Source organism: Sylvia atricapilla, chromosome 28 (assembly GCF_009819655.1).
Source record: "Sylvia atricapilla isolate bSylAtr1 chromosome 28, bSylAtr1.pri, whole genome shotgun sequence".
Lineage (NCBI taxonomy): Eukaryota > Metazoa > Chordata > Aves > Passeriformes > Sylviidae > Sylvia > Sylvia atricapilla.
Genome location: NC_089167.1, coordinates 2,659,126 through 2,791,785, shown reverse-complemented (window position 1 = coordinate 2,791,785; position 132,660 = coordinate 2,659,126). Strand labels below are relative to the sequence as shown.

General features: G+C 52.4%; 7 protein-coding genes across 16 annotated transcripts; 4 read left to right on the top strand and 3 right to left on the bottom strand.

Annotated features, from left to right (window-relative positions):
* Positions 1-22,623: 22,623 nt before the first annotated feature.
* Positions 22,624-36,021, bottom strand: SFRP1 (secreted frizzled related protein 1). Its single transcript, XM_066337365.1, has 3 exons — positions 35,365-36,021; positions 30,357-30,434; positions 22,624-24,761 (listed from the first exon to the last, which is right to left on the bottom strand). Exons 1-3 carry the CDS (start codon positions 35,897-35,899, stop codon positions 24,439-24,441), a joined length of 936 nt encoding a protein of 311 aa, XP_066193462.1. The 5' UTR covers positions 35,900-36,021; the 3' UTR covers positions 22,624-24,438.
* Positions 36,022-46,440: 10,419 nt separating this feature from the next.
* Positions 46,441-51,283, top strand: GOLGA7 (golgin A7). Its single transcript, XM_066337375.1, has 5 exons — positions 46,441-46,665; positions 47,591-47,743; positions 48,008-48,109; positions 49,081-49,144; positions 49,995-51,283. Exons 1-4 carry the CDS (start codon positions 46,555-46,557, stop codon positions 49,126-49,128), a joined length of 414 nt encoding a protein of 137 aa, XP_066193472.1. The 5' UTR covers positions 46,441-46,554; the 3' UTR covers positions 49,129-49,144; positions 49,995-51,283.
* Positions 51,284-51,415: 132 nt separating this feature from the next.
* On the top strand, positions 51,416-54,282 carry GINS4 (GINS complex subunit 4). Its single transcript, XM_066337374.1, has 7 exons — positions 51,416-52,036; positions 52,194-52,280; positions 52,589-52,702; positions 53,160-53,257; positions 53,562-53,650; positions 54,000-54,090; positions 54,180-54,282. The coding sequence occupies exons 1-7, from the start codon at positions 51,950-51,952 to the stop codon at positions 54,274-54,276; spliced, it is 663 nt and encodes a 220-aa protein (XP_066193471.1). The 5' UTR covers positions 51,416-51,949; the 3' UTR covers positions 54,277-54,282.
* Positions 54,283-57,262: 2,980 nt separating this feature from the next.
* Positions 57,263-58,578, top strand: LOC136372646 (protein phosphatase 1 regulatory subunit 3C-B-like). Its single transcript, XM_066337366.1, has one exon. It carries the CDS (start codon positions 57,263-57,265, stop codon positions 58,124-58,126), a length of 864 nt encoding a protein of 287 aa, XP_066193463.1. The 3' UTR covers positions 58,127-58,578.
* Positions 58,579-61,027: 2,449 nt separating this feature from the next.
* GPAT4 (glycerol-3-phosphate acyltransferase 4) lies at positions 61,028-67,735 on the top strand. Its single transcript, XM_066337360.1, has 12 exons — positions 61,028-61,192; positions 63,733-63,802; positions 64,128-64,425; positions 64,509-64,583; positions 65,025-65,114; positions 65,229-65,322; positions 65,465-65,580; positions 65,810-65,865; positions 66,194-66,279; positions 66,497-66,625; positions 66,703-66,782; positions 67,354-67,735. The coding sequence occupies exons 1-12, from the start codon at positions 61,028-61,030 to the stop codon at positions 67,460-67,462; spliced, it is 1,368 nt and encodes a 455-aa protein (XP_066193457.1). The 3' UTR covers positions 67,463-67,735.
* A 3,709-nt stretch (positions 67,736-71,444) lies between these two features.
* Positions 71,445-73,916, bottom strand: NKX6-3 (NK6 homeobox 3). Its single transcript, XM_066337373.1, has 3 exons — positions 73,137-73,916; positions 71,951-72,120; positions 71,445-71,876 (listed from the first exon to the last, which is right to left on the bottom strand). The coding sequence occupies exons 1-3, from the start codon at positions 73,516-73,518 to the stop codon at positions 71,646-71,648; spliced, it is 783 nt and encodes a 260-aa protein (XP_066193470.1). The 5' UTR covers positions 73,519-73,916; the 3' UTR covers positions 71,445-71,645.
* Positions 73,917-74,359: 443 nt separating this feature from the next.
* Positions 74,360-110,903, bottom strand: ANK1 (ankyrin 1). 10 transcript variants are annotated; one of them, XM_066337341.1, is made up of 44 exons: positions 110,862-110,903; positions 102,650-102,751; positions 98,856-98,954; positions 97,751-97,849; positions 96,968-97,066; positions 96,685-96,870; positions 96,450-96,548; positions 95,821-95,919; positions 95,396-95,494; positions 94,747-94,944; positions 94,572-94,670; positions 94,128-94,226; positions 93,801-93,899; positions 93,416-93,613; positions 93,147-93,245; positions 92,964-93,062; positions 91,693-91,890; positions 91,390-91,488; positions 90,846-90,944; positions 90,568-90,666; positions 90,388-90,480; positions 90,169-90,241; positions 89,748-89,771; positions 88,763-88,865; positions 88,337-88,484; positions 88,029-88,126; positions 87,714-87,938; positions 87,163-87,317; positions 86,787-86,998; positions 86,455-86,659; positions 86,191-86,287; positions 85,603-85,831; positions 85,295-85,420; positions 85,095-85,214; positions 84,802-84,886; positions 84,489-84,563; positions 83,896-84,027; positions 83,543-83,689; positions 81,343-81,895; positions 80,384-80,642; positions 79,104-79,187; positions 78,685-78,852; positions 78,258-78,379; positions 74,360-76,588 (listed from the first exon to the last, which is right to left on the bottom strand). In XM_066337341.1, exons 1-43 carry the CDS (start codon positions 110,886-110,888, stop codon positions 78,281-78,283), a joined length of 5,805 nt encoding a protein of 1,934 aa, XP_066193438.1. In that variant the 5' UTR covers positions 110,889-110,903; the 3' UTR covers positions 74,360-76,588; positions 78,258-78,280. The 10 variants fall into 10 exon arrangements, with proteins under 10 accessions (XP_066193438.1, XP_066193439.1, XP_066193437.1 ...); XM_066337342.1 differs by lacking the exon at positions 110,862-110,903 and adding an exon at positions 110,214-110,369; XM_066337340.1 differs by lacking the exon at positions 110,862-110,903 and adding an exon at positions 104,682-104,735.
* Positions 110,904-132,660: the final 21,757 nt, after the last annotated feature.

The following is a 132,660-nucleotide window of genomic DNA, read 5'->3' as shown; positions in this document are numbered from 1 at the left end:
GAGCCATACTTGTCTTGCCTGTCAAAATATGGAAAGGCTCCTTTGTGCCTTTGCTTCCAAAGCCAGGTGAAACTAAGCTTGCATCATTCCCCTCCTGAGCATTTGGCTAATTAGGGCGGTTCCCTGCCTCCCCCTTTTCTCATCAAACTGCTCTGCTGTCCAGGTGTCAGCTTTGCCAGGATCTGACAAAAATGCTGCGCCTTCAGCAATCCACGTTTTTGGGAAGCAGATGTGGGACACATCCAACAGCAATGGCAGAACGGCCCTGTGAGAGCTCTGCTGACACCCACAGCCCAGCTCTGGTTGAGGGGCACTAACAGGGTGTTGTCAGAACCTCCAAGAGATGAGTCTGTGTAGTTTAAATTGTTTCTATTAAATTTATTTTGCAGACAGTCTCAAGGATTTTGTATGGGCAATGCAGCAGGCTGAGCCATGCCGCTGTCCTTTTGCTACCAGATACCTGGGGCCTCGCCTCAGTGGTGAAATGGACTTTAAGTCACCCTCTATCACACTGACATTAGAAAGAAAATACTTCACAAGCAGATTTTCCATTTCCAGCTTAATCTGCTTGACAGCAGTTTTACAAACTATCTGAGCTTCATGATCCTGCTTGGCTGTTTAACTGTAAAAAAATAAGTGCTAAGGAGCACTTAAGCCATACAACTAAGCCTCCAAAATTGACACAAACTCTTTAGAGATGCCACCTGGAGTCTCAGATACTTCAGTGCTAAGAAGGGCAGATCAGACAATATTTGCAATGATGCAGCTACCATTCAGGGAAGAGCTGGTTCTCAAATCCTTTCCTCACATTTTTGGGGGTGATTGTATAATTCCCATGAGCATCCCATGCTCACTGGCAATAAATGGCAGCATAAGTACAAGAAATGTTAGAAATGTTGAAAACTCAGCTTTTGCTCTATTCCAGCACCCTGAAGGGCTCAGGATTATATTTCCTGGCCCTGAGCTGGGCTAACTTTGGAACAACCCAAAACACATCAAAACAAGGAGCTGTAAAGCAGCAGCTGTGATTGATTAATCACAGTAGTGAAGCTGAAGGATTTGATCATTCTCATAAGCTCTTTAAAATCTTATTCTCCAAAGAACGAGAGGTTGCCACAGACATGGAACAAAGCAAATCACCAACAGGAGCTGATTCCTTCCTGTAAACACTCTGGATGTGCTCTGTGCCCAGCTCCTGTGTGCATTCACAGCTCAGTGCCTGGACATCAGAACCCACCAAAGGACACTGCAAAACCTGCCCAAGCACATCAGCACCAGGACTAGGAGAAGGTCACCTTGTCAGACAGAGGGGGATCGCTGCAAGGAGCTGCATCTTGCACTTTAATAATCTACTGTCTGCCTCATTCCAGTAAAACAACTGACATGTGGTGAATGCCACATACTCCAGAGGACATTGTTGCAGGCCTTCCCCTGGAACAATCCAACATCAGCCTGTGGATTCAGAGTGAATTCTGAGTAGAGGAGAAATGATGCTTCACCATGCAATGCAGCAACATCTGGTGTTCCTGACAGCATTTTCTATTTCCCCTTCCTCCCGTGGTCTGTGCAGTGCTCTCCAGGTTTCATTTCCTGCACTCTCAGGCGTGGGGGAATGAAGAGGAGAGGAAACCAGGGCAAGAGCACAGTTGCTTGCCCACTGTTTATCAGAGACATCCTTGCAGCAAACCTTGCCTTAACTGGGACCTCATTTCCAGTGAGACGTGGGACAAACAGCAGCCACTGGTGCGAGTGGCTGTGGGCAGATGAAAGCTACTTCCAGTTCTGTGCCACTCCTTTCCCAAATCCAATTGCTGTTTCCATTAAGAGCAGAGATGGCAGAGTGATGCAGAGCACAAAGCAGTGGCTGGTGCTGGGCACAGCAGCTCCTGGGTTTATCTGCAAGAAGGAGATAGAGGCTTGAGAAAATTCACATGAGTTCCCAACCCCTGTGGCTGTGAGCACATGTGGGGCTGCCCAGATGTGATAAGTGAGGAGCCCACCCAACCCCGTGCCCAGAGAGCTGCTCCAACAGCCCCCACTGTGCCTGGGCAGTCCCTGTGCCTTTGGGACAGCCACCTCTCAGATTCTCCTCTGCAGCACCATGCACTTTGCACTTCTCCTTTCCTGACATTCGGCGGTGAAATCAGAGCAGGCAGCAGCAGGTGCTTTGCAAAACAGAGTTTGCTGAGCGTGTTTAAAATATTCTGTTCCTCTTCACCGAGGTTTGTGGGGTCCTTCTGCCGGCTCATGCTGCTTGAAACAACCTGAAGGAGTGGCTGACCCTGGCTCCATCATCCTGCTAAATATGCCCATGGGATGTCCCTAGATAAGTTACTTTGATTTCCTCAGCTCATCCCCAACTGCAGTTTTTAATCCTCGGGATAACAAAAGGCTGATCCGCAGCCTCCTCCCAGGATCCCAGGCTCTGGCAGAGCATCGTTAGCTCTGTGCTAGGATTGCAGCATCCAGGGAGTTTGAACAAAGAGCCCCAGGCAGTCCCAGCCTGAAACGCTGGGAACAATGCCATCGTTCCCAGAGAGGGGAAGATGTTTGGAAATGCAATTTCCGAGGTCACCTTTTATGATCCAGGCGCACCACAGAGCCCGAGTGCTCCTTCTGACAGCCAAAGCCAGCCCTGGGACTTCCCGCAGGGCTGGAACGGCGGGTGCCCCGTTCCCAACAGGTCCTCTCCCTCCTCCCAGTTGCCCACCAGGTCTCTCTGAGAGGGATTTCAGCCTCCTTGCCGAGGAGGACAAGGTTTGGTTCACTAATCTCAGCGGCTAAAATAATTTTATGCTTTCTTTGAGGAACCGTTCCAGCACAGGCTGGAAGATGCAGCGAGCCCAGACAGAAACATATTTCCCTTGTGGTTATGCTGCTGCCTGGCTGCCAGCACATAGACAGGCTATTTGTGCCTCACTGGGCAAAGCCCAGTGAAGTGTTTAACTTGACAACGGGAGCGTTTCCCTGAACGATGCCTCCCTCAGGTGACCCCAGCACCTCACCAGCAGCTCCCGAGCAGTGCTCGCCTCTGCCCAGCATCCAGCCATTCTCCACTGCAGCCTCTCCGGCTGCTTCAGAAAGTCCCGTGTTCCCCCCACCCCTCACTAAAGGCGGGCATCAAGGTGAAGCCCAGGCAGGGAGAGGTGATTGAACCCCTCAAGTGGAAATATTGACTCCTGTACAAGAAAAAACACGGATTTTAGCCCAAGCTGAGCTGCGTCCTGGAAGCCTGTAAACAGCAGCTTCCCTTCTTGCCTGTGACTCACTGAGCATGGCCAATGCCCCAGTTTCTCCTCTGGCTCAGAGACCCGGGGACCAAGCTCAGCCCACGCCAGCAGCATCAGTCTGGAGGCAGAGAGCAGCATCACACCAAAAGAACAGGTCCAGCTGTCGCTGGAGTCCCCCAGGTGGGAAGAGAGTCGAGTAGAGGGCTCTTACCAGCCAAAGCAGCTCAAGAACTCCCTGGTGGCTGAGCCCAGGTGTGGGGAGCGGAGGTGGGTGCAATCTGCCAGCCCTGAGCAGCAGTGCAGACACGGAGGTGTGCTCCCAGCTTGCTCTACCTGCCCTCTGTCACTGCAGAGCTGCTGGCACAGAAAAGGGCTGGGGTTTTGGCAGTCGGGATACCAGCAGTATGCCACACAGCAGTGGGAGACACAAACCAGCTGCCAGGACAGGAATCTCCCCAAGCCTGTGATGGTGACAGCCTGCAGGGGATGGTGAAAGAGATATCACCAGAGGGTGATATCTCAGTCAGAGGAGACAGTTTGCACTGTCTCCATAGGGTCAGAAAGGGAAGTTCCCTCCTGGAAGCAAATTACCCTCTTGATTTGGGCCCCACAACACACATGGCATCAGAAGTAATTCCCATACCCACCCTAGGCTCATAGAGGGCTTTCTACCTTGCTATAAATAGTTTCTAGCACTGCTGAGCAAGGATTAATGACTTTTCTAATTATACCACCATTAGTTGGTGACAGGGGAATGATACTGTGCAGATGTCTGAACCCACTCACCCAGCACGGCTGCATTGCTCTGTGCAGAACATACCTGTATGTCACCTCGTAATTTCAGAGAATATCAAGTCACGAGTGGAGGAAAGAAAGAAAAAAACAAGAGAAAAGGAAAAAAAAAAAGTCTTTCTCAATATTAAATATGAGATGTCTGGAAACTATATGTACTCCTTGTCCCTAAAAGGAATCCCATCAGCCTTAGGTGGCTGCAATTCCATGTAAACATTACCTGTGATTTGTACTCTCTTACAGCAGTACCACTCTGGAGTGTACAGACCTCTTTTATATTGGCCTCCCGACTTACCCCTGATTTGAAATTGGATTGCTTTATTTACCAGGCAACTGCTTGCTTTGTCTTACTGAAAAGGGGCATTTTTCACATGGCCTGCCCTGCCAGGATTCCTGCCCCATCACGCTGTCACACATCATTCAGCCACTTGTGGCACTCCTGGCAGACCCAAGCTGAAAACCAGCTGCCCTTTGTCCAAACAGTTCTTTTCCATATGACTTGTTAATAAAGCACTCAAGAATTTCTGTAGAAGGGCTCTTACTTCAGGAAATGCTAATGACAGGAAAGCACCTCTTGCATACCTGACGAGGTTTCAACCCACCTTCTGTGCTTTAAGTTTTGCTATTTATGACAGCACGAACAAGGTGCAGTTTTGGAGGGGAGTATCGTATTTCAGTGCCAAAATAACTTTCATTTTCTGAACAGTGGATGGATATGGCAATAAACATTTTCTCCTGAGGCTATGGCAGGTGCATCATTTGCCTGGGAAAATTACTGGAAAACTTAACAGCCAAAGAGCACTTAGCTCAGCGATGCAGCACTGTGGGTTCCATCTGCAGCACCCCGGCAGTGAGGCTGGGGACCCCCAGCTCCTCTCTGTAGCCCAGGCTCCAAAATCTGGATTTTCCATCTACTGTCCAGAGGCTGAGCCCCTCTCAGCAGACTCTGACAGAGCTGTTCTTTTCAAGAGCCATGAGAAGGGAAGGGATCAAGCGGGTTCTGTTAGTTCCACAAGGCAATACCTGTGTTCTGCAGAGCAGCTTAAAGGAACTGTGGTGGCTTTCTGACCTCGTCACAGGGAAGTGGCCCTTGAGCTCTGTGTGCCTGGCTCGCCCAGGGATTGTCCCCCAGCACCCTCAGAGTGACCCAACAGCCCAGTGTGACACCGGGACAGCTGCTCTGCTGTGCCTTGGAGCCAAGCAGGTGCAGGGAGCCGTCCCCTGCCTTGCACTGCTGCTTTGCCTGCCCCTTTCCCCAGGAGGATGCAGCACAGAGCCCTGGCCCCCATCACCATATGGCAGCTCCTGTCCTCTGGCTCCGAAGCGTCACTTCATTTCTGTTCCGCCGCCAACCTTGTCAGAGTGCTCCAGAAACCACTGTCGCTATTTTTAGAGGGTTAACAAATACCTCTAGGAAAAATAATCCTCTGGTACGTGACTCCCTTTCAGTCCAACATTCCACAAACGGCCGCAGCATCAGTGCAGTAGCTGGAGCTGCAAAGATGAAACGAGACCGATGAACTCTGTCTACCCTCACCCACCTGCCCACAGTGAAGGAACGGGAGAAAACAGCCAACCTTCTCTTTGGTTGCCAAGGTTTCTCATTTTTATGTATAGTTACATATATTTATAGTGCCCCTTGCTATCAAAAATGAGCAAAGGGAACAGCAGATAAGACAGCCGAGCAGGATTGTTTCTCAACAGAATGTTTTTTCACTTTTCCACGAGGCATCAGCAGCTCTTTAAAGTCCTTTTATTACATTCTGCATTAGATGCAAAACCCGTATTTCAAAGACACTTTAACTTTGAAAATGAAAAAATGCAGATTCTGTGTTGTGCCACCTGCAAACATGGAGGCGTGACCCACATTAGGGAAACTTGGGAGGGAAGAAGGCAGGGAAGGAGAGAGGGAGGGAGCTCTGTGGATGAGACCGGGCCGTTTAAAACACTTCAAAAATAAAAACTCACAGGGAAATCACTGCCTTTCTATTTATAGCTTTTAGGGGAGCTCCTCACCCTCTCCCTAGAGAGATCTCAGGCTCCTCATATTCTGCATTTAAACCCATGAAGCAAAAATTAACCAGCTTGGATTTTCTGTTAAATAAAATCAACAAAGCTTCCATTATTTCTTGTACTTAATTAGTTTGTTAGACCACAAATTACAAATCAAAACCCTCATCTCCACTCCTTCCAGCACAGAGACTGTTATCAATCCCTGACTTTTCTGGGGATTGACTTTCACTTTTTTTAAAGCATGAAAAGCTTTAACAGCCACGAGCAATTAGTGAAAGGAATAAAGCAGCAGCTCGTGTGTCCAGATTAGTTATGACACAGAGAGGCACCGACCTCATTAGGCCAGACTGGGAACTCTGACAGCTCTGTTCAGTCCCAGAAACCAGGACAAGAGCAGAATTCAGCTGCGTTTTCTCACCGGCATCAATTGTGTTATCTGTTATTACCTGGGCAGAGGAGAAGCAAAGCGCTGCTGCTGCTGCTCTTTAGGCTTATTCTTTTAAAAAAATACCGTATTTAGGGCACATGGATCTTGCCAAGATTCACTCCAGAGCGGCAATTAAAAGTAATAAAAGAGATTTCAAATAGATATTTATAGATTTGTTTACATATTTAATATTTACATTTTTATATATATATAAAACAAATATATAAAAATTTATATATATATATATATAAATATATATATATATATATATATATAAATATATATATATATATATATATGGATGGATGGATGGATACAGATAATATATAAACGCCTTATAAATAATAAAAAGAACAAAGTTTAGCCAAGCAGGGAGCTGAGGTGAGCAGGGGGTGCCACCGGCGCTCCCCCCGCTCTGCGCAGTTCCCGGGACAAACGCGCCACCGCGCGGCTTTTGGGGACAAATCCCGGCATCCTGCAGCCCGCCGGGGCTCTGCGGGGACAGAGACCCCCTGTGCCGCAGCCCGGCAGCAGGAGGCATCGCAACCCAAGGAAGATGGAAAGCTGGAAAATCCCCGCTCGTCTCCAGAGTGGGGGACAGGGAGGCTTCGCCACCCGGCTCACCCCATAAAAGCTGCTTCGGGAACATGAAAAAGCTTCTGGCACCGGCTCTGGGATTTCAGAACACTCCCCAAGGTCTTGCAAGACATGGAATCACAGAAGCAGCATCAAAGAATCAGAGAAGTATTTAGGCTGGAAAAGACCCTTAAGACCGGCAAGTCCAAGATTACCCCAGCACTGAACTCTGTCCACAGGCACAACAAGTGACAAACCAAGTTTCCAGACTGTGATCCATCTCCACAAAGCTCCCAGGGATCTGAGACCCTGGGATTTGAGAGGAAAGCTGGTGAGCACCAGTGTCCCAGCCCTAAAGGGATGCAGTTCAAAAGCTGAGGTGTAATCACAGGCGAACCACATCTGACAGCTCAGACACCTCCCTGCTATTAGATAATTCCTCCTCCTCCTCTACATGCCTTAAATACAGGGAAAAATGTATTTTGGAGGGTCAAGGTTAAACCAGCAGCTTGGGGCATTCTGCTTTGGGGCATGCTGCCCCTTCCCCTGGCAGCTCACCCAGAGCTCAGCTCCTGCTCCCAGCCAGCCAGCATAAACAGGCTGGGAGAGGCATCCCTGAGCCCTGGGATTGCTCCTGTTCCCAGCGTGCAGCTCCAGCAGCATTCACAGCAGGGACTGCAGGAGGAGCTCCTCTATTCACAAAGTAAGGTGATCTGCAGGGAATTAACTTTGGGCCCCATCCCAACGCTGAAAGAAAGAGCAGATCGAATTCTGCGCCACTCTGGAAGACACAACAGTGCTTTTCTGAGAGTGAACCGAAGAAATTTCAGTATTCACAGGCAAACAATGAACTTCTTTCATATTGTACAGGATTCTGTCTGTCTTCTTATTAATTCAGTCCTTTAATTGCAGACAATCTGGTTTCTATGCTGTAAGCTGATATTTGCACAGAAGTGATACAAGTATCTTGCCATTTTTACCTGGAGGAAGCAGTTCAGGTATTGAGAGATGCTTATCAAAGAGCAGGAGCTCTGTGTTGCCAGCTGGAGCTAAAGTATCCTGCTTCAAGGAGAAGGACTTTGTTGGGGAAAAGCGTGTGTGCTCACCTGGATCAGCTGAGGATGTCATCCTTCCCAGAGGTGTCTCAGCCTGGACCACAGAGATGCAGCAGGAGCCAAGTGAACAGGACAAGGGCACTTAGAAACTGCCCCAGGTAAGACAACAGAGAAGGTGTCATCACAGAAAACAAGGAGCTTCAAGGATCAGATGTGGCCTGGTGAAATACTGTTCAGGGATTTTGGAAGTGACTCAAATTCTCAGTTGGACCAATCTGTTTGCTCCTGGTAGATAACTGTACCACTTCCATTACTAAGTGAACAGAAGGGCCACTGAAGAAAAACAGGGTGGAAAAATGAAACTCTGTTTCAGTTCTCCTACTATACAGACTTCTCCATCTAGAAGATTCTCTAAGGCAGAAAGCTCTGGTTTCACAAGAAAGCGGAAGGGTTTGGGGCACAAAGGTCAGCAGAAACAATGCAAAATGTTAGAGCCATAAACGGAGCAAGAAGCCCCTGGCCCCACTGTGCTGGGACTCTTTCAGCCGCTCTGCCAAGAGGGAAACAATGGTTTGTACCTTGCCAGCACAGCACAAATTCCAGGCTGCCATCTGGGAATTCCAGACCGTCATTCCCTGTGCTGCCAGCTGCCAATTGCAGAGCTGGGCTGTGTCCTTGCACCGTGTCCCTGCAGTGTCCCTGTGCCATGTCCCCACACCATGTCCCTGCAGTGTCCCTGTGCCACACCGCCTCTGTGAACAATGCACTGCCAGAGAGCATTTGGTTATTCTAACACTGACTGTTTCACAGCAAGCAGAAGAGATCCAGGAAAATGTTTTTGGGTTTTTTTGTTGTTTTTTTTTTTTTTTTCTGTGACTAAATGACTGTGAGAAGCTGTTGTAAACACTGCACTGGCCGTCCAAGAAACACAGGGCCAAATATTACCTGTCACAATACATTGCCAGCCTCAGCCCACCCGTTTGCCAGGAGCTGGCTGGGGCAGCAGGCACCTGCCTGCTGCTGTTTGGGCAACACCACCACGTTAATGCTCCAAAGGAGAAGAAAGACAGCAGCCCTCTGCTATTTAGAAAAAAAAAAAAACCCATGCAGACAAATCACAGAGCTTTTCTTAATGCTGCCATGATATACAAATAAGAGGCTTAAATATAATTATAGGTTGTTTAATCAGAGAGAATAAAGAAATATGTAGTAATTGATGCCATATTTTATAAATATCCTAACTGTTTAAGAAACGGAAAATGTTTTCAAAAGAAATACTTTAGCGTAATGATTATAAAGCCCTTTAATGTGAGTGAGCTGCTTTCTGAAGCCAGTTTTATATTCAGGCTCATGAACATAAATAGAGTTAATTGCCCTTCTGTATGAGCTGGATGTTAGCACATTCCAGCAGAGCATGCGTTTTCCGAAGTGCCAATTCCAACACATTCCACCCTGTGCAATTTTTGCCTTTCTGTACAGTGCAGAGAACAGGCACATCTGGGCAAGGGCAAAGTTAAGTGCTGGTAGCAGTGAGCCTTGGAGATGGATTGAGACATCAACTGCTGGCCCAGATGTTAGCTGGATATTCAAGTGCAAATGTGTTTTTTTTTCTGAATTCACCCCATAAGGGAGAGCACATTGATATGCAAATCGTGATGGGGGACAAGAGATGCTGGTGGCTACTTCCCTCTTCAACCTCAAAAACTGCAGTTGCGCCATGTGGCAGTGCAAGGGGATGGTGGTCCTGGTGAAAAGGGGGAATCCTTCTTTAGAGGCAGCCTCCCCAGGCAGCCCAGGGGTGGTGACACTGCCAGGAAAGGATGCTCATGGAAAACTGCCAGTGTGTGCTCTGCTCTTCCCTGGGCGGGTGCCATTGCATCAGCCATCCCTCACTCTCCCCCTGCCTTCCCAGTTCACTGAGCTCCCAGCCCTGCTGTGATCACACTGAGGCCACAGGAACAGTGGGGAGGGATATTTCTCCCCCAGGCCATGCACACTCTCAAACGCCAAACTCTAGATCAAGTTCTATATGAGAAATGCAAATGAAAATACAACACAGCTCTACCCGAAGATCTTACCAGAAATAAAGCATTTACGTCTCCAAGAGTAAACACCACCTTGGATTTGGTCCTATGGGATGAAAACAGGGAACACTTTGTATGTAATGCTAAAAATAACAAAAAACATCCCCATTTGGACATGGCTTTGGGGCATGGAGCACTGTGCATTCCCAACTGCCAAATCACAGCGTGGAGCAGCCCATGCCAATGACCCGTGTCAGGGGCTGCCTCAGAGCGCTGCATTCCCTGGGGTTTTGGGTTTCTGCCTTTAATGAGTTGGTGATGAGTGACCCTTGCTCAGCCCTTCTTCACTCTCGGACCTTCTGGGAGTCAGAAAGAACCATTTAAAATCAAATTTCCTCTTAGAGATTTTCTGAGGCTGCGGCTAAAGCAGCACAAGTCCCAGCTCCCTACTGCAGCCTTGCTGCCTATTCCAGGTGTCTGTCACCACATCAGATGGCCACACACAAGATGAGTGGCATTTCTGCTGCCAGTCCAAATTCCAGCCCCACCACCAACCCAGGATCATGTTTTCCCAGTGTGCACAGGGCATTTTGTGACATCGGGCTGCAAACCCAGAGCTCACCATCAATAACAGCCTTTTTTGGGGAGGGGGCCCACTGAGGGTAGCAGGCCACAGAGAGCCATGGTGCCACAGCTGGGCAGCTAAAACCAGTCTCATGTGGGCAAGCCCCAGGGCTAGAGGGTAAATGCACTTCCCCAGTCCGTGCTGTGGAATGACACTGCAGCAGAGCTGAAACGCTGAGATGCAGCACAAGCTTCAGCTGGGTCAACTCTCTGTTCAGAGCCAGGCTTTTCTGGACCCTTCCAAGGGTCTGTGTTCTTGGTCATCAGCAGACCTACAGTTTGGGAACGGGACAGCAGTGTTTTTTTGGCTCCATGCCTGAGCTAAACACTGCCCCATCCATCAGCAGCTTGGCTTCTCATTCATATGATGGGCTTGATCTTGACACCATCTGTTTTCCCTCAGCTTGCGTCCAGCTTTCACTTGGACAGCAAAGCCCTTTTCAGCTATAGCCCCGGGGCATGGGGGTGGGAAGGCTGCTTCACTGGCTGCTCTCTGCGGCCAGAAAAAAAGAATTTGGTTGAAGACACACACCAATGACCCTTTTCTTGCAGGTAGAGGTAAGACTGGCAGGACTTGCTGGTGAAGACAGCCAGAGCAGTAGCCCTGGGACAGAGCTCAGAGGGTGTCACTGGGGCTGCTCATGCAAGATCTGTGCAGTGGGGTAGGCTCCATGCAGTTTGGAAATACTCAGCTGATCAGACCCTGCAGCACCCCAGAAAAGTCCTTTTTCAAGTGTAGGATTCCAACAGAGAGGAGTCCTCTCAGCAGTGTAAAGAAACCCTCAGCAGTCTGAGAGTCTGTGATGAGTAGTTTCATTCTGCTAAGACTTTTTTTTTTAACCTCTCAGTAGGTTTTCTCTTCCAAAAGAAATGTGATCTGGAGTCTGTCACCAAGAGCCTGTGAGTGCACTGTTTGTGGCTTGGGACTTTGCTTCTTTTCCAGGGAGCAGAACCAACCTGTTAACTGAATGGCTTCTTCCCTTCTCCCCTTGGGATGCTTTTGCTTTATCTCAAAATGCTGTTATTAACTGACAGGTTGGTATAAACACACATTTTGAAAAGTGCAAGCAGACAGTGGTGCCTGTGTCCAGCACATGCAGCCCTTGTGTCTCTCCACAGTGATCCCTCTTGTGTCCCATCAGCAGCTCCAGCACTAGGTGGGGGCAAACCAGATCTCTGCACATCTCATATGGGCTCATCTGGGAAACAAGTGGCCTCTGGGCCTGCAGAAGGTGCCCAGGCAGTTTTGCCTCCCCCAAGGCAGAGAGAAAGAGCTGTGTGTGTCCATCAGCCCTTCTCTCTGCTTCAGAGGAAGCAGAACCTTGCCCAGCTGACCAGAACACGCAGCTCTAAAACACACAAGAGTGAACTGCAGAACCCTGCGCATTTCTAGTGCTGCAGGAAGGAAAGTGAGCATTTCCTGCAAGTGTTTCTTGGTCCCTGGGCCAAACCTACACCTGGCATAAGTGAAAGCAATGCCCAGAGGAGCTGATGAGAGCGAGCCTCCCATGGTGACACCCTGAGCAGTAACTCCTGTCCAAGCCAGTGGGGACACCGTGTGATACTCCATCAGTCTCTCAGTAGCTCGTGCCAAGTCTGCAGGAGCAGGTGAGGTACCACATAGTGACGGTAATTAAAACCAACTGCCAAGGAAATGTCTGGAGACAGCAGCAAACTGTCAGGCTCAGGATAAGTACCGTCTCCTGCAGCATGGACACAAGATAGCTGTATCTCTGGGAGGGCCCTGCAGAGGTCATTTCCAAGGAATGGATAGAGAGGAGATTTTTTTGTCTTAACCCTTTGCTTGTCATGACATTGCAGTTAAAATTCTAACTGTTGCTGTGCTGCACCAGGTAGAAGTTCACTGCTAAACCACGCTGTCAGCCCAGCTCTCCCCTCACTCAAAGATCCCCGGGGATGACATCCACTGACATCCCTCCATATGCCTTAGGGCACATCTCCACCCTCGAGGGACAATTGTGGATGCCCATCACTGGAAGCGTTCCAGCTCAGGCCAGATGGAATTATGAGCGACGTGCTCTAGGGGCAGGTGTCCCTGGGCACGGCAGGTTGCTGGAACTGGATGGTCTTTTGGGTCCCTTTTCAACCCAAACCGCTCTGGGATTCTGTGACCATTTGCTTTTGTTGAGAAGCCACGGGGACTTCGGGTCGGGAGAAGCTGGAGGGGCTGCAGAGGTGGAGCGGGGCAATCATCCCCGGGCTGGGGGCATCCATCCTGGGGCTGGGGACATCCATCCCCGGGCTCGGGGCAATCATCCCGGGGCTGGGGACAGCCATCCCGGGGCTGGGGGCAGCCATCCCGGGGCTGGGGGCATCCATCCTGGGGCTGGGGACAGCCATCCCGGGGCTGGGGGCATCCATCCCGGGGCTCGGGGCATCCATCCCGGGGCTGGGGGCATCCATCCCGGGGCTGGGGACATCCATCCCGGGGCTGGGGGCATCCATCCCAGGACATCCATCCCGGGGCTGGGGACAGCGCGGCGCTCCCGCAGGAGCTCCCGGCGCTCTCGGGGTCCCGTCCCCGCTCCCAGCCCGCTCCCTCCGCTGCCGTGAGGTGGCAGCCGCTGCTCGGGCATCGCCCTCGGGCATCGCCCCGGCCTCGGGCATAGCCCCCGGCTCCCCCACAAACACACACACACACACACATCGCTGCTCCACAGTCCCCCGGCGCTGCCGGAGCCGAACCTCCCCCGCCAGCCCCCCGGGAGCTGCCAGCCTCACACGCTGTCCCAACGCCGAGCCACCCCCAGCGCCTTTTGTTCATTGTTCCTCTGGTTACAGCCAGTGGGGAGCGGCGTGTTCTGGCTCCTGGATGCGCTCTTCAGGAGAGGAGCTGCATAAAGCTCTGCTCAAAGCTCCTCTCTGCTCTGCTGGAGTCTCCATTGACACCCCAGCCTTTAAACTGAGTCTCTCTGCATCTTTGCTTTCAGAAATGTCATGGATGCACAGCCAAGCATCCCGTCCTCCTGCCAGCAAGACCTGGCACCTGGCTGATTGTGCAGGGAGCATCCCAGCATCTGCAGGGACACCGCGGGGTGTAAGAGCCATCAGAGGACACCACGATATAAGGGACTGGCCCTGACAGAACTATCCCCTCCTCAGTCATTGCATCGAATGAGAACAACCCTCGGTCAGCACAAATTCTTTCATGTTCAGTTACATCTATTTACGATATCAACAAAACCACAGGACGTAACAGCCTGGAGACAGAAGAGGGTTTCCATCAGCAGCAATGCCCCAGCAAAGGCCAGAGGGCTTTGCGGTTCAGGGTGGAGGTGCAGCAGACCTGCCTCAGCCCTGCCACCGTGGTGGCCCCAGCTGTGCAGGACTGCACATGTCATGGCCCTGGCACAGGGACATCGCTCTGATGTCTGGTCAGTGGCCCTGGTGGCCAGCAGGGAGCCAGGGGACTGACTGCCCAGGTGAAACACAGCCCAGCTCAGTCCTCACCAGAGCTCGGCCTCTTTGGTCTGTTTCTACTGGACACTGCACCAACAGCTTTTCCCTGTCTCACTTCCCCATCACTTTTCTTCTTTACAAATCAAGTGGAAATAATGTTAAATTATCTCTTTCTCCCTGAAGCTAGAGGTCCCTGACTAAAGTCTGGGTTTGAAGCAGCTCCTGTAACTGCCAGACCCTATGGTGCACCCAAAACCCCTCAAGAGTCCTACCAAAATCAGGACACATAAAAGCCAGTTTAGTCACAGAAATTAATGTTTCCTCGGGATCCCTGAGCCCAGACACAACCAAGTTCCCTGAGGGCTTTAAGCCTGGCAGGACTCCTTCCTGCAGTTCACATTTTTGAATAATCATATCCCATTGTTTTGATATAGCCACAGATTTTCAGTGTCTGCTGGAGCCGTGAATGTTCACTGCCACTTCTCCTATGGCTTTGCAGCACTCACTGACTGCCCAAGTCCAGCAGCCTGAGTCCCCATCACTGGGCTTTCTCTAGTCCAGCAGATGACAAAGCAAGCACAGCCCTCCTTGCTGCAGGAGAGAGGGAGCATCACTCCAGAGCTGCTGGAAGCCCAACCCTTGTCCTTGTGTCTGGTATTCATGGCTCAGGTTGTGGCAGCTGTCCTTGACCCCGGTTACATCTCAGCGTGTTCTGCAGGGCAGCAGCACTGGGCTTGCCCAGAAACACTCTCCTTAGCCCCCAAAGGCATTTGGGATCATCCAGAGGCTGCTGCTGGCACAGAACTGGGTGGTTTGGCAGACGCAGCTCTAAAGAAAGAGGGGGAAAAAACTGGAGGAAAAAATGTCCCCTCTAGCCCTCTTGTTGAATTAAACCACATGTATATTTTTAAAATACAGCGGAAAGGAACAACTCTCCAGCACATGTTCAAGAGCAGAGTCTTATTTCAGAGATTTCAAAAAATTAGTGGCTGAAAGCTGAAACAATATCGCCCTTAGATGGGGACATTTGGAAGTGATTAACGAGCCTGAACTCATGTGTTCAAAATAAGAAGTTAGTACCTCATGCTGGTAACAACTGTCAGCTACTAAAAAACTGGGGAGAGGGGAAGAAATCCAACCCAGCCCTGCATAGTCTAATGCTTCAAATCAGCAGGAGATGACTAGCAAGCCCACCAGCCTGCAACTGCCCTGGGTGCATCACCTGCAGACCTCAGATGGAGGCTACCAGGGTGCAGGGAGCCCAGAGCACCCTGGGGGCTCTGGAAGATTCTCCTGTGCCTTTATGACCAGCAGCGTCCCCAGAACTGCAACAACATGCAAAGTCCAGAGCTCCTGGGACATTTTTGCCACTGTATGACTGAGACAGGTGAATTCCCACAGAGCAGTGCTGCAGGTGACAGGGGACTAGCAGAGACACACCGGTGCCATCCCACCAGGCTTCTCCTCCCACTCCTGGTGCTGCTGGAGGACAGCTGAGGGACAGAGACGATGGGGAGACCCTGCAGCCTGGGAACACCTCCAGATACATCCAGACTCAGCTTGCAAGACAAGCTCCAAGCTGCAGATCCACACTGACAGCCTGGACCCCAGCCCTGGGGGTATCTGAGGAGCTCCACACCAGGGGAGCACTCAGGGCATGGCTGTCTGTCTGTCTGTTCTCCACTGAGGGGCTGCAGAGGCAAGAGCCAGCCCACCCATCAGGATGTGCTACCCAAACAGAGATGGCTGTGGGCATCATGAGAGGCTCATCCCACACTGGGGGAACCTGCATATGGAAACCCTGCAGGTGCACCAGAACAGTTGGTCTGTCCTCAGTGGGGTGCCACAGCACATCCACAGCACATCCCATCAAGCCAGGCCTTAGCTGGGAGCTGTAGAAACACAAAACCTCCCAATGTCTCATGGCTGAGAACTTCAAGATGAATAGTTCGAATTTACTTCAGTAAAAAGAAATGCTGGTAACACAACATCTGGGAGTTTAAAATTAAACCAGACTGTCTCTCCTCTGCAAGGAACATGCTCAGGCTGGGTAGCCAGCAGCCCCTGGCACATACAGCTGGGCCCTGGGCTGTGCAGACAACAGGAACCCGAACAGAACCGCTGCTGTCCTGTTGTGGGACATGGCCTTGGACACTGCAGCCCTGGCCATATGTTTTCCCCTTGCCTGAACAAAGATGTGGCCCTACAAGCTGCCCCCAGAAATTCATGGCATTTTAGAAATCAGCCCAGAATCTTCTCCACTCTTCTCATTTCTTTGTTTTGTTCTCAAGTCTGTCTGAATCCCATGCTGCTTCTCTAGATTTCCCTGGGCTGGGGAATGGTCAGAGGCTGGCAGCATCATGTGAACGCTTCACACACGTGTGTACAGGCAGTGCCACTAGCCCAGGAGTCCAGGACATGTTTCCCATGCCCAGAACAGACCAGATGAGGTGGCAGAACAATGCCAAACATTAGTGATATCGTGACAAGGGAAAGCATCTCCATATCAGCAAGGAGACCAGTTGCCAGAACCTGGACCTCACTATCTATGTGGAAAAGGGGCATCTGCATCTGTCTTATTGGAGATCTCTGTCTCTGCAGTCTGACACACTTCTGCACCTCTCTGCAGAGGTGAAGCTCCACATCCAAGCCAGAAGTGTACAACAGGAACAGGAATTGATGCTGATGGACAAAAGAGCACAGAAATTCCCAGAGCCAAGGATGCTGTCCCTGTGAATCTGTCAAGGCTGCAGCGTAAGGAGCTTTCTTAGCTGAAAGGCACTGAATGCAATTCCAGCTACTCTTGGGAGCGTTCCTGAGCACAGATCGTTATTGTTATTATTTTCTCATTTCTTTAATGATATTGAACATGCTCTAAGACCCTTAATCACAGAGGAAATTACAGCAGACTCTCAGTGGGCTGACATAAGGGGCTGAGCACAGCCAAGAACAGCCTTCTGACGGTGTGTCCTGCCAGGAGCAGCTTCAAAGGCAAAAGGAGGGATTTGGGCAGGGGCAGCCCCCTTGCCATGCTCCAGGCAGGAGGCTCCCATGCAGTTGGAAGGAGCAGGGTGCAGGGGGAGCCTCCTCCAGCCCACTGGGCAGCTCTTCCCGTGACCACAAACCTGTCCCAGTGTTTCCCCAGCCCCCAAGCTGCCCTCCCTGGGCACACACAGGCAGGGTGGGAGCACCTCCCAAATTTGCTGTGTGTCTCTGGTCCAGGCTGGCAGCCAGCACTGCCAACAGCACTAGTTTCAGATCCTACTGCAAAGCCAACAGCAAATAATTCCCAAAATTATTTACCTCTGAGCATGTTGCAGAGAGCAGTGAAGGACCAGCAGCAGAGCCCACTTGCTCCCCAGACTGGCCCTTGTCTGCTGAGAGCCTGCTGGATGGGAAACCCAGGACTCACTCCTTGCAGAAAGCACATGGATTCTTCCCTTGATATCAATCTCATGTTTTACCCTATGACTTTTTTAAAATAAAAGATGAAAAATCTAAATGAAACATATTCCTTTCTTTGACACCAGGAATTATGAATTGATAAAGATTTCCTATTACCTTATAAAATCTACAATGCCAATCCTTCAGCAAGGGCCATGCCCATAATTGCAAGCAGATGTCTTTCTCTGCTGACACGTTAAATGGAAGCAGAAAGACCCGCTGCTATCTCCCATCAACAATTTGCACTTAAGCAGAGGAGAGATTTTCACAGAGCAGGGCTGCTGGAGGAGGAGGAGGAGGGGGATTAGGTTCCTGCAGCCCAGGCTTCTCAGCATTACAGCAAAACAAGGCAGCCCGGAAAAAAACAATGAACTCTAAACAGTCCCTAATCCCAAAGTAACCAAAAGCTTTTGTGCAGGAAAATGAATTTGTGAAACTAATACTGCCCAGGGCCCATGGAGAGCACAGGGGCTGAGGTAACCCCAAGGAGAGATGATCCAGCTGACAAGCACCAACTCAGCTCCCACAGACCCTGCCTGGGCAGCACTTTGGCTTTTGAGGTGTGTGTTAGCACAGAGCTGTCCTGTCTCACAGAGCACAGGGGCTGGAATTATCAATACAAGTGGAAGTGACAGGGTGTTTAGCAAACATTAAACCCAGGAAGCTTAAAAAGGTCTTCTAGGATTATTAAATAAACATTTAGGACAAATGAAAGGCTATGAAATGGTGAAGAAATTGCAAACACTCTGGAGCAGGCAGTTGGGGCTGCGCAGATTCAGCTGTGCAGGACAGGGTTTAATCATTTATGTAGTGTCACACATAGTCAGGCCTCAACTCTTGGCAAGTGTTAAGCCAGGAGATGGACTTTGATAAAAATTTAGCCTGATATTATCGTTCTATTAAAGACCATTTAAGATACAAATCTGAACATGCCAGCCAACACCATCACTTTGGCCAGGCCAATGCTGCCATCACTGTTCCACAAGCCCTGCTAGAAGACACATGGCCTCACACGTGTTAAATTATCTCAGAGCTTCCAAAAATAGATTAACCTTTTCCAAATCCACATTTTCCCTTGTTGTACAGTAACTGTGGCGGCTGTCTGTGCTGGGTGTGCTCACCTCCACTTGAGGATGACCAACCTAAAGATGTCACATTTGTCTCAAGAGGCTGCAGTTTGTTATTTTCAGGGTTTAGTGTAGTTCTGGGCACCATGGCAGCAGACATGCTCATCAGCCTGCCCAAGGCAAATGCCCATATCTCCTCATTTCTTTCCCAGTAACAGCAGAGATACTCACACCCTACCCTTTTCTGGGGGGCATAAGTTATTCATATATAATACCACACCTCCCAATAAATTAGCCTCTCTGCCATATCAGTAACTCAAGAGTTTGGAAAAAATCAGATGGAGGCAGCGAAGTGCCAAGAGCATAGGTTGCCAAAAGCACAACAGGCCCCAGCCTGAGCGAAAGAAAAAGAATAGTTTTGGTAGCAGCCCCAGGGAGCTGTTTCCCACACCTCAGAACAATAGCAGAGAGCTGGATCCCAAAGAATGCTGTACTGACTGCATCAGGTATGGCTCCTTCCAGCCACGTCCTGGCTTCCCTCCTCCTCTGCACAGAATGGCTTGGCAAATATCTCCTGGTTGTCTCTAAAGGAAAAATGTGTTCAGGCGGCAGTGAATTCCCCATCCTAGCACACTTCTGCAGAACAGAGGGACTGTTTGCCGACTGCTCCTGGCTCTTGGGCTCTTGGCAGGCTGTGAGAGGAGCCCGCTGTGCTGCAGCGTGCCCGTGCCCTCACGCTGGCAAGTGGAGACAGCTTCATGGCTCTGAGGTGCCGGGAGGAGACAGAGCCAAGGCTCCCCTGGTGCTGGCGGCCACTGGCAGAACCCTCTGCCAACGTCAGGGGTGCAGCACACCCTGCTCCTGCCATGCAGGCAACGTTCTCGTGGCAGGCTGCCGCCCCAGAGGAGATTGCAGCTCTGATGGGAAGTTCTTGAAACAAAGCCCTCATTTGTTTCAAGGCTGTGAGGCCACCGTGGCGCAGCCGGCCACCCTGGCAGGTTGACCCACACTCCCACCCTCAAGGCTCTCCAGGATGGGCTTGGCTTTGGGAACCACGTGCTGCAGAGTGCCCAGACCCTGCATGTGGGTCTGTCTGCAGTGAGAAGCTCCCAAGAGCAGAGGAGCCACCAGCTTGCCTCATTCCCTTGCCAAGGAAGACATTCAAGCGTGGCTTGGACACCTACGGCCTGCCCAAAGTGAGCAGCTTATCCAACAGGCTGCACACTCAGAGGCTCAGATGGGATTACTGGGGAAGAAACAGTAATAAAAAAATATCTGTTCCTTTGCAAAAACAGGGATTTTTAAAAGCACTTGCTAAAGACACTGGGAGACGTTTTTCCTCTCTGGGTCTGAGGGAGCTCTTTCTCCTTGGCGGTGCCACTGCGGCATGTGGAGCCTGGCTGGGATGGAAAAAAGAGCCTCTGCGCCAGGGAACAGCGGTTTCCAAACACAGCTCTGGCCTTGGGGTGGAGGGTGGCTTTAATTACTTGTATATGTGTGTCCTTTTTTAAGGGTCATCCAGCATGATGCAGTGAGAAAACAGGAGCAGCCTCTGAAACACAGTGGAGCATTTTCTCTCCAACGTTTCTAGTGTTGGGGCAGGGAAAGGAGTTTCACTGTGGCTTTTAGAGAATGTTTTAGCTGTGACCTTGCACGTTCACCCAGCAACCCCTCACTGCTTGCCCATCTACAGCCACAGGGAGCTCAGGGGTCTGTCCACTGCTTCCCCTGGCACAACACAGAGCAGTGATCAAGTCAAGACAGCTCCATCTGCCTGCAAAGCGAAGGAGCTTGTTATTTCCATTTTTACCCTGTTATTTTTCAGTTATTTGCGCTATACTCCCTGCATACCTGGGTTGCCTGTTTATGGAACAGCTGACTAAAGCACGACCCAGCTCCAGATGGCAAATACTTGGCTAATGACCCCCAGACCTGCTGCCTGTGAGCCAGTGATGAGGCAGCTTCAGTCTGGCACAGCTCTGGTGCATCACCCACTCATCCTGCACAGCTTTCAGAGAGTTCTGCAGCAGACACACCAGGCTGGCATCCTCTCTTCTCCAGAATAAATCCTCCCCAGCTGCTCAGCTCTTCTTCCCAGCCTTACATTTCCCCATAGCGGTCAAAGCAGAGCACAGACTGCCAGCAATGTAAAAAAAAATTAACTGAGAGATGGAAGATGGATTTTTTGTATAAGCATGAAAGAAAACTGTATTTAGTTTGTAACTGAACTACAAACTGGAGGCCAGACAGGTGGAACTCAACAGAAGGAATGCTGGAGTAAAGAAGATAAACATTATTGGGAGGATAAACTGAGTCACAAAAGGATGATATTTTATTTTAGGATTTAAGGTTCATACTTCAGACAAGCCCAGGCTGTAGCAAGCCTGAGTGTCCCAGAGATGGCACCTCCCTGCCCCACAGACACCCCACAGCCCTCAGCAGGGTAAAACTGAGGGTGTCTCCCAGCACAAAGTATGTCTTAGACTGAGCATTTATACACATGCTTGTAACTTAAACCGGAACTCATTATAACAATCAGCATCTGACATTTTAAAATGTAAAGTGGATCTGTGAATTGCACAAAACCCCATCTCTGTTCTGGGAACACTACACCAACACATGGTGCCTGGTTTAAGGAGCTTTTGTGCTTTTTCATGTCAGTAAACATCTGTTTGCTCCACATGACTCCACACAAGCACAATCCAGGATCTTGGGTACTTTCTCCATCGTTTACACTTAGCCCATTTCAGGTTTTAATAGACTCTTTTTTTTGTTGTTGTTGGAGAGCAGTATAGGAAATCTAAAGACAGCAAAGGCACCCACATGCAGCAGTTTGACTGCAAGTCTCACTTTTAACATGACCAAAAAATACTCCAGCAGTTGCCAGTTACAAGACAGTAAAGGAATTGATTCTGTAAATGTTCAGCACATTGCCTGGCTTCCTGCATCTCTTCAAACTGATCTGGTGCTCTCTTTGTTGAATGACCACAGGTGAACCAACAGTGAAATGCAGGGAACAGAAAAGCAGAGCCAGATTCAGCCCAGGCCCTGAACTGCCCCAAATCAGCCCTCAAACTGTCCCAGGCACCAGCTCTGAGCTGGGAAAAGGAGACCCCAAGCAGCAGCCCCACAGCACTGACCTTACCTGGTCTCGTGGTGACAACACTGCTGCAGCCAATGTCTCAGGCCAAAGGCATTGCAGAAAGAACTTGTTGCTTACCCCGAGCTCTGAAACTTTCCCCTGCACTCAGGACCCAGCTGGGGCTGCAGCATGTTCTCAGCAGTTCCTCACCCAAGAGGTGGGTAAAAAAATCACTTTAAATTAAAGCCACCAGTGAGCAGCAGGCAGGGCTGGCTGAAGCAGCAGGAGCTTCCCAGGAAGGGCACCTGCTCTCCTTGCAACCTGCTCCAGCTGCTGCATGCCAGTGAGCATGCAATCACAGAATCATGGAATCAATAAGGTTGGAAAAGACCTCCAAGATCATTGAGTCCAACCCTTGGCTGAACGCCACCACGGCAACTAAAACAACATGCTACATCTAGTCATTTTGTGAAGCATTCCAAGGATGATGACTCCACCACTTCCATGGACAGCCTCTAGACCAGGCTCCCCCAGCACACCCACAGCCAGTCTTGCTGCAGCAGCCCCAAAAGAGTTAGGAAACAGCATCTCTTTATAAAAAGGGGGGTTGGGAGGATCATATTTAATGGATTAATTTGGCTATTATAGTAAGCAGCAGCATTCTCTCTGCCACAGCTGACCCTCTGCTGTGCTGTGCTCAGGAAGGTGAGGCAGCAGAGACAGAGGGTCCCTGCCCCATCCCAGTGGGGCTTTTAGGGGCACTGTGGGCACTCACAGATAAATCAGACTCTCAGCTCCTCATGTCCTGACTCCATTCCCCATACAGCTGGATTTGTCAGCCCTCTTCATCATTTCACCTCATCAATCTGTGATGTTAAAGCCCATGGTTTATTTATTTCTTTACTTCACTAATAAAGCACATTATCTACAATGATTAATTTTGCAATAAAGAAACAACACTACTACAAATGGTGGTCTAAGACAACCTAAGGGGACTCTACAAAGTTCACATCCTAAACCCATTTCTCTGATAGCTGTGAAACATCATTCCTCAGAGTATTTGGCTTGTTAATGGAATTCTACAACCAAGTCCGTGGCTCTGTCCCCCCATGGGGAATAAGCACCACTCCCAAGCTAAGGAATAATTAATTTACCAGTTTTGAGAGGGTTTGGCTCAAACCTCAAAAATGAGGATTTGTTATTCCACTTAACTGTGATACAACAGTTTGGATTATCTCAGATGTCAGATATTCATTCTCTTAGTATTGGTGATGGATGAGCATACTAAATGGAAGGAGGAAGGATAATGAATACAGAGTGGTACGAGTCCATGAAAAAGAGAACTAGTCCAGTTAACAGAATAATGAATTTCAGCTTGGATGATAAATGTAATCATTTGGGTAAGATATTCTTTATCTTTCATAAACTATTTGAAATCATACAAACATGACATTTCAATTAGGGCAAAAAAGACATAATGATAGAGAGCCAAGTTGTCATATATCAAACAGACAAAACCTCAGACTGATGGGTCCCACAGCAAGAGGGAAAGACAGAGATGATACATTCCCTGCGGCGTTCTGCAGGGACAAGTCCTCGGCCTTCTGCACTCTGGTACTTTGCCAGCAGCCTAAAGGAACTATAAAAACATCACTGGTAAAGTGAGGGAGTGACAGAAGCTGGAGGAGCTGGCCATGAGCTCCCCCCAGCCAAAGCCCAGGGCAGGCAAGCAACTGAACCTTTGCATGGGCTTAAAATGGAATGACAGGTCTGGGCACCAGCAGCTCAGGCCACCTGTGCATGGGAACTGCCACACCAGGCTGAGGGCAGGGGATCTCAGCTGGACACTGCTGCAGACAGGGGCCTGAATGAGGCCAAAGGCACGGGTGTAGGCAGAGAGCCCCCTCTGCCCCTGGTCCCCCTGCCCAGTGCACCAACACACCGGGCACAGTGGGGAGACCCAAAGGCTACCTGGGTGCAGCACAGCACTGGGCAAAAGGGGCTCAGCTGGCACAGCAGATGCCAAGGCAGGCACCCAGGAGATGTTACTAGAGATGCTGGTGAGGGAGGGCTCCAGCCCATCAAGGCACCACAAGGAACCAGAGTTAAGGCTTAAACTAAGCAAATTAAGACTATAACGGGATATTTTTACAGTGAGGACAATTAGCTATTAGGAATTCTTATCAGAGGTTGTAACGGGTTCCCCACTACTCATTTATTAACTTTAATCATGAAGATGAGATCTGTGTCAAATCAGCCAGCTCTGGTTCATAGAGGAAATTCAGGGCAATCCTGCAGCCATGAAGACGGGAGTGACACGGTCACAAGGGTCCTTTCTGCAAGCATGCAAGCTCTTAACATCACCTCACACCCCTCTGCTTGCCCTCTTTACCTGCCAGCTGCTATTTCAATGGTTGTACACATCTGTACAAGAACAGGTCTCTAGACAATGCAGACAAAAATGGTGTGTGACCACAGCGCCTGTTTTGCATCGCGCGCCCAGACCATCAGGCCGGCGCCGGCAGCGGGGATGTGGGAGGGCTGAGATCTGTGAGGGAGCTCTGAGGAGCAGGGTGGAGGAGCAGGAGGGCTTGGCTCCAGCAGCCCTGCAGCAGAGCAGCGAGGCCGAGCCGCCGCACCCAACTGCACAGGTCCAGACAGCGGCTCTCCCGCCACCCACCGCATCACTTGAAAACGGATGGAAACGTCGGGCAGTCGGGCGATTTCATCTTCTTCATGAACTTCTTGAACTCTTTGTTCTTCTTGTCCCACTTGTAGATGGCTGTCAACAGGTACTGGGTCTTCACTTGGCGGCCCATGATGAGAAAGTAGTGGCCGAGGTTGTCCAGCTGATGGCAGGGACAGTCTGCCCCGTTTTTTAGGAACAGCACCAGCTTCTTCAGGTTCTTCTTCCGGATGGGCCCCAGCTTCAGTGCCTTCCTCTTCCGTGGAATGATCATCTTGTCCCCATTCTCCTTCTTCACTTCCTTTATGGTCATCTTAAGAGCTGCAAAACAAGATGGGAGAGGGGAAAACCAAAACTCCTAAGCAACCTTCACAACCAGCACAAAGCCTCTGTTAAGTGAGGCTGAGGGGACAGCAGCGCTGTGGCCCCAGGACAGTGGCAATGCCCTGTCCCACTACAGACACAGTGTCCTGCTCCACTCCTGTCTTCCCCTTCTCCCTACTCTGCTCCTGAATGCTCCTGCTCCATGCCATCACCCTGGCCATGACTTGGCCCACTATGACATTCATACCCTTGCACCTGAGGTGGAGCTGCCCCATGTCCAGGAGAGCACCAAGGCAAAGCACTGACATCTTTGTTCCCCTTCCTTTAGCAAAGCATCCAGCACTTTCCACTTGAGAGGGGACTTGTCCAGCTGCCAAGCACAAATGTTAGCTGAGTAAATTAGGTGACTTCCCTGCTCTAGAGGCATGGAGAGACTCTTGAAAGGATCATTTAGAAGGTCAATTTGGCTTCCCAAGCATTTGTTTGCAGTCACACCAGCCCTCAGGTGCCTGTGAAACAAGTTTCCAAGCACTGGTTGTCTCTACATCAGAGCTGTGGAGAATCCAGCATGCAGTCATGTGCCTGTATCTTCTCCAGGAGAAGGGAAGTTGGTCTGATACAACTTCCATGGAAAATACTCTCCCCTCTTTGGGTTCAGCATTTTCCAGAGTCAATCGCAATACTTGCCGCCCCCAAATAAAGAAAGAGGGTTTTTTTTGCCATGACCATGAGGAGGAATTTTGCATACATGAGAAAAACTATGTTAATGTGTTGTACATTAAAACATCATTTCTGTGCCATTTGGCTCTGCCTCATTTTTGGGGAGAAGAACATATGGCCAAAAATTGCTAACATATTTTCATGATTTGGGAGTTTACTTCAGAGCTGCAGATAACTAGTGCTCAGAGAGGTGATTTGTTGGCTGCTGTCCCTTCTCATTAGAGTCTCAGGCTGGCTGCAGGCAGTCCACAAGAACCCCTGGCTCTGGCAGGGAGATGGGTCCCCACAGCAGGATTCCTCGAAGTCTTGCTTTGCTGGCACATGTAGCAATGAGCACGTGTTGCTTCCTGGACAGCAGCACTGCTCACCGTTCCAGACACAGATGGCAGCAGGACAGCACGATGACAATTCCGAGTAGGCAGCAGAGACAGTGTCACCCTCCTGCTCCCAGCCACTACCCTGGCAACAGAAGCAATGGTGTTTGTCTGCCCCTGTGCCAAGAACATCCCCTGGGTTTGCCAAGAGTCCTGTCACGTTACACCGTTGTTGTATAAGAAAGCAATCTAGGACAGGAAACCTAAGTGAAATTTTCATTCCATCTGTTTTCCAAATTCAGGAGCTAAAGAGACTCCAGCTTTAAGGAGCTAAAGATGCAGAACCAGATCAGTTTGCAACAAATATGGAAAATGAAGTATATAGTTTTCAAGCAGCTCTAAGCTCCATGACATCAACTGGGCGGCAGTAGCAGCAATGCCCCTCAGTGTCAGCCTCACTTCCTTTACTCATGCTGGCTGGAGCCCTTGCACTAAACACAGAAGTGGCCAGGGCAGGAGGGATGCTAAACCACCATTACAACAGCACAATAAGAGTCTTTTGCAAAATGGCTTGTTTGCAAACTGCTTTGCTGAGATCACCACTAAGTTTGATCCCTTTTGCTAGAGGAAGAAAAAGATCTGCCAGCTAGTGGAGGTGCTGATATACTCCAACTATCACACACCATGGAAGACAAAGAAGGCCTGGTAATCCTGTGCTGTGGGAGCTTGCAGCTGCTCCCTTCCCTGCACACAGCAGTTTGTGAGCCAGCGATGCAGGTTCATGGAAGCTGCCATGGGGAACCATACATCCAGATGTAAATCAAAACCTCATCCAAACCTTGCTTGTGCAGAGCAGCACAGAGAGCCAAGACGGGATAATGCTAAGGGGGATGAAGGAGGAGGCTGATCAGGGGTGCAAATAGTTTGTGTCAGGCTCTGTTTTTCCCAGCAGCAATGTCCTTGTAACCAGCACGGGTTTGCAATGCTGCCCAGGTAAACACAGCCTGGCTCAGGGACCAAGCTTCATCTGCCTTTGGTGCTGCAGGCTGAGCAGTCACACAAGCATGATGATCTCTGCTCAGCCCTCATTCCTCTGCAGTGACCTGGCTCCCCAAATTCCCCTTGTTCACTTAATTGGGCCACATTCCCTAAATTCCAGCCCACATTCCGGGTGAGATGTCCAGGTATGAAAGCTGTGTTCCATAGTGGCAGGCCAGACACACAGCTTTGGCACATCCCACAAACACCAGAAAAGTGGGGCCAGAGGGTCCAATTATTCCGGTGTGCATTCCACTCCCAGAGCTCACAACCACAGAGTGGGAGGCAGCCTCCAGCTTTGGGCTTTCCTGGAACATGGCATTTGGCAGGGGGGCCACGGTGCTGCAGCAGCTTGGCTGGCATCTCCCCAGCCCTGGGAATGCCGCCGCAGCAGGCAAAAGGCTCGAGCAGGATGCTTGGAGAGTTGGCTCCAGGACCCAGCTGAGCTGCCAAAGCAAACAGCTTCCTCACTGGGAACCTTGGCCTTTTCCACTCCCCCCACGCCACACCAAATCTGTCTCAGCACCGAGTGGGAGAAGTGCCAGAATCACCCCTGAGATCCCAGGACACGCTTGCCCAGACAGACAATCTTCAGCTGTGGCTGCCAGGCAGGAGCTGATCCCAGGAGAGTTATCCACAGCAGGACCATGTGCCACTTTTCCAGTTCAGCAGCTGCACTGTGACCACAGGCTGCTTCAGCATCATCACTCAGCATGTTATAGTGGCCCAAGAGGGATGCAGGATCAACATGCCACCCACAAGTCTTTCTTACCATTTACTTTCATGGGACACAAACGTTCCAGCACAACCTTCTCCAAGGACTGCACTGTACCAAGATAGTCACCAACTGAGAGCAGGACCCCTGTGCTCTGTTTAACTACACACCATTCCTGTTCCACCCCTCTTTTTCAGCACAGGACAGCCTGGGATTAGGATGCTGTCTCTGCTGTTCTCCTGCCTGCACGGGCAGGGGCCCCACTCCAGCACCTCATGTGCAGGAAAGGGAACATGAGAGAAGGGAAAGCTCCACTGTTGCTACAGCCTCGTTTTTCCTTCCTTTAGAAATCACTGAGAAGGAAGAAACCTGCCAGAAGACACATTAGGGCTGTAACAGGAGAAGGCTGCAGGCAAGGACCTGTCAGTCACAGAGAAAAAATAAACAGCATGTATTGATTGTTCTGCAGTCCCCAGTGCCACAGAGCCCGTTCAGCAGGATCCCCTCAGACCCCAGAGAAAGGGCAGAAACAATAAATAAAATCACTAAGAGAAACAGAGTGTGGAATGAACTCCTGCAGTAAGAAACAAGTGCTGGCTGCAGCCCAGGGCAGCTGGGGGAGGCGGCTGTGGGGACACTGGAGGCCGACCTCATGCTTCCTCTTGCATCCATTGCTGCCTCAGCACACCAGCACTAGACTAAAATCTACACCACAGTTACCCCACATACCTGATCCAGACCCCTGAGCTGCTCTGTGCTCAGGCCAGGCTTCTGGCATCCCTCAGTGACACCCACCCCAAAGCTGTCTTACTCTCAGAGGAGCAGCCAAGCTGCCTCAAAGCAGAGCCACATTCATCCTTGCTCAAAGGCAAACCCAGAGTTCTGCTGGACCACGAGGCTGGCAGTCTCTTGGCACCCATTTGACCCTCAGCATCTTGTCCAAGATCCTCCTGCCTTGTCTTTCACAGCTCACTGCAGCTCTCCTCCTGCACTGTACTCTAGACTGACACCAGGGCTGCTACACAGTCATTTCCTACACTGGCACAGCCATGCATCTGTGATGGGCAAAGTGCTCCTCACCTCTTTTCTGTAAGAAGCTGCTGGGATGTAAGAGAAACCTGCAGTAAGGACACAGCAGGAATCAGTGCAAGACCTACCAACAGCTGCCCCATGCAGCACATGTTAGTTTAAACATTTATTGTACATGTCTGGCTTTGATGAGGATCTGTAACCTGTCAGCTGCCAGTGTTTACCTTGGTGGACGTACATGAGAAACCTCAGTCTGAAGGTTTGGGAGTTTATAATAGTGCCAGACAAACAGCTTTCCTTGAGAAATCACCCCATGACAGTAACCCCCCAAGACTAAACAAAGATCCAAGGGCCATGCACTGTGCTTTGGGAAAACTTCCTGAAGCTGATGCCTCCTCCACTGAGATGTCCTTCTCACCCCCTCACTGCCTTTCCTCACAGGGCACAGGTAGGACCTGCATTGCATTCTATCCCGTGCTCCTGCTCCCCAGCTGGCTACAAACAGGCCACATCTGCCAAGAAATCATTCCATCCTTTGAACAGTCACCACTGCCTTTCCCAATAACAACTGACACCGTGGGCAAGTCACTGTCTCAAGCCGCTCTGCCTAGGCAGGGAATTCTTCTGGTTTGGCCTCTGCTTCCCCTTGTATAACTGTCCCAGAGCATGGGAGGATATTTAGTGGCAGAAGTTGATGACAAGCATGCAGTTCAGTTTGTATTTCCCTTCCCAGCACTTCCTTACCAGCAGAACATCACCTCAGCTCACTATGTGCACACCTCTGGCAAGGGGACAGGTATTGCAGTGACCCACCAGCACCAGATCCACTGCTGCCACTGGCCAGTGTCCCTCACTCCTCCTCTGGTCCCCCAGCCCCTGGACTGGGGCAGCACCTCTGCATCACCACCAGCCCAGGCAGCGAGCTCCTATCCAAACCAGGTGTGCTGATCCCAGAGGCTGTTTCTCCCTGCCCAGTCTCTCCCTGTCCCAGTCTCTCCTGAGGCAGGGATCAGCTGATTCAGCTCCTATGGCCTGCTCAGAACAGAGCTCTGAGCACCCCAACTCCGAGCACTCAGCACCTCCCACTCCCCAGCCAGGCCACGCACTGAAAGTCTGCTTCCATTCCCCAGCCAAACCAGAAGTATGCACATTCCTGGGAAACTATTACATGGTGTTTCTGTTGATGCTTTTCCCAATTAGAAAAAGCTTGCACTGAACTTAGGACTTCTGGCATACCAAATCTGCAGGAGAGTTGGGAATTCATTTCCAGCAGCAAGGGTAACACACCAGCATGCAGAGCAGGTTTGGGTTTGCATAAGCACGCTCCAGTACAGGGCACATTCAAGTGCTAATCCCCCAGGAATGCACACCTTGTTCAATATGCCTTTAATAATCTTCCGGGAAAGTTACATACACCGAGTTACATACAGCAAGGATGTCAAAATCAGTTAATTCTGGGTTTGATCTGAGAAAGGTAATATATTTCCTTCTGATAATCTTTTTTTTTTTTTAAATGAAGTTCAGTTTACCTCTGATTGTCTGACTCACTCACTCATCTAGGACAAAGCTTTCAAGTAGCTTTGCATTTTTTAACAACACCCACCTCCACATACCCACACTGACATCTAGAGGCACACGTGCCTGGCCTCGGGGACAGGATACTCCAGCACCACCAGGGGCAGGGAAACGTGGCAGTCCCAATCTAGCCCACACAGGAGTCATGCTGCCCCATTGCCAACTGGGAAGCCTCTCTGTGCCTAGAGTGCTCCTTCTTACCAAACTCGCTGGCACACAGGTGCTCCACAATGGCCTCTGACTTCATCTCGTTGTCACAAGGGGGACACACAGTCGTTCCTGAGAAGAGAAAAGAAGTGAAGACAGTTGAGAGGTGGCAAGAAGCCAGCACAAGTAGTACCCATGCTATCAGACCGTCACCCTCAAGGGGGATCCATGCCCATGCACCCTGCCATGGGGTCGCAGCTCCAATTTATGTGGGACAAAACCCTGCTGGGTGTAAAGAACCATCCACCAGCTTACAGGCAGCACTGGCCATAGGCAGCCTTCTGCCAGCCCCACTCCAATGCTGTCAGTGGCCCCAAGGCCAGGCACAGGCAGCTGCTAAAAGCAAAAGGACAGCACTGGCAAACACAGGAGTTTTCAGGGCCAGGCACTCAGCTGAGGGGAGCCACTTGCCAAGGGGCATGGCCTGCTGACATTCCCTCTCTGTGGCATACCAAGGCAGGCACACAATGCCCAAACCCCAGCACAGCAGGAGTTTTGGCTGAGCCAGAGATGGCTCAAGTGCCAAGGTGCTACCCTGGTGCCAGGCAAGGGGGTTGAGGACTGGGACAGCCCAGTTCAGTACAGTGCTCCCTTCAGTACTGGGGACCATCTCACTGCCCAGGCAGTGCTCAGGAAGCCCCTCACCAGCCTCCCTCCTGCCCTGGCCCAGAGCAGCACTGGTTGGGGATGGACCAACAAAGCTCTTGTGGATGCTGCCACCCCCAAGAGTGGTCATCCCCCCTTTTGTTTTGAGCCCAGGGCAGACTCTTGGCTCCAGCAGAGCAGAGCCATCTCTGCTTGTCAGTCACTGGCAGTGGCCAACAGCATCTGCCTCTTGGGAAACGGCAGCCATGGGGATTTCACTGGGATCTGTCCTGGGAGGAAAGCTCACTTCACCCAGAGAGTAAGAATCTGTTTTCAGGTTCCCATCTGCAGCTGGAGCAGACCACCCAGCAGCACAGACATAGACTTGAGCTACTGGCAGATGAATTTATTGAGCTGGGAGATGCTGCTTGTTCCTGGTCCAGCAAGACGGAGGGCTCTTCCCACACAAGGGAGTTATTCTCAGGGACAACACTGCAGCAAAACATCTGCCAGCCCCTGCATGTAAACAGAGCACTCATGGCCTTTCAGCCCTCAGCCAGGCCAGCAAACCCACAGCATTGCTGGACCCAAAGAGCAGAGAGGTGTCCCAGAAAGAGGGAAGGCAGAGCCAGCACAGCTGGCAAGGGAGGCACAGCCACGACCATAATGTCATGTCTCCTCAGCCACAGATGCCCCACGGGGATTCAGACCAGACATTTGTTTCCTGTGGCTTGTTCATTCCCTGTTGCCACCCTCAAATCTCTTCTGTGCTAAATACTAATTCCTGGGGACATGCACCATGACTTTATTAATCACACATGCAGAGCAACTGGCCTTGCACTCGCTCCTTTGTGCAAGGCACAAGTCAGCCTTCACAGCACCAACATCCACCTCCACGGCCCCACACTCTCTGGACCTTTGAAAGCTGTCCATCACCTGGGTACCCTGTTCTTCCAGAACCCTAACATGGAATTGCCACTATCACCATCTCACTCAGAGTGACACAGGCAGAAGTCAGCCTTTGGAGATATGATGACATGCCTAACACTTTATTTTTAAAATCAGCAGTCAGAATATTTCTTTCCAGGCTGCACATTTAATGAGCTCATGACAAGGGAGAGAGGGTGCTCACAGGAAGGTGACACAGGCCCAGCCCTCCATCTGCTGCAGAGCCAGGAATTCATCACTGTGCTGGGGACCACCATCAGGAACAAGCAGATGGTACCTGCCATGCCAAGCACCTCAATCTGCCTCAGCAGCCAAAGTGCACACGAGGAGGGTGGCCAAGCCTACACCACCCAGACAAACATGAAAGCCACCACTGCATCCACTCTATGAGCTTTCCAGGCAACCAATTAAAATAGAAAAAAAAAAAAAATGGAAAATAAGACTCATTGTTCCCTGATGCAAATACAGGCTTTCTTCTAGCTATGCTCCAGCAGCTCCTGAATAGGCTGTAACACACCCAAGGTGGCAGAGACCCCTGCCTTGCTGTGCCAGGGCCCAGAGCCAACAGCCATCCTGTGGGTCAGACATGGGAGCCTCTTCCACAGGCAGCTTCACTTATGCACAATCCCCCTGCCTTAACTTGATCAGGTTGCTCAGAGTCCCACCAAACCTGACCAGGAATGTTTCCAAGGATCCACCCAATTCTAGGTAATCTGTGCCAGTGTTTTACAACCCTCACTGCAAAAAACTTCCTCCTTATATCTAGTCTAAATCAACCCATCCCATAGTCCTGCCTCCTGCAGCCCTTTCACAGCACAACAGGACTGCAGGAGACACTGTCCCCTGTCAGCAGAAAGAAAAATCATCCTCTGCTCTGGGTCATCACATCACGCCACAGTCAGGAACAAAAATGCTGCGGGCCCAGCCAGCTCCTGCACAGCTCTGTGCCCCAGGAAAACTGCTGTTCTGGGGAGTCTCAGCTAACCCAAAACTGCAAGCCCTCCCATCCCTCCTGAGACACTACAGCAGACATCTCCAGTCCACCCACTGCAGGTTGGCTGGGGCCCATCTGCTGCAGCTGAAGGCTCACCTCCAAGCACCACCTCAGCCTGCCTCCAGCTCACTCGTTCCCTGCTGACCATTTTCCAATGCCTGGCTGTAGAGCCAGCTTACTCCAGGGGCAGGAGAAGGAATGTGTAATGCTGTATTAATCTGCAACTCCCCTGATGCATCCTGTGGGCCTGCAGGCTTTACTGCCTGTGCTTAAGGAGAAAGGAATTCAGCAGGTCAGCTCTTTGAGAGGCAGAAACAAATTCCAATTTCAAGGTGTTAATGGGGAAAAATACTGAAAGGGTTTGTTCTTATTAGTACCAAGAGAAAAGGGGGGACGCAGCTTGGTCCTGACCCTCTTTGAATCAACAGGAAACACCCCTGTGCCCAAGAGCAAAGGGGCTCCAGGAGCTGGTGCTGACAGAAAACACAGACAAACCATGGACAGGGTGCACATAGCAGAACCTAGTCAAGATGAAAGTATCCAGCTAGCACACAGACAAGGACTGAGCTGTAGGTCACCTGGGATGACTCCACATCTGCAGGAGGTGGAAGTACCAGAGCTGAAGCAATGGGTGCCTTATGGGCCATTAACAGATCCTCTGTGGCATGCAAGAGATCCTGCGGTGCTGGTTCACATCACAGCAGTAGTTGCAATTAACTTGGAGTTCGCTTTTTTCACTCCGAACTGTTTGAAGCACCACAAGAAAGCAGTAGTGTCCCACCCCAGTGCTGCCTTAAAGACAGGGCTGAAAGGTGAAGAGAAAGTCGTTGAACTACTCAACGGAAAACCGGGCAGATGCTCATTCAGAAGACCGTTCCCAGGTCTTGGCTCATTAATGTAAAATGAATGACCTGCACACAGTTCAAACTCTATTTCAGATCCTGGAAGAGGCAGCTCAAACCCAGCTGTCCCAGGAGCATGCTTGGCTGCAATTCCCTGGGGAAATAAAAGCAACCTTTGTACCCGCAACACAGAACACGGCTGCGATCTTGACCAAGGGTCCAGGTTCACATAAGACATATTAATTGAGAGCATTCCTGGAAAACAATAAGGTTTGTCCAGCAGTCGCAAGGTTGGCAGTATGGCTGTGTTGCTGTCACTGTGGGGTCCCTGGCAATGAGATCAGCCAGAGCTCAGACCCCTGACCTCCCTAGCACTGGCACAAGCTTCACATTCCACCTGCCTCTGGATATCATCGCCGAGATGTGACACGGGCTCCTCTGGGTACTGAGGTTGGGTGTCCCCCGTGCCTGCCATCCCAGTCACTGTGCCGCTGCTCTGCACTGCCCTCTGCATGTCCCCACACAGCTCCTACAGACACCTCAGCGTGTCACCCCTCTGCTGCAGGATGCACCCTGTTCCTGCCCCGGACCAGAAGGACTCCCTGAAGTATGAGTCCTCTCGAGATGGGCAAGATGACATTGCACACTCCCCACCGGTTGGGTTACTTCTGCCACATACAGCCTTTGTCTGTACAGATAACTGCAAAGGGCAGACGAGCTCTGACAGTGCAGAAGCCACAGAAACCACTCAGTCACCCTCCTCGTCCATCCCCGAGCACCGGCACTATGCCTCTGTGGAACTAGGAGTGACGACTCCTTTCAATGAGGCTCGGCTGGTGAAAAAGCCCTCTGCCATCTCCTTCTACAAACATTCCTCCTGCCAGCCTTTTGCAGCGCTCCAATAGCAGACGCCGAAGTGCCACCAGGAAATTTATTTATTTTCAAGTTTCCAGCAACAAGCCAGACTCACTGCAACTTGAACAAGGCAGTCTGGCACCAGAGAAACGTGCCACACACAATGGAAACAAACACAAACCACGTTCAGTTTCTCTAGTTTTTGGGCAGGTTTCTTGCTCCCTCTCCAGCTCACAGCCCACCCGAGGGCAGGGCTGGATCTCCACTGCATGCTCAGCCACCAGCTGCCCAGCCTCTTGCCCTGGGACTGCACTGGATCCTGCCAGGACTACAGTTGGTATTGACTCCTGTCAGCCAGCACTTTCTGCCGTGGACCACACATCCTCCTGCTGCCCAGAGCAAGCTGCAGGAGTCTGGCTCGGGAGCAGAACCAGGGCAGTGCAGTATTAGAGGACAGAGAGTCACATCTTGGTCCATCAGGGCTGGAGGCCAGCCCCAGTGCCTGAGCAGGCATCAGAACAGGCACAACCCCACCATGTCCCAAAACAGCCTGTCCCCAAGGCTCCAGGATAGGGATGAGGAGCTAACAGGGCATCCCACCTTCCTCGGGACAAGAGTGTGCAGAGAATGCTCCGAGGCTAGAGGAGGGTGGCTGCCAAGAAGGGTTCAGGTGAGCCTCCTCCTGCCACGAGAAGCCCTTCAGTCCTGGGCTAACACCTGCCCTGCCAGCTCAGAGAGGAGTGCCAGGAGCAAGGCTGCAGCACGAGCCATGCCTTACCTTTGGGCCTGGAGACCTCGGTGGCATTGGGAGCTGTCATAGCAATGCAGACGTCATCCTGGGGAAACTGGTCACACTTGAGCATCTCTGGCCAGAAGAAGCCAAAGAACTGCATGACAGGCTCACAGGAGTCACGCACGGCCTCGCAGAGCCAGCGGCAGGGGTAGACCGGTCGGTCCAGGCACACGGGGGCAAAGAGGGAGCAGAGGAAGACCTGGGTGCCCACATGGCAATTCTTGTTGAGCAGCGGCACCCAGCTGCTCGCCTGGTGCTTCACCTCGGCCATGGTCTCGTGGTCCAGCAGGTTGGGCAGCACCATCTTGTCGTAGCCCACGCTGTGGCAAAGCCGCAGGTCGGCAGGGATCGCCACGCACTGGTGGGGTTTGGCGTAGAAGCGCCCGCCGGGGTAAGGGCCCAGGTCTGACTGGTAGCTGACATAGTCGTACTCGCTGGCCACGCCGCACGCCATCAACCCGGCGGCCACCGACACCAGCGCCCGCAGGGCGGCCCCACCGGGCCCCCTCACGCTGCCCATCGCCGCGACCCGCCGACGGTGGCCCCGACAGCACCGCACGCCGCTCCCCGCCGGGCGCCCGCTGCCTGCGGCCGCTCCCGGGGACCCTCCTCGCAGCCCCGCCGACGGCCCCTGCGCTGCCCCTACCCGCCGCCCTCGCTCGCTGCCCGCGGAGCGCCGCCGGCCGCCGCCCTCCCTCAGCCCCGGCTCCGGCCCCGCTCTGGCCGCGCTCCGGCCGCGCCGCGGGTTTGTGAGCCCTCGGCAGCCAATCACCGCGGCGCCGCCCGCCGCGCGCTCGCCCGCCGCTGTCAATCAGCGGCCGCAGGAGCCAATCCCGTCCCGCCCCGCCCCGCCCGGCGCGGCCCCGACGGCCCCTCAGCACGGCCCGGCCCCGACGGCCCCTCAGCACAGCACGGCACGGCCCGGCCCGGCCCGGCCCCTCAGCACGGCCCCGACGGCCCCTCAGCACGGCCCCGACGGCCCCTCAGCACAGCACGGCCCGGCCCCTCAGCACGGCCCCGACGGCCCCTCAGCACAGCACGGCCCGGCCCCTCAGCACGGCCCGGCCCGGCCCGGCCCCTCAGCACGGCCCCGACGGCCCCTCAGCACAGCACGGCCCGGCCCCTCAGCACGGCCCGGCCCGGCCCGGCCCCTCAGCACGGCCCCGACGGCCCCTCAGCACAGCACGGCCCGGCCCGGCGCGGCCCCTCAGCACGGCCCCGACGGCCCCTCAGCCCGGCCCGGCCCGGCCCCTCAGCACAGCACGGCCCGGCCCCTCAGCACGGCCCAGCCCGGCCCGGCCCCTCAGCACGGCCCCGACGGCCCCTCAGCCCGGCCCGGCCCGGCCCCTCAGCACGGCCCGGCCCGGCCCGGCCCCTCAGCACGGCCCCGACGGCCCCTCAGCCCGGCCCGGCCCGGCCCCTCAGCACAGCACGGCCCGGCCCCTCAGCACGGCCCCGACGGCCCCTCAGCTCGGCGCGGCCCCTCAGCGCGGCCTGACCCAGTGCAGCCGGCGGAGCTCGGGGGTACCGAGAGGCCCCTCCGGAGCTCGTCCCGTAGCACCGCTCGGCTGCATCCCCGGTGGGCGGCCCGAATCCCCCGGAGCCGTTCGCGTTCTCTGAAGCCGGGGCGGCTCTGGGAGGTGCCGGCGTTCCTGAACGGCTGTTCCAGGGTTGCAGATATTTCTGTGAACCTAGACTGGACCGTGCAGAACTCATTTCCCAGTTGACAAATTCCAACAGAAACTATGATATTGAAAGAAAAAGAAAAACAACCAGCACCAAATCAAACACAAGAAAAAAGAGGAGAGAGAAGGGGAGTGTGTTCTGTAAAGTGGTATCGCAGCTGTGTGCTCCGTTCCAGATGTGCCGGAGGAGCATTCCCTGTTCCTCCAGGGAACCAGCCCCTTGCCACCCTTCCCTTGCTGTGCTTGCTCTGCTGCTCCTCGCTGCCGTCCAAAGCCAGGGCACTGGAGGGAGGAGGCCGCTGGGCCGCCCAGGGGCCAGCACAGGGATGCGGTCCCGCGGGGCAGAGCACGGTGCCCCGTGCTCCAGGCCAGGCAGGAGAAGCTGGCCCTGTCCCTGTGCATATCTGGCCATTGAGCAGCTCTGTCCCTGTGTGACCACAAGTCCCTGTCCCAGGGACCTCTCCTGAGCTCTCTCCTCTGGGATCTTCCAAAGATACCCTTCATCCTGCTGCCTAAGGCTCAAACAACTTGTACTACTTAAAACAGGAATTACACCTCATTGAGAGGTAAATGGAAGAGGCTCTGCAGCCTGGAAGCCTGAAAGAGCCGCTTGGCTGCTGATCTGACCACATGAATGGGCTGGACAGATCCTGAACTTGGCCCAGAGAAGGTCTTTGCTGGCTCCCTTCTCTCTTCTGTGGCTGATATCCACATTCATGACAACAGCGCCTGAATGGGAATCCAAGAGCAAATTGTAAACTGAAACACAATTGACCAGCAAATACAATTGCTGGCAAACCATTTTTTATTTAAAAAGTATAAGAAACCAGGGAGAAGGAAGAAAAAACTTCAACCAAATGAAAATGCCAGCTCTGGTCTAGGCCAATTGCTTAATACACAATATAAGATCTCTTAGAAGGAGCTGCCCAAGAAGAGCTTCTCTTCCAACAGACCTCTTCCAGACTGCACAGGAACTTTTCTGAGTGAAGCCTGCACAGCCATTTCCCTTCATAATTATGTAGCCCACTGCTTCTTAAATCTCTGCCTTGGCTCTAATGTCATAGCCATTTATTGCTGCCTTTCCCACAGGGGCTAACATTTTCTTATTGAATAATGAGACGCTTTGCACCACACACCATTCTGGCTGTCCCGAGACCTCTCCTGCCCTGTGAAAAGCCCAGTCCAATTAACCATGCCTATTCCTGGCTCCATTGTTCATCCCAGCAGCCTGCAGGACCAGGCACTCTGCCCTCATCTGCAGCTCGGCATCCCACTCTGTTCCATGTCCACCTGCGGTGGGTGACAGGGCAGGTGGCAGGTGACATGTCCCTGTGCTGCTGGCGGCAGTGCTCTCCCACCTGTCCCATCCTCCCTGCCCACACTGGGCACACTCTGCCCTGGCCACCTGGTGCTGGAATGCGCCTTTCCCTGCATGCTGCACTGGGGAAACAGGCAGGCAAGGGATAATAGAATATATTAGCCCTGAGTCCATTCAGGCACTGGCTCTTTATGAACAAAGCCTGCTAACTGAGCTGATTTTTGCCAAATGACTGGCTTTCCTGCATGAGCAGCAAAGTGGAGCCCCCAAATACTCCCATGCAACAAGCGCTATTGCCCAGGGCTCATTGTTTTACTCCTGCACTTGAGGGCATGGAGGAGTCACGGCCTTGCCTGCCCTGGCATTTCTTCTCCAGTTTCCCACCACTGCATTAGCCCTGTCTCAGCCCCAGCAGAGGCAGCAGCGACGAGGGAGATGAGACAAGCTGGCCATGGGTCCATACAGTCCCTGTCCCAGGGCTCACACTGTCCCTTGGTGCCCATGCCCCCTCTCTGGGGGCACATGGGCTGCACCAGCAGAGGCAGTCTACCCAACATGTCCCTACACGGAGTGCCCACCATGCCACCCCTGCAGCAGGACTGCTCCTGGACACCCCCAGGGAATATTTGCTTTAGGTTAGAACCCCCCTCAGCGCACCAAGAGCTGATAGCCCCTGCCAGGTCAGTGTCTGAGGAGGATGTTGGTTTAGCCACGTTTCTTTTCTGGTTTTCTCGGCAGATTGGTCCAAGACTCCAATAACACTGATGCAGCCAGGAACGCTCGCTCACCCCATGATAAGGGAATTGGCACAGGGAGGTTTTGCAGCTGCAGAGGCCCAATCCAATGCCTCAGTCAGGTGCCCAGGGCCCCTGGGGCTGCAGGAGACACCTTCACCAAAAGCTGGCTGGCAGCAGGGCCAGGATCAAGGCACCCAACCATTCCGGCCAATGTCTCCTGTTTGTGTGAAATTAGCACCAATAAATGCTATAACCATACATGACCAACAACGGGTTTACTAGCTAACATATAAAGGACTACAAGAGCTAATGCCGTCAGCACCGCTGAAACTCTTGACCGTCTGCCCCTAGTCCCAGGAGGGAACCGATGGCAAATGTTTACAGGGGCTTATAAATATTTATCCTGTAATAACTCGCTGCATTACAGCACATTCTTCTCCACAAGGCTCAGCTTTGCCCTGGACCAGGTGCAGGCTGCTGAGAGGGTCTGTGGCATATATAAAGTTTGCCTGAATAACATACAGCAAGTGCTGGTGTTCAATAAAACAGCAGCAGCCAAGCTGCACGCGTGAAAGGCACTGCAAGTCATTCCTTACCCAACAAAAGAAAAATGTGGCTAGAGAGCACAGGTGTGCAGGCATGTTGATGTGGGTGCAAAACCCTTCTGGGTTGCCAGAGTAACGTGGGGAAGTGCTGCAAGTCACTGGGGAGGTATAAATCACACTGCTGGGCTGGCATGATGGAAGTCTCTGCCCAGGAGTGGCCCCTGAGAACATGGGGCTCTTGGCTGCTTTTGTGAGGACCCCAAAAGAAGTGAGCAGGAGAATAGCCCACGATGAGGAAACATCTCATGCTTCTTGCTCTTCAGCAATCCTATCTGCCCTCGTCCCTCTAAAATTTTTTCAGCCATCTGGCCACTTATTTATTTATCCTTCTCATGCTGAATGATTTGCAAGTGCATAAGATGCCTGTGGTTTGGAAATCACGTGATAAGCTGGACCAGAGATGGAGTTCACAGAACTACTTTCTAACAGGAGTTAATAAGCACATTGGAAAGGTTCCATTGTGTATATTCTAGGTTGCTATTTTCTTAACCCTGTCTCATTAAGATGGATGGAGTTTCTGCTTATTAGTAATTTGGCAAGTTCCTTTTTGTGTACACTCTGCACTTCTCACTAATGACGCTGTGCTTCAGTGATTAACAAAAGAGACTTCCAGCATAGTCAGTGAAAACACAGCCATGCACTTGAGGCACTGGGACGGAAACCCAACGTTCTGGAGATGCCCTCTGTGGAAGACAAGGAACTGCAAGGAACCCAGCAAAGGAGAAGCTGCTGGTTATAAAACCTTTCCTGACACTCAAATAATTTTGACTCGAGGATATTGGTTCTTTGATTTACACGCATAATTGCAGAGCTGACAGAGCCTGTAACAAAGTGATTCAGAGCCTTTCCTCTGCTGTTCTTAAGACTCATCTGATGGAGATGAAGCTGGCACTGCTACTGCCTGGATTTACAGCCAGCCATTAAAGTATGTTTACAAGTCTTCAGTACAGTGTACACATCTGGTAAATCATTGATTGAACAAATAGCTTCTCCTGTCCTGCTCCCTCTCTCAACTTTTCCTACTACTGTGCTACCCCACCCAGAGCCTTGGGCCCAGTGGTGGTAGGTGTGCATGGTGCCCAAGCAGGCAGACACATGTACCCACACTGCACAGGTGACCTGGGTTGTCACTGACATCTAGATGCTGTTAGACACACACCTACACAAAAAGCCCCATCCAGATCCTCAGCATGAAGCTAAGCTGATCCGACCTTACCTACATGCAGTGAAAGGTATTCTTGCTAGCACGTATCCAAATCCCTCAGTGCTCTTGGTGACATTGCTTCTGAACCTGGCCAGACCAATCACCTGCACAGGGCAGAGTCCCAAGTGGGTATACAATGAACAAGAGAGGCCGCTGTTCCTTCCTGGGACACTTCTGAGAAAAGGAAATCAGGGGCCTTTTCCAACCTGGTAGCTGCATTCCAGTGGGCCAGCGGGCTGGCATGGGCCACACACAGCTCCTCAGCACTGAGCCCTGGCTGCTGGGTCCCCACAGCACCAAGGGCTCTCACCAAGGAGGGAAAGCCAGGGCTGGCAGGGCTTGGGTTTGCTGCACAGGTACAGTGGAAGAAAAGCAGGATGGAAAAGGGCACAGCTCCAAGTACAGGGGAAACAACATCCCTTTCCCCTGGCACCAGGAAGCACTGCACACAGCCCACACAATGGACTGCACTGGAGCCTTCCTTGTAGCAGGAAAAAAAAAAAAAAAGCTGGGTTTAGTGTTTTACCAAGCATGGCAGTGGCTGGGGCTGAGGAGCAGCAGGAGCTGAGGGCCCCCACCATGGCTCATTGTGCCACGCACAATAAGCATCTGGCCAGCTGTGCAGTCATCTGTGGCCAGGCCCTCGCTCTTGTGGCCACAGAGCTGGGCAAAGGCCAAAGGGTAAAGGCCAAACCACGGGAGCAGAAACAAAGCTGGATCAGCTCATTCATGCAAACCTTTTCAGGAGCTTTTGGTGTCAGGTTGACCAGCTATAGGAGTGCAGGACTCGCTGCCTGTGTGTGAATTGCTGTCAGAACACACAGGCTGCCAGGTCCCATGCAGTCACTCGGAAGTAGTTGAAAAGGTGCAGGATTTTGGAGGCTTAATTGGAAGGGACCCACAAGGATCATGGAAGTCCAACTTCTGGCCCTGCTCATGTGCCTGAGGATCCCACCCTGTGCCTGAGACTGTTGTCCAAACGCTTGAGCTTTGGCAGGCTTGAGACCATGACCACTGCTCTGGGGAGCCTGTTCAGTGCCTGAACACCCTCTGGGGGAAGAACTTGCCCCACTTCTCATTGTCCCCCCCTCACCACCAGGTACAGCATCCATCTGTGCTCAAATCCTACTGTAGTATCTGCAAAGTTAAGGTCTCACTTAAACGCTTTCCTGAATAAAAACTTGTTAAGAGAAATGCCTGCAAGGCAAGGCCAGTCCTGCTCTCCCTCCTCTTTTTAATGGTAAGAAAAGAGGGTGGCTTTACCCGAAGGCAGTTTTGCCTTGGGATGAAAGGAGAGGAGCCTGGGCACTCTCCTTCCATCCCCACATCCAGCTGGTGACAGTGCTGGCTTCTGAGGTAGACAGTGACATGTTGACTGAAGGCTGATTTGCTGGGGCACATGCTGCCTCTGTTTCAGGGTTCTAATGGAGTAGCAGGGAAGGAAGAGAGGGAAACAATTTTTCTTTCCTTGTAAATAATTTTATGAAAGATTTTAAAAGAGACTTAAAGAAGTATCTCTTCCCTCCCTTCTCCCTTTCTCGACTGTACTGTGCATTTAGAACAGTTTGTGGAGGGGAATTAATTAGCATAGGCAGCAGAGCCCAAAGCTCTGCAGCAGCCTGTCTTCTGCACAATGGAGATCCAATGCTTTCTCCCCTGCCTGGGAAACACATGCCCAAAATCCAAGTACATACATTTTTTCTAACCTAATTCATTTTGTAGATTGATGGAGAAAATCCATAGCAAATATTTATGACTTTGCAATAAATAACCCTCACAGAAGTTACAAAAGAGTTCTGGTGAGTCTCAAGGTAACTTTCAACGAATTCCAGGGGTCAGGGCAGACTGGGATACTGAGCCCATAGTACTCGAGCCTTTGGCTCATCTGTTTTGAATTATTGGTATTACTCAGTGTAGCATTGCTCTCAATGGAGTAGCTGTGTTGTGATTCCATGCCATATTTTATTTCTATGGCAGGAGAGAAGCTTCAATAACTATTACTTGTACTCTGTTGTAGCCAGACTCCAGCGGGGAGGGGTTGGTCCTGCTGGTGTTTGCAGACTGGTAAAGGAAGATGTCTGTGACAGGGACAGGACTCGGTGCTTTTCCTGCCGGTTCAGAACATGGGCTGGCAGGGGTCTGGTGCTGATCCAAAGGTTGGTACTGTCTCAGTGTTGTGCTGAAGGCAGCTGAGGATGCTCCAGGCCCTGCTGGAGCCAGCGAGGGGTGGTGGGTGCTGCTGGGGAGCCACGGCTGGGGCGAGAACGGAGCGAGCTCATCCCCACTGCATCTTCGTTAGCTCTTAATCACCCCAGCGGAAGGAGAAGCCACTAGCAGCATCACGCTGCTCTCCCGGGCATGGGCTCCTTTCAGGGCTTTCAGAAAACAGGGTCAGACGTGTCTTCTGACCTGTGACCTGTCGCTTCCCTCCTCGCCGTAATTATCTAATACAGCGCTCTCCCTGCCAAGTACAATGAAACAATTTGTCACTTCAATTGTCTGTCAGTCAACACTGGGGCCTTTTCAACAGGCCAACACATGTTTTTTGAGAGCTTGTCAGCAAGGGCTGTCTGGCCAGGCACATAACCATGGAAAATGGAACCTTTGTTAATTCTAGTTCTTAGAAAAGTAAATCCATTCACTTGTTTTTTTTCAGGCCTTCAGTTTGGAATTTGCACAAGAAGCTGAATTGCCCCTGATCCCTAAATGATTGGTCAGAGGATTTGCATGAGGAAGCAGAAATTAATTATTCTTTTCTTTTCTTTTTATTTTCTGTAATTGTGTGTTTAGAAATGAGATTACATTCTACAGCAGCACGAGGGGCTGAGGGGGGAATTGCTTTGCATTTGTTTAGCTCCTTAGAGTTAAGATCACCTAATCGTTTCAAGCATTTCCTAAGATTCCCTCTCTCTTTTTCTGCTTTAATGACCAAACAAAGATTGTGCTACTTCCCGGGGAACTTTTCTGGCAGCTGAGCTCAGCAGTGGGAGCCAGGGGCTTATCCCTCTGCCGAAATAGCCTTAGAATCACACAATCACTAAGGTTGGAATAGACCTCTGGGATCACTGAGTCCAACCATTAACTAACTCAGTGCTGCCAAGGTCTTCTTGATGCTTTTGGCTTGCAGGGCACAAAATGCATTGCATTTGGCTTGAGAGTCTCGGTGGCTCCTCGTGTTGGAGGAAGGGTGTTAGGATTCCAGCCAGCCCAGGAGGACGTTGCTGGTCACCTAATTCTCATGTCTGGTCAGCACAAGGTGGGGTGCCTGGGCAGCCCCATGCACGGCAGGGTGCAGGGAACATCCTAGTGGGGTCACCTGAGCTGTCAAGACACAGACCTGCCACCTCCAAACCCAATCATACTCCTGTTTAGATAATAAAACTGATAACTCTGTTGATAGCACAAACTGATAGAGAGAAAAAAAAAACAACTTCATTTTTTGGTGCTACTTAGAGCTTTCTTCTTTTTTTTTTTTTTTTTTTTTTTTTTTTTGTTTTGTTTTGTTTTGTTTGTTTTTTTTTTCTTTTGAAAGTAGCACCCTTTGAAATTCTCACTTTCGCTGTTGATACACATATGAAATCCTATTCCTGAATATTTAATACAACATAGATATCTCCATTTTCAGGTATTCATCATTTTCTTTGTCATGTGGAAGCTTGTGTTTTGGGCAGATATGGAATATCTTGAGAGCATTACAGAAATGCTGGATGGCCCCTACTCAGTTTCAAATGCCCTGAGTGAAAACTTCTCCAGATCTGGCTTTCCAAAATACCCCTGTCCCAAACTAATTCAAACCATACAGAGATCTCTGACTTAGAATCTTTCAAGCCCATAAAATGAAACAAATTGGCTTTGCAAGTATATCTCCCAATCTAAGCCATGCCTGTAAATTTGATTTGTCCTCTTGCATCTATACTGCATTAGGTGGCCTGAAAGACTCTTTGTTTCAAGGTGTGTCTTCCCCCTCCAGCAGCCAGTGTCTGTGCTTGGTCAGGCTGGAAAACCCTGTGCCCATGAACAACAACGAGTCAGTGGCTGTTCAACACCTTGATTTGTCTGTGGGTCTTAGTAGGAGCAGAGTGGGACCGTGCAGTACCATGGCACCTTCAGCACAAGCACCTCAAACATCCCTCCTGAAGGATGGGATCCCGAAGGATGAACTCCCAAAGACACAGCCCTTGAGAGCACCTTGTTTTTGTGGGAAGTGCCTGAGCCACTTCAGGTCAGCTGAGGGCAGGCAGCACAGGGACGGTGTCTGGTTCTCTCCTGAACAAAGTCATTTACTACCTCGCTTTATTATTTCAGGGAAACTCACTATATAACTTTAACAGGCTTATGCTAATTCACTGGTTTGAATCAGAAAAAGCCTGTTAAAATTATGAACAACTTAGGCATGGAATCATAAAATACTGTAACACAGTACATGGATCTTTCAGAAATGGACAGATTGCAAGATCACCATTTCCATGCCTGGCCTTCCTGTCCACATGGCAAACCTGGAAGATTCCCAGGCACTGCAGTGTTTGCCATCTCTTCTATTCCAAAAGCACAGTAGTAATGAACACCTATCAAATTCTAATGATCTCATTTCTTGATTCAGGTCTCCTGTTATATTCAGATGAATATACTGGCATCCCAGCAGACTGCTCGGCCGGCACGGAGCAGGACTGTGGCCGCGGGGTGCAGGGACAGCAGGGCACAGGGACAGCAACGAGGCCATACCTCTCCCACCCCACACTGCGGCCCCAGGACAGAGAGTTCTGCTGTGAGACTGTCCCTAAGCTCTGCTGCTTACCCGAGCCTACGCCACGGCAGTTTCCAGCTCTTCCTTAACCTGAGTGACCTGTGCCCTTGCTGACGCTTGGCAGCTCCGAGCTCTCGGGCAAAGGTTAAGGGGCCGCCAACGGATCCCGTGAGCGTCAGCACAGCCAGCTGGGATACAGCTGCGGGAGCGTGCTGTGTTCGCAGCGCCTCTGGCTCCTGAGAAAAGACACGAACTGATACTCGAGTTGGGAGCGGCGGCCTCGGGCCAGCGCCAGGCCCCGGGACAGCGCCAGGCTCGGGCCTGGGTCAGGCCCCGGGACATCGCCAGGCCCCGGGACATCGCCGGGCCGGGGACAGCGCCAGGCCCCGGGACAGCGCCAGGCCCCGGGACAGCGCCAGGCTCGGGCCTGGGACAGGCCCTGGGACAACCCCAGGCTCGGGGTCGGCCCCAGGCTGGGTCACGCCCCGGGACAGCGCCAGGCTCGGGCCTGGGACAGACCCCGGGACAGGCCCCGGTACAGCGCCAGCTGCCGGCGTCCGCGGGCCCCGGGCGGTACCAAGTACAGCCGGGGGCGGTACCAACTACAGCCGAGGGGCGGGGGGAGCTGTCACGTAGACTGACCGCACCTGAGATGGGAAGAGCCACACACCCGGTCAGACATGGCCGCTTTTGCGTATGCGCATTCCTGCCGCTCAGCGGCCTCCCGGCGCTGCGCCTGCGCACTGCGGCGCCTCGTGGCCCCTGGCGGCACTTCCGCCCTCAGCCGGAGCCCGGCGGCGCCTGGGCGGTTTTGCGACAGCCGTAAGTGCGCGGGGCGGCCGGCGTTCCGGAGAGAGCGGACGGGACGCGGGCGGCGGCGCGATGAGGCCGCAACAGGCGCCTGTGTCGGGCAAGGTTTTCATCCAGCGCGACTACAGCGGTGGGACGCGCTGTCAGTTCCAGAGCAAATTCCCGGCCGAGCTGGAGAACAGGGTGAGGCGCGGCGGGCTGGGGTCGGCCCGGGGCTCGCGGTGAGCGCGGCGCACGGAACCTGCACGCCGGGCAGGGCCGGGCCTTACCGCCCTGCGGCCCGGTGGCGTTCCAGGTGTCTTGTTCGGGTCGGAGCTAGTTCTGCGGGTTCCCCGAGGGCAGGGTAGCGCCTCCTGCACGAATCTTTAAGCCAGGCCGTTCAGGTGCAGGAGCGGCCGTGGTTCCCCCGTGTCCCCGTCCCGCTCTGTGGTCAGTGTTGGGGAAGGCGGCTGGTTTGCTGCAGTAGAGCAGAACGTACTCGTTGTGTCTGTGAGAACAGAGCCGTCTCTGTGCTCAGGTGTTAACATTGTCCTTTCCCTTGGAATCCTGCCTGTCCTGCCGAACCCGCTTAGAAGCCTCACAAGTGCTGCCTCAAGTACTTTCGTTATGGTCAGTGCTATCAGATGTGGTCTCTTAAGCTGACAGTCAAACAAACACACCTTCCTACCCCATTTTCTTTCTCAAAATCGGCTTTTTTCTCTTCCTTGTTTCTTGCTTGTGTTTTGTTGGGGTGTGTTTGGTGAGGGTGTGTTTGGTCAGCACTGCAGCAGCACCGAGGCACTGTGGGTATGGAGTGTCCATGCACTCTGCACCCGTTCACTTTAACCCAGCACATCCCTGTGCGTGAATTCCGGTTTTCTCACAGTTGAATTACACATTTGCTTAGGTGTGTTTCTCTGAATGGTTTTGTGTTCACGTTATGTTTGAATTCAGACTTAGCCTGAGCACAGGGCAGGTGTCTAACAGAGAGCTGCAGGTCTGTAACTCCGTGTGTTTCAGGCTGGGGCTCTGAGAACAGTGCAGATGATCCATGGGTGGAGGCGGATGTACAGGGGCACTGGTGAGTTCTGAAGTGTGGAGCTGACAGCCCCACTTGCTCTTCTTGCAGATTGATAGGCAGCAGTTTGAGGAGACAGTCCGGACACTGAACAACCTCTATGCAGAAGCTGAAAAACTTGGGGGCCAATCTTACCTTGAGGGTTGTCTCGCCTGCCTGACTGCCTACACCATCTTCCTGTGCATGGAGACACACTATGAAAAGGTATGTGATTGTTTCCCTTTCAGCCTGCAGCCAAGTACTTGGTTCTTGGTGGGTTTCCTGTGACTTGCAGTGTTTTGGCACAGATTCTGTGCCTCAGACATGCTGGTACTGCTCAGTTTGGGTCCCATGGGGGTCACCCTGAATCCTGTGGCAAGTGCCTGCACCGTGGAGCCATCAGACCAGTTGTGTTAGTTCTCACGTTGCCATATCTGTGATACTGTTGGAAAGGAAACAGTGGTGACTCCTGTACCGTTTCATTACCAGGTTCTCAAGAAAATCGCTAAGTTCATTCAGGAACAAAATGAGAAGATCTATGCTCCTCAGGGCCTTCTGCTGACAGACCCCATTGAAAGAGGATTAAGAGTTGTATCCTTCTGACATTGTCTCCTGCCTTGTGCTCCTCGTTTGTCTCAGTGAGGCACTTCTGCTCATGCTTGATCTGTGGCACAGAATTGGTGATTAGTCTTGTTGCTCTTTGTTGTGTCCTGGTCTCTAGTCAGGTTTTAGGATGTTAAGATTTGGTATGTGGAAAGCCCATGAGAATGCAGAACCTGACCTTTGTGACTGCCTGGAAAGAGCACTAGAGATCCTTTTTCTATTCCAGTGACCTCCAGAAATGTTCTTCTGACTGGGGAAAGAAATGACCATATTTGTAGGACAGAAATTGATGTTGTGAGAACAAGACCTGGCTGTTAATTTGCAACCTTCAGCTCAGGTTCTGGTGAAGATTTTGACATACAACATCACTGCAAGCCCAGCACTTGCTCTTGCTTCCAGTGTGACTTATTTCAGTCATTTTTCTTCAGCTATTGAGTGCCACTGCAGACATTTTATGTGGTTAATGCTTGGAGTTGTAAAGACCTCTCATAGCAAATAGGGGAGTATAATAAGTAACACATCTTTCTTTGAAAATATTGAAGCCACAGCAACTTGGAACCCAGTGCCAATTGAATGTATGTTAAGGCAAATTCCTTGCAGGTGGGTTTTGTGTCCTTGTCCACATAGCTCAGAGATGTCACTTACATGACTCCTTTTTTTCTCAATATTAACTTTTTTGCTTGGTGCACAACCTTCCCCAAAATGTAACAGAAGAGGAGTAGGGCTCAAACCCTCTGTACACTGCACCAAGTTCCTGTGCAGGCCCTGGGCTGGGAGCCAGTGCTCTTACCTGATGAGGCATCTCACATGAACTCTTCCCTTGCTTTGGAGTTCTGGGACCTGCCTTAAAATAGCTAAGATATCAAAATTTTGTCCCATCATAATGTTTTTTGGACTTTTTCTGGGTATGTTTTCATAATCTCTTTATAGTGTGTTTTCCTAACAGCTTTTCTGTGCAGATTGAAATTACCATTTATGAAGACAGAGGTTTGACCAGTGGAAGATAGAACTGTGGAGTCTCAGGTACATGTTACCCTTAGCTCAGCTCAATCTCAACATCTTTCTGTGCTCAGAGGATTGGGTGCTGTCATGCTGAGAGTTTATCCCACCCTTGTATGTCATCAAAGACTGTTCACATAAATCCTGTGTGGACCAGCTCTTTTTGGAAGTAAAAATACCAGTACTGGGCATGATGTTGCTGAACATTACCTTGGAGAAATACGCATCTTGATTGTGTAAATATGGTAACTTCTGCTATATTATGTCCAAAATTCTTCTCAGCTCAGTACAAAATGGACTCTGTCCCTGGGTGTATTCTAGCATACAGAGCCTTTTTGTTGCAACTGGCAGTTGGCTGCTGTTCTAGTTATCATGCTGCTGTCTTTACTTGTGATGTTTTTGCATAAGAGGGGCCAGCAGCCTTGAAAAACTCTGCTGAGAGGCACATCAGGATATGCTGTGGGGCGAGTCACAAAATTAAGAGTGTTCACAGGACGTGGGCTCATGCTTATTGTATCAAATATAGGTCACCAAAATTGCTATCCATGACTTTGCTTTTGGAAAGTTCACATTGGGACTGGCTCCCATGTGTTAGGTGCTCTGCAGGTCCTGGGATGGGAGTGTAAAGTATGGATTGTTGGCAGTGGCTACAGAGAAGAATGGGAAATATTTATGCCTGTTATGCCAAAAGAAACAAACAATCAAGGTCTTTAATTTTTTTTGGACAAATGAAATCAAGAGTTCTGGGTTCTCTCATGCTGCTCAACATAGTACATGGTAATTTTCTCTTCCTGTAGCTGTACAAAGGTTTGTGTAGGGGAGCTTTTGGTTTGATTTAGAAAGAATTTCTAACCATACAAAACTTCTTTTCTAGATGATAGCTCACCGGTGGATTTGCTGTACCAAGGTTCCCCTACCTCCTACTTTAGAGCATCATTCCTTTCTCTGCTGCCAGATCCACAGTGCCATCTACTACAAGGACTAACTTCCTCAAACTGCTCCCCACGGGGTGACCTAGCTGGCCAGCATCCACTTTGCAGTAGATTTGGAAGCAACAGGATCACTTCTTAGTTTTTGTTTGGTTTGGGGTTTTCTTTCTCAAGAAAAGGCAGAAGTGGTAAAGCTGTGTTCTCTCCTGAAAGAAATGGGGCTCTCAGCCCAACAGAGGTTTAGTTTTAGTCCTGTAAGTGCAGTGCTGTTCCTCCCTGGTTCTTAAACCCTTCTGTCTGTCAGATGGACTTTGGAAAGCCCCAGCTCGAAGCTGGGAATTTCCCTCCAGTTCAGTGTTAGAGTGCAGAGATACACAGTGCCTCTTCCCAGTGAGAATGACTCAAGGCAACATTTCTTGTGCTGATCCTTGTGGAAAACCTAAAGGTGAAGTGTTTCTTGTATTAATGTCTTCGTTATCCCTCAAAGGGGGGGTTGTAGCCAGACTTTAACCCTGGTGGTTTTTCTGCCCCTGTGTCTATGCTGTTGTTGACCCTGTCACTGCTCACCAAGAGGGGCATGGCCAGTCATGAAGCAGTGAGCACAGTAAAGTGGATGCTGAGCCAATAAAAATAATGATTCCCACCCTTCTCTGATTAATATGTGAAGTGTAAAACTGTTTCTTTATGGATTTCTTACGTATAATTTATAGGAAAAAAAAATTGATTTGACAGACTGTAAGATACTGTGTAAGATGGATTTCTTAATTCTGTCTGCTGGCACACATTGAGGAGTTGAGCTGTGCATTCCTTAGTGTCCCTGTGCATTGCTCAGCAGTACCTGCACAAGTGAAGGTCCCCACAATCCAAGCTGGCTGAATCCTTTCTCTTCCATCCTTTTTCCATATCAAAGCCCAGGTGTCCTGGTATAGGGGCTGAGTGTCAGTGTCCAGTTGTGGAAGGAACTCAGGAGCTCAGAAGAGATCTTAGCAGGGCTGGAGGGGCTGGATTGGTTATTGGTGGTGCTGCAGGTGCTAATACTGCATATGGAACTCCAGGCTCATTCCTCAGCTACTGGGGGTTTGCGATCGAATTGAATTAATATTTTCATTGTATAAAATTTGTTTGGTTTTTTTTTTTTTTTTTTTTTTCTAAACTGTAACAGTGTTTGCCTTTCACAGCTGTTGCAATATTGGCAGAAGAACTGATGGATCAGTAAACCTTTTCTTAAACTGTGTCCAGGTGTGTTCTGGCAGCGCCACGGTTCGGGGCACAAGGTGGCTGTGGAGTGCTGGGCCGGGAGCGGCAGAACCGCAGAGCTCCAGGGCCTGGCCGGTGGCACACAAGGGGCTCTCCTGAGTGTCCCTGCCTCTGGCTGCAGCGGGGACAGCGGCCACTTCGTGCCGGGGGACACATGGGGGTGTCTGGGTGTCAAACCTGCTGAGCTCTGATTGGCTGAAACGGCTGCAGCTTCACTCCGCCCCTTAATGGGCCCAGAAGTTGTAGCTTGACGCTGCTCCCTGATTGGTCGAGACGGCTGCAGCCTGGTCCAACCCCTGACTTCCAAAAAAAACTCTACTTCCTATCCGCCTCCTGATTGGCCAGATTGAACCCGCTTCGTGATTGGCTGAAAAAGCTGCTAGGAACTGCATCGTGATTGGCCGAAAATGCTTCTTTACAACCCGCTTCCTGGTTGGCCGCAAAAGCAGCAGCTTCTATCTGCATCCTGATTAGTCGAAAAAGTGGATTTTTTTTTTTCAATCCGCCTCCTGATTGGCCGAAGCAGCGGTGCCCGCAGCCCGTTTCCCGACTGGCCAAAAGCCGCAGGGTGATTCCCCATCCGTGTTCCCGGGCGGCTGCGCCTGCGCCGTTCACGGCCCGGGTGGGTCTGTTGGCGGGAGCGATGGCGGCCGCGGCCGGCGGCGACTCGGACGGCGACAGCGAGGAGCTGGTGCTCACTCCAGCACAGCTGATCCACAGCCTAGAGCAGGTACCGTGGGCTAGAGCGGCGGGCTTAGGCCGGGGGAGCGGGGCGCGCTGGAGCAGATGCCGAGGAGCGGGCTCGTGGCCGTGTTCTTTCCCTCTCGCTGGTGGGGGTGTGTAGCTGAGATCTTCCTCGCTTTCACTGACAGTGTGCCTTCTTTCAGGCCTGGCTGAATGAGAAGTTTGCTCCAGAACTGCTGGAGAGTAAACCTGAAATCATCGAGTGTGTTGTGGAGCAGCTGGATCACATGGTAGGTTCTCCTGGCTCGGGTGGTGGTACGGGCAGGCCCCGGTGGCCTGGTTTGGCAGATACACGCCTGAGTCTCTTTGAGAGTGCCGGGGTTGTCTGCTTCCTTGTCTCCGAGACAGAGCTTCTCCAGGTTTTTTCTTTGAGCTTGCCTTGGAGAGGGGCTGAAGTACAAGGAAGCAGTGTGCTTTGGGTCATCAAAAGCAGCTGTAGTCTGGTTTGTTGGGGTGTATATACAAAACTTGTCTTCCTCTCTGTTTCTTCTTGTTTGACGTTTCAACCATTTAATTTCTCGTTGCATTTTTTGTGCAGGAAGCAAACCTGAAACGGGCAAAGAGAGGAGACCTGAAGGTCAGTGTTCACCACATGGAGATCGAAAGGATCCGTTACGTGCTCAGCAGCTACTTGCGATGTCGACTGGTGAAGGTAATGCTCTGCAGCCCAGAGGGTGAAAAAGGGTCATTTCAGGAGGAATTTTTACCTACACAGAGCTTCCTGTCTCAGCACAGTATTTAATTAAAGCATCTTCTCTCTCTCTTCTCTGAAATGTAACTCAAAAAAATTAATTTCTTGGACACACTTTTATATTGTAACGAAGGAAGATCCCAGCAATGTTGATCACAACATTATGAGAGCTGTTTGCTTAATGTAAGCCTGGAGTGGCACAGCTAAATGCTGTTCCATTCTGCCCAAGTCCTGCTGTGTGCATGCATGGTTGTGTAGTTTGGTGATCCCATGTGATGTCACAGGTCAGGAGCAGGGATTTGGGCAGGCCTGTGGCTGCTCCAGCAGCTTGTAGGAAATCCAGTGGAGAGTGGGGGTTTAAGCACTGAACTCTTGGGAGAGATCTGTATCATTATTTTGTATTGTGTTCCAATATTAGATAGAGAAGTTTTTCCCCCACATCCTGGAGAAGGAGAAGTCTCGAGCTGAAGGGGAGCCCTCCATTTTATCACCAGAGGAGTTTGCTTTTGCTAAAGAGTGAGTAGGTTTTCAATGTATCTTATAGATTCTAGAAACTTACCTGTGTGTTTTTCTGAAGTTCTTGATACTGTGAACCTTAGATGGGTTTGAAGTAAGAATCAGTGTGTCTTACCAGAAGGTTTCCTTATGGGCAAGAAAGGAACTCTGGTGACTTTGAGTCAGTGACCAGGGTAGGCCAAGGGCCTGTCTTTGGCTGTGCCTCTGGGATGAGGAGCTGTTGCTTACTCTTGTTTTGAGTCAATACTCTCACTGGAGATTTGTATTTGATTAACCAAGTCGATATGTAAATGGTTTGTTTCAGGTATATGGCAAACACAGAGGCTTACCTGAAAAATGTGGCCCTAAAACACATGCCACCTAACCTGCAGAAAGTGTCTCTCCTAAAGTCAGGTGAGTCCATCCAGACTCCAGGGTAATCTGAAAACTGTAGAAGCAGGGGGAAGTGTGGGGAAAGCTCAAGGGAACCTCAAATGTAAGGGCTAGTGCTCCACTTGCTGCACAGTTGAAGCAAAGGTGATGTGATGATAACGTTGTAACAAGGTTCTATGCTGCAGCCTGGGGATCGTGCTGGCCCCTGCTGTCAAGTCCTGTCTTACACCGAGGCTGAGCACACACATCTGGTTAGAAGTCTCTGGTTCCCTTTGCTGCCTATAAGTTTGATACCCGTTCAAACCCCTCAGTGTTCTGCAGAGGAACATAAATGAGGGCTGAGCTTGTGCTCTCGATCTGTTGTCTGCAGTTCCAAAGCCCAACCTGGACTCCTTTGTGTTTCTGAGGGTGCTGGAGCGGCAGGAGAACATCCTGGTGGAGCCAGAGACAGATGAGCAGAGGTGGGTGGGCATTTCTGCCCGTGGCACAGGTATCAGTCAGTGTCAGTGATGGGTGTGAGCTGCAGCTCATGTCCTGCCTGTCTCTGCAGGGAATATGCCATCAACCTGGAGGAGGGCTCGCAGCACCTGATCCGGTACAGAACCGTGGCCCCTCTGGTGGCCTCAGGAGCCGTGCAGCTCATCTGAGGGGAGAGGTAAGTGCGTGGTGGGAGGAGCAGCTACCTCCCCTTCTGCCCTGCCCACCCCACCACAGTGGGGCTGGCAGGAGCTCCCCATGGGAGCTGGGCCAGGTCCCCTCTGGGGCTGGGTGTCCTCCCAGGGCCAGGTCCCCAGTGACATGGCAGGCAGAGCAGAGTGGCACTGGGGGTGAGTACCACGGTGTTGTACCGCAGAGGTGTTCATTACCCACACAGCTCATCAAGCCCCTGATTGCTTTTGACATGCCCAGCATACAGCCATCCAGTCCTTACCCTGGCATTCGTGGGAGAGGGCAGGCTGCGTCACAGGGTAGTGTCTGGAAAGGTTCAGTGTGTAGCTGCTGGGATGCCTTGTTTAAGAGCACTGGCAGGGAGCATCCCTGAAATGGAACAACTATGGTCATGGACTCAGGAGAAAGTAATTTCTGCCATGTGTCATCTGAATACCCTCCCTGCAGAGGATGAGGGGTTCTGGTGCAGCTTCAGGTTGCGTTTGTGAGAGTAGACACCGTCAAACTCCCTTCTGCAGAAACCACTGCTAAGGGTAGTGGGACACACAGTTCATTTTTGCTAGTCACACAAAGCAAAAACTCTGGCCCTGCTGCCCCATGCAGGCCGCTTCTAGTCGGAGGAGAAGCCAGGGTGTTCTGGTACCTCTGTGGTTATTTCAGTTCAGAACCTGTCAAGTGCATGGGCAGACAGGGGCTTGTGTTCATCAGGGCAGTGTCTCTTCCCTGTATGGCCTGCATGAGAGTTATCTGGGGAGCATCTTCCTCTGCAGTGCTGGGGGTGACACAGGACATCTTGTAGCGTGAGTGGCTTTGCATGTGTGGTTTATAGTCTCCCTAATTAATCCATTTAGGTAAAGAAGATTCTTTCAAGCACAGACATTAAGAGGGGGCTGGGTTTAATCCTTAGGAATCAGTAGTATGTTCTTCTGCACAGCCTCCCAGGAAGGGCTTGTGAATTGTGCCCTGCCCGTATTTACAGCCAGACAGCTTCACAGAGGTGACTGAAGCTTCCAGACAAAATCCTTGTTAATCTGCTGCTGTGGAAGTGTGCTCCACAGGATCTGCCCAAGGATTGTGTAGGTGGCACGTCTGCAGGTTTTCTCCTTGGCCCTGTTCAGTCTGACAGAATGCTTGTCCTGGCAGCTTGTACTTGCCACACAGCTGCATGTCACGTGTCTGCAGCAGTGTGAGTGTGAGGGGCGTCTGTCCTCTTCTAGTGGCTGAACTTTAACTCACCTGATGGTTTCCAGAGTGCCTTTGGTGCAGCTTGTCTATGGAGCTTGGCAGCTGGCACATGGCTGTGTTTTCACAGGCTAGGCAGGAGAGTGGAGATTGCTACTAGGCTGAGATCGGTCAGGCTACAAGTGAGGGTCAGTTGTGGCACACCTGAAAATGCTACCTGCTTTTGTGTCCTTCCATGACTAAATACTTGGACATTTGTGGAACTGCTAACACTGCACCTCTGTTCTGTCTGTGTTGGGGAAAAGGGAAGTGCCCACAAAATGATGGGTTTGGCTTGTACTTGTAGACAGAGGAGAAGACACAGCAGTGCATCCAGCTTAATCTGTGCTGCTGGGAGAGAATGGGTAGAGTTAGGAGCAGCTTTTCCAGTGTCCATGGGTTCTGCTGTTAAACTTGAGGTCAAGTACATTCCTTGTTCTCTGCTCTCCTCCAGGTGGAAATAGCCTGGGTTTATTTAGTGATTAGCTCTGAACACAAAGCAGATGGATGGTGGAAGGGGTCACAGGGAGGGCACTGATGGTGAGCTGCAGTTTCCCTGCCTGAGCCGGAACTGCTCTCCTGGGGGCCAGAGAAAGGTGGGACAACTGTTTCATTGCTAGCAAGACTCATGTTTGTGTTGGCTACACCAGGTCGCTGAAGTGGAGGGGGTTTGCACTGTCAGCCTGAGATGATACGTTTAAAGGATGTTTTTGCATCATGTTTTTGCTGGCTGGGCACTGAGTTCAAGCTCACTTTGGCCATCCTGTGAGAGGTGTCTTGCATTGTGCTGCAGACATTCAGACGTGGTGATGGAGAGCCATGTGGAAGTATTGATAGGTCAGTCAGCTGTACCATGAGCTGATGAAAATGTGTGTTGTCAGCAGGAACAATCAGGGCTGCTTAACATAAATGGCTGGACAGCTCTGGGGGGATTAGCGAGGAGTGCAAGGCAGGGGTGATCTGACTTAGGTGACAGTCTTTACTGTCAAGGAGTCACATGTGAGCTGAACAGTGAGGATGATTCTGAATATAGATGTCAGGGACACCACAGTGTCTCTTGCGTGCTTGGGTGTGAGCAAATTTCCTTCTCAGTGCATACATCTAGGGTAAGAAGCTTCTTGGTTGATAGAGGATGAGCCGAGGCTGTGGGATTTTAGACACCCTGGAAACAGCTGTCTTTGGAGAAGCATCTGAAACGGGGTGTATGAAACCAGTTCAAACCTCCCCCTGTAAGACTAGGTAAGAGGAAAGAACATACTCCTCTTTCTTCCAGAGCTACCTCCTAGTGTTGATAGTCGCCTATCCAAAAGCACTCGTGTTTTTCTGGCACCGGGACCCATTTCTGTGCTGTTGCCCCGTTGGGGCCTGGCGCGGTAGGCGGCCGAGCGGGGCCCGGTCCCGGCGGGTCTCCGGGCCGCGGTACGAGCGCGCCGCCGGGTGGGCGGGGCCAGGGCAGCGCCGGGCCCCATTGGCCGGCCGGGAGCGCGGCGGCGGCGCTGATTGGCTGGCGCGGGGTGTCCCGGCCGCGGCCGCTCGCACGGCTCCATTGAGGCGGAGCCGCCGCGGCGGGAGCGGAGCGGAGCGCGCAGGGACGCGATGAGCTGCGGCGAGTGAGCGGGGCCGGGCGCGGGTGGGACGGGGTGGCTGGCCGGGACCGACGGCTGGGGCCGCGCCGCCTGACCCCCCCTCTTCGCCTCTAGGCTTTTCCAGGTGTGCAGCGGGCGGGCTGTCACCCCCCCAGCCATGCCCGTGGACCTGGCCGTGCGGCTCTGCCTGAGCCACTCGACTCCCATCCGGAAACTGCTGAACTCCTACGAGGAGCTGCGGGGCAATCGAGGCCGCAAACCCCTCCGATCCTGTCTCAACCAGAAGCTGAGTGCAGAACCTGAGCTGGAGCAGCGAGACAGTACCAAGAGCTCCAAGGGCCAAAAGAAGAAGGTCGTGTTTGCTGATATGAAGGGGCTCTCACTGACGGCCGTCCGCTTCTTCTCAAAGATTGAGGAGGACCTCTGTGATTTGCAGCATGCCCTGTCAGACCTTGCCCGTTTCCGACCTAGGCTGTGGGACTTACGCCCAGAAGTGTGCAGGTATGTGCTGGACTTCCCACAACCGTCCACAAACTATGCGGCTTTCCGCAGCAGCCTGCAGAGCAACTTTGTCTGCCTGGAGAGCTGTGTGATCCAGGACCGTGCTCTGTCAGGGACAGTGAAGGTTAGAAACATCGAGTATGAAAAGAAAGTGAAGGTCCGCATCACCTCTGATGGCTGGAAGAGCTTCCGGGACATCTCTTGCCAGTACATGCACAGCTCGTATGGCTCAGCTGACACAGACATCTTCTCTTTTGAGCTTACCCTGCCCAAGCCATCCATTTCCCATCAGGGCACAGAGTTTTGCATCTTCTTCCAGTGTGGACAAAAGACCCACTGGGACAATAACCATGGGAAGAACTACAAGATCTGCCACGTGAGCACGGTCCGCCCTGCCTCCCGTGCTGTGAAGAGTGCCAGCAGGGCCTGGGAGCATCTTGGCACCTCTGGGGCTGCTGCTCTAGTCCTTTCTCGCCTGCAGACCTGGCAGCAATCAGAGAACCAAGCTCCTTATTGGTAGGAAGGCAGTGTGGGAAGAAATGTAGGTCTCCTCCCTGTCCCGACTGGTACAAGGGTCTCTGGGGAGCGGTCAGCTGCAGAAGAGGCTGATCATGATTCTGGTAGCTCCTTCATGGCCTGCTGCTACAGAGGCTGGAAGCTGCTGCTTGAACCAACTCCTGAGAGTTGTGTAGGCTCTCAGGGCAACCCGAGAGTAGGGCAGTGACAAGGGAAGGTTGTGGGCTGGGACCCGCGGCCGTGTCTGAGCCAGCCCGGGAGCCGGTGCTGCCCAAGTGCCTTGAGTGAAGGGAGCTGCTGGGGAAGGGCACGATCCTGGCGCTGCTCGGGCCTCCTCCTGCCAGCGCTCTCCAAACCAGAGAAGGGCTCACGGCGGGGTTACTGGGCCAGGAGCGGCGGCGTGCTTCCAGTCTTTGGTGCTGTAAAGGGCTCCTAATAAAGTGACGGCGCTTCGTGGCTCCTGCCTCCTTGTCCGCTTCCCTCGGGGGGTGGGAGCGGGGCCGGGCGCCCTCAGCCGGCGGCGGGAGAACGTCACGGCGGTGCGGGCGCGGCCCCGCGGGCGGCGCGCTGACGCCACGCACGCAGCGCGGCGCGGGGGCGCGCACGCACGTGGCGGGGCGGAGCGGGCCCGGCGGCGCCGGCGGCGGCAGCAGGTGAGTGACCGCCCGGTGCGGCCTCCGCGCCCCCTCCCGCCCCGCACGGGCCCGGCCCCGCCGCTCCGCGCGGCGCGCCGCTAGCCCGGGGCGGCCTCACAGGGCCCGGCCCGCCCGCACACCGTTATCCCCGGGAGCGCGGCCTCCCTATCGCCGTGCGGCCGCGCCGCAGTGCCCCCGTAGCGGCCCCGCCGCCCCGCGCACACCCAGGACGAAGGTCGGCGGCAGGGCCGGGGCCTGGCCCCGCCGCGATCCGCCGCGCTCCCGGGGAACAGAGCTGAGAGCGACCCTCTCCGCCGCCCCCGGTCTCGCTGCAGCCGCCGCGGCCTCGGGCGGGCCGTTACGCTGCTCTGCCGACCGGGCGGACGCTGGGGAGCCGCTGCAGCGCCCAAAGAGCGGTGCGGGCTGCGGTGTCGGTGCCGCCGGGCCCGCCCGCCTGTGCCCCAGCCCCGGGGCGGTGCCGGACGGGCGGCTGCCGGGGCCGAGCGCCGGGAGCCCGCGGGCAGGACCGCAGCACACGTGGGCTCTGCCGTGACGGCTGACACGGTGCAGGAGGGGCGTAGCTGAGCCCCTCACAGCCGCTGGTCAGGGGGCCGGCCTGACCAGTTTACAGGCACGAGTCCTGGTTCTGAGCGGTGACAGCTGGGGCATAATGGGCAGCTGCACGTGTGGCTGACAGTCTGCGGCTCCCAGTACATGGTCTGTGTGAATGCCTTTGAAGCACTAACACTATTCGTAACATTATTGATAGAGCAGTGGTTAACCAGCAGCTGGAACATAGTGTACAGGGGAGCAAGAGGATCTTTACAGACTCTTTGCCCTGTGTGCTTGTCAGGTACCTGTGAAATCCCATCCTCAGGTTGAGACTCTGTAGACTGGTGAAGGTAGTGTCCAGAGGAGAGTCTACCCTGGGCAGACTCTTTTTTTATCACCACCGTTGGCCCTGTGGGTGTGTGACCTTTGACTGGTCCCTGTGCCCCAGCAAGTTCCTCTTTGACTAATCATCAGCAGTAATTCTCCCCTTAGGGTCACTTCCTGTCCTGTAAATTTGCCCTGTGTCACTGGGGATGAGATGTATAGGAGCAGAGGAAGTGATGCCTACCCAGGAATCTGGGTACCTGGCTTCCTCAGTTCTCTCGGATGCCCCTGAAATGAGAGACACGATAAGATCTTTGTCATGAGGAAGGATTTTCTGTCACTCCTTTCCTGTACTTGAGACCTGATTGCAGCATCCTGTGCCGTAGGTGTGGTTCTGGATGAGTCTGCTCCATCTGAGGTGTGCATGGTATAAAAATACAGGATGAATGGCAGCAGAAGGTGATTACCAAGTCTGTGACAGTGACAGGCAGTAGCTAGAGTATCAGTCTCAGTCTTGCTGTGTCTCGGGAGCTGCTCTGAATGGTGTGACCTCAGCCCAAGTACTGCCTTCCAGGTTCCTGAGCCCACTGTCTCTGGCCTCCTGCCACGCTCTCTGCGTTGACATCTCTCCATCTGCTGACTTCAGTGTGCTCCCCTCAACTGCTGCTGGTGGCAATGTGAGTGCCACATCTGCCAAGAAGCCAACTCGCTGTTTGAAAGCTTTCCAGGGACAGAAACTTCATTCGTGTCTGTGATGACCCTTCAGCATGAGTGGATGCCAGGGGCCTCCAGAATTAAACTTGTTCCAGGCGTCATGCAAGGACCCGTGCTGGTGGGCATGTCCTCGTGGGGAGAACAATAATAGCTCCACATACGGTAGGCTCCTTTGAGTGCCAACTCCCTCGATCTCCTCCAATGCAGGCTCAGGGATGGACTCCACCTTGTCCCTCTGAAGAGACTCTGCATGCTCTCAGTAGCCAGGAGGGGATTCTGCTGCCGGATTCTCCACAAGCTGCCCCACCACAGGACTTGCTCAGTGGCAGGCTGGGAGGGGATCCATTCCCGCAGTCGTGTTGCTGCTGTGCCCACCACCTGCCCATGGACAAACCAGTGTGTGTGCACCGTCTGCTCTGAGCTCTTCAGCCTGCACCCTCTGAACTCACCTGAGCTCCTGGCAGACTGCTGGCTTGTTTTCCCAAGTGCTTTCCCTGATTTTGGCTCATGCCCTCTCTCAGAGCCCCGAAAGGATGTGAACTTTGGAATGGGGTCCCTGAGCACGCTGGAGACTCTGTGCATGTGTGAGACTGTTGCTGAGTAACAGGAGGACTGGTTCATTGCTGCGAGCCACCCTTCTGTCTGGCTGCAGGGCACCAGCCTTGCCTGGGCCCTTCACCATGTTCCTCCTGCTCCCCTTTGACAGCCTAGTGGTTAATCTTTTGGGGATTTCCATTACCGTTCTCTTCACTCTGCTTCTGGTTTTCATCATCGTGCCAGCAATTTTTGGAGTCTCCTTTGGCATCCGCAAGGTTTACATGAAAACTTTATTAAAGATTTTTCAGGTAAGTCACGTTTTCAGAATGTTCTCTGTGTGTTTGCAGAAGTTTATCGAAGCATGGTCATGACAGGAAGAGAGGTTTTCACCTTAGGAGAGCGTTGTGGGTGACTGGAGTGGAAGTTGGGCTGTGGATGTTGTCCTACTGCCAGGCCAGTTGACCTCTTTGGCTCATCTCAGCCAAATGCAGTTTACGAGATTTCTGTTTGTGGGCTGTTTTCTCCCTGTAATTAATCTAATAAGTCGTCATGTAAAGCAATAGTCTAACAAGCCTTGGCAGGAGTACAGAGGATCTGAGGGGTAGCTTGGAGGGATTCGTGTCCCAGGCAAGGCAGAGTGCTGCTACAGCTGGATGTCAGGTGTGATGGGGAGGGGCCAGGCTGCAGCCAGCAGATTGCTCCTCCAGGACACATTTGGACGAAGCAAAAGCAGAGGTAAGGCAGGACTTTGTGCTGCAAGCCCTGAGTGGCCAGAACCCGGAGCTCTCACCATGCTTCTGTCCTGGATTGTCACCTGCTGAGCCGTGTCTGGACCTGCCACCTTGGAGGACAACCAGCAGCCCTCGCCGACCCTCTTGGCACACAGAGGTCAAGTGGAATTTTCCAGCTTGTTGTCATGCTGTTCCCTTGCCTGCCTTTGGTGGACTAATTTTATGGGCTGTCTCTGAGCCAACACCTCTTGAAGCCCAGTTCCTGACCAGACCAGATTTTTTTATCTACTAAGAGTAGTAGATAAAGCCTATACCACCCTACCCTGGCAGCCCAGGTGAAAGGTTTGCTAGGGAGTTTTTAGGCTCTTAAATATGGAATTTATGCTGCTAAAGGATGTGTGGTATAGATACTGCTGTTTGAACGGGACTGATTGTCCCCAGAGTGTCCCTGTACTGGCTGGCTTGGGAGGACAGCCCTGGAGCTCACAGTGTTCAGCTCTTTAAACTCTCAAGTCCTCCCAAAAACCTGGGATATAAATTGGAAGACCCTGGGCTTTGTGAAGGGTTTCATTAACACCAATATCCAAAGACCTGACTACAAATTTACTGACTAAACTGGGCAGAAAAAAGGGTTCTAAATTAACTTTTCACAGTGTTTTCAGGTTTTTTTTCCCTTCCTTCAATTCAGGAACATTTACTCTCAACACCTATATTGGTGTTTGAAACTATTTTTGGGGGCTAGGAAGTCGATTTTGGCTTTAATTAAAGAATGTTAGTGGTGGGCTAGAGGAGCACTCATGCACAACTGGTCACTGATTTGGTGGAAAATTCACTCGTTAAGTTTGACCATTCAGCATTGTATTTTGGAGGGCTATTACTTACTCAAAATATTTTCCCAGCACTCGAGGCTAATGTTGGGAACCCAGAGGGGTACACATGGGAGTGTGGCTGAGTCTGGAAGCTTATGGGACACAGCCCAAGCTGCAAGGCCTGGCTGGCAGCAGCACACCGGTTTTGGTGGGGAGAGAGGGCACCTGCCTGGTGCCTCTCAGGTGGGAGGCTGGGTTTGCTGCCACTGCAGTCAGGATGGAGATATGCTGAGCTTGCAAGCAGTGCCTTCTCCCTAGGCTGCTTAGCTCCTGCGAGGTCAGAGCTCCTCTCCTGACTTCTGAGATAGCAATATCTAGGCAATCTTCTGCAATCCTGGAGTTCTAGCTGCTGGCAGAGGCAGCTGCAAGGTGAGTGGGACACTCTTATGTGCATTCAGCATTCCCTCATTGCTGCCTCCTGATCTGCTGCTGGTATTGGGTGAGGTCAGGATGCCAGAGTCCCCAGCAACTTTCCCTCTTCACAGATAAGCGTGTTGTACACAAGTTCTCCTCCTTCAGAAGTTGGTCCTTCCAGACCTATATGAATTTCAGGCTGTGAAGGTTATTTGGAGGGCAGGCAGGAAAACTGCACAGAAATACAGCCTGCAGTTTGTGCTGGTGCCCTTGAAAATTAGCTGAGAGAACAAGTAGTCCTGGCACAGGATTTGGCAACCAGCTGTCTGAGGGTGCTTGCTGCTGCTGTTTTGGGCAGATTGCTGAGCTGAGCAGCAGCAGCAGCAGCCATTAGCTGAATCAGAGGGGCAAGGATCCCATCCCATCATCAGCCTGATGTTTTCATCAGCAGCAACCTGAAAACACAGTCTCCAGTTCTTGGAATTTAGAAGGAACAAGGGTTGAAAAGTAGCACTGGTGCCCTGACCAGCCTCCTACACTGTGGTGCAGACACCCCAGCAGGATGCACAGCTCAGCCAGAAGCTGTGCAGTGGCAACCACGTGCAAGGTGCAGCAGAGCTGAGAGGTCATGGAGAGCTGCAGAAAATCTTGCTGTGCTGTATCACCACTGAGCACTGCTCTTCCCTCTGGCACTCCCTGTTCCCAGGCCAGTCTCTGCTTCCACCTCAGTTCAGTTGGGTTCATCACTCACTCTTTCAGTTCTGTATGGAAGCCTCCTGCTTCAGCCCCATCTTCTCCCCTGAACGATAGTCCTTCCTGAAAGTCAGCTCTAAAATGGGCAGCAGTGTGGAGCTATAGGCTTTGCAAATCTTGGTTGTCTTGTCTGTCTTGCAGTGGGCAACACTAAGGATAGAGCGTGGTGCCAAGGAGAAGAACCATCCGTTATACAAGCCCTATGTCAATGGTGAGATCCTGCCCTGCATGGGGACATGGGGTACAAAATTCTTTTGGGAAGGTGGGGTAAATGTGGTGTCTCTGAGCAGCTGAGGTCTGCTGGGAAGTCTTTTCCATGTAGGGGGGAGTTCTAGAGCACTGTTTCACGAGGAAGGGCAGGGAAGCACCCCAAGAGTGCTTAATTTTTAGATAGTGGGGCAGAGTGGTCTGTGCCTGTCTGGACTGGAGAAATAAAGGAGACCCTGAGAAGGGTGGGTGAGGAAGGACCTTGGCTTTTGTCTGTCTTTGAGCGGGCAAGTTACACTTTGCCCAGAGCTGCTTATGGTGTGCTGCAGGTATCATTGCAAAGGACCCAACGTCACTGGAGGAGGAGATCAAGGAGATCCGCCGGAGTGGCAGTGGCAAAGCCCTGGACACCCCTGAGTTTGAGCTCTCAGATATCTTCTATTTCTGCCGCAAAGGCATCGAGACCATCATGGATGATGAAGTGACCAAGAGGTTCTCAGCTGAAGAGCTGGAGTCCTGGAACCTGCTCAGCAGAACCAACTACAACTTCCAGTACATCAGCCTGCGCCTCACTGTGCTCTGGGGACTCGGTGTGCTCATCCGCTATTGCTTCCTTCTGCCCCTCAGGTGAGTGCTGGTGCAGGTTCCTGCCTGCCAAGAAGGTGCTGATGGCCTGCTTTTGCTAGCATGTAGTTTCCCTCTTTCTGCAGGATAGCCCTGGCGTTTACTGGCATCAGCTTGTTGGTGACTGGTACCACAGTGGTGGGATATTTGCCAAATGGAAGGTGAGTTCATCTTGGAGGGAAGAGCAGATGGGGAGCACCCCATGCGGTTTGAGACTTGATAATCCTGAAATTTCCCTGCAAAGCTTTCTGTCCTACCACCTGCAAACACAGCAGGTGGTCCTGGCAGTTGTGGTCTTTCAGGAAGGGACACCCTGTAGTTTACAGCAAAGGGCCTAGATGTGAGCAGTAAGCCGGGGGCAGAGCACTCAGCCCTGGCCTCTAAAAGGAGTAATAACAGAAAAGAGCAAAGGCCAGAATTTTATTCTCATGAGTTCAAAATCACTGATCATAAGCTGACGGCAAAGCTCAGTACACACTGTTTCTGTAGCAGAGATGTGAAGGCTTGGCTGGATTTCACTAGCCTGGGGCAACTTGGCTGAGTGGCCCTGTTACAGGGGATAGTGAGGACTGGGGAGTGATGGTCTCTGTCCTGGGCTGCAGGTGTAAGGACTTCCTGAGCAAACACGTGCACCTGATGTGTTACCGGATCTGCGTGCGCGCCCTCACAGCCATCATCACCTACCACGACCGGTAAGGCCTGGCTGCTCCACGCTGCCCCTGCCCAGGACGTGCTCCATGCTGGGCATTCTGCAGGTCTCCTGCTGCTTTCCTCTTTCTTCACCTCTACCTTTGTTTTGTGTCTAGAGAAAACAGGCCCCGGAATGGAGGCATCTGTGTGGCTAATCACACCTCCCCCATTGATGTGATCATCCTGGCCAGTGATGGCTACTATGCCATGGTAAGGGACCGGGTCCTTTTCCTCTTACCCCTTCCAGGGGAGGAGTAGGAAGATGAACCTCAGTTTGGCTGTGAAACTGGGCACTGCCTTGACTTTCATGTGTGCCCACATCTTGTAACTTGTGTCTTCTTGCCCTGTTCAGGTGGGTCAGATCCATGGAGGGCTCATGGGTGTGATACAGAGAGCCATGGTGAAAGCTTGTCCCCACGTCTGGTTCGAACGTTCTGAGGTCAAAGATCGTCACCTCGTTGCCAGAAGGTGTGACAATCGCTGGTTGCAGGGGTGGGTCTGAAGCTTGGGGGAGGTAGAGGGCTGCTCATCTCCCTTGGATGAGGATACTGCATGGCCTCATAAGTGCTGGGAGATGGTGCCCCTGTTGTTGGCACCCTGATAGTCCCTGGTGACTGCAGGTTAAGGCCTGCTGCTGTGTAGATTGCTACTGAGAGCGTCTGTCCCTTCTGCTAATTTTTGACACTCTTCTGTTTAGGCTTACAGAACATGTCCAGGACAAAAGCAAACTGCCCATTCTTATTTTTCCAGAAGGTGAGTGCAACAAGGCCAGAGAAGCAGCAGGTGGAGAAGGTACCTTGAGATAGCACCACATCTCTGTTCCTTTCGTTCTTACACAGTCATGGGCTTGACACTCTCCACTGAGACAAAAGGGACATTGTGTCTTTAGAGCTGAGTGAGCCCAGAATGCAGGAGTCACACGTGATGTCCCAGTGACCCATTCTGTGCACACAGAGAACAGGGCTTGGACTGAGAGTTAGAGGAGAGTTGCTGGGTTCCTGTGGCCCTGCCCTTAAACATGTAGCTTAGACTTCTGGACTGATTTGCAGAGGAAAATTAAGATTGTGCTTGCCTCTTACAGGAACATGCATCAACAACACATCTGTGATGATGTTCAAAAAGGGGAGCTTTGAAATTGGAGCCACAGTTTACCCTGTAGCCATCAAGGTATGACAAGGCAACATTCTTGGGGCACAAGTCTGTCTGTCCCTCTGTATCTCTGTCTTGGCAGACCAGTCCAGCCTGGTCTGAGGGCACAGGAAAGCTGAGGTCACTCCTTAGTGCTCTGGGAGAGCTGACCTGTAGCTCGGTTTGGGGTGGAAGTTGGAGCCCCAGAGAGGGTGCTGCCACTGCCTGACTTCCATGAACTCTTCTGCCTTTGTAGTATGACCCACAGTTTGGAGATGCCTTTTGGAACAGCAGCAAATACGGCATGGTGACCTACCTCCTCAGGATGATGACCAGCTGGGCCATCGTCTGCAGTGTCTGGTATTTGCCCCCAATGACCAGGCAGGTACGGTGAACCCAGCCCATCTGATCATTTTCCTAGTTGGCCCTTTGCTCTTGCTGAACAGTGTTATTTTGCCACAGCCTGAAGAGGACGCAGTGCAGTTTGCCAATCGAGTGAAGTCAGCCATTGCCAGGCAGGGGGGCCTTGTGGATCTGCTCTGGTGAGTCCAAGCAGGCTTTTCTCTTCCTAGTGCCAGAATATCTTGTTCTGGTCCTGGCATCTGCTCATGGGCTGCAGAGCTCCATTTGTTTCTTGCTTAGGGTAGAGCAGGCCTCTGAAGGAATGTTCTTCTGTAGTAGGGACCAAAGTGTTTGCTTCTTCGATATGCTGGGCATCAGGGCTTCATTCTGTGCTTGTAGCTTGCATTGGGGTGCCTTGGGTTTGACTTGTTTCTACTCAGCAAGGTGTGTTGAGCTTGGGAACTTGCTTTCCCAGTCATTGAGGTCTCAGAGCCCAGGAGGCAGGCAGGCAGTCTTCTGTAGGGGTACTAGAGTAGCTCATGTTTCTGGCAGAATTGCTATTTTGAGCACAGTGCAGGGCCATGGGGGCAGCTCCTGGCAGAACCAGGTAAGAAAGTGATGCCCTTTGGGGACGGCTGGTCTGCAGTGTGCCCTGGCAGCATGTGGTACAGGGGCAGCTGTCAGCACTCCCTGGAATTCTGACTTACCCTGAACAGTCCCAGACAAAGATGGGGCCTGCCTGCAGCCTCTCTGACATGACTCTCTCCCCAGGGATGGAGGGCTGAAAAGGGAGAAGGTGAAAGACGCCTTCAAAGAAGAGCAACAGAAACTCTACAGCAAAATGATTGTAGGCAGCCATGAGGACCGGAGCCGCTCCTGAGTCTGCTGCCTCCAGCACTGCTCCTGGGGCTGGCCAGAGCCCCCTGCCTCCAGCACCAGCCAGGGCTTGTCTGGAGCAACTCTGAATCTTTGGACTTGGGCTACTCCAGCGCTGCTTGGACTCGCTCTTTCATCCTCCGGCTGTTGTTTCCCGGAGGCACTATTGCTGCCTGGAGTCTTTAGGCCTTTGGCAGCTGATGGCAAAGATGCCTTCTTGTTACTGTTACAGTGAAGCCCCTTGCGGGGGCAGTATTAAATGAAACTCTTACCGTGTCATATGCTTCCATCTGATGTGTCCAGCCCCAGGGAAGGACTGGTGTGATGTGCATGTGTGTCAGTCACAAGTCTCTCGCAGCACAATAGCTGGTGAGCTGTGCTGAAATGGGCTGCCTTGACCACCAAGGGGATCCTCATGAGCCTGTGCCCCTCGTGTGCGAGGTATAAACCCCTTAGGAGCAGAATGTGGCCCCTCAGGCCATTTCCAGATCCACTTCCAGGAGAAATCTTTTTCTTTTGCCACCTTCCTGTCAGCTTGACCCAGACTGTTGCTTCTGCAGTGTCTGAGTAACAGCCTCTTTGCTGCTCCTGATGCAGTAAGGATCATACTCCTTGGAAACCTCCCTCTGCCCACGGGGGCTGTGGGGTGCCAGGTGTCACTGGAGTGGCAGGTGGGGCTCCTGAGGAACCTGTACATCCTATGATGGAGCCTGGGGTGTGTAGGAGAGGCCAAGACTTTCTGGCTAGGGCAGCAAACCCCTTTTCAAATATCTTCTGAGGGAAACGGGTGGCATCTGACTTCGTTGTGCACACACAGGGATAGTATCAACTTGTTTCAAGAAAACTGAAATCTGGTGCTGGAAGTGGTGCCTCTTTCTGCTCTGCAAGTCAATTATTCAGTAAAACAGCTTGCATTTGGGCATTTGTCCCATGTACTTTCCCACTTTCCTTACATTCCTATGAACCTCAGCACTTACACTGGGTTCTCTGCTCTTACAAGCAAGAGCTGATTCCACTGCTACCTGCTAGAGCTTGCTTGCATTTTCTAGAGTTCTGGAGAAGGCAATTACCTAAGTGCCTCCTTTGTACCTCAAGTGTTTGTTGGGGAGGGCATCTGCTTTGTCAGGTGAGGACAGCTGTTCTGTGTAAGTGGCTTTAAATATGAATTTTCCTGCACTTTTTTTTTATTTGCCTGATGGAACTTTGCTGCTCTGGCTGCAAGCTCAGGGGCCATTGGGATGAAGACCCCTGCACCACGCAGGGTCTGGTGAGCCCTGGAGGGAGCCATGGGTTGCTGAGGCAGTGCCATTCTCGCTGGCTGCTGTGGATGGCCCTTTCCCACGTGCCCAGCTACGGACACAACTGCTGGGGACATGGACATTGCTGCCTGCCCATCACTGGGTCTCCAGGCTCTCCTTCACTTCTCCCAGTTCAGCAGCTGCTTCTGAGCCCTATTAAGGGCTGTGCCCCCAGGGTTGTCCTCTCTGGGGGTGGGACCCACATTCCCTTCAGGCACTGCTGAAGGCCACAGGCCTCCCCACCCTCTTGCCACGTCCTCAGACGCTTGGACCCAGCAGCAGGTGTCCACAAGTCTCCTGCCTGCAGCTGGCTTCCCTGTCCCTGACGCCGTGGTGATGTGCAGAACCTTCCTCAGCTTTGTGGGAAGTCCAGCCACTGTGCTTGGGGACCATCCCCAGCAGCGTTCAGGATGCTCCACAGCAGGCAAGGAGCTGGCTGGACAGGTTAGGAGGCACGCATCCATCTTTCCTTGCCTCTCCCACCCCATGCCCCCAGTCAATACGTCTCTCTCCGATGAGAAAGTTAATAAATTTAGCTCTAGATTAAAAGTATCGATCATTTCATTTGTAAGCGATAAATAACCGGGGGGGGAGCACTGGGCGGCCCATGGGGTAGGGGCTGCTGGCTCGGGCTGCAGCAGCCGTGCACCCCACTGGGGCCAGGAGCCCTCATATGCATTCTGCCCGGATGCTGGCATTGATTTGCTATTAGTCTCCACGCACCACCCAGTAGCACATCATTCCCGGAGCTGCTATTAATGGCCTTTTGATAAATAATCACTTGTAAGTCAATAAATTTTTATTAAACAGCGTGGCGCTTTGATTTATGAAAATCCGACGGGGTTTGTCTGGGAGAAAAGGGATGCAGAATTGAAGCGAAGCTGCTATCCATCTGCCTGCCAGGCTGGCCTGCCTGTGCTCACACCCCCGGCACAGCTGGCTCCCAGCTCTGCCCATACAGCCTGAGGCTGCCTGGCACCAGGCACGGGGTGGGCAGAGTTAGTGCTCACTGCTGACTAATCCTGTCGAGACCCTGATGGGGCACCACTCTGTTGCAGCATCGAGTGGCCAGTGGGAAAGCAGGAGCCACAGTGAGCAGTGTAGGGAGGAGAGGGGATCAGTCCTGGCTACCAGGCTGGGGCCCTGCATGGATCACCACTGCTTGGGGTCCTGTCTCAATGTGGGGAGGCACAGGGCAGCCAGGCTGCAGCAGCCATTTGTCACTCTCTCTGGCTACAGCAGGCCCTTTGCCACCTGCTTTATTTGTCTCCCAGCCCTGACGTGGCATCAGACAGGTGTTAAACTACTTAATCACTTTAAAATTGTTTTAATTTTCTGTTTTGTATTGATCTCCACAGCACCAATTAATCAGCTCACTGGACCAGGCAGTTAGTACATTAAAAATTGTCAGCCAAGCTGGGCAGCTTAGAAAATGTTAAAAAAATATCCCACCAGCAGCCCCTCACTTCTCCCACCATGTGGAAGCTGCTCCCGCTGGGCTCTGGCTCTGTCCACAGACACTGATGTGTCTCTTCCAGCCCTGCCACCAGCCCCATGCCTCCATGGGACCTGCCATCCCACGCCCTTGCAAAGGGTCCCTTAGCTCCATCCTGGCCCAGCACCTGTCCTATGGAGGCAGTGGAGGGGCTGCAGGGCTGAGGGGGGACCATTATAATTCCCACTCTCACTGCAGGGGCTGGACAGGGACCTATGTGGGGACAGTAGTCCCCTAAGTGCTGGAAAAGTGGCACTGAGCAGCCAGGTCTTGCAAAGTGCTCATAGCCCAGTGAGAGACTGGAGAGGGCTTTAAGCCAAGTGTGGGCCTTGGCAGGTTGTACAGTGATGATCTGCAGCCCCACTGCAAGGTCTCAGTGGTTCAGGAGCTTCCCAGGCGTGGACTCGGGCACCAGCCCATTGCAGGTGCTGCCTGCAGCTGCAGGGAGAGGCACCCCTTCCACCAGCCCCATTCCTGCCCCCTTCCGTGCCTGTGCCATGCTGCTAATCAGTGCTGATAGGCCGGCAGCACCGTATCTGCTATCGATTTCCTTCCAAGACACAGCCCATGTGTTTGCTCACACCTGGCTGGCACTTAGTTGGCTCTTGGCTGAACACTTGCCAAGCTTGCCTGGCCTTCAGTGTGTGCCAGCTGGGGCTCCTTTGGCATCCTCAGGTAAGGACAGGTGGCCCTGTGCAGCACCTACAGCCAGCATGCCACTGGTGAGCCACGGGGGAGCCAGAACAGGGGGTGTGCAGACCCATGTGCACACACACATCCGTATGTGGAGCTCCCACTGCACAGGGGTGCAGCACAGAGCAGGGGGGAACCCAACAGGTTGGCAGGCAAACACACTGGGGCTATTGATGCCACATCAATCCTGCAGCCCCGACAGGTGAATGGGCTCTCACTCACGCTGTTAAGATAAATGATATTTATTTGCTGCTAAGAGCTTCCAATAAGAGGCCCCAGTGTGTGACTTTTGAACCAGCAGCTCTTGCTGCTGGTACACACCCAAACCAGAGAAAACCCTGGGAAAATCTCCAGGCCACTTCCTGGCCCACACACAGGAGCACAGCACGGACCCTTCCCCTGCTTGGCATTCAGACCCTGCCCCATATATCCTATCCCCAACCATTCTCTGGCCCATCCTCATAAGGCCACCCTCAACCACATGCCCACAAAACAAGTGCTGGGACTTGACTGGGACCTTTATTTCATCAATGCCGGTAACACGGCTGCACCTGACGCTACCACGAGTGCTGCTCCCAGCCCTGCAAGCCACGCTCCCCGTCCGGCTGTCAGCCACCTCATCCCAACAGCCAGGCGCCTGCTGGTGACGGGAGTCACCCCCAGCAGGATTCAGGTGGCTGGCCCAGAGGGGCAGGCTGTGCTCAGCCGCTGTGCGTGCCCAAGCCCAGCATTGAGAAGGCCGCACGGTGCTTCCTCAGCAGCAGCCGGATCTTCTCGTCATCTGAGTCTGGGTCCAGGGGCTTGTTGTACTCATCATCCTCGGTCTCAGAGGCCGCCCGCTCTCCGCCAGAGCCCCCCGCCCGCTGCGAGGATGAGGAGGGCTCCAGGGCACTCTTCTTCCTCCATTTGGTCCGTCGGTTCTGGAACCAGACCTGTCGCCCCGTGGGCCCAGCTCAGTTATCAGCCAACACGCTGCGCACCCCATGCCACACAGGGATCAACTCACCTTCACCTGAGACTCGGTCATACCAAGAGAATAGGCCAGCCGTGCTCTTTCTGGACCCGCCAGGTACTTGGTCTGCTCAAAAGTCTTCTCCAGAGCAAAGATCTGGTGTCCCGTGAAGGTTGGGCGCGTGTGCTTCTTCTTGTGGATGCTGTCAGCCAAATGAGCAGGGGCTACAGGAGAGGAAGAGAGAAGTGGGTGAGCTCCTGGCAGCCCATGACTCTGGACAGCTCTCCCCTTGTCCACACACACCAGCCCTCAGTGAGCAGAGAGTCTCTCCACACCTGCTACCCTCCAAACGAAAACTGTATTCCTGCTTCAGGGCTTCAGCCCCATCCCAGGAGGGCTGAGCTGCCCAGTGTGCAGGTTCCACAGAGTTAGGCTAGGCACCTCCTCATCAAGGACACTGCTAAGTGGTTGTGGTGAGAGTGTAAGGGTCGCTATCACCAGTGCTTGACCCCAGAACCATGCAGCACGGGGAGCACTGTGCCCCCATGCCCCACACCTTGCAGGATGCATGACAGAAGACAGGCAGAGCTGGTCATTGGCTCGTAGCTGTGCCAGGAGCCGATGGCCAAACTGTCTAACTCATCTGCTCCAAAATCATCACCTGCAAAGGGGTGAAGGGGACCAGAGCTGCAGGTTCTGAGCAGCTGCACCCAGCCCCCGGGGGCTTCCCACGGAACAGTGGATGCACACATCCCCCCTACCCTCTGGGACAGCAGCAACATGCTCTGCGATTCCCCTGACAGCTCTCCAGCAGGAAGGCAGTGCTGCCAGGCTCCGGGGCTGCCCATCCTGCCCGTCTGCCTAAACTAAGCCAGGCACTGACCCACGGTGAGGCTGTCTGAGAGACTGAGATCTTGTGAGTCAGAGGACTCTGCCTGTCCTTGCCAGCTGTGGCTACCTTGGGGCAAACACTATAGTATCTATCATTAGAGCTACTCCTGCCCTTGAGCCAAAAGTTCTGTCACAGTTTGAGGTCCAGCAGCTCTGCCACTGGCGTCTTTCCCACTGTCCCGGGTCAGCCTGCCGGCCCACCAGCTGCGCCTCGTGCAGGGCAATGGAGAAGACACAACCTGCCCCATGCCCTTGCCCTAGCGCCGATGGCTCAACGCTCCGCAAGGTGCCCGACACCTGCGGCACCCAACCACCCGCAACCGAGGCGCTCCGAGCCCACGGTACTTACGGCCGCCGCACTGCCGGCCGCCCCGCCACTCCGGGGCCGCCTCCGCCCAGCAGCTCCGGCCCCGCGGCAGGTACTCGCCCCCGGCCTTGGGGAGGGCTCCCACCTGGGGCCCGTAATACACGCCCGGGGAGCTCAGTCCGTTAAATCCGCCCGCGTGGGGGTAGCCAGGCAGGAGACTGCTGTTCGCTGTCGCCGCTGGCCGGCCCAGGATGTCGGAGATGCCGTGGGGAGTGCCAGCAGCCAGCTGGGCACCCAGTCCGGGGGGTCCCAGCTTGTAGAAGGAGCTCTGCACTGAGTACTGGCAAACAGGCGCCTTGGCCTCGGGGAAGGGGCCCAGCGAGGGGCCGTTGAGCAGAAAGGTGCCTGGCAGGTTGGCATCCATAGCTCTAGCACCGAGGCGGCCCTCAGAGCCCGGAACCCCGGAGGTGCGACGGCTGGCCCATTACCGACGGCCTGGGGGCTGCAGAGCCCCAGAGTCCCCTGGCCGGCACTGCGATCCGGCGGGGGCCGGGGCCGCGGGCAGCCCGGGAAGCGCCCGGTGACCTCGCAGCGCCTCCGGCCCCGGACCCTCAACTTGGGCTTGGGCAGCGCCAACATTTCTCGGATAAAGACGAGGTTCATTAGAATAACGCGCACCCATTGGCCGGGGCGCTGCGCGCCGCGCTCCTATTGGCTGGGCCTCGGCGGCCGCGGACGCCATTGGCTGCGCCTCAGCGGCAGCGCGCAATTGGCCCGGCCCAGACAAATTGCGCTTTGAACACCGGCGGCGGCGGGAGGGACGGGACAACGGGACAACGGGACAACGGGACAACGGGACAACGGGACAACGGGACAACGGGACAACGGGACAACGGGACAACGGGACAACAGGACAGGACAGACACGACACGAGGATGGGTCAGGATGGGATGTGATGGAAGGGACGGGACGGGATACAGGGCCGGAGCGCGGTGCGGACGCTGGACAGCGCCGGTGCTCTCGGCGGGGCCTCAGTAGCGCCGCTGTCCCCGGGATTGTCCCCGCAGCGGTGGCGGTACCGGTGGCACCGGCGGCACGGACGCTTCCCCTCTCGCCCACGCCGGGGGAGGCCCCCGCAGCCCGTCGAGGGTGCGCCCGTTCCTGCTCCCTTCGACTCCCCCAGGAATGGCAGAGCAGAAGAAGATGCCGCCCCCGCCCCAAGGTCTCCATTATCCCCACCTTAGGAAAAGCAGACACGAGACGCCGTGTTGATTTATTTATTAATTCATAGTCTGATAGCTGGTGTACAGGGAAATGATCTATACATCAGGGCCTAAGACAGGGAGATCCAAAAGGCTTGTTTCCATAACAATTAAAAAAAGAAAATAAAAGTAATTTTTAAAACTTCTAAAAAGCTTCTAGTGTGCAGACTGCAGCATTCTCTAGGCTCAATGTTGGGTGCAGCCTCCCCCTACCAGCCCTACAAGCAATCTGAGCGCGAAGCAATGTCACTGCAGGTGCCTGGCACGGTTGCAGCACAGCACATTCCCTATGGCATACACAAGGCCAAAGCACTGGACCCACACACAACTCTAGGGTGATGCTACGGAGTCAGCTGTTGCAGTGGGTCTAGGGAGGTTATTGTACGCAGCAAGGGTGATGGATGGAGAGTCTGTGCCTATATGGCTCAACTTTGGGGTGGGGAGGGGACTGCTTTGCTCTCCAAGGCTAAGCTGGGTCAGTCACTTCTCTGCAGCGAGGCTTTTCGGCCACGAAGCAGCCAGGGGCTCTCCCAGCAGATGTGCAGCCACTGAAAGGCAGGGCTGCCCTGCCAAGGCCACCATCACATGGCCTGAAGCTGGAGGTGCACTTGTTCTGCACCTGGCCACACAGAACAAACTCGGACACTGCAAAGCAGGTCCGTGGCCACTTCCAGGAGAAAGAGCAGGGGGTCCCCGCATCACTGTGCTACAAAGGCCAGGTCCCCACATCAGTTAGGTAAGGGACAGCGTCAGGGACCTGGGACCAAGCGTCACCACCTCCACCCTGCGCTCCTGGGGTCAAGTATTACAACAGGTTCAATCTACTGCCTGACCCTGAGCTGCCTGGGCAGCTCTGCCCAGCGCTGCTCTCCTGCTCGAGCAGCTGGCCTGAGGCTGCCCCAGGGCTCAGGCTGCTGCCACAGCAGATTCCACCTGGAGAGAATGCAGCCACCAGGGCAGCAGCCCCCATGTCTCTGGGATTGGTCCCGGGAGGGTCAGCATCCAGGGCTATAACCCCACTTGCAGGGAGGCCAGGGTCCCTGCAAAGCCCTTGCCTGGGGCGCCTATTGCACGGCTGTTGGCTATTGCTAGCTCATCCTGGCTCATCTCCTGAGCAGATATTGTGCTGAGTAGAGCTAGGCACAACCCCATGTGTGGCACAAGCAACCCCTGCTCTCTCTCACTGCACGTCCTCCCTGGGCCTCAAGCACCTCAATGCAGGCCTACAGCTTCAACCCAGCTGGAGCCAACACAAACTGGGGCTGCACCATGGGACTGCACCTTTAGCCCCTCCTCTTCAGGCCAGGAAAGGGCCAGGCTCAGGCAGAGGGGCACAAGACAGAGGCGGGCTTCTGCCCTCCCACTCCTATAACCTTCCTGCTCCATTCACCAGAGCTGCTCACATATTCCAAAGGCTTTGCCCATCCTGCAGCCTGAAGAGGTATTCGAGAGCAGAGCTGTTAGTGCTTTGTACATACTGCTAGAGTGTCCCTAGGGGTTTGCATAGTATTTATTGGTTCATATACACAAGGCTGATTGCTGTACAGTTTACACTTTCAACATAAGCAACGAGCTCAGTGCTCAGCCCAGAGCTCTGCCCTGGTGGGAGACTTTGCATGTGCTGGGGAGAGGAAGGGTAGCCCTGCACCAATCCCTCTGCCCAGGGCAGCTGTGCTCCCTGCAGCCTCCCCTTGCACCCTCTGGCCACTGCTGCCCTCCCCAAAACCCAACACTCACAACACTTGAGAAGCAAGTCCAGCAGAGGCAGCACAGGCATTTGCAGGGGGGCCAAGCACCTCTCCTTCCGTGGTGTGCAGCACCATGCTGTCCCAGCTTTCCTCTTGCAGCTGGAGCACAGACGTGGGGATGCATCTACACACACAACGACACGGAGGTGGAATCTCTTTCCCTCTCGTTTTCTTCTACTCCAGCTCTTGCCTCCCAAAGGAGCTGAGAGCATGCTCCTGGTGTGTGGTGCTGTCTCTGGGCTCCTGGCAGCAGCAGGACAGGGATGGAGGCCCCTCGTCAGTTTTAAGTACTGTAGCTCATGCGTCTTGCAGTCAGTCAGTCATGCGGATAGGACGGTAAGTATGTCTCATACAGAAGTCATGCCATTAGCCTATAGAAACATGTACAGCCAGCCCTGCTCCCCTCCACTCTCTGCTCTCCTCTCTTCTCAGGTATGTGTCAGAACGTGTGTGAAATTCAGTGGTTAGGTGTTGAGGTGTGATCCTGGAGAGATACAGAGAGACACTGTGTTATGGGGTTACCAGGTATTCATGGTGCACATCCAGGATAAATGTTGGGGGCAGCCAGGTACATGGCTGGGAAAGTCCCTTCTGTACACCGTGCCTGTCCCACATGCACCCATGCTGCCAAGCAACCATAAGACAAGTTTTGGGGGGTGTCAGTGACACAGTGACAGAGCACACTAAGTGTCAGGCCTGGAATTAGGAGCAATGACATCAATGATACTGACAGTGCTGCCCCATCTGCAGAGAGCAGCAAGCAGCAGCTGAGTTGCACCAAATGCAGCGTGGCTCTGGGAAAGAGCTGCTCTAGGTTCTGGGATGGAGGAGGCCAGCCTTGAGCCCCTCACCTCAGCTAGGTGACTGCACCCCACTCTCCCAGCAATAAGGAAGACCTTCCCCAGTGCACACCCTGTGTCACTTTCAAACCATGGAGAACTGCAAAAGCAAAGCAACAGGAGCAGTGCCCCAAAAAGAAGCAGAGCCAGGGACTGTCTGGGGAGTGGAGCAGGCAGAGGGAGACAAAGTCTGCATCAACATGAACAAGCATAAGCCTCTTGACTCACACACCCACAGAGAGCCCACTAACAGAGTGGAGAGAGAAGAGAGAGGAAGGACAGAGCGAGTCATGCATGTACAGCAGAGGCTAGAGGACCAACTGCTCCTGCTCATCAGCCTCCTACTGGGAGGCTGTGCCAGGCAGCTGGGGAGCACACATGCAACACCTTCTCCAAGTGCTGCACTGCCAGACCAGCAGTGACTGTGCAGAGAAAAATGATGCAGCTAGGCTCAAGTGTGCTGTGCCAAGCACCCTGCTTTTAATCCAGTCTAGTCTCACTCTACAGGGAAGGCAGGAGCATCAGGGAATGCACAGAATTAAGGGGTCATTCTGAGCTCATGGAGATCAGTGGAAGAAACATATTGGGTCAAAGATGGGTGCCCTGTTGTCAGCCCCTACAAGTGTCACACTCCTGCACCTGCCACTCCTGCATCCCTGCTGCTCCAACATTCCCCAGCAGCACCCTGCCAAGGCCTGCCCCTATCCTGGCTTCAGCAGACCTCAATGCTTTCCTCTACATGGCTGGCAGATGCAGCAGCTGCATCTCCCAGAACAGTGCTGTGAGCAGAGGCCATAGCCCCACAGAACTGGGACACCATCTGACCCACACCTCTGCCAGTGCCCAGCTGTCCCCTTGGGAAGAGGAACACTTAAGGCACCAGCTCAGAGGGCTGGTCTCATCTGCCACAAGGCTGCACAGTTAGTGCTCATGCAGGAAGGGAGTAGTTCTGCTAAGACCCCATGCAAAAACTCTGTGACCTTGTCACTGGGGACCATCACCCCAAGTACCCAGGATGCTGCAGTAGCAGCCTTTGGCACTGTGGCTGCAGTGAGGTGCTGCACACAGAGCTGGCTGCAGCACTGCTGCAGACCAGGGCACCCTGTACCCACAGCACCCAGGAACAGCTTATCAGCAGGGGCACACTGCTGCCCACCCTCAGTCTTTTGCTGCAGCACAACAAACCCTCTCTGCAGGCCAAGAGCTGGGCACAGCCCCACCACACTTTCCCCAGGAGAATATGCATGACCAGCAGCTCAGTGCAGGCAGCAGTATGGAGAGCCAGGACAGAAGGAAGAGCGAAGGTAGGGTTACCTCAAAAGAGGCCATTTGAGGGGTCACTGCTTCCCCCTTTTCAGGCTGGCTCGTTTCACTATCTGAGCCCCCATCCTGCCCCCAGAGACCTCTGGTTTCGGGACACGCACTCGCACCTCCTCCTGAGGAAGCCGCAGAGGCAGGAAGCAGGACATCACCCAGGTGAACAGACAGACAGAGAGAAGAGGACAGGAGAGGGAAACGTAGAGTCAGTTGGCAGGCAGAAAACACTTCAAGCAAAGAAGACTGGTGCAGTGGGCAAGATTTGCCCCTGGAAGTCTTAGAGGGGAAGCAGGAGAGGAGTGCAGGGCAGAAGGAAGGACAGAGGGTGACACTGTCCCAGAGCCTGAGAGTCCTGCAGGAGTCCTGAGGGTCCTGGGGGCTGGCTCAGGCAGGCTGCAAGGCAGGGCTGTAAACCACACCGTACCTTGGCGCCCAGACCATCCCGGTGCAAGATAGAGTATTTCATGAAGTGCTCATCCTCAGCTTCCAGATCTTGGGACTCCTGTAGGGAACCCTCCAGAATCAGCTCCTCCTGTTCCTGCCTGTCACCCATGTCACCAGGGCCCAGCTGACGCACCACTTTGCGGATAATCTGCGGAGACGGACAGAGCTGGGTGTCACAGCTAGCCCCTGGGCACCACGACTCCCTCCTCACCCAGTCCGCTCCTAAACTGCAGGTGGTGTGCAGCCTCTGTCTGCCGCATGAGCTGGACAAGTGCCGTGGCTGTACCGAAGACAGCGGGACGAGACTGCCCCACGCGAGCCCCGGGCTGCAGGGGTGGAGGGGAGAACAGAAAGGCTTCGGCACGCCTTTGCCCATTTATCTTGCCGCTGATCACTCACCTTCTTAGTGATGATATTGCCTTGATCATCTGTGAACTGCTCCTCAGTCACCTGCTCTCCAGGGAGATGAAGCGCTTCATTCCCCTGCAGGAACAGGAGGGAGATCAGGGTGAGGGCGGCGAGGGGGGTTGTTTTGCAGGTGGAACAGCACACCTGACACGCAGCTCGCAGCCTTCATCTCCCACCCTGCCCTGTCCCTTCGCTGCCGTCCTCTCCGTCCGCCCCGGGGCTGGTCTCAGCTCGTTACCTTCAGGAGGACGCGGCGGCGGACGACTCTGGCGGAGAGAGCCTCCTCGTCATCCGCCAGCCCCTGGCTCTCCCCGAGCTCCTTGTCCAGCTCCCGATGGGCGTGTTTGAGCAGGAAGCGGACAGAGCCCCTGACGATGTGCATGACGTTCTGGCAGCTGACCAGGAAAAAGGCCAGAAGCACCAGAGCGATCAGCAGCTGGGCGAGGAAAGCCCACATGGTGCCGCGGCTCGGAGGCCGGTCACGGCTCAGCCATGGGACCCTGCAGCCTGCCCACGGCCGTGCGGGAGCTGCTGGAAGCTCGGCTGTGACCGCAGCCCCGCTGCCTGGGGGCGGTGAGAAGGCAGCGGGCAGGTGGGGTGTCCTTGGCCCCGATAGCTTCGCTCCCGGTCATGTGGCCAGGGCTGCCCCGGCCAGCAGAAAGCGCGACAGCTCTGTCCCTCTTCTCTGTCAGTCTGCCCAACAGCCCGTCCTCCTGACTGCGGCGGGAGGGGAGCGTACAGTCCTCTGGCACAGGACAAGTGAAGCCCTTGGGCAAAAGCCAGGGCTTTGGGGTGTCACTGGAATCACGCGTGAGTCAGAAAACGCACCTGGCAGAACTAAACAGCCACGTCCGAGCGTGGCCGTGCTGCCGGGAGAGCTGTGCGTGCCCTGCCTGGGGAAAGATGCTTGCCCTCCTCGCCTTGTACCTGCTGCCTCTGTGTGACTGTGGCATCAAGCCCACCACCCAGCCTGGCCCCTAGTGCAACGCTATTTCTGGCTCCAGCATGCTGTTGGGCTGGCAGTCAGGGCAGATACTCAATAAGGAACAACTCGGAGAGAGTGCCTGGGTTATAAATGGAGAGCAAGAGCTTAGGTATCAAGCACAGCAGGCTATTCTGGTCTGAGAGGCACTCCAAGGGGCAGGAAGTATGTCAGAAGAGTTGAGGAGCTAGCACCTGGTCTGCCTGACTGGCCTTGCAGCAGGCTCCAGAAAAGGCTGTCCATAGGGTCACCACTTCTGCAGGGCTGAGTCCCCTGCTCCTACCCTCACCTGCCCAAAGAAGCGGCTGTCGGCCTCCTCCTGCCAGCCACCTGTGGGGTGCTGAGGCTTCCAGTCGCTGTCTTCTGCAGAGCTGATCCGTATCAGCTCCGTGGCTGGCATCAGGACCTGCTCTTGCTCCTGGCCCTGTGCCCCGGAGGCTGTAGTGTGCGTTGGGAGCAGCCTTCGGGTGACTCCCTCCTGCCAGGAGCCCGCTGTCAGGTCCTGTAGGCAGGAGATAAAGGAGCCTTCTGCATTCCAGTCCCTCAGCCTGGGCACCAGAGAGGGACAGGGATAGGGAGAGAGAGACAGAGAGAGAGAGGCAGTCAGCTTTGCGTGGAGTGCTGCCCCCTGAGCGCCAGCCGAGCTCCGGCAGGCACACCAGTGCAGCCTGCACCCCACCGGCGCTGGCTCCGCTCCCCAGCTCACGGCGCTGCTGGGCGCCTGGCAGAAGCAGCACAAAGTACACGGATGCACAAAAGGCACAGGCCACCTCTATGCCATACTCCCTGCCCGTCCCACAGCCCCAGGGCTTGGCTGCCAGGAGCTGAGGCAAGAGCATGCTGTGCTCTCATGGTCTAGTGTGGTCTAGCTCTAATGTGGTCTAATGCTGTGGAGCGTTTCTGGGTGCTGCCAGGGACCTCATGGGTCCAGCGCCACTGGGAATGTGGGAGGAGGCAGCCCGGGTAAGGATTAGCTTTGGTAAGTACAACCTACATGCAGGGCCTGGCTGCCTGGGGTTCCTTCCAGGTGCTCTGCAAGGAGCTCTCCAGAGCACTGCCCGAAAGGTGTGAGGCACTTGGCCCAACCATTGTTCTATGTACTGCAGATGCCTGGGCTCCAGAGCTGGAGACCAGCAGGGAAGCAAGCAAAGCAAGGAGATTATTGCAGCTGGCCCAGCACAGGGCAGTAGCTGGCAAAGCAGTTATGCTCCCCTACCACGGTCACCCTGGTGCCCCAGGCTGCAGTACCTGTCTGCACTCTTCTCCACAGCATGGCTAAAGGTAGGTGATGTCATGATCCTGGTTTGCACTTTCTGCTGAACTGAAACAAAAGAGACTTCACTCTCCGGGTCCTGCTCCCCAGTCCCTGGTTGATGATCACCAGATGGCATCTTCCCCTCTGGCCTGTGCCCCTCCTCCTGCTCTAGAAGGTCAATCAGGCCATTCATGGCATCTGAGTCCACTGTGTCATCCTCAACCAGGTCCATAGAGCCCATGTGGTCTGGGCCATGAGCATCTGCTAGAAGTTGCCCTGGGAACCGGCCTTCGCTTGTGGCATCCGAGTCCTCAGCCTTGCTGCACTCCAGAGAGGAGTCCTCAGCAGTCACCAGCGAGGGGGTGAGCCCCGAGGACCACACCTGCATGTCGGACATCTCCATCAGGGCATCCTGCTCAGTGGCAGCCATGGGGATAGCATCCATGATGGCCACCTCATTCCAGTACTGGTCGGCACGCAGCGGGGATGGCAGTGTGTAATGCAGGGAGGCAGGGGACAGCAGCTCGTCCTGCAGTGAAGCGTAACCTATATGGGCAGATAGAGGCATCATGTCCAGCAGCCATCTCACGCACGCACAAGCACAGTAGGGATAAAGGGAAACAGCTTCTGGGAGGATGACTGCCCCAAGGACAGCAGTGCTCATGCCACAGCCCCCTGTGGCCAGGCTGAGCAGGGCTGTGCTCACAGCAGCGGCTGCTTTCACATAGTCCCTGCAAATGCTGCCATGCCTCCCTTCAAGTCCTGGGGCTGGTTTGGGCAGGTCCTGGGGCTGCCTCCTCTCTGTGAGGAGGACTGGCCTGGCATTCACACAGTGGTCCATCCACACTGCAGGACACAGTGCCCTCTTTGCTACCCCGCTGCATCAGACCCCTGGTCCCTGCCCACAGCCCCCGTCCAGCATCAGCTGGCTAGCAGCTGGAGTTCAAGTAGCCAAGTCTGGCAGGCAGCAACTCTCAAAGCCAAACACTCTCCACAGCACAGAGGAGCAGGTTGGAAGTACCATGAGCAGAGAAGGATGGCCCCAGAACGTGCCATGCAACCCCAAGGCCCTGCAGAAGACAGCCAGGGCCTTACAACCCTGTTGTGTCTCTGGGGCTACAAGCAATAGTTATGTCTCATTGCCCAGGGCCATATGCACAGCTCAGGCACATCTATATGAACTACAACCAAGCCAGGCACGCCCACCCATGCAGGTGGCTTTGCTCTGCCTTTTTTAGCTTTGAGCCATTTTTTCATCCCTGGAGATCAGGAGTGAACCTGTTCTGCTCCCCTGGCAGCCAGGGAATGCCTGCCACAGCCAAGGCACAGGGTAGAGCTGGGACCCTTGGCACAGAACGTGCACCTCACCCATGGGCACCCAGGTGCGTGGACAGGGGCATGCAGTGCAGAGGGCAGGAGCATGGGACTGTGCAGGAGGGGAAGGCCTGGGATGGCTGCCTGCAAGCATGACAGCAGTAAAAAGGCTAGTCCCTGATGACATGCAGTCACTGGAGCAGGATGCAGCTCCCAGAGGGCTTAGCTGAGGTGGAGACAGTGGAGACAGGCAGTGGAAGATGAGAGAAGGAGAGGCCAGGATGAGCTCAGAGGAGAAAGGTGAAAAGAAGTGACCCACAGGAGTGCCCGCACCTGGCAGCACTAGGTGGCATGTTTGAGAAAACAGAACAAGGGGAGAGACAGAGAGGGAGAGAGCGATGAGCCAGCGCTGCAGGGGCAGAGCCACAGTGCAGGGCTGTAGCAGCACAAAGCCCTGCCCCTGTCTGGTGTACTGGCTCCCCAGCAGCAAAATGCCACAGCTGACTCTGGCTGTTTCCCCACATCCAGGCACACTCTGCCTGGGACCCAGCCCAGGCACACCACCACACCTGTACAGCCAGGTCTCAGTGAGCTCCCTGGCCACTGATCAGCTTGCAGAGCCAGAGGCACCTCTCACTGGCACATTGGGATAAGGAACACACGTCAATCCCACCTGGAGAGTTTCTGAGAAAGCAGTATGGCAGAGCCAAGCTTTCTGCAGCATAAGCCCCAGTGAAGAGGCCACATCTGCCAGCAATGCCTCGTCCCCACTCACTTCTCAGTGGGTGCAACCTGGTCAGGCAAGACACCAGCCCCAATCTCTGCAGAGACTGTGCCCCCAGGGCCCTCTTGCATTCGCTGCCAGAAGCTGGGGCTCACCATTCATCTGGGATGGTGAGAGGGAGTAGTCTCTGTCTGAGTAGCGCCAGCTTCCCTTCAGGCTGCGGCTCTGCCGGCCAGAGCCCTCCAGCATGTTGACAATCTCACTGCGGTCGATGTTCCTCAGTGCCGTGTACAGGTTCTCAACTGCAGGGGGAAGATGGTGTCAGCAAACTAGTCACCTGGGGACACACAGCCGTGCCCCAGACAACACCCTCTAGGTGGGCAGGGGAGGCAGATATGCATGAACCACCACTGTAAAACCAGCCAGAGGTCCTTGAAGATGCACACACTGTTCTGCATAGCCAGCCCTGCCACCTCTGGGCCTGTAAAAGGGCACCAGAACTACTCACTCTTGACATTCTTGCCCTCGCGGCTGGCCCAGAGGTTGAGTAAGGCTATGCTCTGCTCCAGAAGGGAGTTGGGGTTCTCCACACGTATCCTGTTGATGTCATCCACCCCAAACTGCAACTCACGTGCCAGCTCTGGGGAAAACACCGTGTTAGTATCACACCTTCTGGCTAGGGACTTTATGAAGGGCTCAGCCAGGACCAGTGCAGAGACCCTCTGTTACATACAACTGAACACAGCAGAACATACAGGAGCTGGGATGGGGCAGGGGTTGAAACCCCCCTGCTCAGACTGGCTGTTACTAGCACAATAGGGTCTTATGCTAAGAAGTGTGTGCTCTGCCATAGGATGTGTGGCTGCAATGAACAGCAGCAATATGCACAACTCATAACAAAGCCCTAGCCTGGGACCCGTGCATGTGAATATGTGCACAGCCATGGGAAGGTCCATAGGTTCACTTCAGTGCCTTGGAATGCTGGCAGCAGAGGTGCTGTGCAAAGCACCCACTACCCCTGGCAGCACACTTGCAGCCTCCCTAAGTGTCAGCTTTCTGAGGAGTGTTGTGCATCCTCAGAACTGTCAGGTGTGGACTCACCAGCCCAGCTGAGGCCCAGCTGTTCTGCTATGTCAACCATCTTCTGATCTGCCTTGTCCGTGCTGCTCAGAGAGCCTGGAGGAGAAGAGGGAGTCACAGCTCAGCTGCACAGGGCCCTGCACCAGAGTGGTGAGGAGAACGGGGTGCTGGCCGTGGCACAGCACTGCCCTGCAGGCAGGACCAAGGAAACCTTTGGGGAAAGGGAAGTTGCTGTGAGTGCAACTATGACAGGATCATCCCAGCCTTTCCACTGGCTTGGGCACCCCGAGTGCAGGTAGTGAGTGGGCTGGAATGGTCCCAGCAGGCTGCATACCAAAACTGGTCTCACTCAGAATGCTGTATCGCTCCCGCAGAGACAACGGCGTCAGTGTCCTCCTTCGCTCGTCACTGCCGCTTCCCTGTGAAAGTGGAGACAAACCAAGGGGTCAACAGCTCGAAAAGAGGGCAGCAGCTCTGCCCTGACACAACTGCTTCTCCTGCAGCTCCAGAGTGGCATGACATGGAGCAAGTGAAGGAGAAAGCTGACATCAAGGGCTGTCCCCTGCACTTGGGGAAGGGATGGGCCCTCACTACCCTCTACCAGAGTGCCCAAGACCCTGCACTGACCTTGGTGCAAGGTGGTATGCTGATGTTCAGGTGACAAAGCACATGCTGGAGGTCCTCGTATTTCATGGCCTTGCGCAAGAAAGACAGGGAGCCGCTGGCTTCCCGGCTGCTGTCCCGGACCTGGGTGTCAGAGCCCAGTTAGGTGGCTTGGCACGAGCAAGGGCCCTAACTGCTTGCCCCGTCCTGTCCCCTGACATTACCTTGATGGGGATGACAAGACGATTCTCCCGGAAGGACTGGAAGAGGAAGCTGCGGGGCTGAGTGGCCTTCTTGACAGGCACCAAGTTCCCTGAGAGTTCGACGTGCAAAGGCATTCCCTCCACCACCTGACCAGGAGCAGAAAAAATGCTCAGACCTTGTGCAGAGCTGCTTCTCCTGCTCCTGGACAGGGCAAGTAACCCTGACTCTCCTAGCCAGGTCAGGGCCAGGCCTTTCCACTGGCATCAGTCTCCCTTCGCTTTGTTATCCCTCTCTCTGCTGCCCTCCACACATGCTGCTGGGGACAAACCTCAATGTCTCTGCTTCGGGCCACCTCAGTGAAGTTCTCGTGCTGCTCTAAAGTCTTGTCAACCTTGTCATCAGTCATGCAGTAGCAGCGCAACCGGCCTTCTCGTGCATCATTCATCTTGGCAAACACCACGAATTTGGCCATGTAGGGCACAGCTGTCAGCTCCTTGTACAGCATGGTGGCAAAGTGCACAGCCTCAGCTGTGCGTGGGCAGTCAGCCAGCCAGAACCTGCAGGAGATCTGGGTCAGGGTGCTGCTGGGTGGAGGCACCACGGAGCTGCCCCCACCTCCCTCAACAGCCAACTGGACTCCAGACAAAGCCCCAAGAGTTCTGGACACAGGTGTAGCCCCATCTGTGATGGGGACCCACCCGAGTACAAGTAATGACCCCCTTCCTTCTGCACACCTAGCTGTTTCCTGGAGTGTGCTCAGGCAGCACAGGGGTCTCAAGGCTAGAAGAAACTACCCTGCATGTAGGAATAGGGTAGCACAGCACCAGGGGTAAGGGGCTTCTCCTGGCAAATTCTGTAGCAAGGCCCAGGGAGCACCAGATATCCTCAGACGGGAACACGTTTGCTCAGGACTCACCTGGCAGACACATTGGTGGTAAAGTTAGCACACTCATTTTCATAGACCAGCTTTGTGGTGCCTGTTATGTCTTCCCACTGGGCTTGGGCTGTCCCTCCTGCAGCAGAAAGCAAGGGTGACCATACTGTCTTTCCATGAGCCCAGGGGCTGCACCCCCTAGGCATTTGCTTTCCTCACAGCTGTGCCCTTTACTGAGCTCCCTGGAGCTGCATCTCTGTAAGGCAGCCCAGCCCATACCCGTGGAGAGCAGGCTTGCAGTCTCACCAATCACACTGCAGAGCAGACGCAGGCTGGTGGTGTCACCCTCACCACTGTCTCGGGGATTGTCCTTCCAGGATGGTGGCAGTGGGATACGGAGGCCGATGGGGCGGTGGAACTTCCTCCGCCGTGGCTCCACAGTGACAATGGGGCTGAAGGTCGCTTGGTTCCCCAGCAGCTTAGTCACCAACTCATCAGGCACAGGCTGTGCCTGTGGGTAGCACAAGGATGGGCATCAGGGACAGTTTTTCCCCAGGCCGGGACACAGGCTGGGCTTGCTGCCCACCCCTGATTACAGAAGCTTGTCTGGGCCCCAGGCCAGGCTCTCTAAGGCTCACCTGCAGGGCCAGCCTCACTCTTTTGGTGACAGCAGCGTCTGGGAAGGTGGCCTGTACCATGGGCACCAGTGTGCTTTTCAAACACCCTCCCTCAGGGCCAATCATATCGCAGTCCTGGCAAATCCGGGACATGACCACAAAGTAGAGAGGGAAGTCGGTGGTGATGATGCGGCAGACCCTCTTCTTATCCAGCTCCTCCTGGCTCTCCAGCTCTGCAAGGGCAGCACAGCCATCAGTGCTCATACACCAAGTCACTCAACACCCCTCCACGCTGCACTGACCACACCACTCAGCCCCGTTCCACCACCCAGGCCACGGCAGCGCTGCCTGCAGGGAGCTGTGAGGTGTGCAGTCCCTGCCCTCCTGGCACGCTCACCCTCGTCCATGCCATTGAGCAGCTGGTCCATGTAGCTCTCCTCGTAGCGGTTGCGGTGCTCCTTCCAGACGGAGCCGTTCTCGCTGCGCAGCACTACCAGCTCACGGTCTCCGCGTCCATACGAGGCAAAGTGTGGAATCTCCACAATGACAGGGCTGCAGATAGGCAGAAGAAAGGCCGCTGGCACCCACACGCTGCCACAAGGACATGCAGGCTGCAGGATGGCCCTGGGCACAGTGCCTGTCTGTGCTGTGCAGCTGCTGGGGGAAGGAGGACTGCTGACCTCCCTCTCTCTGGGAAAGAGGGCTCTGCACCTGGTGGGACAGGGCTGCTCAGGGCTTTCCTGCCACTGTTCTGTTACTCTTGAATGTCCCATGCCAGAAACGCGCTGCACCCAACAAGAGGTGGGATCTCTCCTCTGCCAAGCAGTGATAGGCAGAGGTCTTGCTCTGGATGGTGAAGCCCTCCAGATGGGCCTGGATCTGTTCCTAGTCCTGAGGGATGACCCTGATGTGGGCAGCCCAATCTGCTCTGCTCCCAGCTGTGCTCACCTGAGGAACTGGGCACCAGCAGGTCCCAGTGCAATGATCCGACTGCCCAGACCCTCCTCCTCAGCCAGTGGTGGGGGTGCAGGCAGCTTTTGGGGCTTCACCAGGCGGCAGGTGATGCGGGTCGGTGCAGCACAGGCACGGGGCGGGATGACCACGCGCAGACCGTGGTGCCGGCTGCCCCGCATGGAGCCACCACGAGCATCCACCATGAAGCTCACCAGGAACCTGGAGTGGACAGAGGCGTGGGCATGTGGGCACCTTGCAGTCACAGCCCATGAACAGAGCGTGCACGTGCTGCACAGGCTGCGCACTCACCCTGTGTGCACGGGGCTGGCCACTGGGCTGATGTTATCTGAGGTCTCAGTGGCAGGGCTGCTGGGGATCAGGGAGTCTTCATCAAACTCTTTGGAGGGCTGTGTAAGGCAGGGAAGAGACTCTGTGGGCAAAGGGTCCTGTCTGGGGATGCTGTTCCCGCCCACCCTTACACAATCCTCGCTGGACAGACCTGTACCACTGGGTCAATGCCCATTACCCATCACACACTTGAGCCCTGTGGTGATGGGGGAGCTGCCCCAGCAGGGAATGCCTGGGGGAGGCCGTGGCAGGCTGTATCTCATGCTCACCTCCTGTGGGGACACCGAGGGTGCATGCAGCAGGCTGCCTTGCTCAGCTTCTGTCTCCACAGGTCCTACCTGCTCAGTCTCCTCAGCTTTGGTCACCACAGTTTCAGGTGGGATGCAGGGGACCTGCGGGACAGCTGGAGACTCCACCCTGGCAGGAGAGGGTAAGTGACAGCCCAGAAGTGGTAGAGTACCTCAGCCCCTGCCCACCCCCATAAGGTCCTGGGGCCACTGGACAAAAGCAAACTTAGCAGCAGTCCCATTTCCTGGTGCAGGAACAGCACTGACCAGTTTTGCCTGCCGTGCTAGCCAGTGAGGGCTCAGTGGTCTGTTCCTTGCCTGGAGCCTTATGTGCCCCCAGGAAGCCCCCAGCCCAGCATAAGGCTGGTCCTGTGCCCTGCTTCCTCCCCATCATACAGTGTCTCTTACGTTTGCTCCAGTGTCGTTGTGGTCATGAACTCCAGTATCTCCCTTTTGCCTTCCTGGTCTCTGAGATCAGGTGTCTTGGGCTTTGGTGCAATCAGCTCTTCCTCTGAAACCAAGAGCTAGCTCAGCAAGCAGAGGCAGACGGACAAGGGAACACAGATATCCAGCCCTTACCCCCACCCCACCTCAGGGCTGGGACCAGGGCCCATCCCTCCTCCCAACTGCTTCACACACACACTTGCCCCCTGGGTCTCAGCCAGACACAGGGAGCTTTGCTGTCTGCCAGAATGGGTCTGCTGGCAGAGCAAGGCCCGTGTGGCAGGCCACTGGAGCTGTGGGAGCCATCGGGAAATCTGGCTGCTCACTAACCTCTTTCTCACAGCATCAAACACAGTGCAGAGACTGCAGGAAACACCTTACAGTTTGATATCTGGGACAGGGACATAGGCATGATTGGGGGTGCAGAAGGCTGCTCTAACACTACACCCCACTGGAGGCACAGAGCTCTGCTAATGCTGACCACTGGTCCCATTAATACCTGCTAGCTGGCTCATCTGAGTTTGGCTCTGGCCAGTGCGCTGTGGGAGGGTGTCCAGCACCTCCCGAAGCAGAAAGAGTGCCCCAGAGATGGGGAGGAGTCCACAGCAGCACAGAGACCCTTGAGCTCTCAGGTTAATCCCTGCTCTGGCCAGGATGGCGTGGGGCAATTGCAAAACCTGTGTTTGTCACAGTGTTTCCTCCACCTGCCATGGACAGGGCCTGGGTCTGACAAGGGAGTCAGGGTCCTCCTGAGTGGGAGGATGCCCATTCATGCAGTCACACCACAGCAAGCAGCACGGACATGGATTGGCAGGGTAGGATGGCAGGGCTGGCGCTGGAGAGCACCAGACCAGCAGCAACTCTTAGCAGATGGATGTGGCGTGCAGATGGTTAGTGGCCATGGGGTGAAAGGGGCCATTGAGCTGGGGCAGGGGGACACATTTCATACCCATTACTGTGACATGAGCAGTGCCTGCAAAGTAAGAAGAGGCAAAAGTGAGGTATTGGTGGGAGGGTGTAGGAGCAAACCAGCTTCAGCTGGGCTGGGAGCTGGTACCCTCCAGCAGAGCCAGGCACAGTGTGGGCTCTGCATGCCCAAGGCCTCCCTGCACAGTCCCTGGGGCATGGGATCGTGGAGATGTCCAGACATATCCCTCCTGCATAGTGCAGGGAAGCACCCACGCCAGGAGGTGCCACCTCAGGAGTCTGCTGGGTTTCCCTCGTCCTCTGCAAGACCACAGCAGGGCCCACACAGCTCCCTGCCCTGGGGGTGTTCCTGTTCCAGCAGGAACACCAGTGCCATCCCCATTACTGCTGCCTGCCACACTGACTCAGCCAGCAGCTGGTGTGACCCAACTCCCACCCCTCACCTTCATCCTCTGATACATCCAGGATCTCATCTACAGTCTCTGGGAAGCTCATGCGGTGCTTGTCGCCGACTGACTGTGGGAGCAGAGCAGAGTCAGAAGAAGCCAGCATTTTGCTGCACAGCTCTCTGCAGACCTGGGCTAGGCACCCAGCTGCAGACCTTTCCCAGGCTGCTCCCAGTGCCAGCCCTCCACCACAGCATCCTGCTCCCAGGAGCTCACCGGGAGGTCCGTTTCCTCTGTGACAATCTTGAGCACGTCCGTGACAGAAATGTAGCCCAGCCGCTTTGCGATGGCCAGGGGAGTGGTGCCATTCTGTGCACAGAGGAAAGACTGGGTCAGCAGCAGCCACAGGGCAGCTCAGGCACAGGGTGGGGATGTGCAGGGAAGCGTTGTACTCACCGTGCTGATCTCGTTGGGGGACGCGCCGTGCTTCAGCAGCAGTGTCACCACGTCCGTGTGGCCCTGCTGTGCCGCTTGGTGCAGGGGGGTGTAGCCTAGCTGCAGGGCAGGACAGAGGAGGCTGCAGTTAGTCCTGGAAGTCTGCTGCCCTAAAAATACTCCCAGGCCTCACACACCATGCTTCATGCCTGGAGCATGAGGACAGCTCCACTTCCCCATCCACCTGCATGCCGTTGCCCAGGGCAGAAGGGTCCTTGGAGCACAGGACACCTCTGTACCTTAGTCTTGGCGTTGACATCTGCTTGGTGCTGCAGCAAAAACTTCACCAGCTTGATGTTCCCATAATGGCTGGCCACGTGCAGTGGGGTGTACCCCATCTGAAAGACAAGATCAGGTCTCAGTCTGCCCTCAGCACTGCTTACTGCCACCCTTCTGGCTTGGATATTCTCATCCCACAGGCAAGCCCCCATGTGTGAAGGACAAGGTGCACATGTGGGGGCTTCCCAGAAGCCCAAGACCAAAGCAGAGGGCTTCAAACCATGCTGTATCTTCTGGGTACAGAGGTGAGCTATAGGAGCAGGCAAGAATCACCCCACCAGAGAGGTGGGAGGAAGAGGAGGAAGAGTCCCCAGGACACAGGCAAAATGGTAAGGATGCCTGCTAGAAGGGAGTCTCTTGTGAAAAGGAAAAAGAAAAGGAAAAAAAGAAAAGAAAAGAAAAGAAAAGAAAAGAAAAGAAAAGGAGAAAATCTCTTCCCTGAGCAAGCTTGGAAGTAGTTCCCCCAAGTGTTTCACCAAAGCCATGGTCAATGCACTACTTTACCCTGGTCATTGCATCCACCGTGACTCCATGTTTCACCAGAACATCAGCAACCAGCACATGCCCCTCTTGGGCCACAAGATGGAGAGGAGTCAGGCCACTCTGCAAAGAAAGGAGGTCTCAGCACAGTGGCACTGCCATCACTGCAGGTCCAGCAGCAGAGACTCTGTCAGGTCTCCAGCCTGGCAAACTGTGTACTGCTGCCCAAACACAGGCAGGCACAGGGGGCCTGGACCACCATCCAGACTGCTGTTCTCTGCTAGCTGGTTTGCCTCCAGCCTGGCACAATGTGCTGGGACAACTTACCTTGTTGCCTAGGTTGCCGTTGGCTTGTTTGGAGAAAAGCAGTGCCACCATGTCTGCGTGCCCCTCCTGGGAAGCCAGGTGCAGGGGAGTGACTCCCTGCATAGACTCAGCATTTGCAGAAGCCCCATACTGCAGCAGGCTGCTGGCCACTTCCATCTGGTTCTGCTTGGCAGCGATGTGCAGGGGAGTGTACCCATTCTGCAGGGAGAGAGGCTCATTGCAGTGCTCAGCCCTGCCAAGCAGACCAGAAGGGACAAGAGGTGCCACCCTGCAGGCCAGGTCTGCCCTTCCTAGTTGCCTCCAGAGCCTCCTGCACTCATCTCTCGGACAGCGACCAGCCCTGACCCTGACTCCTAATCCCTCTCTTCAAGCCAAGACAGCACGGGGCTTTTAAAGACCACCAGGTTCCATTGATATGGATGGTCCTGGACTTTCCTACACATGAATTTCTGCAGCAGTACGCAGCCTCTGGGAGCTGCAAAAAAAGCCAGGGCACAACACACCACCTGGAATGGTGCCTGGCTGAGGTGCGGAGTTAAACCTCCCAACACACGGCATCATCAGTATTCAGGCAGAGACTGCAGGGCCTTGAGTCCTGCCTGTGGTGCCACGCTGCAGGAGCGGAGCAGCTGGCACACAGCCGCTGACGTGCGGGCTGCCGGTGACGCACAGCACCGGGGCTTGGCACCGGTACCGGCGGCTCCCGGTGCCCACCCAGCGTGTCTGCCGGCAGCAGGGACGGGCAAGTGCCAGATGGGCAGGGCTGGCACCACCAGCCACTTGGCTGTTTTGAGGATGCAGCTTTTTAGCGAACAACATGGGAAGCAAGGCGCCTGCTGGTGCGCTCCGTGGGGAGATGCTCCCCATGCTCAGGCAGAGCCGGGTGACTCACAAGCTTGTGGGTTTTTTTTTCTGACTCACTGCTTCATAACTGCATGCAAACATTTTGCCTGTGGTTTCCCAAACTGCCAGACCGCAGCGCTGCTCTGCAGGACTTGCCATGGAAACACGTTCCCCACGCAGCAACCACCCTGCTGCTGGCAGGGACCATCCCTGACACAGCCTATCTGCTGGAACAGGACCACTGCCTGGCACCCCGCCTGCTCCGTGTGCTGTGAGGACAGGCGACATGAGCAGCAGACATGGAGAGAGGCTGGTGGTGATCAGTCATACATTCCCTGAGTGCTAGGGTTGAGGAGCAGGGCTGGCCCCGGATTGGAAGGCACTAGACACACACACCACATCCCCAGGGAAGCCCAGCTCAGACTTACCCAGGCTGAGTTGTGTGGGGAGCTCCCCTTGGGAAGCAGCAGCTTGACGATCTCCAGGTTGTTGTGGTGCACGGCCACATGCAGTGGAGTCAGCCCATTCTGCAGTGGGGCAGAGAGTACAGCCAAGTGAGACAGAGCCTCTCCCCATACTAGATCACTCCTCCCACAGAAAGCAACACTCACCTTCCCTGCTGCATTGGGGTGAGCGTCATGTGCCAAAAGCAACTCTGCCACATCTACCTTTCCGTACTTGGCTGCAACGTGGAGAGGGGTAAATCCTTTCTGAGGAGAAAGGCAGCTCATCACAGGGTGGCAGAGATGAAGGGAGTGCTGGCACCTGCTGCAACACAGGAGGAGGCTGCCCCTCCTGCGACAGGGACACTGTGCCATCAGCCTGCCCAGCCTTGCCCCAGCCGGGTGATGCCTTCCCAGCGGTGGGCTCAGCAGCCTACCTTGGTCATGCAGGTCTGTGAGGCTCCCTTCTCCAGCAGCACCAGGGCTGTGTCCATGTGCCCCTCTCTAGCAGTGATGTGCAGGGGCGTGTGCCCTGCCGTGGTGGCCAGGTTGGGGTTGGCATTGTTCTCCAAAAGGAGTTTGACCATGCCGGTGTGGCCGATGCGTGCAGCACAGTGCAGAGGAGTCTGGTCATCCTGTGAGAGGGGCAAAGAAGCTGTTTGGGCAGACCTGGCCCAGCCCGTTTTGCCATGCCAAAGGGGTCCCAGCCCTGCTCCCACTGTTGCACAGCCCCTGGCAGGCTGCACTCTGGGCATGTGACAGCAAAGAAACCAGCACCAGCTGTTGCCAGAGCTGATTATCACACGGGTCCTCTGTACCTACCTTGGCCTTAGCATTGGCTTTGGCTTTGTTCTGTAGCAGGTACTTGGCCACATCTGTGTGCCCAGCTCTGGCTGCCATATGTAGGGGAGTCTCTACTTTCTGCACAAAAGACAGGATAAAGTGGTAAGGCCAAAGGAGGGAAAATGCCTTCCTGCAGTTATTCCTCTGCTCTGAACAGAGGAGAGCAGTGCCTGCAACCCCTACTGGTTCCTTGTGCCAGCACAGAGGGCACCAGGGACTGTTCAGGTGAACAGAGGGTGCAAAATATCCTGCTGAACACCAATAAGCTAAGCTCCCAAAGCCCTAGACTTTGGATGTGGAACTCACCACATTGGACACATTAGGAGAGGCTCCACGCTGCAGCAGAGTTTTGACAATGGGCAGGTGTCCCATGAAGGCAGCCACATGCAGGGGGGTCAGGCCTGACTGTGAAGAGAAAGGGGCCAGAAATCAAGATGGGACTTAACGGCTTTGGCAATATCTCTTACTTCTCCCTCCTCCTTCTCCCCAGGGCAGGACTCAGCACAGACAAAATCTGAGTCCCCAGTCTGCTCCAGAAGCCTGGCAGGTGAGTGTGGAGAAAACACAGGGAGCTGCTGACTCCCCTGCATTTCCCTTTGGAAAGATGCTGCCAGGCTAAATAGGTTCTGATCTGCAAAGAGCACCAAGAAAGGTCCCTGGGGTATGGCAGAAGCAACAGGGACATCACATCCTGCCATGCTGCCCACATTGTATATGCAGGAGAGCTGAGGGTGGGCTCAGCCCACCTACCTCTGTGACAGCATCAATGGAGGCACCTGTCTTCAGCAGTAGCTCCATCACACGGATGTGGTTTTTCTTGCAGGCAATATGAAGGGGCGTGAAGCCGTTCTGCAGACAGACAGATGGACAGTCATTTGCAGGAACACTCCCTCTCCTTTGGCCCAGCCCACTCGCCCTTCCTCACCAGGGCTCTGGAGTTGGGCTTTGCCCCCTTCTCCACCAGCAGCTTGGCCACCCTGTGGTGTCCACAGTGTGCAGCCACGTGCAGTGGCGTCAGGTGGTCCAGGGTGATGTCGTCGATGTCGGCGCTGTACTGCAGGAGCAGGCGGACGCAGTCCAGGTGGTCACCCTGTGCTGCCATGTGGATCGGCGACAAGCCGTTCTGTGACCATGGAGCAGGGCTTCAGGGCTGGGCCGGGAGGGGTTCCAGGCACCCCACCCCACCCAGCCACTGCATTGCACCCCCAGACTCTACTGTAGGGCAGAAGAGACAGCTTGTTCCTCAAGGTGCTACCAGAAAGGAGCCCAAAATCCCTCGCTGAGACTTACAGAGGAGCAATGTCAAGTGCAGGGAAGGGCCTGAAGGTCTGCTGCCGTGGGGCAGACTGTACCCAGGCCATCCCCTTCTCAGGATTGGTCCCTTTGAAAGAAACCCTCAGGAAAGGGACTCCAGCTAGGGCCAAGTAGGGCAGGAAGCTTCTTACCCCTTGTTAGGCCAAAAAAAAGCCCCATGCCAGCCATGGGTGCCATCCAGCAACTGTGCACATCTTGTTACCCCACTGCACTGCCCTGGGGTCTGCAGCTATCACAGCCCCACCAAGTCACCTAGGTACCTTGGTTTTGGCTTGAATGGGAGCCCCATGGTCCAGGAGGATCTCTGCAATTCTCACATGTCCATTGCGTGCTGCACAGTGAAGAGGGGTCAGCTCATCCTGGGAAGAGAGAAGGGTTCAAGGGTTCAGTGTGGCATGGAAGTGTAAGGCTCCCTCAGGTAGAGGACTAACAGGGGCTTTAGACCTGTCTTCAAAATAATGTGAAACTGAGCCTGGCCTCAGCTCCCAGGGCACACCTTTGCAGTCCTGCAGCCTCCTTTCACCTCTACATGTGCCAGCAAGAAACCGATCCATCCCCTTAGTGCACCAGATACCTTCCCTGACATTCCCAGCAAGAGGTTTGCAGGGTAAGCACTGGGCATTAGGAGCTCAGGGAGGGAGATGGCCCGTGTAAAGATGGGCTGTGTGCCCAGAAGTGCTCTCACCTTGGTCCTGGTCTCTATCTGGGCCCCACGGTCCAGCAGCAGCCGAACCATGATGATGTTGCCCCGGCGGGAGGCTATGTGCAGGGGAGTGATCCCATTCTGTCAGGAGGAACAACAATCTGTCAGAAGGAGCAGCCCCTTCTCTTTCAAGGAGGCAAGGGACAAGCAGAGGAGAGATGGGAGGGAGAGCTACACGTCTGCTCAGGGACAATGCTGGGGAAGAGCTTGTTTAACAGGGCTGTGCAGCTAAAGGCTGCAGACAGGAGCTAAACAGAGCTTACAGGAAAGCATTAACTCATGGCCTGGGCTTCACGTGGGTCTGGAAAAGGCATCCTAAGTGCAGGTTCTATGAGCTCTGCCCTGCAGCAACAGCTCCAGCTTTCCCTCAGCTGGACACAAAGTCCCCAAGAGCTTTCAGGGGTGCATGGCACCTTCTGACAGAAGGGGGACATAGCCCCATGCTGGTTATTAATGACAACTCCCCGTGAATCTGTGTTACTTTCTGCATAGTCCCATCTCACCAGCATCCCCTGGCAGCTGCTGCTGCACCCTACATGGATAGGAGGCACAGCATCCTCCTCTGCTGCTGGAGCAGCACAAACCCTAGTAGCTTCCCACCCTGCACTCACCTGGGGTGTGAAGTTGACACTGGCCCCACGGTTCAGCAGTAACTGGGCCACACTGAGATTCTCATAGTGGGCTGCAATGTGCAAAGGGGTGAATCCAGTCTAGGGAAAGAAGGAGGGATCAGCCAGCCAGACACATGCTCCCTGATGAAACTATGGATAAACACAGCACACCAAGCTGCTGTTCTCCCTGGGGATGTGGGGAAGCTCCCAGAGACAGCACAGGAAAACCACACACCTTGGAGAGGACATCAGCATTGGGGTCATTCTGCAGCAGCACAGCAGCTGTGCGAGTGTCATCATTGCGGGCTGCAATGTGCAGGGCAGGCAGACGGACCTTACCCTTTGTCCCATAGTTGATAAGGTGAGCAACCACATTCTCATGTCCTTGCTGGAGAGCCACAGCTAGTGGAGTGAAGCCATCCTGCCAAGGAGAGGGACAGAATCAGGAGCCATGGCAGCACATCCCTCACTAGCCCCCACAAGCAGGGGCATAGGCACCTCCTCCCCAAGGATCTCACCTCTGTGGCTACATTCTGGTTGGCTCCGTTTTCCAGCAAGAACTTCACAACTTCCAGGTGGTTCTCCTGGGCTGCCATGTAGAGAGGTGTGAAGCCTTTCTGCAAACACAGGGCCACACACATCAACATAACTTTTCCTTGTGTTTCTTAAGTTCTTTGAAGACCTACACCCCCATTAACGCCCACAGTCCCGGGTCAGTGGACAGGGCCAGAAGCATCTATTGTGGGTGTGAAAAAGAGAAAAAAAACCTGGGAATAGTGAACAATCACAGGGAGATGGAGTCCAAGGCTCCACATATCCAGAAAAAAGCAGGCAATGCTTCATAAGAGTCAACCCAGGAGACACTGCCTTCAGCTCACTGCCAGTATTGTCCCCAGTTTCAAGGACAATTCTCCCATGAGGCAAAATGTGAAGAACTTTCAGCCCTACCAGGCCCAAGGAAGAGAGAGTGAAGGAAGCACAGTGTGTTTAACAGCAGAGGTTGCTGGAGATCTCAAAGCTTTGCCAGGGAGGCATCAGCCATGAGTCCTCCCAGGATAAGTTCAGCATGCTTGTGTGTGTTGACAGGGACCACTCTGGTCTCCCCGTGTGCCTCAAAACTCCCTCCACACCATTTGCACACTTGTCTCTTTTCAGGAGCCTGGCAGTCCTCGCCCCTGAACAAGATTAGAGGGAGACTGCAAAGAGCTGCTGAAATACCCATGCTGGGCACAGTTCCCACCATCAGGACACTGCCATCACACGTGATGGGTGCCTTCCTCTTTCAGACCAGGTCACCTTACCTGTGACTGTGCATTGACGTTGGCCCCATAGTTCACCAGCTCCCGGACCACGTCCTGTTGTCCAGCCAAGGCAGCAATGTGCAGGGCTGTGTTTCCCTTCTGAAAGACACCACAGGACACTGCTCAGGGGCTGAAGCCACCCAGGATGCCAGGGAATGATGGGCCTGACGTGCTAACAGGCATGCAACCAGAGCAGCCGACCAAGAGAACCTTTAGAAGGCCGTGCAGCTCTCACTCCATGTTCCATCCCTGCTGTACACCAACCAGACACCCTTCCCATTTGCTGGCCAGGAAAGAGAGTGATTTCATCTCTCCCATGAAGTTACTGGCAGCAGGAGCTGTATGCACTGTCAGGCACTGTGCATCTTCAGCACTGAGAGATGAGGGCGGGGGGAGGACGGGGGAGCTGAGCTGGCAATCTGCAGGCAAAATTGCAGTGTGCACCCTGGTAGCCAAGGCATCCCAGCAGATCTAAGGGATGATGAGCAGGCTGGAAAATGCACACACACAGGCTCTTCCGACTTGTGCCTTTGGGTGGTGTGGCAGAATGCCAGATCCTGTTCTGTGTCCAAAACCCTGCGAGAGAACCAGGGAGGTGGCTCCTGAGGCCTCCTCCTGTTCTCACAGCCCTTCAGCTAGTGCTGGAGGCTGCTTATTTGTTAGCCCTGCTTGCTTGTGCCATTGTCTGGCTTGGCATCAAGCGAGAACCACACCTGCTGTGGTGATGCTTGAAAGAACAAGATGTTATTTACGGAGCACCAAAGCTCTCCAGGCTTGTGACAATGGTATCGAGGCCATCTCAGTGCTGGAACTTGCAGGGGCTGCCCTGGGAGCCTGTGCTGGGAGGAGATGTTAGTAAGACAGGACTAGACCTGTGGTTTATGTGACTCCCCTCTGAAGTCCACAATGGCCTCCACCCACCTAGAGATGCCAAGCCTGGGCTAAAACCAGAGCCTGGTCCTGGGGCAGCACTGCCATTGACACAGTCTCCCTGGGGGCTGACAGCAAACAGCATGATCACTGCTAAGCTATTGCTGGTGTGTCTGGCAGCAATGGCAGGGTGCAGAGCTGTGGCCAGTGTGTGGCCAGACTTCCTTGTCCTTACCTTGGTTGTTGTCTCCAAAACTATCTCCTTGTGCAGCAGCTCCACCACCATTTTCACATGGCCCTCCTTGGAGGCCAGGTGCAAGGCGTTCAGCCCATTCTGGAGGAAGCAAAAGTGGGAATTAGCCATCATCTGGGGATGAAGCTCTGGGGAGCACCCTACTTTGAGCTTCTGTGCAGACATGACTGCAGGCACTTGGCCCACGCTGGAGAAAGTCCAGGCTGGTGGGGGCAGGAGCAATTGCCCTGTCCTTCAGCTCTGCACTGACATCTGGCACACCAGACATGGTACCACAAACAGCTCCATGCTGCCAGGAAAACTTCACACAACTGAACGCTGAGTTGCTGACTTATGTTGGAGGTTTCTCCATGAGCAAAACATGCAGCCCATGTGGAAGATTTCCTACGGATGGGTGGTGCCACAGCCCAGTGTTTCTGTGCTTGAGGCACAGGAACTGCTTCAGTCCTCTCTGGTCTGGCACATCCCGCATGTCAACTCCTCTTTGCTCAAGTGACTTTTCACAGCGTGCCCCTCCTCACAGTCAGGTTTTTCACACCTAAAGCACAGAGCTGAGCTTTGTGCCCAGCCCAGAGCAAGGATGCACCACAACTGCTGTGTAAGTGCACATACAAATGTTTACACAGACAGACATGCAGTGAGTAGCCCTGCTTGGGACAATGATTTTATCCAGCAGCAGCCAAATTTAATTCAGAGTAGTTTGTGAGCTTCCAGGCCAGACTTTCAGACTGCCCACCAGTACCCCATCCTGCAGCCCATGGTGGGCTTTGCTTCCCCAGAGTTCAGCTGCAGTAAAGAGTGTAGAGAAGGTGTTGGCTGTGTCACTGTTAAGCTCTACCAGTTTCAGGAAGCTCCCAAAGAGCTAATGTCACTTCTCAGGAGCATCTCTGCCTGTGCCCCAGTTTAGTTTGCCTTTTTCCTACACGTGGAACCTGAAGAGCAGAGGACTGGCCAGTGTCCCTTTAGCATCCCCAGGCTGTCAGAAGGAAGGGGGCCAGCCCAGACAGCATCCTCAAGGCTACCAAGGCAGCTCCTGCTCTGTTATTTCTGACTTCCACTTCCCAGATGTGAACAAAAGGCCTGGGATATTTGCTGGAAAAGAGGTTAAATACCTGCAGGCGTTTTCAGATGCCACTTTTTCTCCTTGTGCCTCAGTTCTCCCAGGTGGATATACTAGGTTTACTCACCCCTACACAGTGTTGTTGCACGGCAGAGGGACACCTGCTCCTGCCCAAATATTCCACCTCCCAATCATGTGTTTCAACTCCTGACTGGAAGGTCACTTTACAGAAATGCTTCATCCCCATCTAAATATTGGTCAGTGAGCAGAAAATGCCCAGGGAGGCTCAGTTCCAGTCCTCAACGCTGCAGTTAAACTCAGAACTCCTTCAATAGTGTTGTCAGACTGGAAGAGGGTTTTCCTCTCTTTCTCACTCAAAGCACCGGTTGCCCAGGATCACAGCTGAAGAGTCACAAATCCTTTTGCTCAACTCTGATTATAGCCTAAAGAGCAAAAATCTGAAACCCCACAGGCTTCCTCAGCACACCAACTCCAGAGTTCTATCAAGCCTCAAGCACAAAATGTCTGCTTCCAAGAGGAAATTAAGTGGGACTACTGTAACACCCCCAGAACAGTGCCACTGAGAGGAAATTCTCCCCAGCCACGTCTGGCTACACTGAGTCCATCTTCTCTGGCCAAGCCCCGTTTCTTTGATGAAGACACACCTACACAACCCCAAACAGATAATCACTGACACCCTTACCTCACAACTCAGAGAAGTGATGCAAGCTTTTTCTCAGTTACACTCATGCAACCAACAAATGGAGAGCAAGACCACAGATGCTCAGCTGCCCCTCTCAGCCCATAAGCCCTTTTATGCAAAGGATCCATAAATAACCTTTCGAATGCTATAAACCTGTGACAAATCATTAACCTGTAACAAATAGTTGTGCAATAAGCCCAGAAGATTGTTTCCATTGATGGCCCATCAGTATTTCTGCTCCAGGAACAGTACAGGCTGTTTTGCACATTTGCTTTGGCTTGACAGCTCATCTGACCCAAAACTGCCACACACGCCCGTAATTTGAAAGGTGCTGTATTTTCCTCCCCAAATACTGCAAATAATTCCCAGAAATCCCAGTCACTGACTATCAATGCGACAAATGCAGCCCTACAAAATAACACAGAGGCTTTCACTTCACCTGTCCCAAAGCAGGGACCTGCTCTGGACTGCCCATCAGGACTGTCCATCTCAACAAAGACCATCTCCTGGGCACCACGTGCCATCACAGTGTTCCCAGCTGACGAGAGTCCTGGCAGCAGGGTGCACTCCTCCTCAGTCCTCCAGCTCCTCGTGGATGAGATGGGACCATGCCATAATTTGAAACACAAAAGGTGGATGATGAAGACACTGACGCGGCAATGGAGGAGGTGAAATCGGCGGGATGAAGATCAGATGGCATGTCAAGGTCTCTGAACTTGAGTAAGAATACAGGACCTGTGGGATAGGTCTGACCACATATATCCCTCTTTATTCAATACAGGACATGTGAGGTTGGACCTTTCCCACAGGTCTGATATTCCTCAGAAGGAAACCCCAAAGTGCCATCTAACCTCGGGGAGATGGCAGGAACCAGTGCAAAGACATCACTGAGAGAAGAGCCTCATACTGCTGTAGCCATTTTCTTTCCATCAAAGTGTTAAATGCCCTCACCAGCACCAGAAATCTGGCTGGAAATAGGACTGGAAGCATTCAGTGGAGATGGCTGATGACAGAACATCTCTTTCGGTGAGAAAGAAGTTCAAAGCCATCATCTTTAGCTCGTGGATGAGTCACCCTGTTGTAATTCTTTACAGAGTCCTCTCCAGAACTCCATACCTCTCTGGGCTAGAGCGTTACAGGACCAGTGGACACAGAAATCCTCCCTCTGCTTTTAGGCTCAGTACTGGAAATGAGTGCACATCCTCGTGCCCTCTGCTCTCCCTGTGGGAACTGTCCCCAGTGGCTGCTGCAGCGCACAAATCAGTAGGTCTGAACTTCACTCGGTTTGGGGACTTGATACTGAAAGAGATGAGCGTGCCTTTGTGCTACCTGCTGAGTCAGCCTCCCCGGCAACACCCCTGCTGCAGAAAGCAGTGACAGCACAGCCTGCCTGCTCCCCTTGCTCAGCCTCAGCCCCCTGAATCTGTCCCTGCAGCATCTGCCCCAGTTCAGGCTCAGCTACTTGCATTTGGCAGCTACACATACAAAATGTTCTGATGATGATGTGCAAACAATTCCTCGGTGCATGCAGCTCTTTGCTCCTGTACAAACCTGTTTCTGTGAAGGATGAGGAGGGCTCCTCCCGCCCAATGCCTCCCAAACCACCACAACTGGTGTTTTGCGAACATTCACTGCTTGTGATAAACTGCAACTTCTAGGAACCCAAAAGCCTCAGCGCTGCACCACTGCAGGCAAGAGGAATAACCCCCAAGAGCCATTCCTGTGATGTTCCAGCCCCTGTGCTACTTTTCACAGCGATCTGCTCTGCCCTCTGAGAAGCAGCTGAGATTCTTCCAATTGTCCCATTTGCTTGTCACGCTAAAGGAGCCCTCTCTGCTTACCTGTTAATGTCTTTTGAGATGCTTCAGCCAGTATGTCCAGGCTCCTCAGATCTTTATAGCTATTGTTGCCCTCCTGGCCCCAAAGGCAACTTCTCCAGCTCTGCCCTCTGGTCAGCCACATTTTCACATGAACTAGAGACATGGTACCAGAAGCCGTGTGTGTTTCACCTACCTGGTTACAGGTGTTAATATCTACCCCATTCCTGAGGTGATCCAAGGCTTTGTCCAGATTCCCAGATCTTGCAGCTCTCAAGAAACTGGTTGCAGCATCGGCCTTGGGGACAAAAAGAAAAAGCATGAAACTCAGAGCCTCCTTGTTCTCCCCCACCACCAGCACCGGGTCAGCTCTTCACTCAGCTGCAGAGAACATAACTACACAGACCAGGAAGAAAAGGCACAGGCCAGGCAAATCACAAAGCTGCTGGGACAGACTAAGGTGCCCCAGATCAGACAGGAAGAAGAAGGGCTGGGACCTGGACTTAAAGTGAAGAGCATCCAAATAATGGGGCAGAAGGGCTGCAGCTTGTCCCATCACACTGTGGGAACAGCAGGGAGAGAGCTCCTGCTGCCACAACAGCCTTCCTTAGCCCAGGAAACCCCTCAGTGCCTGGGCTGAAGAGCTACACTGCTGGAGCTGTAGTGAGGCCACCCCTATCCTCCTTCAGAAACCACAGCAGTGAGCTCAGGTACTGGCACCAGGGACAATGACCCCAGCTGAGCACCTCACAGCTGGGAAAGTCACTACTCCCTTCTTTGACAGTGCCTCCCTGCTACACCACAGCCAGCCCAGGCAAGGTACAGCAATACTTTCAGCAACACTACTTAGCAGTGTGAGGCAGCAAATGGAGGCAATGGCATGGCTCACTGGAAGCTGGAGAACAGGGTGGAAATGCAGTGATGTGGGTCTGTGAGTCTGAGAACTTGGACTGGTAACTGGAGGACAGCCCAAAGGGCTCTCTGCAGCCAAGGGCCACCAGATATCCATGGCATGGGCGCAGGACACACTCCTCTGTCTTCAGCTGCAAGAGAAACCTCTCTTGTACCACTCACATCAGGACTGACCAAGGGACCTCCTGTGCTGAGAGAGCTTCTGTTCTGCCACCCCAAGCCATCCTGTATTGCCCACAATCTGCTTGCAGAGGAGCATCCAGGATCAGGAAGCTCCTGCTCAGGAGCTGGAAGCAACACAGCCAGATACAAAAGCGCTGGGGGCATATCAGGGAGGATGATGCACCACAGAGGTTCAGGGCTCCTCTCTTCTCTTCTCTTTGCAGTCTCAGACATTTGTACTGGGACTTTGGAGCAGCAATACTCAGATGCCTTCTGGTCTCCTCCATCTGCCTCCCCCAGCTCATCCCTTCTGCCTGACACTCCTACCAGAGAGAAAGGCAGCCGTGCCCTGGGCCCATTAGGACCCTGTTCCCTTTGGAGAGGTAAGGCCCTGCTGGGCCAGGCACAGAGCTCAGGCCAGGCACAGAGCTCAGGCCAGGCTAGCAGCCCAGCAGCAGGGTGCCATGGCCCCTCTGGGGCAGCCTGTGGGTCACAAGGACACGTGGTGGAGGGCAGCAGCACCGTGCCCCATCCCGGCGCGCAGGGGGAACACGTGCGCAGGGGGAACACGTGCTGATGGCATGACCTCCCGTGCCAGCTGGCTCTGCTTGCTTCCACCTCAGAGCACAGCCCCACTATCAGGGAAGAGCCCCCAGATTCACAGCGGAGCCGTGGCTTTGGAAGGCTGTGAACACACAGGAGACACAGCACCTCGGTGCTCTGCTCACACGGAAGGATCAACCCTACAAGAGGCAGAAGGAAACACCAGCACTGTGCTTAGAAGTGCACATTCACGCTCTGAGCTCTGTGTGCTGTCTGGGGTCCAGTGAGGTAACACTGACAGCTTCAAGCAACAGGCTGAATGCAAAGAGCTCTTCCAACTCCAGACGCTGCTAGAAGCCTCAGCTTCTCAGGTCAGCATCAACAAGGCAGCAAACCCTTGAAAAATCAAAGCACAGCTCAGCCAGGCTCTGTCATCCATGGGACACGCATGGAGCTTTGAAGACTAAATGGTAAAACTCTACATGGCTCTGCAGTAAAGGGGCTCCCCAAGCCCCAGAATGGCCAGCAGCAAAGACTACGAGCAGAAAGCAAGCAGAAAAGCGAAGCAGAGGTCACTGTGGGCGTGAAGGAGAAGTGTGTGGAATACTCACAGCCATGTCTGGACCAGACCTGCCCTTTCGTGCTGCCATAGTCCGGCACTTCGGCTGAAACCTGAGCCTGGTGTCCCCTCTCTCCCTCCTTGGTTATCTACTCCCCAGCTTTGAGAGAGCCAGTAAGTTACATTGCATTCTATCTAAAAATACAGGCTCCGTCCTCTCTCCAATGCAGACCCTGCAGGGATCGCCAACTGCTAATGGAATTTGTTCATTTTCTCTCCATTATTGTGTCAGACAGGATATTTAATACCAAGCCACCTCCGGAAAGCAAATGACTGCTGCCAAGCGCAGGGAGGGGGTCAGAGCTGCAAGTATCACCTCAGGAACAGCAGAGGAAAAGCAGCCCCACAGATATGCCCAGGAGCCTGGCAGCTCACAGGTAACTCCTGCCACAGAGGAGAGGGCTTGGAGTTCCCTCCTGACCCTCTGGATGCTGGGGCCCAGACTTCGGAAAACATTCCAAGGCTGGAATGTATCAGAGGTACTGCCCTTTTGCTCCCCATGCTCAGCATGTACCTTCCAGAGATGCACAGAGAGATGCAAGGCACCAGAGACCAGCAATCCAACCACCCATTCCAGCAGAGAAGATGGAACAGCTCGCCTCAAACGGTAAGAGCACATCCACAGTCATGTTGTGTGTGCTTCTGATGTCAGGGTGCACGATGGGACTGCCTGCCTATTGCTAGGATTAATTGTTAATCCCAATTCTCTCCCAGGAAACAGAAGCACAGGCTGGGTCACTGCCATCTCCTGAATTTCAGCAAAAGGGAGCTCTGACAGCGAGAAATGCAGAGACCCCATGAACACAAGTGGGTGTGCACATGGAGGAGATACACACACATCTCCAAGTGAGCCCCATCCCAGCTCACCCAGCCACAGACACACACGTTGCAGCTTTCAGCACCCACCAACAAGCACAAGTGCAGCACAGCCGTGCCTTATGGGCACACAGCCTCTTGCTGTGTGCCCCAGAACATACAGCAACTGCTTCCAGATGCACAAACTGCCTCAGTTGATTTTCCTGTATCTGGAGTTTGCAGAGTTTCTTTCCATTCTCCTTCCTATCAAATTTTCCAGGAAGGAGATATTCCGGCGGAGAAAATAAGCTGCCTCACTTGCTGTGGTGTACCTCTTGCACTCTTAGGTGGCAGCTAAATCCTGTACACTGGTGTCATGCTCTACAGACTCGCAGACATCCAGGCTGTGAAGTGTCAGGAAGCTGCTGCCAGCAATTCTGCAAGAGAGAAGCCTCGGAACTGGACTTTACTAAGTGCTCCAGGACCTTCTAAAGTCAAAATATAGCACAGCACATCAGACTGTGCTTCTAACTCTCTGTCCCTTTCTCTTCCTTCCACAAAAACTTCCCCTGGTCTGCTGACAATCTAAATTTTCCCCTTTCCCTCTGTCCTGGTTTCAGAGTACATTTTTTCTCATGACTCCCTCTCCTGGCCCTGAGTAGAGGCGTCTTCTGTTCCTTTTCCCTGGTGTCCTCCTGCTCTCAAAGCATTAATGCCAGGAGCCTGGAACCGCATGAGCCCATTCTATCGTTGCCACGGCCAAGGCAATAAGCAAAAGGGAAGTCAAACCAGAGGCTCAGGCTGGATTTCAAGGGCTGCAGTGAGAGGTTTGTAAGCCTGCTCTGTCTCTGGCTGCAGTCAGTGTCCTGCTCTAATCTCTTCTGGCAGTTCCCTTCTCACTCACGCCCAGGGAGGAGCTGCCACCAGCTCCTGCTGCTCACCACTGATAACAAAAGGGAGGGTCTCAGCGTTGCTCCTCCTGTTAAAGGTGGCCACACTTAGCAGGAGCCCACTCTGTAGGAGCTGCTAAGTGTGGTCAGTAGATGATTTCCAAGTACAAATGAGTCCAGGGACTTGTGCTGATCTCACAGTGTTTCCTGGGACAAAAAGACAGTCAAGAAGCAACTCACCACACTATTCTAGCTTGGCACTCACACATCCTGCTGCATTGCCCTCTTTACCCTGTCTGTCCACTTGTCTTTTCAGCCACGGTGACACAGACTCATGGAGCAGCAAACAGGAGGTCCAGCAAGGAAACCCAAAGGCTGGGCAGCACACAGTCACCCCAAGAGCCAGAGAACCCCAGGACTGGCAGTGAAATGCAAACTCGAGTCCTGGCACCAAGCCATATATTGCTCTGGGCATCCTGTTTAGATGCTGTGGAAAGATCCAACTCACATGACTCAGAGGTCATCCAGTGACTTCCAGCTACTAGTGCCAGTGTCCTGGAACCTAAAGTCAGTGCTGCCAGCTGAGGACATGTGATAAACCCTTGCCAAGGGCAACAGCCCTTGCCATTTGCTTGGATATTTCCTTGCTCATGTGGGCTGGTGTCCAACAGTGGGCATGATCCTCACCTCTGAGGCATCATTTCCAGCAGAAACACCAAAACCTCACATCAGTGTAGTCATTTATTTTTAAGTAACTATCCAACTTAGGAATATCTCTGGAGCCAATGCTCATTTGGACCCCTCCACCTTGCAAATATCAAGTACACAGTTCTGCAGGTGATTACCTCAGTCCTTTCTTGTCAGATGTGAAGAATTTTTCAGTCCTCAAAACACACTAAAAGAGTTGCTAAGATTAAGAGCAGGTAGGGATAACACCTACAGTCCCCATAGGATAATCAGGGAAGATAAGAGATTTAACTCAAAATGCTCAGAAACAGAAGCCACACTGTCTGCCTTACAGGAACCTTCTCTCCATCTGTATTAACAGAAACGGGATGCTCTCAGTGGGCCCTGCAGCAGAAACAAAACCTACTGGCAGGTTTTTGCCTTCTGAGTGGAAGTCAGCATTCAGCAGAATACAGCATCTCCAGAGAGGCCACAGTAGCAATGCCTCAGGCAGGCAGCCAGCAGAACACAGAGAACAGGCAGATGCTGCAAACCCAGAAGAAAAAAAAAGAAAAGCAAAAGTTTTGGGAAAATTCATCTGATGAAAGGATAAATCCAAATGCTTTTCTTTCATCATCCTCACTCCTATCCACACGATTCGAGACAGAGAAATCCATATGCCAAAGTTCTATTCTCCCATCATCCTCAACTCTGCCCACATGATTTAGCACAGGTCTGCAAATCTTAATAGGACTGATGAGAGTCAAGGCACAAGAAGTCATCTCTGGAAGGCATCTGCCAAGTGAGTTTGTTCTCATTTCACACACCAGCCTGAGTAAACCCTTTGTCCATGCTCCTTTCTTCTTTGTGAAGATTTCACATCAACCCCAAAGCACGTACCACTGAGAGGCTGATAGAACCAGCAGAGATCCCCAGAGCAGGATGCAATGGGGAGCTCGACCATCTAGCAGCAGGTGAATCAGAGCATGCAGGAAGTGAAAGATCAGTTCATGTTCCCATGCAAAGGATAGAGCTGGAAAAGAACTTGGCATAACTGGCAAAGGACAAATCCCAAAGCAGAAGAAGGAGGGAAGGAAGGCCCCTGGCAGGTTTGTGGGAAGGGAAGCAACCTGTCCATTAGCATTTTTAACAGTGCTGAAAAGAGGGCAAGCTTTCTGGTGCCAGCATCAGACTGGCCTCTCTCCCATGCAAATCCTCCACCATTACATAATCATGAGTAATGTGCTTTTGGAGAGCCCATTTTTGTGCACCCTTAACAGGAGAGCAAGATCTGGACTGTCACTGGTGGTACAGGTCAGAGTCAAGGTTAACTCAGTCCCTGCTGAGCATTTTCAGATACAGGTGACATCTGTGTTGCCATTTGTCTCCCTCCTTCCCCGCTCATGGGTCTCCTTTGCTGGCTGCTCCAGCTGGAACAGGTTCAGAACTGTGAGGAGGGCAGATATCACAAACAGCTTAATCTGCACAGAGAAGGCAGCAAGGAGCTGCCCCTACCCAGCAGACTGATCTTTCTGATAAGGATCCCCTGGTGGACTGGAGCCTAAAGCACTGTGAAAGCCTGCAGCGCCTGTCTGCTGCTTAATGGATTTTCTAAGGAACATGTTCAAGATCTTGTTCTGCCATTTGCAAAGGATCACTTTCCCTTTGAAGCACAATGCTGGGTCCGGCAGCAATGGAGAGTGGAGAGTGAAACGGGCTGGTCCAGAGACCTGAAGAGGAAAAGGAGAGCAGAACATCTTTCCTTTCACACAGAGCCACGGCGAGGAAAGAATTAACACAGCTACTGCTCCTGCCAGCTGAGGCCATGCACACCCAGGGGAGAGCTGTCACTCTCCTTTGTTGTTAGCAGGAGCCTGTGCTCTCTGCATATCCTGAAAAAGAAAAGCTATTTTTACCTCATCAAAAAATATATAGACTGTGACTGAAGACAATACATGAGAGTTCTTTGCTCAGGCAGTACACCTCTTCTAATAACATAACAACATTTACAGCTGCTGAGAAAGATGCAGCAGCACAGTAACTGCTTTTTACAGTTTCTTACTCTCCTGATGCACTGCCTTTTCTGCTCCATGACATGGTTCAGGCAGGTCTGTGCAATAAACACTGGGGAGCTGACAGGACCCTAGCGTGTTGCCAGTGGAAGAGGGGAATCAGAGACATGCTCTGAGCCTGCCTGATGTCAGCCTGGGACTAAGACACAGCTTCTGGACCAGCCTCAACCTGCCCTGGGCTCTGTCAGCACCCTGATGCTCAGGTGAGGTGCTGAAGTCCAGATCATTCCAGCAGGGTCTGCCCTGGTGCCCTGTGGAGGAGCTTCTTTTCCTTTCCTAGTGACGCTCATAAACTGCTCCTGATTTCTGCAGTCTGCTCTGACTCATTCCCTACCTCTCCTCCAGCAGGACTAGTGCACACCTGCTTTGCCTCCTGCATGAACAGAAGCACTTAGCAGGGGGCTTTTTTCTGGGATCTGCATGCTGGGTGGGATTGCAGCACACTCCTTGTGCTGTGGCTATTATAGATTTTCAGCCTTAAGCCAGGCTTGCCTGGCCAATGCTTGGGGTCCAGCCTCAGGAAGCCATGCAGGGGAGAAAGCATTGACAGAAAACCACCAGGCCTGCTGATATATCTCTGCCAGCAGATGATCCCTGGTGAGGAAATGCGAGCAAAGCCGTTGCAGCACAGCCACCTGCTCCAGCAGAGCGAGCACAGCACTGTGCTGACAGAGAAACATCACCCTGTGCACCTGTCCCAGGCCTCCACAGGGGTAAAACAAGAAAGGTGACAACACAGGAATCAACATTTACCATCACAATACTGCAAAAAAAAAAAACCCCGACAGCTAGGGCAGCTCTTCTCCCAGTGAAGCAGGGGTGAGAAGGACAAGGCAAATACAGCACCAAGATTTCAGTGCTGGCACTGGCTCCAAGGATGACCTTAGGCAAGTTACCAATGACCCAAGAAGAGCAGCAAACCCTTCCTGTCAGTCTGAGGTGCATTTAGCAGCAACTCTTTGGGGAGAAGAGGTAGTATCTTTGGACTGAAGTTCATAGTACCAGCTGGAATATACCTAAACTCCCTCATGCAAACCAGCTGACCTGATTTCTCTCCTCTTTTGCTGCTCAACGAACCCCTAACCATGCCCAGGTACTCACCCTCAGGCAATGCATGCATGTCATCACTGCAGGAGGTCAGCTCACCCTGGACAGCCAGGGTCTGCAGCTCTGATCAACCCACTTCTGCTGAATGCTGCAGCCAAACCAAACATGAGCAGGCTGGAAAGAGGTTTATCAGCAGGACTGCACCCTATCACCACTCACAGACCTGACTGCAAGCCAGCACAACAAGGAAGCTCCTGTCTGGAGTCTGGAGATTATGGGTGGTCCCACGTCAGGGAGCTGGGGAGAGCTGCCAGGTTAGGCACAGTGAATGTCATGCCTGAGCCACACTTCATAAACATGTCCATGGGCTGTTCACACAGAGGAGCCCATGTGCATGAGCCTCTCTCTTTGAGGGAAGATGGAACTTCAGCAATAATATAAAGCAAAATGAAACAGCTCTGTGACTGGAACCACACTGTCTCTTGGGCTGTGTGACACAAAGCAGGCTGGCCTGGAGACAGTGAGCAGAAGACCTCAGGTTTTTCACAGGTCCCTGCAGACCTTGGCTGGGCACAGTCCCAGATGGAGGACATCGAGATGGAACTGAAGTGGCAAATGAAGTCTAGTGACAGCAGCTCCAAGCTCTTTGTAGGGCCTAGAGCCCACTACAATACAATGAACGCGCCCCTTCCCCCCTTCTACCTGCACAGCAGACTCCTGCTCCAGCATCCCTTCAGGAGATCCTTGCTTGCAGCAAGAAGGCAAGGGGTCCACAGTGGTTGGTGCATGCCCTCTCTGAAAGACACGCAAGGGAGTCACACCAGTTGTCCACAGGAACAGACCTGCTGGAGACCGCTCCCATCCCACCCTTTCCTGGTGCTCCAGCTGAGGGTGGCCCTGCAGAGCAGTGCCCACCTGCCTGGCAGCAGCCAGCCCTCTTGCTAGTGCTTTGCCTATCCCATCTTGGCTCCAGGTGCTACACTGGAGCCAACCTGGCAAAGGACTTGGGGTGCTGCAGGTTTGGTTTCTATTTCTGTTTGGTTTCTATTTCCAGCTACCATTTACCTGGCCCTTTTTGCCAGTTATAGGGACAAGAAGGCCACTGGGGCCAAAGCAGTGAATGCACCATGAGAGGATCACACCTGGAAAGGCCTGGGCAGTATTCAGACAAATACAGCTTGTGACATTTGCAGCTTTGAGAAAGGAACAACTGCTTTGCCAGCTGTATCTCTCTAGGGAATTCCGATAAAACAGCCCAGCCCACCACCAGAAAAGCTTATATGAGCTGAGAGGCAGGAAAAGTAGATCAACGGAACATGTTAGGATGGCAAAATGCTTTGCATTACATAGAAATGGAGATTTTTTTATACTGAGAAAAGACCAAGTTTAGCATTAGAGCAAAGCAAAGTCCTTACCTCAGTCTAGGGAAAACACTCTCCCTTTGTGCAGAGTCATTCACAACTTCATTGACAGTCTAGATTCCTTCTGATATTTGAAATAGAACAGGCTCCATCTTCAGTTCAGGTAGAGCTCAAATGTTTGTTGCCAAAAGGATGGGCACTGCAACTGCTGGCTGGCTGGCACCAAAGTGTGTCTGCTCTAAAAAGTGCTGCTGCTCTGAACCTACAGAGGCAGTGTCTATCAGTGCCTCAGATCCTGCTTCCACTCCTCCAGGCTCCATAGCTGCATGTCGTGAATGCAAACACAACTCCACACTCTGACATCGCTCATGAACCAATGCAAACTTTCTCCAAATCCTCCACCAGGAGAGCACATACCCTTGACAAAGCTCTGCCTGACCTGTGCTCTGCAATCCAGCTGTGCTTACCTCTTAGCACACCTCAGGGAAAAGCAGCATCACAGTGCCCATGAGATTGCCTCCCTCACCCCTCCCATTCTGAGATTTGGGTTGGCTTTGCTTTGTGCAGCCTCTGGCACTGGTGACTTTCATAAACCCAGAACAGGGACAATGGACCCAGCATGGGACAATCAAACCTTTTGGTGGGCAAACCTTTTGGCCAGTCTCAGACTGGCTCAGTCCTGCAGATTTCTGGCAATCCAGTGATGCCTCGTACCCTCCACAAGGATGGAGAGGGGACAGGTAAGCCCTGTGTAATGCCAGAAGGATCATGGAGCTCAGCTTTGCCTCTGGCACACCCTTTGCCCACAGTCACAGCAGAGTGCAAGGAAGGGAGGAATGCCTGTGCCTGTGTGCAGGGTGGGAAACAGCTGGAACTGTGGAGCCTGGAATGGTGACCACATGGTCCTATGGCAGACAAAACAAGATGGACTTGCCCCAAGCCCCCCCCCACTGAGGCAGAACCTTTCTACCAGGCTGAGGAATGAGAGAAGTGCCTAAATACAACGTGTCTGCAGGTCAGAGCTCCTCTGACAGAGAAATATTACCTTTAGGTATGGTCCTGGCAAGTTTAGCCAAGCCACAAAGTCTCTGCTTCCCCACTAAGACCTGGAGTTTTGCTTGCAAACAGTCCTCAGCAACTTCCCCACAGCTCAGAGGCATCCTCAGCTGTTAGTGACATCCACAGGGTAGATCACTGGCTGCAGCAGACCCAGGGATCTTGAGGCAAATGGAGTTCAGGGCATTAATATAACTATTAGTCACATACTTATAGCTCTAGAGGTAAAGGTGATTTCAGGAGCACGAGTGAAGGGATCCTGTGAGGTGGGAGGTAACCTGTTTCATGCCTTCCCTGAAGATGGGGAAGAACAGAGCACTTTGCCTTGAGTATGTAACACACTAAAAACCATTTCTTTCCCAGGCTGTTTATGAAGCTGGTGCAGGCTCCATCTATAACAAAATCGGCCTCTTCGTTCCGTTAATTGCTGTCCCTTGTTCATTGTAATTTCCTGAACACTTTCCATTGGTGCCTCTAATATGTCTCACTCACCCTCTGCCTCACCTGAGGCACCTCCAAAAGTTGTCCCCAGCAGTAGGCAGGTGAGCTGCATGTATCAGTGCTGGAAAGTAACTCAGAGCAACCTGCTTTACTAGCAGCTGTCACTGTTATATCTAACAGGAACACCTTGGCAGTTCTGGAGAAACCAACACTATAGTCACAATCTTGTCTGAGAAATCAGAGCCTGTGAGAGTTTGAAAAATAACAAATACAACTCTAATAAATGAACAGCTTTTAATTCCGAAAGCTCTTTCTGTTTTCATGAAAACACCTCCAAAAAGTATGATCTCAGGCAGTTCCTTAACACTTACCTGTTTCCAGATGCTGAACTGAGATTGTCTGGGTTGCTCATTCCCCAAAATTTTATTCTGTGTCCTCTGGTTAGTGACATCTGAGCACATGATTGTCACCAAAAAGGCTTCAGAGACAACTGAAGAGGGACTCAGTGTCATCCTGTACTCACAAAAGCTAACACAGAGCTCTGCAAAGGGACATTATTTACACTAGAAAAAAAACAAGAATATTGTCTAAAAACGAGCAAATTCATGTTGAGAGGTGATCAAGAATTACAGTGAATAATACCAAATAACAACCTCTGGGCACCCCTATGGGCTTTAGGGATTTTTTGCAAGCCAGGGTTCCAGTATTCTCTTAAGTGCTGTTCCCTGGATGCTATAATGCTTATCATACCCACATGAAAACTGATCTCTCCTCTGCTATCCTGAGGCAGCTGCTGGGATGAGGCTCATCCTCCCTGGAGCCTCAGTGCCATTGCATTCCAGGTTCACACCTGAGATGAAAACGTTGAATTCCAGCAGCAACTGCAGACAGAGTCAGGGGTGAAGAGAAGCTCTTTCAGGAATGTAGAAGGCAGAGGTCTCTGAAGAGAATTAGTCCTTCAGCTAGAAAAGAGCCTTTTTTTTTTTTTTTTCCAAGATACAAAGTTCTGCCTCTGACCTTTGGAGACTCTCAGCTGTGTGATGATGTAGATGTCAAGGAATGCAAGGCTCCTTCCTCGGTTTTGGCATCTGCCATGTAACCAGAGAAGTGACTGCCCAGAACCAGGCACTCGCTGGCTGCTGCAAGTCTGTCCTCAGCTGTTCTTCCTTTCACTTAAGGGAATGGGGAACACAATGTATGCAGCAGAGAACCTTAAACACATCACCTTGGAGGAGAGTAAATGACAAAAATGGGCTTTAATATTTTGAGGAAGCTGTAGGTGCTTTTGCCCAGCGAGGAAAGCACAGTCCCTCCTGAACTCAGCTGCTTGAGAAATGATGCCAGGATGAGTCCAGGGCTGCAGCCACTGAAGGAACTTGCTCTCCTCTGAGCACTTGCAAGACCCTCCTGGTGCAAGGACATGGATACACACAGGTTCACCTTACTCCAGCATGTCCACTTTCTCCTTAGAGAGGAAAACACTCCCTGTGATCCTGTCACCTGCTGAGGCTCCCCAGACCAGCCAGGCTCCCAGTCAGCAAGCTATTATCTCAGGAAACATCAATGTAGTTTTAAAGCTGAGTCAACAACAGAAGCTGAATAATTTAAATGTTAAGCAATTCTGCTACTGCTGCCCAGCCACGGATAACAGCAGGGACACAGAAAAACAGTGGCACTGTCAGGCAACTTCTTCCTGTTGGGAGAGAGCAGCAGTGATGCAGGTATAAATAAGTGGATAAGGATGCTCTGCAGAGCTGAGATAGATGCTGCAGCTCACAGCAGCCAGCCCTCAGAACATGACACAGCTGAGGCTTTGCTCTCCTCTGGTGTTTGGCTTTCTGGCATGACAATTGGTGACTTCACAGGAGCTTTATATGTGTCGCTGGTGCTCGGCTTCCAAAGTGCTGGAATCATCAGCCATGAGCAAGAGGAAGCATGTGAGGGGTCCACCCCACATCTGCTCTCCACCTCTCCATCCGAGGAGGAGCTGTGCAATGGGATGTGGCAGGAGGCAAACAAAGATTTGCTGTACACAAATATTCCAGCCCTCGTTCTCTAGCTGCCTCTCCATCTCCTTGGTTGTTGTTGGGGTGATGGGGAAGCCAATTACAGGTGCTTCTCCCAAATCAGTCTAAAAACTGGCACGCAGAAGCACAGAACAAATGAAAGGAAACCCAATGGACTGGGTGTGCAAAGCTCAGCAGCTATTAGAAATAAGAGATCTTTTCCTCTCCTAGCCTTGATCTAAGAAACCATTTCACGGTCATTCATCAGTTAAGAACTATTTAATCTGTGAGATTCCCAAGGGAAATTCAGAACTACAAATTGAATAGATCTCTTAAATGTCGTGTTTCTTGAGCTGTGCACTGTTCCCTCCAAAGGCATGACTTTGGAGGTGAAGCTCCAATAGACAGCTGCCTTGTACCAGCACAATCACAATTTAGTTCTTGGAGAGGAAGCAGTCTAAGCCCCAAACCATGCTGTTTCAGCAGCCTTTTGCCCCTCCCTGCACACAAACTGAGCAGACAGACAGCTTCATAGTGTGTGCCTCTCTGGCATCTTACCACCACTTATCAAGTCCTCTTTTTGCTCATCATTTGAACAAGCCAAGCAACACAACTGAAAATGTCATCATACTGATTTATCTCATTTATACTTATTCAAGCATAAAAACTCAGAAAGTCAGATTCACAGAGTGAAGACAAGAAAGAGCTGCAAAGCTCCCGAAGGAAAGGAATATTCATGTCCCGTTGTTTGTGCTACTGCTCAGTACTGTGCTATCCTGGCTGCAAAGAAGATATCTGCACAGATGAAATTGTTCAGCAACCTCTGCATGCAGGTCTCTTATCCAGTCAACCAGAACACATCTCACCCACAGGATTAGCACTCACTGTTTGACCCTTCTTAGAGACTAGGCAGCTCTAAGAGCAAAAAGCATCACCTAACTCAGCCTTGCATCTGAAAATTCCCAGTTCTGGGAACTCAGAATTTGGCGTCATGCCCACAATATGGGCCAAGGGCAAATCACTTCTTAATTACTGCTCATGGTGTAGATTTCAGCTTTCATTCAGACAGTCACCAGTCTGAAAGATGTAGCAAGACTCTTCTCAGGCTGCAGTTAATCCACCCCAGCTATTGATCCTGTTGGATCCACTGCTCCTGCTGTAACTGCAAGTCTACAGATAACTGAGAGATGCCTAAATATGATGTCTGTTTGGGAATCTCAAGACCAAGAGATCACTTGGCTGCAGTGCATGCCTGGAGGCAGCACAGACTGACCTCCTGTGAGAAAAGATGAATGCACAGTCCCCACTTGGCAGGCTGGACTCTGCTCCTCTTGGAAAGAAATCTGCTCTGCTCCTGAGCATCAAGCCAGAGAGCAAGAATTCAAATCTTGCCCCGCACTTCCAGAGTACCTTTATTCTCAGCTACCCAGTCTCTGAGGTCTGCACTGTACCTAAACACCATAGCCTGACCCAAATGATCTTGCTCTGTCAGTTCAGGCAGTTTGACAAAATATTTTCTCCTCTAGCACTGAGATCACAACTCCGAGGGTTTGTATCTATTTGCTATTTACAGCTTTGTCTCTATTGCTGTGACAGCACAAGGAATAGGCAGGATGCTCAGAATTACCTGCTTTCGTTCATCCAACCACCATTGTACTCACGTGCCTATCTGCACACACACACACACCAGCCCCGAAGGACATCTGCTAGGTGCATGTCCCCAAATAAGTCACACAAGTGAGTGTCCCTTCAGCAGATCTTGGCTGGAGATGCTAGAGCCACCCAAATGGGTAATATTCACCGAACAGCAATGAATTCCCAGGGGCCGTTTTACAGCACACGAGGAGGAGAATGGGGCATTTTGCCCAGGACACACAGCTTGACAGACTCCCAGTGAGGATCAACAGCAGCCCCTTGACTGTGCTGCTGTAGCACACTACCCACACAGACCAATACCGTATTTTCACAGTGTTTGAAGCTCTGCTTTATGTTCACTCCTGAAAATCCACTGTATCCAGCCTAGCTGCAGCTGCAGGGGGGTAGAAGAGGCACCTGAAGCCAACATCCCAAGGGTAGCTCACTGAAGCAGTTTTGGGCTCCTACAGAGTCAAGGGCTGAAGCAGGGCTCAGCGCTCAGCTCCCTGGAGAGCCAGCGGAGAGAAAAGAGCATATCTTAGGGTATAATTCAGCTGACCTACTTCCACATGTGGCACAGCACGAGAAGGACTCTCTCCTCCTCTCCCAGCCCGGAGGGAACTGAGGTGAGCAATTCAGACCCAAAGGTGTGGGTCACAGCAGTCGTGGTGTGGGGCAGAGCATCCCCTCCCAGAGCACGATGCCCACAGCAGCACTGATGTGAGAAGAGCAGCCCCCTGTGCCCAACACACCCGGCAGCCAAATCCCATCCCAGAAACATCCAAATCCTCTCAGCTGCTGTTGCCATGGCAACGCCAGAGCCAGGCTCCACCAGCCTTTGATGTTCAGATCTGCTCGAAGCGTGCAAAATGTTTAAAGTGTGCAAAAAAAAAAAAGCGATTTGGAAACCTGGGGAGCTGCGTGGACGAGCACCTGGCTGCCCTGAAGATGGAAAGCCCTCCAGGGAGAAAGTATTAATGGTGTCCAGCACCATTTCACCTTCTACCACAGCCCATCACTACCAGCACAGTGCTGCTCCTGTGCCCCAGCTCACCCACTTAAAGGAGTTTAATATTTAACATCAGACAAGTGCCGTTTCGCACGGTAATTTGGATTATTTATTAAAAAGTTTCCCCTTCCCCCCAATGATAGAAAACAGGATGTTGGCATTCCATTTTATCAGTGATCGCCCCAGAGGCATTAATAGGGAAATCTGGGAAGGGATGAACAGTCAGAACAGCCAGCAGAGCTGAGTAAGATGCAGCACAACACAGTCCCCAGCTTCCATTGCATCACAGCAGAGAGGAGGAAGTAATTCCACATGACACTCAAATTGTACCGACCACAGGAGGAGCTGGCAGTCTGATCCCCTCTCCAGGAGCGCACAGAGATCCCCTGCACGGCAAGGACACCTCCAAGTTTATGACTGCACAATTGCTTACCTTACCAAATTAACACATTTGTAGTATTTAGCACTATGATTCTCTGATGATTTGCAAAAAAAAACCCAATGCTGCCAGTGCCAGGAAGTGCTTGACGATGACCCTGCATTACTGAGCTGCCAGGTCAGGCTGGTTCACCACAAACCAAGAAGCTCTAAAGTGTAGGGGCAGAGTGAAAGATTTGACAGATCTGAGGGATTTCTTATGCCAGACTTCTGACAGAATTTGCTTTACAATATGAATCACAGAAACCTGAAGTTCTTTCCTACTTCAGAGTAGTCTCTCTTCTGCACAGAGAACATGTGTCCCGCGTTCTGTCAATCCCACCACTTTCATTTTAAGATTCAGCCTACTCCACAGCTGCAAATTTTCCTTGTATTCTTTCACCCTCCTGCTAAACCAGTGATCCCATACCTAGAGTAAGAGGAGGCAACCTTCAGCAGACTGCAGAAATGTTACAGAGAGCTCTCGGAGCTGGGGAAACAAGTGGCTTGAAAGAAACAGAATGCAGTTACCTAAAAAAGATTTTTGCTGAACAGAAGAGTCAGTCCATGCACACAAAAGCTTTAGTGTAAGAAGCATCATGGCATCTTTGGCAGCAACTGTAGAAGATGCTGGATATCAGGCTCACAAAAGCAGTTCAACCTAAAACTTTAGATTTTCCTCCTCTTAAGTTCTTGAGAGAGTCTAAGTATCTGTTTTACAGGGGCTACTAAGGCTGTGGTTGTCCGTGAATGGAATTAAACAGTAAAGAAATCCTATTATTTCCTCTTTTGACTTCTTCAAGTTCTTTTCAACAGAAAAGACAAACCATTTCCACCTGCCAGCAGGCAGAGACTGAGAAACCATTTTAGCTAGGATACCCTCTGTGGCAGATGTGTGAGAGTAGCAGTTCCATTACAGCTGCTTTGCTGTGTTACCTGCTGACCACGGCTTGGAACATGGGCCTGTGGGAAGCCTCCAGCATTTTACTGCCTCCTCCTACTTCACTGTAACCTTTAGTGCCCCTTCAGAGGCAGGACATCCTCAAAACATGTTTGTGTGCGTGTTTATTCATGCTGGTCTATAAAAACACAACCAAAATTAGGTCTGTGACTTCATGGCACGGGCACTTAAAGAGATTCCTTGATTCTTTGTTGTTTCTTGGCACTTCCCAATCAGATCACTGGCAAGTCATAAACCTCTTTTAATGTAAATGAAAAATTGTGTATCTATCTATTTTCCAGGCACTTTTTGTCATTAAAAAAGTCTAATATTATCCCAGCAAGCTGCTGGCTAAGCTTGGCAGTAAAAAGCAGACAGCTTGAGGGTGGGGAGCTGACTGCAGCAGCTGCAGCTCCAGCTCCAGAAAGAGGACAAAAATCATGTTACGTGCTTCATTTGTGGTGTTTTGTTTTTTTTCCCCAGAAATCTCCAAAGAACAGTAAAGGAAACTCTGAAGCCTCTGATCTCTTTTTCTTTTTTGTTTTTTTTTTCCCTCTGTATTTTGCAATAGGTTTTTACTGTCAAGAACAAACTACAGGTTTCTACCTCATTATGGTGCATTTTTCTCCAGGCAAAATGCTGCATTTATTCCTAACAAAAGAGACAAAACACCACACCACCTCTGCAGAGAAAAAGTCTGTTCGGACTAAAGCTTTCAATATGCAATGCCCCTTCTCAGTGATGAACCTTATCTCCCAGTTTCATGAGGAAGTTGCATCACTATTGCAGCTGTGAGCAGAGCCTCTCAATCAGCTGCTCCAAGTGTCTTCACAGCTTTCTTAGCTCCAAGGCATGACTTTAAAGCAAAGTGAATCAGTGAAAGATGTCAGCTCCTCTTCTCAAATAGCTGCAATTTACCCACAGTGTCTGGCTATACAGGAAAGGCAGAATAAATGTCCCTCATTGACACTGTGCTGAAAATGATGGAGGTGCCACACAACGAGGCAAGTGCTGCTGATCCCTGTGAAATGTTGTCAGGAGACAGCAAAATGCTGCTGCTTCACATTTTGAATGGAGAGGAGGTATTTTCTCTATGCCTAATGGAACTGCTGCTGGCCTTGGAGGACTTCCCTGACAGGTCTGAGAAGCACATCTCACCAGTGGCAGGGATGAGTTCACAACTTTTGAAAAGCAGTTTTGCTAATACAGTGCTGGTGGACAAGAGACATTTTATACTTTCGCCCTGTGATACTGCATCTCCTCTTACTGCAAGCTCAGCTCCGCAGCCATCTGACAGCAGGCTGACAGGAAGCATTTTTTCCCAGTCCTCCCAGGAAAGGAGGCAGCCTGCTGACCATCCTGCTGCTCTTTAACAGGAGCACATTGCTATGCATCAGTGCAGTGGGATGTCCAAGCTGCATGTCAAGAGACCTGCCATGCCATGCTCCACTGAGCAATTCTGGCTTGGACCAAACCTACTGTCACTGTGAGCTGAGATGATTCTGCCAGGAAAAGAGCTGAAGAATGAGAAGGTGTAGAAAATGAAAACCTTCAGGACAAATACTGAGCCTATGCAGGCGTCTCCTAGCAAAGCACATTCTCATTGTATTTATCATATTTATTTGGTGTTGTAATCAGCAAGTCCTGGGAAAGACACAATGCTCTTCATTCCAAGCATGGCATCATGAGTGCACTCAATACACTGCATTTCCTGAAGAGTATCTGGACATCTTAGTTTGCTGGAGAAATGACACTGTAAGAAGGTGACAATATTTATTACTCCTTTGCAGAGACTGTCACACTGGTTAAAAATCAAACACAGCTCATATTCTGCGAAGGGTTTCCATGTGCTGTTCTCTGCATTTCCCATTTAAAAGTTCCAACACGGGCACATGAGTGCATCCTACAAAACCTGCAAAGTCCTGTCACCACAGTCACAGTGCAGTGATGGACCATAGCCTTCACTTCTGATTGCTGCACTGGCTGGAGCACCTTTTCTCTCAAACAGGAATCTTCCTGGTGGCCTGGCCACACAGGCACAAACGTGTGTGCACACACTCTCTCCTTCCTTCCTCATCTCTGTATAAATATAGAAACCTCATCTGTTTTCTAAACGCTCTCCTGCTGCTGCATTCTCTCCTTCCGCCTCCCAAGACACTTCAGTGAATACCTGCTGCTTTGTCTGTGCTGTGAATTTTTCACTGAGGATGTAACATTTTGAAGCCATAGATTTAACACGGTCCCCTGCACTTGCAGCCCCTACACAGAGATGTAAGGCTCTGGCTTAAAGTTTCACCTAGTCAGCAAAATCTGGTTTGCAAATAGAAAGGGAGCTTGGATTTTTTTTTGCTGCTGCTGCTGGTAGAGTTCAGGCTCAAAACATGACATAATCATCTGTGAAAGAAAAAGTGAATTTTCAGATGGTACTGTCATGCTGAGAAGTGCCCTTAGAGAGAGAAGGTGTCAGGATCTTCCCTTCACCTAGGAAGCTGCCCTCTACTCACTGAAGGTCTTAACAAGGCTGGTCTGTTCAATCCAGAGCTAATGCTTGCAGAACTTTTCCAGAATGCTTTCTCGTGGCATTTTGAGAGCTGGAGGTGAGGACTGCAAGAAAGACATAAGTAGGCCAGGGAATCCAGAAATCTCTACCATCCTTGATCCATCCTTCCATTATGCCACCAATGATGCTGTACCTTTCCAGACCACCACAGAAAAGTTACATTCCTGAAGAACCTTGACACATTTAGACAATTAAAAGAAATTAGCATAATTCAGACTAAACTTCTAATTTTAGCACTCTGTAAATCTGCTGTCCTTTGAGCTCAGATCTAGCTTGCTGTACCTCGGCTTCACTACACTGCCAGTTTCCTAAGGTGGATAGACTAAGCCCACCAGGCTGTCACATGCAGGACTTTTATGAAGGCACTGTTCTTTTTGCTCCAGCATTTGCTCCAGGCAGGGTTCATCCTTGTATTCAGCCAGTGCCCTCCTGGGGCAGACGTCCTGGCCAAGGTGCCAGGCACAGAGGACAGGACACAGCTTGAAAGAACTTGCTCCTAGAGCATATTTCTGAATGCTGCAAGGTTTCAGATACTGCTCACCTCATTTCAGCACAGTGGGCTCACCAAGCACATACAGATGCTGTTATTACCTGAATAATTTAAGAGCCTGCAGAGCAGCAGTGCAGAATAGCACCAACATCCCCCCCAGTGCTTTCTCTCACCAGTGAATCCCTGCAGCAGTGGATTTTGCTCCTACCCAACATCCCTCACATCCAGATGCCCGTATTCTGCTCCTGTTCACCCCACCCCATCACAGGAAAAGGAGAAAAAGCAGCTCTTGTGCTCTAAGATTCTGCAGGCAGCATTGTCCTTTCCCCTGCTGCTGAACTGCAGCTTGCAGGTGAGACACCAGCACACCTCCCAGCAGCTAGTGAGGACCCAGGTGGCTGACAGCCATGTCACATCCCTGGCAGGATCCACTGCCACCGAATGCAGGAATCTCAGCAGCCTAATCCAGCAATGGTACAGTAGCTGGATATCCATGGCAGCAGGACACAGTGGAGCTCAGAAGTCCAGTTATCATGGGGATGTTCTGAGTCCTGGGTCTGCTGAAATCCTTTGCCCTCCTCTGTCCATCACTCTTTTCTCCAGCGCAGCTGAAGGCTGCTGCAAAGAAACAGCCATTTGAAAGGATGCAGGCAAGCAGAGAAAACAGACCCAGTGGTTGCTCCTTGGCAGCTCTCCAGCAGCGATTTCTCACCCCAGTTTCTCATGTGCTTATTACATAATTCTGACAGAGGTGTCTTGATTTTCTATCTCAGAATCCTCAGCTCAGACCACCCCGATACACCCTGTCAGTGAACAGTCAGTGAGTGACCTCTTTTGCTTGTCACACAACAAGCACAAGTGTGGTCACCCTGTATGACTGTTTAACTGTCCTTCTAGGGAATCATCTGCAATTGCTCCTCTCTCTGATTGACTGAGTTTGTGTCCAAACCCTTCCTGACTTGTTCTAGTTACCACATTTCCCTAGCTTCCGAAGGATGGAAAAATTAATCCACGCAAAAGCATTCTCATCAGCATTTTCCACATCAAGGCAATTATCTCAGTTCTGCCCCTCCCCAGTCACCTCACACACCTCAACTTAGAGTTTCTTCTGACAGTTGTTATCAGCCATTTAATTTCCCACATTTATCCCCTATCCATGCTTGAATACAGGAAAGGGGTCATTGATCCTCTGTCCTTCATTAGTTCTCTCCCACCATTTCACTCCAGGTGGAGGAAGAGTTCTCACTCTGCCGAATGGAAACACCTTGCCCTCGCTTCCCCCCACAAAATTCAAACCCACTCTCACAAATTTCTTGTCTCCCTTCTCCAAAGTTGAGAGACCCTCCCAACCTTTCCCGGCAGGACGTATTTCAGTGTGTAATCTTGAGCATTAAAACATTTCCTGCTGCAGCATGCAGAAGCAAAACAGCACTAAGGATGGGTGCCAGACTGTAATGTGGAGATCCATGAGCCCTCAGGATCACACTGTTTTCAGGAAACTATCAACTAGAAAAAAAAGCCAAGGAGTTTTATGCAGTGAGTTTCTCATTAGGAATCACTTACTATTCAAGAATTCATTGTGGGAGATGCTCTACAAATCCATAACAAGAGACTGTCTTACCCTTGAACACTGAGGAGACAAAGAAAGTAGACAGAAGCAGAAAAAGAGGTTTGCTCCACATTGTACCTTCCCTTCAGTTTGCTCTGAATGTACTGAGAGGATGTATTGCATCTTTCAGACTATTAATTTAAACACTGATAGGAATCATCACAAGAATTTCCCTTCAAGCTTTTGGTTGGATTATTGTTCAATACTGCAGTCCCAGTTATGCTGCACACAGAGTAAGTGTGCTCACATGTGCACTTGACAAAATCTTTGGACATTATTGGCAAATACTGCTCTTACTGAAGTCCTCTTACTATTTGCACAGCACTCTTGTCATAGACATTTTAGAGGTTCCATGAATCTTGTATGTCCACTGAGAAGCAGAGCTGGAATCTGCATCTTTGTAGAGAGACAGATGAAGGTCTCTGCCCCTGTTTATGCTTGACTAAATATTTTCCTGAATTCAGTACCAGAATAAGTACACTTCTATATAAAGAAAGACTTTCATAGAAGTACTAACTTTTATTTATTAGTCTCAGTGAAAGCATGTCAGGTTACAATGCCACCAGCCATTGTGTTTGGGGGTTGGACAGTTTGGTCCCTTTCTAACAGCCCATTTGGTGACTCTGCCAATGCTTCCAGAATTCCTGGCAAGGGATTTGGTTCATTTTCTGTCTTTAATACATAACTAAAAAACGTCACATGCAACTCAAAAAGGACTCAATAACTGTGTTCACATAACAAGCTACAGAGCCGCCTCATGAGCAGTGTTAGAACATCACTTTTTCCACTTTTTCAGTGTGTTCTGCTGCTGCCCACTGACTCTGGCAAAGACAGGACTGTGTCTTTGAAGTGCTCTGCATGACTTCCCAGTGAGGACTTCGTGCCAAGGAGCCTTACCATATCTGCAGGGAAAGGAAGGAACTGTTCTTGACTATTACTGCCTCTCAAAACCACAAAAAAAAAAAAAAAAAAAAAAAAAAAAAAAAAAAAAAAAAAAAGGACATATAGCTGCATCCAAAGCACAGAGATCGTTCCTTTCAATCACAACTTCCCTGTCAGTGCAGATGGTCACATCAGAAACTCCACATGCAGCCCTCCAGAGATGACAGAACAGCTCTGGTCCCCTATAAACTGCCCATCTAAGGAAAATGCACAGAGATTTGAAGCTACAGTCCTGCAGCAGGAACAGCAAGAAGCCAACCCAGATGATGCTTGGCACATTCTCTAATAGCAGTGAACTTCTGTTAATTCACACTCTCTTTTGCTCACGTCTGCTCTCTGTCACACCTTCCTGTCTGCAGGGCACCATCAGAAGTCACTAACACATCATGCCACAGCCCTGGTAAGTCCTCAGAGTTCAGCACTTGCACTAAATGTGGGAACACACAGGATTATTGAACACTGGCTCTCTGGGGTCATCCCAAGACTTAGACACCCTCCAGGCACTCTGCAGAGCACACAGAGCAGAAACACTTCTAGGACATGCTTGGTTGTTTCATGTGGCAGCTCTGCCTAAAGCAGAAGCGTGCCCTGGGCTGGACAGAGAGCATGGATGAGTGACAAGGTACCATTCCTTAAATCCTTGATGCAGCCCCTGTCAAATGAAAGCTCAACTGTCATCACCTTGAGATACAAAGCCTGGGTGCAGGGAATATTAGAGGAGTGACAAGGTTTTATGTCTGGACTGTCCTTGGCCAAGAGACAAACAAGAGGTAGAGAACACAAAAATGGACAGTACAAGGTCAAGCAGATTATCATTACATGCCCTTAATACAAAACCCAAGAAATTGCTATGGAAACTGGAAAGTGACAAATACAATCACGGTCCAAGGAGAAGGTTTGTGGGCAGCACAGTATTAAATAACGGAACTCACTGCCTCTGAGTATCACAGAATACAAGGTTCTGGCAGGATACAACTGTGCAGCTCATGGGACACATACAACCACACAAAAATTCCAGGAAATGCTAATGGATACCAAACTGAAGACGTAACAGTAGCTCACATGGAATGGGATGAGAAGATATTTCTCCTGAGACCATCATCCCCTTCCCTCTGACCATCTCCTCTGGTTTGTGCCGTGCTAAGACTTCCCTGGATCGTAGGTCATGCCTCTACTAACTCCCATTGGTGCTTGGTGGGCTCAACCAGATATCAGGACACTGATCCCCTGCAGTTTGTCACTGTACAAACACCAAGTGAGTGAACAGCCTCTGCCCCAAAGAGCCTGTGGCTGTGTACAAAGCAAGATGCAGCTGAACAGGCACTGGCAGAGGAACAGAAGGAGCCAGTGACACCACAGAGGTTTCAGTACATTCCAACAGCCCTTGGCAGGGGCATGACACGAGTCACATGCAGGCTCACAGGGCACCTACAGACACTGACCCAACCCAGCCCAAACCCCCACAACTGCTGCAGCCAAACAGAATGAGAGATTCCAGTACATCCTGGTAGGCCTCTGCTTGGCCCCAAGGAGACCTGCACAGGAAAAACACTGTCACTTGCTCATTTCTCATCACCCTCACACTGAAGCTTTGAGGCAGGGGCGAACAAGAGACGGCTGGCCCAATAGAAGGAATGTCCTGATTTGGTGGGTCTTCACATCAGATCCCCTTTAATGCCCTCTGGCAAGGTAAGAGGCAAGCTGCTCCATCAGCTTCCATACAAGAGGCCCTGCAGGGAGCAGCCATGGACCTGGAGGCACTGAGCAATTATTATCACTGGAGAAGAAGGCATCCAACATGACAGAGTGGCAGCTGAACGACCCCCACATTCAAGTCCCCAGCTGCTGCCTGCAGACCTCACATCTGTCCTGATGTGTCCACTCATCTCCCCCTGAGGAGCTGCTCTTTGAGGACATAGACCTCTCCAGGCTATCCTGGCCCAGCTATGAGAAAAGCAAGACTCTCCTCAGTACTCTCAGGGTCCAGCTACAAAGATGTTCCAACAGCAGAGCTCCACTGTGAGGCTCCTGCTCACAGGGGCACAGGAAAGTCTCCAACTCTTTGGGTAAAGGCAGAGGAGAAGCTCACCTAAGAATTCCTGTATCACAACCTCCAATCAGATATATCCTTGATTATCCTTGGTTTCACCTCTCTCCTCACTGCCTTTCTGCACTGGTGCATAGCCCATACACCCTCAGACCTTGCTACGAGAAGAACATTCAGATTCAAGAGGTCTTCAAGGGGCAGCAAAGCATTCTTAACAACATGACCGCTTGTGCAGGAAGCTGACAGCAAGAAAAAAAACTAGCAGCGACTTTCCAGAGAGGGGCTACAGCTTGAAACAGCTGGCAGACCCCAGGCTGCAGCGTGCTGGTGTCAGCAGAATGGACAGACACCTCTTCCTTGCCCCTGATCCCCCTCACCTGCTGCCAGCAGGGAAGGGTGACCCACATCCCATGCACAAATATAGCCTGCTCTCAGGAGCAGCAGAACCCACAGACCTCTGCACAAACATGCCTTCTCTGTTAGGGGTCTGCTCCTGCTGTGCCCTGCTTTCAGTATGCTGGTGCAGATTAAGCAAGGGATGGAGTTCACATCAAAACTAGTCCTTCACTAGAGAAAGGGGCAGGGGTCTCTTGTCCCCAAGCTTTGAACACAAAAAGCGATGGTGGGAAGCTGAAGGAAGCTAGAAACCAGCAATTTTATCTCAGAGATCAAATCTGTTACTGGGCTCAGTGAGTCTATTAAGCTGCCCTGATAAACCCCTGATTCCCTTTTCCTCTTCATTAGGCTTTTTCATACCTGCACTCCCTCCCTGCCCCCGCTCCCTGCAAGCTGTCGGGGTAAACAGCACATTTCTGGTCCCAAAAGTTGTCCTCTGTTTGACGAACTGTTTCTTGTGCTGCCTGCACACGGGTTTATACAGGGACCAGGCTTCCTCTGTGTCATTCTACCCCCACCCTCCAATCCCCCCAAACCAAACACAAGCAGCACTCACTGTCACAACCACAGAACACCTGGATATGGGGCTGCTTGCCCCAGTGCCACTGACCTTTTTCTTCCTGTCCCGAGAACGGTTCCTGCGCTTGCGATTGGATTCTTCCTTCTCCTTCTGCTCCTGCAGAGCCTGAGCCTCAATATCTTTGATTTTCTTCAGCTGCTTAGCTGCTTGAGCCATGGCTGGTCAGACTGCAGTCCCCTCCAGAGCTTACAACTGCACTTTCTGTGCAGCACCCTCCAATTCCTGGCCAAGGAAGCACGTTCCCCTCACTGAGATGCTGTCGACCCAGATGAGTGTGAAAGCAGTAATGAGAGGAAAATTGAAAGCAGTCAGTAAGCCCCAAAGGACCGCTGATGTCTCCAGGTAGTTGCTAGATGCAGTCTGGGACACCTTTATAAACCATTAATAATCCCAAATCCAGCTGTTCCAGAGGTTCTATGCACCATTGCAGCAGCCCCTGAGTGCGCTGGCACATCATGCAGAAGCCTTCTTGCGGGACAGGACCCTGGGTTGGTACTGTGCTCTCTCCCTCACTGTGTCTCCTGCAGTATGAGAAAAGATGCAGGCAGTCAGCCACAGGAAGGAAAATAACTCCCAGCAATTAATGCACGATGACAATAGAGAAGCAGTGAAAAAGGAGGCCGATGCATTTCACCCGACTCCTGAGTTCTCTGTAGCAATGTCTAAAGAGCAGTAACCTGCCTGTGTTCAGTCCGGGGCTTCACCACTGCAGTGCTGCTGAGGCAGGCACATATTCCAGTCTCTCCAATTCTCTTCCTCCCAGTCAGTCTCCGTGCAGCAGCCGCATCACTCGCTCACTCTCTGGGTTACCATTCCATCCTCTTTCAAAGGGAGCAATAGGGAATGGCTGCATCGGTTAGCAGGCAGCATCTCAGCTCAGAAAACAGCCGATTCTGCAAAGGATGTGCCAAGTACTGGAGCAAAGTGCAGCTTAGCAGCATCCTCTCCTCCTTGCATCTCTCCGCTGAGTGAGCAGCTGAGAGGAGGGGAGGGATCTTAGCTGTGAGCAGGAGACAGAAAGGAAGGGTTCAGGCTGCTCGTTACACAGCAGCAGAGAAGTAAACCCAAGCTACCAGCTCCTGGCCACCCAGACATCACCAGAGCTCAAATCCTCTCTGAGGGTACCCAGACAAAACTCTCAGAGGGTCAGCTATCCCTTCTCCACACACAGCCCCACATTTCACCTGCAGCTGTCTTCCAAAAGAACAAAAAAAATTCCGTGTTGGAACCTAGAGGTGAGGCCTGGAGGAGTGACTGTGGTTCCTGCACATGGCACCAGTGTGTGAGGGGGCCAGGATAAAAGTGGGATGGGGTTTTTGGGGTGGGCTCTTCAGTGGGGACCACAGCATCACCTGCAGCCAAGTGTGCTTATCTATTTACTTCTGTGCTGCCCTGAATTTATCGGCTTAATTCTTGGAAATCCCTTGGAAAAAACATTGCTTAGGTGCAAACCCATGGGCAAAGCAGCCATGGGGAAACCATCTGCACAGGTGGAAGCTCTGCAAATGTTGCACTTTTCTGGAACCAGCTCCCCAAATTCTAGGCAGCAATGGTCCCTTTGCATTAAAAGACGGCAAAGCAGGGATTAATGTCAATTCCTCAGCAGCTACCTGACAGTCACAGGTTATTTAGGCTGGCAAGAAGCTGAGATGCAAACTTATTAGTACAGATACTGTAGGTAATTTTTTTTCCTAGAGTAAGTTTTCTTGCATTTTTTCCCTTTGTTTCTTTTCCCTTTGAAGTTCCTCCAGTTCTGCTGCTTCACCCATAGAGCAAGGAGTGTGCTAAAATCAGGAAAAAAGACTGGCACATCATATAGTTTTTAAAGAATATGATGACTGATAATACAGAGAAGGTCCTAATAAAATATGAAGAATAGGAAATGATAAAATTTTGCAATGTGTTTCCTAGTAACGCTTTAGTTTTGTGTATTTTACCCCCACCGATAAATAATACACTCAAATCTAGATACAGCTGCACATCTTTTTATAGCAACGTTCTCTCCATTCCCATGAACAAAATTAAATAGAAGCTGCAGAGTTAAAAACGCACCACAGACAGACAGAAGGGAGCTGGGAACACAACAAAACTATCACCTTGATTGAGCCTCCTCCACTTGGCAGGCCAAATGAGGCTCTGAAAACATCACCTTTGCTCAACAACAGGGGCACAGGAGACAGTTGTCAAAATTAACCACAACACGCTGAGGAGTGCCTCACTTCTAGACGTCGGACTCTGCATCCTAAATCAGCTCTCTGTTAAGTTGGCAACTCTTTCTGTGGGATTTCCTAATTTTTTCAAAACAGAGAGCTCAGGAATGACACCCAAGTCCTGCTATAACAGTCTCGTTTCCCATCAGATGCACTCAACCAGCCTGGCCATCGACTGCTCAGTGCCAGGGGCCACCCTCGAATGAGCAGCAAGGACATCAGAGCCTTTGCTCCAGTCCTGCTTCCAGGTTCCAAGGTTTAAGACTCCAGAATCCAGGCTCACTCCCTGCCAGGGCCGGGACATTGAGACCCAAGGGATGTGCTGCACTCCAGGCTTTGGCAAATGCATTCTTTATTTTTATTTTTAATCCCTGATATCAAGAGAGCGCGCTGCAGACTCCGCTCTACAGCATCAGTCAGCAGGAACCGCAGGAACCCTCCGTGTGTCTGCGGCAGGACACAGACTCCTCCTTCAAACAGATCCCACCTCTTAACTCCTCATAAACCACAGCAGAGGGAGCAGGAAAATAACCTGGAACTGAGGAATGAAATGCTGAGCCTAGTCAGGCTTTGCACACTTACAGCTTTGGAGGACACTGTGGGCACGCAGTTGAAATGCCTCAGCTGCTAAAAAGCAAAATTCCCAATTTTGCTCTGGGAACTAGGAGCAGACCCCACCAGCTCTGGACACTTCAACCAGTTTGTTGAACCTAGGAGTCTCTTGGAAAGCTTTTTATTTTGTCGCTGTTGCTTTTAACCTGCTAACCTGTTTGCTGGCTTATGCATCAGGCACTGTGCTCTTTTTCTGCACAGTAAAAACATGTGAAGGGAAATGTGTGAGACCTCAGTTACCTATTCCTCTTTTCCTTTTCCAGACAGCCTTGTGCAGTGTTACCAGATGCTCCAAACAAAGGACCGGAATAAAAAGCAGCAGCACTAAAGAATAGGGACACTTAATGAACTCAAAGGGTAGAGTTTTTAAAGCCATCTAAGAAAGAAATTACTCACAAAACCAGCCTGGACTATAATATTCCAAGTTAACAGCACAGTGCAGAACTGTAGCTTCTGAACTGTAGTGGGATGTACTTTTCAGAGGATGTGCAAGTCTCATGAATATGTGACTTAGCTGCCAAATCAAAGAAAGCCTCGTGCCATTCCCAGGCTATTCTGCAAGTGCAGACTCTTTTAACTTGGTGAGTGCCATTCTTGGACTATGCCTAAGAATTTATTGACTCTACTCTTGGAGTCTGGATATGCTTAGGCAAAGCTACCCTAATGCTCTTCAACTCTGCCTGCAGGCTTATACCTGATCAAGCTTCCAGACACATTGACCTGGATGCTCGGCTGCCATTCTGTTTAATGCACAATGAGGCACTCATTTGAACAAAAAATAATGAAAAGATCCTAATGATTCTACAAAGAAGCACAAACTGAGTATGGTGAGGCTTGGAGGAATCTCCCATGTACTAGGAGGCAGACAGTTCAGGAGGCAGCTCTGTATCACAGAATTGCATTAGGATTGTGTGCCCTTTGCTTTAGGTGACCTCACTAGAGCAGGGGTTGGAGCAAATGACTGCCAGATGTTCTTCCAACCTCATTCATTCTGCAGTTCTATGATACATGGAAGGGACTGCACATGATAGCAGAGAAACTCCAGACTGAAAGAAAGGAGATAACAGAGCCCAGAAAATTGTGACTGATACAGAGAAGACAAAAAGTGGAAAAAGAAAATCATCATTTTACACGCAAAGGAGAATCAGAGACAGCATATTTAAAATAACAAAAAAAAACCCCTCCACCTCTATGGAAGGTTTCTACTATCTTTCTTACTATCAACATTTTTATGTTGAGGAGACATATCTTTCTACTCAACATAAAAATGAATTGTGAAATGAATCCACTCCTATGGAATGCTGTGAAAACAAAGAAATAAATGAGGCAGATAAATTTGGGAAGGATAGGTCCATCACAGACTCTTGAACATGATGAAACTACAAGAAAAGACTGAGAGAATTAGGTTTGTTCAGCCTGGAAAAGAGAAGGTTTAGGGGTGACCCAATTGCAGCCTTCCAGTACCTGAAGGGAGCCTACAAGAAAGATGGAGAAGGATGTTTTACAAGACAATGTAGCGACAGGAGAAGGGGGAATGACTTCACACTGACAGAGAATACGTCTAGATTAAAATTCTTCCCTGTGAAGGTGGTGAGGTGCTGTCACTGGTTGCCCAGGGAATTTGTGATTGCCCCATCCCTGGAAGTGCTCAAGGCCAGGCTGGATGGAGCTTGGAGCAACCTGCCCTAGTGAAAGGCGTCCCTGAACACAGCAGGGAGTTGGAGTTGGATAATCTTTAATGTCCCTTCCAACCCAAACTATTCTCATTCTATGGTTCTATGATCTAGGCTCAGTCTCCTTCTCTAGAGGCCCTTAAAGCACAGGCTCATCAGAATGCTGGAAAGGGTTGCTGAAGGGAAGATGAGATGCAGAGGACTTCTCAAAATACTGCTCCTGCCCATAGCATTGATCCTAAACCCCTGTCCCTGTGGCTCAGTGCATTACTGCATAACAATCATGACTTGGAAAACCACTAGATGCATGAATTGCAAAATACCACTAAGTCCCTGCCTTCCCACAAAGCAGGGCAGAGAATTAGCTAGCAGGACTTATGACAGTCCCAGGTTCAGACTCCATCTGTAAATTAGAGGGGGGGATTGCGAGATTATTGATCTAATGTACTTCAGATATAGCCTGAAAAACACCCCAAAGCATCATCTGCCATCCCCAGAAAAGGAAGGTGAACTTCAG

Bases quoted from the DNA above. Each gene is read 5' to 3' on its own strand.
- SFRP1 (XM_066337365.1), bottom strand. From the start codon at position 35,899: ATGGGCAGCGTGAGGGGGCCCGGTGGGGCCGCCCTGCGGGCGCTGGTG. The intron at 30,435-35,364 runs GTAAGGCATGGC...TTCTCTTCTCAG, and splicing joins CGAGGTCTCCAGGCCCAAAG to GAACGACTGTGTGTCCCCCT. The intron at 24,762-30,356 runs GTAAGAAGGAGC...CTTGTTTTGCAG, and splicing joins CCTGTGTGCCAGCGAGTTTG to CTCTTAAGATGACCATAAAG.
- GOLGA7 (XM_066337375.1), top strand. From the start codon at position 46,555: ATGAGGCCGCAACAGGCGCCTGTGTCGGGCAAGGTTTTCATCCAGCGC. The intron at 46,666-47,590 runs GTGAGGCGCGGC...CTCTTCTTGCAG, and splicing joins CGGCCGAGCTGGAGAACAGG to ATTGATAGGCAGCAGTTTGA. The intron at 47,744-48,007 runs GTATGTGATTGT...TTTCATTACCAG, and splicing joins TGGAGACACACTATGAAAAG to GTTCTCAAGAAAATCGCTAA.
- GINS4 (XM_066337374.1), top strand. From the start codon at position 51,950: ATGGCGGCCGCGGCCGGCGGCGACTCGGACGGCGACAGCGAGGAGCTG. The intron at 52,703-53,159 runs GTAATGCTCTGC...TTCCAATATTAG, and splicing joins TGCGATGTCGACTGGTGAAG to ATAGAGAAGTTTTTCCCCCA. The intron at 53,651-53,999 runs GTGAGTCCATCC...TGTTGTCTGCAG, and splicing joins AGTGTCTCTCCTAAAGTCAG to TTCCAAAGCCCAACCTGGAC.
- LOC136372646 (XM_066337366.1), top strand. From the start codon at position 57,263: ATGCCCGTGGACCTGGCCGTGCGGCTCTGCCTGAGCCACTCGACTCCC.
- GPAT4 (XM_066337360.1), top strand. From the start codon at position 61,028: ATGTTCCTCCTGCTCCCCTTTGACAGCCTAGTGGTTAATCTTTTGGGG. The intron at 65,323-65,464 runs GTAAGGGACCGG...TGCCCTGTTCAG, and splicing joins GTGATGGCTACTATGCCATG to GTGGGTCAGATCCATGGAGG. The intron at 66,626-66,702 runs GTACGGTGAACC...ATTTTGCCACAG, and splicing joins TGCCCCCAATGACCAGGCAG to CCTGAAGAGGACGCAGTGCA.
- NKX6-3 (XM_066337373.1), bottom strand. From the start codon at position 73,518: ATGGATGCCAACCTGCCAGGCACCTTTCTGCTCAACGGCCCCTCGCTG. The intron at 72,121-73,136 runs GTAAGTACCGTG...CCTCTCCTGTAG, and splicing joins CGGCCGGCAGTGCGGCGGCC to CCCCTGCTCATTTGGCTGAC. The intron at 71,877-71,950 runs GTGAGTTGATCC...ACGGGGCGACAG, and splicing joins TGACCGAGTCTCAGGTGAAG to GTCTGGTTCCAGAACCGACG.
- ANK1 (XM_066337340.1), bottom strand. From the start codon at position 104,720: ATGGCAGCACGAAAGGGCAGGTCTGGTCCAGACATGGCT. The intron at 86,288-86,454 runs GTGAGACTGCAA...TTTCTGCTGCAG, and splicing joins TCTGCTCTGCAGTGTGATTG to GAGGGACAGCCCAAGCCCAG. The intron at 80,643-81,342 runs GTACTGCAGCCT...TCTGGTGCCCAG, and splicing joins GTGGAGAAGAGTGCAGACAG to GCTGAGGGACTGGAATGCAG.